Below are 140,430 nucleotides of genomic sequence, written 5' to 3' on the forward strand. Positions count from 1 at the left end.
GGGCAGGACACAAGGCCATGCAGCTCTGGTCTGCTCCAGAGACTAGAGACCCCTTGCAGTGTTTCCTTCCACATCCACAGAACTGAAGTTCCATCACCCTGCCATGAGCAGGAGCTCCTTTACCCAAATCATGTCTGGCCTGACTTTCTGGGGAGGGGGAGGCTGAGAGGAGGAGGATCAAGGGGTCTCTAGAAGGGATCTCCAGGGCCCATCCCCTGCCACCATCAGCAGGGACCGATGGCACCGTGCAGAGCTGCATTGCATGCCAGGGTGGACATGGTGCTGCATCTGCTCTGAGTGCTGAGAAACCAAGGGCTCTCCTGCTCCCAGGCCAGCCCTCTCCCACAGGGAAATTGCCCAGGGTCTTCTACAAATGCTCAGCTTCTGTGAGCCCTGAGGGTGAGGAGCAGGCTGCTGCCTCGAAGCGGAGCTGGTGGGAAGCTCAGGGTGGTCATGAGCGAAGCAGGTTGAGGTGGCTCTGTGCTCTGTCACTGAAGGTTGCACTGTGCCACTGACGAGGGCACAGCTGGGTCCCAGCTCCTCCCAGACTTGGACAGGGTCCATGATGCATCTGCAAGCATCCCCGTCACCATCATTTCAGCTACCCGAGGTGGGTGTTGCTCCAAGGAGCTGCGCCCTGTCCCCATTCCAGAGGGCTGGCACGGATACGGGGGAGCTCTCAGAGACCCCAAACTCTCCTGTTCCGCTGCCTGAGCAGGGGAATCGGCAGCCCTGCATCCATGCAGAGATGCAGATCTCTTTGAGCTACAGCAGGGTGCAGCCCCTCTTCCACTTGCAGCTTCGCGAGGACACTTGGTCTCTGTGAAATCCTGCAGTGCATCCGTGGAATTTGTAATTTTTGGGAGTAACTCAAACTGTAAGAGTTAAAATGAGTCATTATTTAGAAACGCGGTCAAAAGGATTCACCCTTCTTTTGTGGTCAGACATAGGTGACATCCGTGAGCTGAGCGTGGACCCGACCTCGAGTTTGGGAGGGTCTGGTTTCTGCTGAGGTGCTGCTGATGGGGAGCAGGAGTCTCCTCTTCCCTCCTGCCAGCACAGCCCCATCTCGTGCGGTGCTTGCTTACAATCAGGATTCTCCCTCGCTCCAGCACACGCTGCGGTGGGACCGTGCTGGTTTGTTGCACAAACATGGACGAGACGAGGAGGTTCCCCAGTTCTTCACGCACGCAGCTGGTGCAGCACCCATCTAGCACAGCGCATGTCAGATCTCTGGAGGAAGAGACGGGGCACACCAGAAATTCAGGGCAACTACAAACGGCCTCTGACAGATTCTGTATTCTCAGGGTGGAGACTGAACTGGGAATTACGTCTGCTTTAACTGATCCTGTCAGATGTTTGTGTCTGAAGATAACTTTCTCCCATAACTCCTCCTCCTTCCCCTCCATGTAATGTGGGGGATGATCTTTGATAAGCTTCTTGTGAGGACCAGAAGAAACTCCCACACATTAAAGTCCGCAGCTCTGTGCAAGCGCAGGTGAAGCCAAGGAACTTGTTCTGTCTTTGCAGTTGCCCAAGGGTGCTGCACTGGGGGACAAACTGCCCAGGGAGGTTGTGGAGTCTCCTTCTCTGGAGATATTCAAGACCCGCCTGGACAAGGTCCTGTGCAACCTGCTGTAGGTGACCCTGCTTCGGCAGGAGGGTTGGACTAGATGACCCACAGAGGTCCCTGCCAACCCCTACTATTCTGTGATTCTGTGATAGACCTGTGCACTGAGACAGGAACAGGCAGAGAGGTGCTGTGGAATAGAAGCCTTACGGATTTGAGGAAAGAACGGCAATGTTTCTGAAATTTTCTGAACGGATAGACAGATCCAGATATTTTGAAAGATAATAGTTTTACGGTTATTTAGGTTATGTCAAACACTTTTCTAGACTTACAGGTGGATACCCTGTGATAGATGGTCCCTCAAAGACAGACATGAGGACCAAAGTCATCTGTGCAGCGAAGCGTGAGAGTGCCGTGGGGAGAGGAGCCTAGAGATTACAGTCCTTGAGTCCTGTCCCCATCCTTCCTGGCAGCATGAGGCAGCGTGGGTTCACAGAAAGAAAACTTTCTGTAAAAGCAGCTCCATTTCTCCTCCCTCTGTTTCTACTGGATGTCCAGAGACCTCCTGCTCTGACGCAACGTCCCTGTAATTTCCAGCTTGCATTTATCCGTGTACAATTTACACACATTTCTTTGGAAGTGATCACTCTCCTTCAGCTCAAGTAGGTCTTTTTCCCTTCGTGTGTTTGTAGATGGCCTGTGTTTTGTTGGTCTAAAAAGGCCAGGCTCTACTGGTCTCCATTCCCAGGAAAGTCGCTATATTGCCACAGGCAGACCAGTATCTGATCCGTTATCATCTCCTCTTCTTTCACCAGAGATTCCCAGAGAGAGCACAAAATTCAAGACCAGATCTCACCACCGCCCTCTCTAATTGCAATGTCACTTCTCTCTCTCGATTTGCATTTACACAAGCGCTCAGGGACACTTCTTAAAAAAAAATTGTTCCTTCCCCTGCTGTACCAGGCAGCCAGAACCAGGACCTGCCTACGCTGGGCGTGCAGCACGCACCCACGTGCTTTCTGCCTGTTCACAGCTGCTGTGTCAGAGTGGGGATGCAGGGGCAGGTCAGCACGGCCAGGCTGTTGCAGTACAGCTCCTGGTAAGCTTTGCACAGCTTTACCGGTCTCAGCGATGCCTCTGATCCAAAGCTTCAGGCTGAAGGGCTCCCGGACAATCCCTGTCTCTACTGCCTGTGTGTGGTTTGTGACCCTGCTGGCTTTCGTTCCAGGGCAGCTATTCAGTGATGAGATGGAGCATCCTTGTTTTATCCCAGCTGGGACCAACAGCAGCCAGACTAGGGATCCTATCATTCTTTCTGGGCGGCTTTCCAGAATGGGAAACAACCCAGATGTGGTCCACGGTTCCTCTCTGCTCTACGTACCTCCTGGCACTGCTGGGGAACTTGACTGTCATTTCCATCATCAAGGCAGAGCGGAGCCTCCACACACCTATGTATGTACTCCTTGCTATGCTAGCTGTGGCCGACCTCGGCTTGTCCATGTCCACGTTCCCAACCATGCTGAGGATGCTGTGGCTGGAGGCCAGAGGGATCAGCTTTGGCGCCTGCGTTTCCCAAATGTTCTTCATTCACACCTTCACGGATATTGAATCTGCTGTCATTCTGGCCATGGTCTTCGATCGCTATGTGGCCATCTGCCACCCCCTGTGATATTCCTCCATGCTCACCAACTCAGTGACCACCAAGATATGTGTGGCAAATGTCGTGAGGACCACCCTTGCCCAGTTCCAGCTCCCAGTCCTGCTGACCCGGTTGTGTTTCACCTGGGTCAGCAAGTTCTCCCGTCCCTACTGCCTGCATCCAGACATCATCAAGCACACAGGCTCGGACACGAGGGTTAACAGTACCCATGGCCTTTTTGTGGTACTCTCCACACAGGGTTTGGACTTGCTCTTTGTCCTCCTGTCCTATCTTCTCATCCTTAAGACCATCCTGAACATTGCAAGGTCTTAAGGATTTAAGGGAGGGAGCACCTCCAAGCCCTCAACACCTGCATCTCACATATCTGTGCTGTCCTGCTGTTCTTTATCCCCACGATCTGCAGCCGGTAACTCAGCACTAGACAGCCGCTCGCTCACCTTCCAGCCCCCAGCAGGGTAGAGAGGGGAAATGAACAAAAGGGGAAACTCGTGGGTTGAGATAAAAACAGTTTAATAAGGCAACAAAGGAAATATTAATACTAATAGTAATTATAATAACAAAGATAATACTGAATATGCAAAATAAACTATATACAATGCAGTTTTTCTCACCATCTGACAACTGATCCACAGCCAGTCCCCAAGCAGCAATCACAGACCCATCAGATTTTAGCAAATGTCACGAAATTCCCGAAAAAGGCTGAACTCCTGGAAAAGTTCGAACTTCCAGAAAACCGAACCCCCAGCCAGCCCCACTCGTAAACTGAGCATGACGTCTGTGCTATGGAACATTTCCAGAGGCTGGCTTGGCTAACTGTTTGGCTACGCTCCCTCCCAGCTCCCGCACACCTGCTCGTTAGCTGCATAAGAGAAACTGGAAAAAGTCCTTGATTTACAGCAACAACTGAAAACATCAGTGTTACCTTCTCGTACTAAATAATCCAAAGCACAGCAGCTTCTGGGAGGAAAATTAACTCTATCCCCGCCAAAACCAGGACAGATGTTCACTGCCAGCTGTCTTCTGCAAGGTTCATCCCGCAAGAAGACCAGCCAGGAGAGCCGAACGTGCCAAACACTTCTGCTGGTGTAAGGATATGTGGAAAGTATGGGCATAAGGTAAAAGGTATATGGAAGGCAAAGGATACATAGATACCTGCAATGTAAGAACCGTGCTTTGTGAGGACATCGGGCTAAAGCCTCTTCAATGTACAAACAGAGGCCAAAGATGGGAAAAATAACAAATCATACCTAGATACACAAATCCAAGACCCCAGGAGATAACACAGACAGCACCACCAACCGCAGCCTGCAGGTCGGTGACTGAGGGGTGGCTGGGGCAATCATCCCATCTATGCGATGAGTTAAGGGGCTTGTGGGAATGTGCAAAACATATTATGGGAGGTTCAGGGGAAGGACCAAAGGCAGGGCAAAGGAGGAATCCAGGTGGATTGGGAAGGAACAAGTGGAGGAAAATGGAGGGGGGCTGGTAATGGGGCTGATGGAGTATAAGCAAGTCAATGCACTCTGATCACCGCAGTCTGTCCTGTCTACTCATAAACTCACTTCTGGCTCTTTGCTGAGTGACCTTACTGTGTACAGGGGTACATGTGTGGGATTTGGTGACAAACATCAAGCTGGACTACCTGATGAATGGGAGGAGACCAGAACTCAGACCCAAGGCTGGAGCTAGAAAGTGGAAAAATGGAGCTCGAGGTCTGGGCACAGATCTGGACAGGCTTCTGATCTGCTCCAGGGTTCGAAAGATCCACAGACACAACAGCGACTGTGAACCAAGTGGGTGGGGTCATGTCCTGTCCTGAGCAGCCATTGAGGAAGGATGGGGCTGGGTTGTGCCGGTCATGTCTACATGAGCACTGCTGGCATCGGTGTGGGTGGCACGGCAGACACTGCTCTCTGTGGCAGTCCTTTTGGCCACCTGGGACCATATGTGGCCCCAGGAAGACCAGGCTGGTCACTGACCATTTGGACTTTATCCATTAGAGGTGGTGGAGGATGAGGGCGATGAGGAGCAGAGGGGGCTGGGTCTGGCAAGGTTCACCCCACACAGACACGGCTGGACTGGTGTCCCAAACTGGGGGCTGGTATTAGAAGCAGCCCCTCTGGTTTGCAAGGGGAACCCTTTACATAAAGCAATGACTTTCGGACTCTCAGTCATTAACCATAAGTATTCCCTTCTCTTTAAAACACAAGTGCTTTCCTCACAGATCACAGCTCACAGAACGGTAGGGGTTGGAAGGGACGTTTGGAGATCATCTAATCCAAAACCCCTGCTAAAGCCTCCCTAGGTTTTTCTTCGTTTCACCTGGAGCATTTTTCCTGGTTGGGCTACAACACCAGATTTCTTGAAATAACTGTCATTCCTGAATTAGCACGCACTAATTAGTATGCTAGAGTTTCCATAAGGCAGTGCAGCACAACGCCTCCTCAGACTGGCTCACTTCACAGAATCACAGAATAGTAGGGGTTGGAAGGGACCTCTGTGGGTCATCTAGTCCAACCCTCCTGCCAAAGCAGGGTCACCTACAGCAAGCTGCACAGGACCTTGTCCAGGCGGGTCTTGAATATCTGCAGAGAAGGAGACTCCACAGCCTCCCTGGGCAGCCTGTTCCAGTGCTCCGGCACCCTCAGAGGGAAGAAGTTCTTCCTCATGTTCAGACGGAACTTCCTGTGCCTCAGTTTGTGCCCTTTGCCCCTTGTCCTGTCGCTGGGCACCACTGAAAAGAGCTTGGCCCCATCCTCCTGACACCCACCCTGCAGATATTTGTAAGCACTTATAAGGTCCCCTCGCAGCCTTCTCTTCTCCAGGCTGAACAAGCCCAGCTCCCTCAACCTCTCCTCGTAGGGGAGATGTTCCAGTCCCCTCATCATCCTCGTAGCCCTCCGCTGTACTCTCTCCAGTAGCTCTTCATCTTTCTTGAACTGGGGAGCCCAGAACTGGACACAGTACTCCAGATGAGGCCTCACTAGGGCAGTGTAGAGGGGAAGGAGAACCTCCCTCGTCCTGCTGGCCACACTCTTCTTGATGCACCCCAGGATCCCATTGGCTTTCTTGGCAGCCAGGGCACTCCCTCACTTAGGAGACTGATTTCTTCCCGATTTCTTCCCACTTGAGCCGATGGGGTAGAGCTGCTTGAAAAGGAGCTGTTCTGTTCCAGCTGACCCAGAGGTGCAGGCACTGTGTAAACTGACTGCCCTTGGAAGGACGTTTTGAAACAATTTAAACATTTGAGAGCTGTTTTTGTGGTTTCTGCCAGTGTTTGTTAAGAACTGTCCACCCAGCATTGTCACAAGACCAACATGTCCCCGGGAGGCACTGTTACTGGGACCCAGGAATATTTTAAAAAGTGGCCCAGTGGATTCCCCTCGGCCTTTCCAGGCTCAGACTCGTTGGCACGCATCTATATAACCCATGAAGATATATATATCCATCCTCCTATGTATAATGAAATTACAAGCCCCAACTAAAGATCCTAGAGACCAGTAATTCTGCTTCTTCCAGTACTGAAAATGTGGGCTGTTCTGGTGAGACCTTCAGTCAGACAGCCTTCGCCCTAGAGCTGCGTGGCACAGCCTTGCTGAAGGGTGAGACCCACTGCCCTCAACCTCAGAGCTGTCCTTAGACCCCCACCCTTGGGGAAGGGCTCTGCAGCGTGTTGTGGGTGGCAAAGGTTTCCACAAGCTCAAAAAGCAGCGAGATAAATTCACAGGAGAGCAATCCTTTGGCACCAAAATAGCCTCTCTGGCTGAGGAGCCCCTGTGCTCTTCTGCATTGAGGAGCACCACTGCATGTTTGCCTTGTGCTTAGACTCTTCCCCAGGTACCTGGTGGTGGCCAGGCCGTTGGGTTAGACGGTGCTTGGAGTTACCTCCTTGCAGCACTCCCATGTTGGTGCAGGCTGAGCTGAGCTCCCATGCCCCAGAGTCCATGCACCAAGTCCTTCCATCACGACTTGGTGGAACTCAGAAGGTTGTTGTGGTAGAGCTCAGAGGGTTGTCATCAGTGGTGCAGGGGAGGAGGCCTGTAACTAGTGGGGTTCCTCCTTGCTCAACTTATTCATCAGTGACCTGGATGAAGGGACAGAGTGTACTCTCAGCAAGTTTGGTGTTTACACAAAGTTGGGAGGAGTGGTGGACACACCGGCAGGCTGTGCATCCATCCAGTGAGACCTGGACAGGCTGGAGAGCTGGGCAGAGAGGAACCTGATGAGGTTCAACCAGGGCAAGGGCAGGGTCCTGCCCCTGGGGAGGAACAACCCCAGGCACCAGGACAGGCTGGGGTGGACCTGCTGGAGAGCAGCTCTGCGGAGAGGGACTGGGAGTGCTGGGGGACGACAGGGTGACCATGAGCCAGCAGCGTGCCCTGGGTGCCAAGAAGGCCAATGGGATCCTGGGGTGCATGAGGAGGAGTGTGGGCAGCAGGGCGAGGGAGGTTCTCCTCCCCCTCTGCTCTGCCCTGGGGAGGCCCCATCTGCAGTGCTGGGTCCAGTGCTGGGCTCCCCAGTTCAAGAGAGATGAGGAGCTACTGGAGAGAGTCCACCACAGGGCTGCGAGGATGAGGAGGAGACTGGAGCATCTCTGCTACGAGGAGAGGCTGAGGGAGCTGGGCTTGTTCAGCCTGGAGAAGAGAAGGCTGAGAGGGGACCTTCGAAATGCCTCTAAATATCTGCAGGGTGGGGGTCAGGAGGACGGGGCCAGACTCTTTCCAGTGGTGCCCAGCGACAGGACAAGGGGCAACGGGCACAAACTGGAGCAGAGGAAGCTCCAGCTGAACCCGAGGAAGAACTTCTTCCCTCTGAGGGTGCTGGAGCCCTGGCCCAGGCTGCCCAGGGAGGCTGTGGAGTCTCCTTCTCTGGAGATATTCCAGCCGCCCTGGACAAGGTCCTGTGCCCCCTGCTCTGGGTGACCCTGCTTTGGCAGGGGGTTGGGCTGGAGGATCTCCAGATGTCCCTTCCAACCCCTGCCATGCTGGGATTCTGTGACTTGGGAGCCCAGAGGCCTGAGTGCAGCCGGAGCCGGACGCTGTCTCTCCAGCCAGGAGCGTTGGCTGCAGCGCCGGGAGAGGTGCGAAGCCAGGATCCCGCAAACACCCCCCCCCCCCCTTTCCCCGGGACATCTCCCGCAGCTCGGGCCGAGCAGCCCCGGGAGGCTGCGGGCGGGCGGAGAGCGGCTCGATGCTTCCCTCTGCTGGGTGCTGCCCGCGGGACGCGGGGTGCGGGCTGCGGGATGCTCCGGTCCATGCCAGGTCCCGGAGCCCTCAGCCCGTGGCCGTGGAGCTCCTCGTGCGGACAAGGAGGGGGTGAATGTGGTATCTGCGCTTTTGAGACCACAAATGGGAAAGAAATCCATGGGAGACCACAAATGAGAAAGCAAATCCATGGGGGACACACAGGTTGCCCCATACCAGACGCACCCCATAGGTTCTTCGTCCCACATCAGGACCTTCATGGAAAGGTTGTTTCTCCTTTTCTTCTGCCTTTTCTCATTTTCCCCCTGTTTTCTGAAGCGGGGACGCAATCCAGACGTGAAATCTCCATGACAGGTCCTCACCTGAGTGGCTTAAGGCATTTTGCAGAGGGTTTGTTCAGCCTGAAGAAGAGAAGGCTGAGAGGGGACCTAAGAAATGCTTATAAATATCTGCAGGGTGGGTGTCAGCAGGATGGGGCCAAGCTCTTTTCAGTGGTGCCCAGTGACAGGACAAGGGGCAATGGGCACAAACTGAGGCACAGGAAGTTCCATCTGAAGATGAGGAAGAACTTCTTCCCTCTGAAGGTGACGGAGCACTGGAACAGGCTGCCCAGGGAGGCTGTGGAGTCTCCTTCTCTGGAGATATTCAAGACCCGCCTGGACAAGGTGCTGTGCAGCCTGCTGTGGGTGACCCTGCTTGGGCAGGAGGGTTGGACTAGATGACCCACAGAGGTCCCTTCCAACCCCTACTATTCTGTGATTCTGTGATTCTGTGAATCCCAGTTAAGGCTCTGTGAGAGAAAGCACAGAGGCCTGCACACCACGCACACTCCTGAATATGCCTGCAGTGTTCAAAAGGTGGCTGTGCCTTGATTTTTGAGGCTTTTATGTTGAAAACCCAAAAGCCAAAGGACTTAAGCCCTGTGCCTGCTTTTCAGACCTGAGCCATAGCTTGCCACCAGGGTGGGCCAGGAGAGAGGAACCCCTGAAAGCTGCTGGGCAACGCCAAAACCTGATGTCTTTGGGACTGCTCTAGGTCCTGGTCCCTGCGCGCAGGGTGAGATGGAGAAATGAGGTCAGATCAGATCCTCACCCTGAGAAAGTGTGAGATCTATGTGCCACCCACTCACCCACAGGGAAGGATACCCAAATTGGGTGTGAGACATAGATAGTTCCAGCTTTGCCACTATAAAAAAGATTTTCAAGCATTAGAAAGCATTAGTTTGCCGATGCCAGAGATATGTCAAGTGGGTCACCGAGGCTTGAGGACCTCATTCCAGTAAAACCATGAATTCTTACCACAGAGGCAATCTGAGCCAGGGGTTATGTGCTACCATGGGGCTGGAGAGCCACAAGGCATGCACATGCCAACAGTGGGTTACAAGGACTTTTTGCAAATATCCCAGTTTGGGGGCTTGAAAACCTAATCTTGAAATGTTGATTCCCAAGGTCACAGTTTTCCTTAGAAAGAAAAGGAAAAAAAGAAAGAAAGGAAGAGGAAAATATCTGATTGAAAAAGAAAATATCTGGCTAAAGTCAATCTGTCCAGCTTTATTTCAGCAACTAAATCTAGATTTAGTGCTTAATTTCAGGGACCCAAGTTTGACATTCTTTATGCTTTTACTAGTTTCCATTCCCCCACAACCTCTTTCTGCTCACCCACTTGTTGACCGTTCCCTCTCTTTGTTAATATTGGACTTTATGCCCCCAAAGAGAGTCCTCAGAGAGCATGAGCCAATGCTGAGCATTCAGACCGGGCATGGCAATGGAAACCTGCTGCAGAGAGCAGACACATTTACTGTGTTCATCACCCTGCTGCTTGAAGCAGCAGTGCCTGAACACCCACGGAGCAGGCAGAGCAAGGCTGGAGGCAGCGATCGCAGCAGATCTGTGTCATCTCAGTAGGGTTGGCTGGAGGAGGTCAGCATCACTCATCTGCGCGTCCTCAGTGATCGCAGCAGATCTGTGTCATCTTGGTAGGGTTGGCTGGAGGAGGTCAGCATCACCCATCTGCGCGTCCTCAGTGATCGCAGCAGACCTGTGTCATCTTGGTACGGTTGGCTGGAGGAGATCAGCATCACTCATCTGCGTGTCCTCAGTGATCGCAGCAGACCTGTGTCATCTTGGTAGGGTTGGCGGGAGGAGGTCAGCATCACCCATCTGCATGTCCTCAGTGATCGCAGTAGATCTGTGTCATCTCGGTAGGGTTGGCTGGAGGAGGTCAGCATCACTCATCTGCGTGTCCTCAGTGATCGCAGCAGACCTGTGTCATCTCGGTAGGGTTGGCTGGAGGAGGTCAGCATCACTCATCTGCGCGTCCTCAGTGATCGCAGCAGACCTGTGTCATCTCGGTAGGGTTGGCTGGAGGAGGTCAGCATCACCCATCTGCGTGTCCTCAGACATCCCACCTCATCCCAGTCCCGCTGTGAAGGAGATGCTACAGCACTTGGGAGGCTTTGTGCGCTCTGTCCCACGCCATAATCTGCAGAGGCAGTGGGAGGTTGTCTCTCACCAGGCATCTCACCTCAAAGAAGTTCCACTCCAAACCCCGTTAATTTTGTATTCTTCCCATCAAATTCGTTCGAGCAGCACAGACCAGAGCTCTGCCGCTCCCAGATGACTGTGAGCCCCATGGGGACTCGGGGGGGAGCGTACAAATATTACCACCTCCCTGCCCCTCTCTGCAGGTGTCCCCGCAGGTTCAGAGGCAGATATCCTCCTTCCTGGCTGTCACGGAGCTGGTGAGTTATTTCCAGTAGCTGTCATTTGGCAGGTTTCTGTGGCTGACGTGCCTGATTCCAACTAGAAAGTAAAAATCTGCAGCTGGGAGAAACTCACCCCTGACGACTCCAGTCTGCAGCTTTAGGCTCTGAGATAAAAAACACCGTTTTCCAGGCAAGGTTTATTATGTAAATCTGGCTAATTTGGCTCCAGGGTCGTTCTCTGACCTGAAGCCTGTGCTGCCTGCAGCAGCTGCCTGCAGGAGAGTTTCCCACGCTCCACCTGAATCAACATTTCATGCGGGGGGAGATCACAGCCTGGCTCTAAAAAGCTGATAGCCTGCCTGATGACCTCATGCTGCCTTTCATGTATAATTCCCAATAAGGGGACCGGGATGTGCATTCAAAGCAGCAAAGCCTTCTGCTCTCATCATCAGGTTATTGCTGGTCAAAGCAGCTGGACACCTAGCCCTGACCAAGAATTGTCTGTGAAGGGATATGAGGATGAGGAGGGGACTGGAGCATCTCTGCTACGAGGAGAGGCTGAGGGAGCTGGGCTTGTTCAGCCTGGAGAAGAGAAGGCTGCGAGGGGACCTAATATATACTTACAAATATCTGCAGGGTGGGGGTCAGGAGGACGGGGCCAGACTCTTTCCAGTGGTACCTAGCGACAGGACAAGGGGCAACGGGCACAAACTGAAGCAGAGGAAGCTCCAGCTGAACATGAGGAAGAACTTCTTCCCTCTGAGGGTGCCGGAGCCCTGGCCCAGGCTGCCCAGGGAGGCTGTGGAGTCTCCTTCTCTGGAGATATTCCAGCCCTGCCTGGCCGCGGTGCTGTGCCCCCTGCTCTGGGTGACCCTGCTTGGGCAGGGGGCTGGGCTGGGGGATCCCCAGAGGTCCCTTCCACCCCCTCACATTCTGTGATTGTGTGGGTTCGTGGCTCTGCTTCCCATTTCAGCTAGTTAGGCTGATGCTGCCCTCACAGGTGGCTTCGTTATTTTTCTGGAAGCACTGCAAATCACCTTCTAGCTAGGGCAGAGCAACTTGCAGAGGAAGGGGAAGCACAGGCAAAAGTCCCAAGGCAGCACCAAGGAGAAAAGCTGCAGCAGTCCCTGGCAGGCACAGAGAGGATTCTGCAGGCACAAACCCTGTGCATGCTGGGTCACTGGAGGATTTGGACTTGTTCGGCGCACATCTGGTGGCAGATGTGGCCAGCTGAGACCTGAATAGGAAGATGTGACACAGCGTGGGGCGGGTTACACTAGGGCAGCACTGCTGGGTTGTATTTCACCCAGCTGCAGTGCAAATCCCCCCCCCACCCCATGGGGCAACCGTTGGGCTCTACATGAGCAAACGCTGAGGATGCTGAGCTCCTCTGTGCAAACTCTGTGCCAGGATTGCACAGGTTTCCTATCAGCAGCCACGCTCTGCCTTAGACCTTTGCTTCTAAACTTGCTTTAAAATCCAGCGGCTGTTCTGCCTCCCCCACACACAGCAGTGCCCTGAGATCACGTACTCTGTGGGGTGCTGATCTTCTGCTCTGCTTTGTTCTGCACAGGTTCATGGAGCATCCTCTCATATTGATGCGATGCAGCCACCGGTAAACAGCCTTGTCACCCTGGATGCTGGGCAAGCCTTCCCTGCCTTGCAGGGGTGGTAGCCTGCCGCCGTGCAAAATGTGGTGTGAACGAGTGAGGTACTGAAAGAAGCAGCACGTTGTGTAAAATCAGAGTCAGTCAGTCCCAGCTTGTCACCTGCCTCGTCTGTTTTTGGGTGCCACAGAACAAAAGCACAATAAATAACAGCAGTTAGAGCTGAAGGGGCTGGGTTCCCGCATCCTTTGCCAAGATTTTGCACCAGCTTGTGAGCTTTGGTAAATGCCTTTGCTGGATTTCAATATCTGAGTCTACGAAATACACTCTTTAATTTCATTTATTACTTGATTTGGAGTCAGTATCTGTCCTGGTTTTGGTTGAAACAGAACCAATTCTCCTTTAGTGAATCTTCCTTACAGCTAAGTTCTAAGTAACTGCATTTTCCTGGAGTTGGCTGCGTATTTTGCAGGCAGTGTCTGCTCCAAAGCTGATGTGTGGAAAGGTAGGCATTGATGCGGTTCACCCACGAGTAAATTCTGTCTTTGGCAGTGCTGAGGTAATTTCTAAGATTAGTAATATATGCTTCTAGCGTTCAGGACAGAATGGGTTTTAAAACACGTATCTCAAGCACGCTTCCCCGATGTGTGGGGGAGTGATTATTTAAAACACTTTGGGATCCAGAGAAATAAAGTGCTCCAGGGAAAGTCAGGTGGGGTTTTCTGTATAATGAACTGTGCTTCCCACCTCTTCCCCTGTTTTCACTTACAGGGAAAGGAGCCCAAACTAATTCAGATATCATCCCACCATGGCAGCTATCAATCAAACCAGCTCACAGCCTGCCTCCTTCCTTCTGCTGGGCATGGCAGGCCTGGAGGACCTGCACAGCTGGTTCTCCATCCCATTCTGCCTGATGTACGTTGCTGCCCTCCTTGGCAACTTCATCCTCTTGTTCGTCGTCGTGACGGAGCGGAGCCTCCACGAACCAATGTACCTCTTCCTGGCCATGTTAGCGGTGGCAGATCTCGTATTATCCTCCTCCACAGTGCCCAAAACCCTGAGCATATTCTGGTCCCTTTCCAAAGAGATGTCTTTCCACGCTTGCCTTACCCAGATGTTCTTCACACACCTGAGCTTCATTGCAGAGTCAACCATTCTGCTGGCCATGGCGTTTGACCGGTACGTGGCCATCTGCAACCCCCTGCGGTATACCACAGTGTTCACCGACTCGGTGATAGCCAAGATCGGGCTGGGTGGAATAGCCAGGAGCTTTTGTGTGATGTTCCCAACAATATTCCTCCTTCAAAGGCTGCCATACTGCGGACACAGCGTCATGCCGCACACCTACTGCGAGCACATGGGCATCGCCAGGCTGGCCTGTGCCGACATCTCCGTTAACATCTGGTATGGCTTTGCCACCACCCTTCTGTCCCCAGGCCTGGACATTGTGCTCATTGGGGTATCGTATGTCCTCATTCTCCGGGCCGTTTTCAGGATCTCATCCAAGGATGCCCAGCTCAAGGCAGTTGGCACTTGCAGCTCGCATGCCTGCGTTATATTGCTGTTCTACACACCAGCATTTTTCTCATTTTTCACTCATCGGTTTGGCCACAACATCCCCCACCATGTTCACATCCTGTTGGCCAATCTCTATGTGCTCCTGCCACCCATGCTAAACCCCATCGTCTACACTATGAAAAACAAACTAATTCGAGAAAAGGTGTTCCAAGTGCTCTTCAGGACCAGACAAGTGCGGTGACAGGGAAAGGAAGTCACAGAGAAATGGTCTACACCAAAGCAGCAGTGTGCCTGCGTGTGAAATAACCCCGTTTCCTACCTTCTTCAGACTCAGCCCAACATCACTGCTGATCAGATTTCCTGCTAGTTTCCTCAGACTAAATTGCAAGGAGAAATTAGTGGCGAACTGTAGACCAGAATTCGGGCTGATGCAAACTTGTATTTGAGAAGTCTCACGGTCCTAGGACAAGCAAGATTGGTCACATAGGGCAGGGCCATGTGATGAGTGGGGCTAGATCGCAGCAGGGAACTCAAGGTGATAAAACAACTCTCTGAAACTCGTAGATCCATGAGGACTAGCCAGAGACCTCTGTCTTCAGTGTCCAAACTGAAACGAATGAAAGTGCCCCTGAGGAACCAGAGCCCAAGAAATTCCTCTTTCCCTTGAAGGCATGCAATTAGCATACCACTAATGCTATTCAAGGACGGGTCTTGACCATGAATGTCTTGTCCTTACTACTATACCTGTCCTATAAAGCTGTGAATCAGCTCATCCTTTCAGGGTCTTAAGGCAAAAAGCAGAATGAAATATGGTTCAACCTTCCCACAGCACGTGCCAGGAGATGGCAGGCACACAGCGTTTGCTCACAAACGTGTCTGGAGGCAAGCCTTGGTGAGCTCACACCATTAGTGTAATGGATGTAAAATGCTGGTGGAATGGGACATTTGAGCGGCAGGCAGCAAAATTAACTCCTCCCTGCTCCAAACCCTGTTTGTTTGTTTACATGGAAACAGAAATACAAGACAAATTCATGGATTAATCATGCACGCATTATTAAGGAAGGAAGATCCCCAGTTCTCTCTGTTCATGGGCTGACAGCCCATCCTGTGCACAGGCAGCAGGGTTTGGTGTGCCCTGGAAACACCAGGCTCATGGTGCAGATATATTCCTTTACTTTTGTGCACGAAACCCCAGGTAGACCTACGGGACCTAGGCAAACCCATCCACGTGGTGGGTCTCACAGCTGATCAGGTTGGTCTGAGATGATTCATCCAGCAGGAATCCCACCTCGAGGACCTCCCTTGTCTACTCTGCAGACTCACAGACCTGGTTCTTAAAACTGCCTGTCTCGTGATAGCCTGCATTTGCTTTTTCTGGTTAATCTTTAACTCTCCTTTGTACTCTCTGAGAATAACTGTTCTTACTGATAACCCCTTGCCAGTCCTTGTTGTGGCTCTGTTCCCTAGTTAACTGACACAAATCACTGATATTCCAACCATATTATTGGTGGATATATCCAGTATTCTGCTGCAACGTTTTGAACTTGATTGAAGTATGTATTCCTTCCTTCTTTTTTACCAGAGAAAGCAGACAGAACATCATTCTCCATTAGACATTATTGCAAGAGGAAAATCAATAGAGGAAATTGTGTTTTGGTTAAAATATTTATGCAGTTACATCACTAATTTCTTCTAATTAAAAACACCTTATATGTGCAATGCAAACAGCCACATCTAACCACAAAAATGGCACACCTTTCAACTGGAGTTGTATTGACCAAGTCTTCGCAAGTACTCAAGTTGGCACCGGGTGATGAGTTTGCCCTTAAACTTTTAACCTAATTCTGATTGTCCCTCTGAGCTGTGCGACACCACTGCCACCTGCAAGGCTTTACCCACCCACCCGTGCAAGCACAGTCAGACCCCTCAGCTCTGATGCAGCTCACACCATGACCATGGAGTCACCTCTGGCTTCTTGCAGCTTTCTAGTGGTCCAGGTACAGATCTGTTTGTTTTTCTCACTGTACACAATCAGGGTCATCATGGTGGGACCAGCAAGCAGCTGTTGGCTATGAAGATGTGCACAGTGGGAGATGCATTTTTACCCAAACTCGTGAATTATGGGCAGACTGATCACTGTGATGTCGAAGATTAGGACAGCACAGATAAGGGAGGTGCAGGTGTTCAAAGGCCCTGGAGTGCTTCTTCTTGGATGCAACACTCCAGACAGTCTTAAGGATCAGGAACAAGTAGCAGTGAGTCTAAAGCCACTGAGGAAAGAGCCATAAATGCTGCTGTCTCAGAAATGTCACATAAATGTGACTGAGCCACACTGATGGTGTCCTGGTGTAGACGAGAAAGAGTGCAAGAGATCATTTACCCAGTGATATTGCAGCATCTTCAGGAGAAAGGAGGGTGGGAACACCAGAAGTAGTGCCTGGACGGTCAACCCCATGCCAGTCTTGGTGCCACGGAGTTTGTCAGGAGGGATGTATGCCTCAGGGGCTGCAGATCACGACAGACAGGTCAGAAGCCACAGTCACAAGCAGAGCAGATTTGGTGGTGGAGAAGGTGTGGATGAAATACATCTAGTTGGGGTATGCGTCAAAGTGGACAGCTTGGTAATAAAACCCACACAGCCCAGGCTCCAGGATCTCCAGCCTGTCACTGTCTGCTGTACTGGGAGACTCAGACTGAACCCAGTACCCAGACGTGGTCTCACCAGTGCTGAACTGTTGGGGAACCACTGCCCTGCACAGCCTGCGTGCCCCAGCACCTCTGAAGACCCACCACCGGCCACCTTCACTGCAAGGTCTCCTGGTGATGTTGGGGTACACATCAGGACCCCAGGCCCTTTTCCAGAGATCTCCTTTCTGGCCAGAGAGTCCTCATCTAGAATAAAAGCACCAATTAAAATGACATTTAAAACAAAATCTGTGGGACAAATCTGTTCAGACACAAGGCCATCTGTGACAACAGCACACTGTGTCCTCAAGCACTGTTTTAATTTGTGCTAATTATCATTAATAATAACAACTGACTGTTATGACTCAGATGCATATTTGAACTCTGTGGGATTTACACTCTAAGCAACCTCACATTTCATAGTCCTTTGAACCATTCCGATTTCAGTAAGTTTATCAACCCACAACCATTTCTATTTACAATCCTACTATCTCAGTCATCCAAAACAGCTCTGATGTCCACTTACAGCCTCCTCTTCAGGAGCTGTGACCAGCACACGCCACAGCTAGCACCCCTCTTGTGGAAACACCCCCCCTGCTTCAGCTGGAAGTCCTGCTGTTACATATAGTAAAGTGATTTTTTTTTCCTCAGAAATTTCCCAGCTAACAGAAAAAAAAGTCTCCTGACAGGTTTGATTGTCAATCAGTTCTGAAATCATTTTTTTCCAGAACTGTGATATCCATCCTCCCCAGAGAGACAGACACACATGTCATCGTTCATAAAATACCTAGCGTTTCTAGTAGCACTAACAAAATTAATACAGTCAGCTGCTGTGTTTTTCGTCAAATCATAGCGTTTAGACCTGAAGTGGAGCTGAAACCTGATCTGAATACCTAACGTTCAGTTTATCTTACAATCCACGAGAAAGTAAGAACGGAGAAGCTCAGGAAACGAGTTAGTGATCAGACCACATCTCTCGCAGAGCGACCGCACGTGTCTCACAGGCAAAGTTGCTCTGGACACATCCCAGCACGATGTCCCTCCTCTTATGTCACAACACTGGTAGCTGCTGCTGAGTCTGTAAACACCACCATCACCTCTCCAGTCTTCACAGAATCACAGAATCACAGAATGGTACGGGTTGGAAGGGACCTCTGTGGGTCATCTAGTCCAACCGCCCTGCCGAAGCAGGGTCACCTACAGCAGGCTGCACAGGACCTTGTCCAGGCGGGTCTGGAATATCTCCAGAGAAGGAGACTCCACAGCCTCCCTGGGCAGCCTGGGCCAGGGCTCCGTCACCCTCAGAGGGAAGAAGTTCTTCCTCATGTTCAGAAGGAACTTCCTGTGCCTCAGTTTGTGCCCGTTGCCGCTGGTCCTGTCACTGGGCACCACTGAAAAGAGCTTGGCCCCATCCTCCTGACACCCACCCTGCAGATATTTGTAGGCATTTATAAGGTCCCCTCACAGCCTTCTCTTCTTCAGGCTGAACAAGCCCAGTTCCCTCAACCTCTCCTCGTAGGGGAGATGCTCCAGTCCCCTCACCATCCTCATAGCCCTGCGCTGGACTCTCTCCAGTAGCTCTTTATCTTTCTTGAACTGGGGAGCCCAGCACTGGACACAGTACTCCAGATGAGGCCTCACCAGGACAGTGTAGAGGGGAAGGAGAACCTCCCTCGTCCTGCTGGCCACACTCTTCTTGATGCATGGATGCATCCACTTTACAGTAGTCTGTCAGTGGTTCACAAGTACGCTCCAGTTGAAGCAGGGGCTGTGGCAAGGCAAGCCAAGCCAGGCACTGGTCCTTTTTAAACAGAAAAGCAAACATCATTATACACTTCTGCATCTTCCTGACACAAACATCCCATGTTAACAGTGTCAATAATGCTAATAAATCCAAGGAGTGCAGCCTTCGTATCTTCCAAGGCTTTTATAGACATATGTGGAAACACAGTACTCGGATCACCAGCTGCAATTCTGTTCTTTATAGTATTTATAGATACAGCCCTTCTGCTGGACCTCGAATCCCCACCACAGGGGCCAGGTTCCACTTTCAGAGCAGCAGATGTAAACTGTCTAGCTGCTACATCTGCGGCTCACAGCAAGCCAACCGCTCCTGCCTGCACATCAGGAGGTTGCTTTGCTGCGCGGACGAGCTCTCCCCCCCCCCATGCCCCCTCCATCCCCTGGGGTGAGTATCCCCCAGCCTCCCTCCTCCTGGCTTTTGGGGAAACCAGCAGTGTGTGGCGGGTACCTAAATGCTGGGGTCTCTGCACGTTGGCTTCCCAAGTTAAGACCAAAGCAGTCTTTAGGTCTAAATACAGGTTGAGAAGAACGATGCTGAGAGGAGTGGCTGGGTCTGTTGCTCCCATCCTGCACCATGGTGGGCTGTCAGCACCCCGTGGTCTTTACACCTCGCCCCAGAGAGACTCCCAAGCTGGTCCCACAACCTGTCCCACCCTCCCGAGGTGCAGCAGGCAGCTGGACCCCATCACGGCACACAGCTTTAACAGCCATAGTGACCCACAGTGACCAAGATGGAACAGAGCACAGCTTAAAGTGCCTAAATGGGAGGGGGACAGACAGAGGGATGCAGGCCTTGGCTGGGATGCTGGGGTGTGGAGAGAAGATGAAGCAGAACGTGTCCAGGGAAGAACATTTCATAGAATCATAGAACAGTTTGGGCTGGAAGGGACCTTTAGAGGTGGTCTGGTCCATTTCTGCCATTGCATTTCAGCAGGTAATGCCCTTGTGTTCAGAGCAAATGGAAAACCTCCAGCTCCAGTGGTGGAGAGGCAGGGACATCCACTGCCGTGCCAGTGCCTGCAGACCCAGCGCGTTCAGGGTGGAGAAGGAGCCTGATCACAGACACCAAAGGGGCCGCATGGTCACGTCCCACTGCATGCACAGCTCACCAGGACACTGTGCCGAGCCAGGCTCTCAGGAGGGGTTGTTGCTGGTTTAGGGAGCTGCTACACTGAAGATTGCTCCTACAGCTCCTGCCCTGGGGGTGGTTATTAAAGACTCAGTATCCCTCCTGGCAACGCGCTTCTGTCCTCGAGGCTGTGATCCCAGTGCTGGTCTTTGTCAACAGCCCCTCACACCACCAAGGATGAGCAGAAAAAGCTTTACTGGGTTGGAGCTGGGACCACTGGGCAGGACACGGTGTGGCACCCTGGGAGGGATGCTTGGGCAGTTCCTTGGATGTGGCTGGGGACCACCGGGTCCAGCTCCTGCCCAGAGCTCCCTGGGCACAGTGGGGGAGAAGACGTCTGCCCCGTGGCCCCAAACACAGCTGTCCTGAATAAACATGAGAAAACGTGGGAAACCTCACCTTATCTCAGAGCTGGATTTCAAGGCAAGCAGCAAAACACCATAAAAATGCGAACTCCTGATTCCACTGGATGCTAAAAACAGGCTTTAAACAGAAATGTGATATATGTGCCATAAATCTCAGAGCCGTTCTTCTTAAGCTATATTTAGCTGTGAAGATTGCTACCTTTCAGACTGAAGGAACAGCTTGTGAGTTTGAAAGATTTTTATAGTTTTTCTGACTATAAGTTCATCTAATAAAAGACAGCACCTCTCACCACAAACTATATTTGTCTGACGTATTTGTAGCTACATACTCACAGTCGCTACGTGTCTATAATATTTTTATAGCTACAACAAACACCACCTCTGCTAGCTCTACCCTCGGAGTTTCTGCAGTCTGACTGGTACAGCCACCAGCCGTCCTGCCCATCGGTTCCTGAAGGCCCCAGAGTCTTTCTCGGGGTCTTGTGTCCAGCAGTTTGCTCCACTCTTGCTGCGTAGGATGCTTTGGTTGGCACCAAGGACAAAGTGTGCTGACTGATGCTCAGGAAGGAGTCAGATGTGTCTCATATTCATTTCAGCCAAGGACTGTTAGGGAGGGGAGGGGTGTGTGCCTTTTATTTCCCAGATTCCTCCCATTTGGGATGTGTGCTCTTCTCATGAAACAGGATTGGAGACCTTGAGCAGAACTGTAAACAGACCTGGAGGGGATAAAGTTTAAAATCTTGTTTTTAATTCTGCCTTAGGATGCAGGGAGCTCATTTTGATTTAAAATGCTCTGCTGAAGAATACTGTTAATTAGTATACAGGCTTTCTTTGGGGCATGTTTTCTAAAATGGCTAAAAATATCGAACATAAAGAGTTAGAGCTATTCAAAAAAATACATATTGTCAGAAAAAGACAGTATGCATGAAGGATTTAGACGTGGGGATTGCAATCACGGCGCATGTGATTGTGAAAGCATTTCCAGCAGGCAGTGACGCTTTGCCCCTTATGATTTTACCCGAGTGAATAACTTTTCAATAAAGCATAATGAAAAATCCATGTATTATTCAAAATGTTGTACTGCCATTTCAGTGTGGTTTTAATAAGTGAACAAAGCATAGCGATCAGGTATTTCTCCTCGAATGTGAGCTAGGGCGCACAGACCACACAGCAGCCATGCGCTGACCTTCTGCTCCACGTTCTTGGCCCACCCAGGGACGATGTTTTCTGTCTCTGTCTGTGCCAAAAAGAACACAGGCTGGGGAACGGGGACCGCCCGAGTCCCAGCAGGGTGTCAAAGCCAGACAGGAGGTTCCTTGTCCTGCTGGGGTTACAGTTATTTCAAGAGAAGAAATACAAATCTGTGTCTGCCGCCATGAGTGAACTCCCTGCCGAGCTCCCACCAGCTGGGCAAGGGAGAGATGAAGTGTGGTCATCGATTCAGGGATTGCACAAGAAAAACTAAGGCAGCCTTAAATCAGAAATTCTCTCCAGAATGAGCTGCAAGATGCAGGGGTGATACAGAAAGCGCTTTACACAGCGCTGAACCACCATCCCCGTGGGATGGGCAGAACAAAAAATTAGAGCAACCTACGCTCAGGAGCATTGACCAACACGCAGATTTCCCCTGTGCTTCGAGCCTTTCTGCAATAAACTGAGCAGGTCTGCTCGTTTTTCACACCAAAGGGCTGGTGCCCGCTTGCATGTGAGATGGTATTTTTATGTTGTTGGTTGGAAAATCCAAAATAGCTTTAGGATTTATCTTTCAAGGTAAAATCCTAAAGGATTAAAGGATTTATAAAAACAAGGTGTGGTTTTTAACCGTGCCTGAAGCTCACTGCTGGAACAAGTGACCACTGATGGTGGTGAACCCCGTCCCTAAAAGTGTTTCATCCAGAGTCTTCCTAAAAGCTATGTGGAGCACAGAGACTTTGGGGGAAATGTCAGAGTTGAGGTGACAGATGACATCAGACCCATCTCAGCTGTCTTTAAAAGCTGTGTCCCACATGTCAGAAAGAAAAATCATATCTAATATGGAGGAAAATGAACAGAAAGAAGGAAAGGTGCTGAAAAACAGCTGCCCTGGGAACCCACCCAGCCCCTCCGCTCACACAGTTTTTCTGAACATGGAGAAATCACTCTTTTGATGCGTTATTGATAGGAAAAGATTCCTGACTGCACTGGTTGAATTTTCAAGATATTGATAGTGTTTTGCAGCTGGCTGCATGCAAGCTACACAGTGTGTCTGCCGCAGCTATGAAACACATAAGGTGATAAATATAGTTGTCATTTTACTCAGCAATTCAACACTGCTACGAGCCCTTTGTCATGGTTTAACCCCTTCGGGCAGCTCAGCCGCACACGGCCGCTCGCTCACACACACGTCCTCCCTGGTGGGACGGGGGAGAGAATTGGAAGGCTAAAAGTGCAAAAACTCATGGTTTGGTTTAACAGGTAAATTTAACCTAGCCTCCTTCCTTCCCGCATCTTTTATTGCTGAGCATCTCATATGGAGAGGGACCTGGGTGTCCTGGTGGACGACAGATTAACCATGATCCAGCAGTGTGCCCTGGCTGCCAAGAAAGCCAATGGGATCCTGGGGTGCATCAAGAAGAGTGTGGCCAGCAGGACAAGGGAGGTTCTCCTTCCCCTCTACACTGCCCTAGTGAGGCCTCATCTGGAGTACTGTGTCCAGTTCTGGGCTCCCCAGTTCAAGAAGGATGAAGAGCTACTGGAGAGAGTCCAGCGGAGGGCTACAAGGATGGTGAGGGGACTGGAGCATCTCCCCTACGAGGAGAGGTTGAGGGAACTGGGCTTGTTCAGCCTGAAGAAGAGAAGGCTGCGAGGGGACCTTATAAATGCCTACAAATATCTGAAGGGTGGGTGTCAGGAGGATGGGGCCAAGCTCTTTTCAGTGGTGCCCAGTGACAGGACAAGGGGCAATGGGCACAAACTGGAGCAGAGGAAGTTCCGTCTGAACATGAGGAGGAACTTCTTCCCTCTGAGGGTGACGGAGCCCTGGCCCAGGCTGCCCAGGGAGGTTGTGGAGTCTCCTTCTCTGGAGATATTCAAGACCCGCCTGGACAAGGTCCTGTGCAGCCTACTGTAGGTGACCCTGCTTCGGCAGGGGGCGGTTGGACTAGATGACCCACAGAGGTCCCTTCCAACCCCTACTATTCTGTGATTCTGTGATTCTGTGGTACAGAATATCCCTTTGGTCAGCTGGGGTCAGCTGTCCCGGCTGTGTCCCCTCCCAGCTCCTTGAGCACCCCAAGGCTACTTGCTGGCGGGGCAGGGTGAGGAGCAAAAAAGGCCTTGAGGTTGTGAAAGCACTGCTCAGTTATAGCTAAAACATCCCTGGCTTATCAACACTGTTTCCATCACAAATCCAAAACATAGCCCCACATAAGCTACTAGGCAGAAAATTAGTTCTATACCAGCCAAAACCAGTACACCCTTCCTTCTTATTTCTATCTATGTAAACAAAATTCCAGAGGTAAGCATTGCTTTGGCATGCAGTATTTTGCCAGAAATACCATTATCAATGGGCTAAGTGCTTGGGTCCCTGCTGTAGAACAAACAGTAACACAAGATGTCCTATCACCTTGTTCTCCTTTAAGTAACCACCCTTCTCCTGCCCCATTCTTTGTGTGCCTCTCCCTCCTGTACCACCACAGGTTTCCACTGAGATGCCTCAGTGACCATTCTCAATGTTCTCCATGACACTTTGAATGTTGGCTTCGCCCCTTTTCTCAACCACCTCCCCTTTTTGCTCTCTGTTTTCCCTGTCAGTAGCCTCTCCAAAGAGATTCCTGCTTACCAGCCTAAGCCCAAGAAGAGCTCTTTCTTACCCTAAGTATATGCTGTTAATTCAGGACGTCACTTATTATCAACAGAAATGTTCCTTTTGGTGTGTCCAATTCCTTTGCTTGCTTTGCTTCCTCAGGACATTCCAACACTTGTTTCTCTTTCCAGCCCTCTCAGCAGGCTAAAGAATTAAGAATTGTATTTTCCCAAGTGACAGAGCTGTCTTTGAACTGCAGACATTAAATAATTATTTCACTCATTGGATAACACAAGGCTGATCCATACAATTCAAGATAAAGGCATAACATTGAAGTGGCACAGAAATCTAGCACTGATATTTATTTATCTGAAATTTTGCACTTGAAAGGGTGATTTTTTGTTGATGTTCATATTTAGAATTTTTATTGTTATTTAGCATCTCGGTCATGTTGCCAAGGAAGAGAAGCAATTGGTAACAGTAGTATTTAGCATCTGTATCATTGCTACACACTGAAACACAGATCAGATACTCTAATGTAATATTAGAGGGGCAGAATGAAAAGACAATCCCTGCTGCCAAGAGCTTCAAATCTAAGTACAGGAGAGGAGAAAAAAATGAGCAGAGAAAAAGAAAAATAAACAGAGTGGGTGATCAGGAGAGGCTGCAGGAGCTGTATGTATCACTGTACGATACCAGGCAAACAAGAGGATATTTTGCAAATTATGGATTTCATGAACAGAATCAGCTGGAAAACAGAGAGCGTTGAGATTATTTAAATTTCCATTTTCATGTTGCTGCTCTTATCAAAATCATCTGGAACAGATGAAACTTTATCTGCAATAAAACAGCAAGACAAATACCAAATAATCATCCATGACTATTGTACTCTTGCTGAAATTGGCCTGTGACTGATTGTGTGGCCTTTAGATGGAACAGAGCGTTATTCAGGTACTCAGAGAGAAAAAGGAGTCAGAGGACAGGGATAACTACAAGAAACTGTGGGCTATAAAGCGTTCTGATGGTCAGCTAAAATCTGTGGACCTGAGCAGACTCCTGGCTATCCCCCATCAGGGGCAGCGGACAGACCCGAGTAGCAGCTGTGATCCATTCCGCATGCTGCGACTGCTGGTGAGTTGGTTTTAATGTCTGGATATCAGGAAGAACTTGTTGATACCTTCACTGAGTAGATGTCCCACACGACGCAAAGCAAATGCACTTTCCAAATGATGAACTGACATCCAGAACATTATGCTAAGTGAGTGTTTCCCAGAGCAGTGACCTCCTAAGGGCGCATCTCTCAGGTCCCATCGTGTCATGGTGTGGAATTATTAGTAAAATTAAGGTTTTACATCTAAAATTAAAGTTTATATGAAAAAACATAGCATTGTTCACCCATTGAGGAAAAGCATAAAATCAAAAGGAGCTCTGAGGATGGGACCCAGCTGCAGCAGGCATGCGAGGAATCCACTCACACAGCAACTCCCTGCAATGTACCATAGTGGACGGAACGGAGTGGAGACTCCGTGGCCCTGCTCCGTGATGATAAAGCAGGAAGAAATGGTCCTCTAGAACTGATAAGCAGCTCTTTACAGTGGTGCCCAGTGACAGGACAAGGGGCAATGGGCACAAACTGAGGCACAGGAAGTTCCGTCTGAACATGAGGAAGAACTTCTTCCCTCTGAGGGTGATGAAGCACTGGAACAGGCTGCCCAGGGAGGCTGTGGAGTCTCCTTCTCTGGAGATATTCAAGACCCGCCTGGACAAGATCCTGTGCAGCCTACTGTAGGTGACCCTGCTTCGGCAGGGGGGTTGGACTAGATGACCCACAGAGGTCCCTGCCAACCCCTACTATTCTGTGATTCTGTGATTCTGTGATTCTGTGATTCTGTGATTCATCTGGCCCCCTGAGCCAACAGGTTTTCGAAACCTTGCCAAAGTGCTATCCTCTCGTGAACTTTGCTCGTTTTAATAACATTTTAATACCAAAACAAACCTCCATCCCGAAGGCTACCTGCCTCCGAGGTGCGACCACTCCTCTTCGAGTCTGCGCTCTCGATTTTTTGTAAACTCTACCTTTAAACGTGAAGTGAGAGAATTTTACACCAATCATGATAAAAGGTCTGTATCACTACAGTCACTCAAACTCCACCTTAAAGGTAGAAAGGATATAAAAATAGCCAGGGGAACAGGAGATTTTTGGAGAAGAAGATAACAACATGGATTTTCGGAGAAGAAGATAACACCGCGAGCAAGTCAAGGGAAACTCCACCTCAGACTGCCTCCGACAACCGGGATCGGCGGACAGGCTGAGCCTCGCTTCTCCCCACCTTGGGACGCCTTGGGTGAGACTCAAACTGAGCGCTTTTCTCTCGGGAATAGTTACTCCCTAATGTTTATAGCCAGGCTGTATTATTTATAACCTTTTCATGCGTTTTATATTTGCACGTGCTTTCTTGCAGACAGTCACTATCACCGGCAATTCAAAAAACCTCTCTACCTGTTGCACAAATAAAACTGCACTGTTTCAGTAGCCAGTTGTCACAGTTTCTCACTGAACGCGACCAAACGTGGCCGTGCCAGTTCATGAGCACAACTGGACTGAAGGTGCAGACTGCTATTAGTGTATCCAGAATCGTGATAGTTTAATATACATATTAAACGCGACTGGACTGGTAGTGGTAAATTGGACATCACTCAGAATTTAAACCCAGTCCCACCTAGCCTCTCACTCCAGTGAAGAGTTAGAATGCAAGGAGGTTTATTTTCTGCCAAATTAATGCAACACATGGGGAGAAGTTCCTCCTTGGCACAAGGACCCTGATGACACAACCCTGTGGATCTGTTTAGTTTTTACGCTGTAGAGGATGGGATTCATCATGGGGGAGAACCAGCAGTTAGACGTTAGCTGGGACAATATGAACCTGAGGGGAAGCATGCTGGCCATGCCAGTGAACCATGGACAAGCCAACCATGGGGACATACAGGACCAGGACTGCCAGGATATATGAGGCAGGCAGTTGTTCAAAGCCTTGAGATGTTCCCTCTGGGATGCGATGCTCAGAATGGCCCTAGCAATCAGTATGTACGTCACGAAGATGAGGTCAAATGTCAGAAAGAGAATGGCTGCAGCAAATCATACCAGTTATTGAATGCAATGTCTGCACATTGCTTGATCAGACAGCAGGTGATGGCAGTCCTCCACAGAGGTATTTGCTCTGAGCAGCCAGAACAATCCTTCCTATCCTGGCACTGGTGAGAATGGAGGAGTATCTCGACAGGTAGCAGATGGCCACATAACAACTAAAGGTCATGGCCAGAAGCACTGAGGACTTCATGAAGGTGCAGGAACAAACAAAGTAAAGCTGAGCAGAACAGGCATCAAAACTGATTTCCCTGTAGCTGACCCAGAAAACACTCATCACAGTTGGCATTGTAAAGAAAGACAAACCCAGACCGATGGTGGCCAGCATGGAGAGGAAACAGTACATGAGCTCATGGAGGCTCAGGTTGGTCCTGATGACAGAGAGGATCGTGCGGTTCCCCATAAGTAATGCAATGTGAAAGGGATGGAGAGCCAGACATGGGCAACCTCCACCCTCTGGATGCCCGTCGGGCTGAACAGCGTGGGAGGCATGAGAGAAATTGGTTCTGCTGCAATGTGACACGATGAGCTAAAGCACAAAAAAGCAAGGTAATTCTGTAATCAGTGAACCAAAGGAAAAAGCACGAGCTAGAAACGATCCAATATCATAAACCTGCCAAATCTAAGCAAACAGATTTATGTTATGCACTCTGGCTCTCTCAGAGTTCTGCTGTACAAGCTCTTATTGAAATGAGAGTTTGATGGTACAGAAACATACCGTTAAAGATGTAAACACTGCACTTTGCTACGGCAACAATAAGTACCGCATACCTATGAGCCCGGTAGCTTCTTCATTTACCTGTTACTGTGATAAATATCAACATGCAATGTTACTGCTACTATAAACATCATTAATCTAAGGAAAAGGGAGGAAAGTTTGCAGTTGTTCCCCAGATAAATAATGACTCATCAAAAGTACTGGGTGAAGAAAAAGCATTTGTGCCAATTCCACGTGCACTCGTGGCATTTCAGGGCTTCTGCCTTATGGAGTTGAGAGACCTTGCATCACCAACACGTTTTCTTACTCCAGAAATGAGCAGGAGCCTCTCTTTATGTGATTAATTGGGCAGTGCTGCCAAGTTGTCTAGACTCTGCCCTGGCTGTTCGCAGTCCTGCTGCCGGAGGAGACGCAGCTTCACGTCAGCTGTGGCCCCGCTCTCCTCTCCTCCCTCTTCCCACACAACACACCTTCCGATGCGGTGGTTTCAAGGAGCCCAACTCGACTGAGGAGCCACATGTCCCACCATCATCTCAACGTGATCTCCCCAGTCACTTTGCCCAGAGAGGCAGTGGAGGCCCCATCCCTGGAAAAGTTCAAGGTCAAGTTGGATGGAGCTCTGAGCAACATCATCCAGTGAAAGATGTCCCTGCTCACTGCAGAGGGGTTGGGCTAGATGGCCTCTAAAGGTCCCTTCAAACCCAAAGTATTCTATGATTCTGTGATCTCCAGGTGCCACTACATCACACACCCCTCACTTGCCTAAACATAGCCAAGGAGTATCCTCCAAGTATTTATACTAGTTACCCATGATTTACAACAGAATCTTGGAGAAACAGCAGACAGGAGAGATATACTGCTTTTATAAATATACAGTGCATCCACACTGAGACACCACAGAAATGCTGTAGGTTCATTTTATCCATGGAGAATTCCCTAAGTACGTGGCAGGCGCACAGGGCTTCTGATCTGAACATCTTTTAAAGAGCAGTAAATCGTAAGGAGACATAGCAGGATAAAAGTGAATAATTCACACGGGACACCAGGTTCTGATTTTATGACAAGCAGGTAAAACTGACTTAAGAGATGATTTGCCATTGTGGTTAGGTTTCTGAAAACAGAGCGTGCTTTGAGGGAGCAGGGAGATACAAGAAGTTTCAGCTGCTGAAGGCATAAAGGTTTGGTAGCTCGGTTAAAACCCAGAGCACATTTTTAGTTGTGATTTTGCATTACCAGTTGCCCTTTACCAACGTAGTAAGGCTCTAACCCAAGGCTCTAACCCTGGGTCTCTTACCTGAGTCAAGGTCTGAGCTCTGTCTCTCGGTGCCTATGAAAAGCAAGGAAAAAAAAGACCCAAACTGAATGCTCATAGTGGTTAGGGCAGGAATCAACAACAGGGAACGGTCCTTATTCTGCTGCACGAACCTGATGTTGGCTCAGACCTCGTGCGCTTCTGGTTCCTTCATCTCAGAAGGGTCACACATAGCTGGGATGTCCCACGCTCTGGCTCACTCACCGGTGATCCTGGGCACATCGTGTGGCAGGGGCAGGCACTTCTGAATTTAGCTGGTCGTTTTCTTCCCAGTTCCTTCAATTATTTGCTTTCAGACAGAAACAGACCTTCACAGTGGGTGAAAATGGCATGCTAGAGTGGGCACCAGGAGAACCTTTCAGATACTTTGGCCGACTGCAGGTGTATTTCTCCTGTGTTTGGACACTAGCTCCAGCTTCTTTCTGACTTTATGCTTCCCCTTCTTGGCCAAAATCACCCATTCTTTCACTAGCTGTTCAAGGCAACAATGACTCCATCAGCCGAGACCCGAGGGACCATGGGCAGCAAGAATGCCCACCTCACCCTGGATGCTGACCCACGGGGCAGCACTGACGTTGGTGGAGATGCGGTAACCACATGTGGCTGCTCCTGTGGAAGAGTGTCCAGGAAGTGTTCATGTACCCCGATGCTCACATAATCTAATAATTGCAAAACTGTGTCATCATGCATGGAGCAGCTTTGCACTGATATCACCTTAGCGTTTTGTCTGGCAAAAGGTCACTTTTTTCTGCAGACGTAGTGGTGAAAGACTGCTGCCAGTCTGGCCATGGTAGAAGATGTGTGAGATGATGAAATATTGGTCTGGATGCACAGCAGTCGCTCACTAATACTAAAACTACTTCAAAGTAGTAGGAAAAGAGTTTGACACAGAGAAAAATATTTCCTTTACAAAGCAGTTTCTGGAACTTGTTGTCACAATCAGTGATGGAGGAGGACAGCGTCAGGGAGTTTAAGAGGTGATTATACAAATTAACGAGTAGCGGGTCCATGAACGTATTCTAGTGAGCAGCCAGTGTCGTGATTTCTCACGTCACTAATAAAACAGTCATGGAGTTTGGGATGCTATGAGGGGAACGGACTGCAGAAATCGGCCAAAGTCCCGCACCCTCCCTATTCAGATCCCAGCAGACTCCCCTGGGGAGGTTTGCAGTCCGATTGCTGCTCTGCAAGGAAGAAGCAGAACCGCTGGGCTGTCGCAGACAACCCTCTCAGAGAGGACTCCAAGCAAGGAGCGACGGCCTTGGTCTGCCACCCACGCCTGCTCACTGGGGCAGAGCTGACCTGCCCGCGGCTCACATAGCGGAGGTGCGCCAGGCTTTTCCTCTGAGCTGCCTTTCCCCTACATCTCCCCAGCACTCCCGTATGCACGTGGGTTCATTTTCCCAGCCTGTGTGTTCAGAGGCCAATTTCCATCTTGTTTTGTGGCTCCCAAAGAAATTCTGCCCTTCCCATGGTTCTAGGACACTGTGTCTGTAACCTCCGTGGGAAGTCGCTGAGGTCTGTGACATTGCACTGCCAGGTAGGAACTTGAATTTTTAAGAAAGATCACTCTGTGGCTCTGTCTTCATTCACATATCTCTCTGTATAATGTCTCTGTTTGTTTTACCACTTCCTCCTTTCTTTTCTCAGGTTGCTCTTCTTTCTTGGCTCACATGTATCTTACTTCTATATGTATAGCCTCTTCATTCAGGGATATTAAAGTACTTTATCAAAAAGAGGCAATTTCTCTTCCAGCAAGCAGCGCATGCGAGTGTTTTACCCTGTGAAATAAATAATTGGATTTTTGGTTGCAGAGCAGCAGCTGAACAAATTGGCCTTTGCAGTTTCTCTACCTGTACCTGCCGTCTCTCCACCACCACCCCCTCACCCCAAGGTACCAGAGTGCCCAGCATCCCTTTGAACAGCAAAGAGAACTCCTTGTCTCATCTGACCTATCCACCTATATACACCTGTATTGCTTGTCCTCCATGAACACTGCCAGCAACATCCACTGACCTGAACAGTTCACCGAGCTGTCCTGGTATGCAGGGGCCCACAAAACCTCTCATTCCCTGTTAGAAGGTGAGAGTGATCCAAGGGTTGTGTCGTGTAATCTCCAATTTCAGTTTTAACAACCACCTTCATCATCCTAAATTTTTTAGACAAGAAAAATTTTGATGGATGGAACAATCATGTACTTGAAATGAAAAGTCTGAAGCAGCAATATCTGTCCAATATAAAATATATCACCTTTTCTCCCTTTCTTTCTATGTGCGTAAAGAAATCCCCTGCTTACATTCACTTTTAAAGTGCATTTTAACCTATATTTTAGGGAGAGGGAGAAAATTAGATGTTCTCTCAGGAACCCTGGGTTTATCTCTGCTTTTCTGGTAACCAAATGCTGATTCACTCCTGAAGGTCTCCGGGACTGAGATCCAGCTCCAGCATAAGATGGTTAAACATGGGTGCCGCTGTGCAGCCATCTCCTTGTGTGCTGGTACAGGGTTGGACTAGATGACCCACAGAGGTCCCTTGCAACCCCTACCATTCTGTGATTCTGTGATTCTGTCTCTCTGGTGGGTCCCCATCTGCCGAGGCGTCCCAGACCCCAGCAGTCGGCGGTGGGCCAGGGCTCAGAATGGTTGCCCCCACCTGGTGTTGAGTCCCAGTGAAGATGTCCTCAGCATCCAGATCCTGCACACCGACCCCATAGCCCAGCACCACACCATGGCCACCGCCGGCCATGGGCTTTGTACTGAGTTTGCGAGGTCCCAGGACTGAGGACCTGAGTGCCAGATTTGCTCTCTTTGAACTTGTCTTGATTTTCCTGGAGCTGTGTTTTTATCAGATTTAGCAGTAATGGCGATTTTTATCCTGACTGTGGCTATGGCTTTTTTGCTTATCGTTGCATCGTGCAACCATAGTTTCAGTTTTATGCAGGCTGTAGCAAAAAGCAGCTATTCTGTGCTGAATGAGATATTTATGACTTCAACATAACAGCGTAGTGCTGAGGCACGAGGCGATACGAGATGGGGCACAGGCTGGTACTGGAGACCTCATGGCTGTAAACAACTCAGGAATGGTTCGTTAAAGAAATGCAAGCTTGGAGCTGGACAAAAATGGTTTTGGGGTGACAAAGAGAGCAAAGAACCAGTATCTAACATGCATAAAATGCACCATATTTAGGAAATCTGCATATAACATGGATTCGCAGACCAGTGAAGAGAAAGCAAGGTGCAAAAGCATGTTACCAAACATGAAAAAGACAGGAAGGGGACCCTAGACTGAGGAAGAAGAAGCTATGAACATCAATATCATACTCCCTGTGAAGGACTCCAGATTTTGATGACTTGGTGTAACATCCACTACCACCACCAAACCGAAGTCACCAACCTTAGGAGCCAGAGGAGCAGTGGAAGGGTGAGCATGACCCCAGGGAAGAGGCAGAAATTAGGAAGTGTGTGTAGAAGAATCTTAATTTTTATTATTATTGCTAGTACTACTACTACCACCATTACCACTACCATTACTACTACTATGCTACTATGATTATTATTATTATTATTATTACTACTACTACTACTACTAGTTCTACTTGTCCTGGTTTCAGCTGGGATAGAGTTAATTTTCCTCCTGGTAGCTGCTGTGTTTTGGATTTAATACAAGAAGAATGTTGATAACACTATTGTTTTCAGTTGTTGCTATGAAATCAAGGACTTTTTCCAGTTTTTCATATTCAGCTAATGAGCAGGTGTGCAGGAGCTGAGAGGGACAACTACTGCTACTACTACTACTTCTTTTTCTGTAGAGAAATGTTAATTTCTTTTTTTCTGTGAGAACTGGATCTGGACTAACAATGATTCTTGCATTAGCCTGTTTTCAATTACACTAACAATTAATTCTTGGCTTTGTACATAAAGTGCGTTTGCTTTTAGCCCATAAATGAGATACTGATCATAACAGCACATGTGGCCCTTTGTAGCAGTGGCAGTGGGAAGCCACGTGGGACTCCACCAGGCATCTCCACTGAGACCTGTGGTCTCCGCTGGCACTAAGCTACTATGCGTAGGCAAGTGCATTGAGCTCCCAGCTTATGCAGACCCTGGGGTGCCCAGTGACACTCAGCACACCCTAAAGCAGTTACCCAGCAGCTGCTCGCCCAAATCTGACCCCAGGGAAGAAGCATCCAAAGCAACTCAATCCCTGGAGATAGGTTGCACAAGGCAAATCAGCTGGATGGAGCAAATGCAGATGCACCCAGCCACCCACCCATCCCGTTCAGGACAAGGATACAGGCAGGGCTACCGTGAGGGGAGAGAGTTTCCCCACAAGTCTTATGAGGAGCAGCTGAGGGAGCTGGGGCTGTTCAGTGTGGAGAAGAGGAGGCTGAGGGGAGACCTTCTTGCTCTCTACAACTACCTGAAAGGAGGTTGTAGAGAGGCAGGGGTTGGTCTCTTCTCCCAGCTAACTAGCGATAGGATGAGAGGAGATGGCCTCAAGTTGCATCAGAGGAGGTTTAGATTGGATATTAGGAAAAATGTCTCTACTGAAAGAGTGGTCAGACGTTGGAATAGGCTGCCCAGGGCAGTGGTGGAGTCCCCATACCTGGAGGGATTCAAAAAACATGTAGGTATGGCACTTCAGGTCATGGTTTAGCAGGCATGGTGGTGTTGGGTTGACAGTTGAGCCTCATGATCTTAGAGGTCTTTTCCAACCTTAATGATTCTATGATTTTCTGCACTGTCACGTGTACAAGTACCTCCTGCAAGGACAAGGTCTACACGTTTACATGGGACACCTCAAAAGGCTTTCTGGAGAGATCGAGGGATCTGCACAGCCAGGAACATGGTTATTGGTGTAGGAAAAGGTTGCAGAAAATGTACTAAAGGGTTGAATCCCTGGACACATGGTGAAGTACGCCGTAGGGGGGAAGGGTCAGTATGGCTCTTCTAACAAGCAGACAAGACCCCCTAACATATTGCAAGTACTCCAGGGGCTGGAAAGGATTCTGGCTGTGGCAGATCTGGGTGACAGAGTCTACTGGGATTCCCACAGGCTCTGAGCAAAATCCCCGGTGAAGGTCATCAAATAAGCAGCCACAAAATGAGAGTAAACTTCCACACACCACTGAGTAATTGAATCGTAAGGCTGTCCCTTACAGTGAACCCCTACAGGAATCTGTACTGGGATTTCGGCTTTTCAGTGGTTTTTGTCTGCGAAAGAGAGGGGGAAACAACAAGGCAAACAAGTTTCTGACGATGTTAACAAGGAGGACCAGCTGCAAAAACCTGCAGAAGACCCTGCTAAGACTGAGTCACTGAACAATAAAGCGATAGGTAAAAAAAAAAAGCGCAGTTGATATAAACGTACAGTGATGCACTCGGGGAAAAAAATGGAACACTTCAGTTAGAAAATGACAGGCTGGTGGCTAACAATTATCTCTCAGGAACAAGCTGTCACAGTTGTGATAGTGCTACGACAACACAGTTCAGTGATCAGCAGTTCCAAAAACAAGCTAGATATTAGAAATTCCTAGGCAAGGACCAGAAAACAAGGCCAGGACAGCGTTGTGCATCTGAAACACTGCTGCAGTGCTGATGCCTCGGGGAGCAAAACACTTGTCAGGGGAAAGGAGTGAGCAGACTGTGGCTTTGATTGGAAAGAGGCAATGGAGGGGAGATACGACAGAGGTGGCAAAGGCTTGGAGACAGGTGGGGCAAGATCTGCCCGTTGTCACTTCCAATACGAGATCTAGAAGCAGGAGAAACTGAAACAGCACGCTGCTCAGGACGAGCATCCGGAGGTCGTTCTTCACGCAGTGTGTCATTAGGCTGTGGAAATCACGAAAGCAGGGTCTCCTAGAGCCTGAGGTGTTCACCCATGAAGTTCAAGAAGTGTTTTTTTAACTTGCATGAAGCTTGGGCAGCTGGGTCTGCTACTGAAACATCAGTGATGTGATGGAAGAAAAGAGCAAAACAACCCCAAAACTTGTGCTGCCCCAAGAGGAGGACTCTGACCCTCTGCTCAGGGTGAGGGCTTTTCACAGAATCACAGAATCACAGAATAGTAGGGGTTGGAAGGGACCTCTGTGGGTCATCTAGTCCAAACCCCCTGCCGAAGCAGGGTCACCTACAGCAGGCTGCACAGGATCTTGTCCAGGCGGGTCTTGAATATCTGCAGAGAAGGAGACTCCACAGCCTCCCAGGGCAGCCTGGGCCAGGGCTCCGTCACCCTCAGAGGGAAGAAGTTCTTCCTCATGTTCAGACGGAACTTCCTGTGCCTCAGTTTGTGCCCCTTTTCAAGGGGTCTTGTCAGCAAACCCCAGCTTTTAGCTCCAATTATTGTTCTCAGGTTTTTGCAACAAGGTGCACTGTTCCCCCTCATCAGCTAGCTTTTATTTTTTCTCTTGGAAGTTATTATTCTTCCTTCTGAGACAATAGCACTTATTCCCACACATCATTTTCTTGTGTTGAGCGTTATTCGTGTTTATTCTTGGTGCGTGGCAGAACCCTGGATCCGTCCCTCCTTGGCTTTTTTGTCTCATGCGGTGGTGCAAGTCACAACTACCCGGAGCAGAGGAAAAAGGGCTTGTTATGAATGGCCAAGGCTGATAAGAGACAAGCCTGTGGAAAAAAAAGCACTGGACTGTTTCCCAGGCAAGAGGGTGTTGCTGGTGGAAGAGGCTGGACAAGCTGGTTGCCACCCAAACAACTGCTTCTAAGGTAACAAACGCAGAAGTTAAACCTGGTTAAACTTATTAGGAAGGTAATTTCAAGTGGCAGCACCTGTGTTAGAAGGCTTTCCCATCGAAGCTGGCCCCAGGAAGTCGCTGTGCTGACTGTTTTTCAAGTGTTCTAGAGGGTTTAGAGGTTCTCTGGGCTGGTAAGGTTGAGATTTGGTTTTGATTATTTTTAAGGCTTCTTTGTGGTTATGTATATGTAGTTAAGATGCAAGTTAGCTAATTCCTAGTCCTGGGTTTTATGTATCTGCTCCCTTCGTTCTGTAATCGCTGCCTTCTGTGTTGGTTTGTGCTGTTTTAATGCTGTGAATGGTTTGTTTTGTTCCTGCGTTCTGCAAAATGCTTCTTAAAAGGTGATGGTTTTAGATGCTGTCTTGAAAAGGAATGTGAGGGAGTACCATGGTGTGTTTGTTTATTTTGGGATTTTTTTTGTTTTGTTTTGGGTGGGGGTTTTTTTTTGAGTTTTGGGTGGGGGTTTTTTTTTGAGTTTTGGGTGGGTTTTTTTTTTTTTGTTTTGGGTGGGGTGTTTTTTTTTAGTAAATTACTGTAAAAATCCTCTTAGCCTCTGGGTGGGTGGAGGAGGCTAGGGCGTGATTATGTGAAGTGTATTTTATTGTTCAAGTCAGGTCTCCTTTGGAGACCTCAGCTGTGGGTCTCCAAAGGCCCGGATGCACATAAACCAAAGAAAATGCATTTTTCTCCAAACATACACCTGAAAACAAGCTGGGCCTCCTGCAGCTCATGGTCCACACAAGTTGTCTGTGTGCTAGTGCATTTACCTGCGTCCTCTGAACCACTAGCTGAAGAGACCCCCTAATTAGCAACGTCTAGCTGCAGAAGGCTTGGGAGATGAAAGCTTTGCGCTGAAACAGTGGGGTGGCTTAATGCGAAAGGACCCCAGCTTGAAGGGGTCTCACGCAGCAGCCCTTTTCTGCTCAGGGTTGTTTGAGGTTAACTGTTGCACACCCCAAGCTCTAAAAAGTCTGTTTTAATCTGATGCAGCACTGTCCAGAAGACAACACATAGATGACCTTGCAGCCTTGCTTGGAGAAGTTGTGCTTGTGTCCTTGGTGCTGTGAGCTGCTGATGGTCTGCTGGTGGTCTGCTGGTGTGCCCTGGCCAGCACAGCACCTCATTTACTACTGCTCAGAGCCAAACCCCTCCTGTGCTGTCCCCTTTCTCTGCAGCTCTGTCACCTCCTAGCTCCCCCACCTGACTGGGCTGGCTGTGGGGATGGGACTGGGGCAGGCACTGCTCGTGCTGTCTGCTGCCTGTGCGGTGATGCCTGCGAAGGACCCGTTGCTGAACATCTGTATGGATGCCAAGCACCACAAAACCAAGCCTGGCCCAGAGGGGACGCTGCATGGCCAGGTGTGACTCCGCTGATGTGTTGGGTGGGATGGTTGGGGTCTCCTGTACCTGCCTCCACAGACGGTATGGGCTGGTATGTGCTTTGGGCTTAGCAACCATTTTCCAGAGGAAGAAAGCCTGTACTGGTATGGGGCCTGTTTATTTGCTGTTTTCTTCCAGCAAAAGCCTAGGGCAGATGCAGTGGTGTGAGGATTTCTGTCAGCCCAGTGTCACCCCTTTCTAACCAAGATGCCTCCCCTTCCCAAAGCTTCAGTACCCACATCAGAACAAGGTAAAGGATGGCAAGAAAAGACTCTTACCTGTTCCCTCTTTCAGTGTTAGAGACTATTCTTGCTGACTGAAGAGCTCTGCCTCCAGGTCCTTGGTGGAGATGGGGCTAAGAGCGAGAGAAGGGAGCTTGTTTCTGTTCCTCAGGCTGGCACTAATTCCTGGTGAGGATCTGACCTGCTCCTGCTGCTCTTCCAACTCCACCTTGCTGCAGGCCTGAACTCTTCAGTCCAAAGTGCCCAAGAGTTTGCTGGAAGAGAGAAAACCCCCTTGCTGCCGCAGCTTTCTTGCTGTAGGCTATGCAGGGAGCTGGCACCTGCAGCATCCTCTGACTCCCTCAAGCTGCTGCCTGCCCTCCCTGACCAGCCTGTCTCTTGCTCTGTTGTAGTGTGCTCCCTGGAAGGACAATGCCTGCTGCACAGCCAACACCAGCTCAGAAGCCCACAAGGACCAATCCAACCTGTACAACTTCAACTGGAACCATTGTGGGCAGATGCCACCCAAGTGCAAGCGTCACTTCATCCAGGACACGTGCTTGTATGAGTGTTCACCCAACTTGGGGCCCTGGATTGACCAGGTAGGATTAGTTCTGCTGTGATTAGGACAACAGAACTTGTGCTGGCCACAGAATACTTCACGTGCTGGTCCCCCATACACTATACCCCTGGCACGCATGGGAGTGTGCTTTCCAGGGACACTGCAAGCTTTCCTGCTGGGTCCAAAGATTCAAAGGACTTTGCTAGCCTCTGCTTAGGAAGCCAAGCAGGCTGATGGAAGAATTTCTTGTTCATAGGATCAGAGAATGCTTTAGGTTGGAAGGGAGTGCTTTGGATTGGAAGGGATCTTTAGAGGCCATCTAGCCCAAGCCCCCAACAATCTTGCTGTCAAGGCATGTCTCTGTTCTGAGACCAGCTCTGGAGCCCAGTGGAAGAGGATGGGGAGGAACCTGGGATGTGACAGATCCTGCCCCGTAACTTTCAAGCTCTACCACTGTTGTGCATGGTCCTGTTCCCTTGCAGGCTGACAGCAGCTGGCGTCGGGAGAGGATTCTTCACGTGCCGCTCTGCAAAGAGGACTGCGAGGAGTGGTGGGAGGATTGCAAGGACTACGTCACATGCAAAGAGAACTGGCACAAGGGCTGGAACTGGGCAACAGGTTGGTGGGCTGTGTGGAGCAAGCATCTCCTTACCCCTGTGGGAAAGCCCCTGGCAGGGTCACTGCTGCTTGCCCAGTGGCTGGAGCCAAGACCTCCAACTGCTCTCGCCTGTCTGTGGGGTCGCTGACTAGAAGGTGGCCGAGCCACCATCCATCAGCTAAGATGCAGCGATGGGCTGTGGGCAGCTGGGTGGCCTGCTCCTCCCAGGTGAAGGGACATAAGTGAAATGTGCTTTCTCATCTTGTTTTCTGGTACTGTCTGTCTTCAGGAACAAATCGCTGTCCTTGGGGCTCCATGTGCAGACCCTTCAGCCACGTCTTCCCCCGACCGAAAGACCTGTGTGAGAAAATCTGGTCCAACTCCTACAAATACACCACAGAGCCCCGAGGCAGCGGGCGCTGCATCCAGATGTGGTTTGACCCTGCCCAGGGAAACCCCAATGTTGTTGTGGCGAAGTACTATGCTTGGAAGAAAAGATCCTCCCCTGCTGGGATGGAGAACCTGAGTCCTGAGACCGACAAAGCTGTGTATGCTCTGCCATGGCCTGTCCTGGTCCTGCTGCCTCTGGCCCTTGTGATGATCCCAGATGGAGCCAGGGGCCACGGACTCCGTGGATGGGGGTCCCTGTAACTGCTCCCTGAAGGGACCTGGCTTGGACTGCGCCAGCTGCCCCACGAGAGGAGGTGGCATAGGTAACTTAGATCTGTCTCTTCAAACTGGTCACACACACCATAGTAAGTTCTCTGTATGAGTTATGTTGTTGGACCTTGGTACCTGCCTCTACTTTCAGCTGCTGACAAAAGCAGTTATTTCCTTGCCATCCTATGAAGGGCAATACTATCTCTGCTCTGATGTAGGAGCTCCTTCACCTCTGCTCCCACCCTGTGGCTGTGTGCTGGGCTGGCAGTGCTTGCTCAAGGTCCTCGGCTGAGCTCTGGTGTCTGCTCCTTCAGACTGCTCTGTCTGCCTGAAGGGTGGGGATGATAATAAAGAATTCCTCTGAATCAGCCTTGCTGTACTGAAGTCAAATGCTGTTGAGGAGGTAGAAGTGCTCTGGGGTGGAACAAGACTGCTGGCCTGGACTGGGAGGTGGTAGGTGTGGGATCTGTAAATGCAGGAGTCTGCCAGGAAGGACTTATCTTCCCGGGTGGGTGAAGATCTTCTGGGCACTGGCAGCACCTCAGCTGCTGTGCTTTCCTGGAGGAGGTGCAGAGCTGGCTGCATGTCCATGCTGGGACTCCTGCAGCAGGCCACAGCTAGGTATGAGAAGCACCTATAAGGTCTCTCCCTAGTCACAGCCACTCTTTTGCTTCCCCCTGAGCTGGACCTCTCCAAGCTGGATGAGGAGCTCTTTGACCTTCTGTGCATAGATTACTGGAGCTAAATGCAAGTTGCTGCTGCAGCCTGGTGCAAGTGGCTCCTGCTTTCCCAACCCAGCAAATGCCCCTGAGAAGCATCTCAAAGAACTGTCCTTGACTTGAGATTGTACGTGGAGAAGCTCTCTCTCCTTAGCTGCAGCCGTGCAGTTCAGGTTGACTGGTAGAGCTTTCCTCCCCCTGCCTATGACCTGGTTTGGGATGAGTATCTGTGTTGCTTTGAAACATTCTCTTCCCCCAGGAGTCAGGGTTCACAGCCTCCCATGAGACTTGCAGACGTCATCAGTAGCTGTGTAAAGGCTCACTGCTGTGCTTTTGACTTCCTCCAAAGCAGAAACAAGCCTCTAGCAAAACTTCAGCAACTTGTGAAAGGAATAGCGAAGGGGAAAGAGTGACAGGAAAATGCATAGGGCTGCTTAGGTTAGGCAAAGTCCACAGCTGTCCAGTCTGCAGAGCTTTATAGTACTTGAAGTATTTTAAGGAGTCTTTAGATCAAAGCAGCTATTCCCAAAAGTTTTTCTGGTTTATTGTTTTTAAAATGCTCCTAATGATGCAGCCTCTATTGTAGCTGGTTACTCATTGCTTGCTGTTATATAAAACACAGAAGCACTTTCTTACCCTCTCTAACTTCAACATGTTGTCTGCAAAAACTGAAGATCTTCTAGGACTGACCCTGGCTTAAAGTCACAAAGGTCTTCTAGCCCATGTGTGGGGTATGATGTTTGCCCTGTCTGACCCAGGTAGGATCAGGGAAGAGGAAACATCTGGAGCTGATTCCTATGACAGCAATCTCCATATAGGAAAAAAAACAACTCTAAAGGCAAAGCTGCTTGGGTCAAGGGAAATTCTCACCCAGGCAGCTCCCATGGTCCATGCACTTGTTGGCTAGGCAAGTTCTGGTCAGCTCTGCCACTGTGTCTAAATGCTCAGGTACTGGTCTTGGAGGTGTATTGGGATTCTCTTCAGGGCTGGTGTGAAGTCCTCCTGTCCCACATCAATGTGAAAACCCTGTCTGCAGGCCTGTCCCTGGAGGAAGGTCTGACCTCACTGTTTCCAACCATTTATGGTTTTTACCCTTTGAAAGCTCATTTGGGATTAGCTGCAAGTGATACTGCAGCCAGCATCTCTTCTTTATGAGAAGCTTCCAGCTGTAGACACTTGCTCCCCAGACACTTCACCAGTTCTGTTGGTACTGTTCCCATGCTTGGCAAGGGTAAGATAATTTTGCCTACTGGGTGAGATCTGGGCAAACTGACCTGCAGCTACCATCAGTTCCTCTTTCCCTCTTGCTGGAAGAGGAGTTGCTAAGACTGTCAACAGGAGCATAACTGTTCTTGCTGGAAAACGAGGAAAGGAAAGGCTAGGCTACACCCTCAAATTTTTGCTGTGAAGTAGGGAAAGGGGCTCTTCCTTAAAACACGCTGTAGAGATGTACTGCAGAGCACCCACATCGCAGTATGACATTATGAAACAGCAATGGCTTGCAAACCCTGGGTGTTAATCCTGACTGGCATTTCTGGGACGGAAGATGGTTGCAGCTTGCTCTTTATCCCACTTTCTTCTTCTTATCTTCTGTCACTTATGGGGAACAGCACAACCCTGCTTGTCACCAGGACTGGCACAAGCCTCTGAGAGGCCCTGGATCAGTTCCTGTCTAACCAATTCCTGGTGCTGTCATCACCAGTTTGAGTTTGTCTCTAAAATACCAACAATGATGTGTTTTGTGGTTTGATGCCAGGCAGGTTAGTCCTGATGCTTGGCTTGTTCATTCTTCTTTTTAATTCCTTTCTTCTCCTTCGTGGAGTCCTCTGTGCTTCCAGCCACAACCTTTGATCACTATGTAGCCATCTACTACCTGCTGAGGTACTCTTCCATGCTCACCAGTGCCAGGATCAGGCTGGTGTCCTGGGCTGGTCCAGCTGTCTCAACAAGCATTCCTCCAGTTCTGGAATTAAGGTTACCATTACTGTCTGCATCAGGACCTGATCAAGCTGGTGTGTGGTAGAGATCACGTTCAACAACTACTATGGCTTTGCTGTAGTCTTTCTGGCTTTTGACCTCATCCTCATTTTTATGCTACATATTTCTAGGGCCATTCTGAGCATCACATCCCAGAGGGAGCATCTCATGGCTTTGAACAACTGCCTGTCCCGCATCCTATCCTAGTTATCTTGTCTGTGGTTCACTGGTATGGCAAACATGGTTCACATCATAGACAATGTCTACCTGCTGGGGGGTGGGTGTGTGTGTCCATGCTGAACCTCATCATCTACAGCTTAAAACCTAAACCGATTCACAGGATCTGCCTCTCAGAGGCAGCTCTGCCTGAGACAGACAGCAACGTCTGACAGAGGAGTTGAGGGGATGGGATGACTCCAGGCTGGAGGTAGCTGGACTCTGTCATTGCTTTAGCATTTCCTTGCATTGAGGATATTTTGGATGGAGGCTTCTTCAGTTATCATACAGCATCTGCTGGGCTGTAGTGATTTGTTGCGTCTGGTGAGCAGTCAACAGCTCAATGTTACTACTGAGCTGGGGTCATTCACTATGTGCTATAGAAAGGTTTAGTTTTATGAAGCTGTTCTAGAAAAAGGCATCCTTGAAGAGAAGAGGCTGATTAGATCAGCTGTCCATCTCTTAGCACAGTCTAAGCTCATCTGCTCAGCCATGAGTTGAGATAAAAGGTCAAATGTTTCACCTGTGCCATTCTCTGGATTTGACTGCTTCTTGTGATAGCCTTTACGACTCTGCAGTCATTTGTGCTTTAATCCTAGCATGTTAAATAGCACTGTTCACTCATTCTTTGAGAACAGTATAACTGAAATGAAATCTCTTGAAGTCTTTTGAATGGAGAGAACTCAAAAGAGTTTTACAAACAGCAAAAACACCCAGCTTACAAGGGTTTAGCTCCTTAACTATTGCAACAGACACCACCTCCATCTGCTTATGTGCCATGGGCCAAGTCAACACCTTACATGCACACATCTATCCTGTATCAGGAATAGTGCAGCCAGCAGGAGCAGGGAGGTGACCGTGCCCCTGGACTCAGCACTGGTGAGGCCGCACCTCAAATTCTGTGCCCAGCTTTGGGCCCCTCACTCCAAGAAGGACATTGAGGGGCTGGAGTGTATCCAGAGAAGGGCAGCGAGGCTGGTGAAGGGTTTGGAGAACAAGTCTGATGAGGAGCGGCTGAGGGAGCTAGGGCTGCTCAGTCTGGAGAAGAGGAGGCTGAGGGGGGACCTTCTTGCTCTCTACAGCTCCCTGACAGGAGGGTGTAGTGAGGCAGGTGTTGGTCTCTTCTCCCAAGTAACTAGTGATAGGACAAGAGGCAATGGCCTCAAGTTGCATCAGGGGAGTTTGAGATTGGATATTAGGAAAAATGTCTCTACTGAAAGAGTGGTCAGGCATCGGACCAGGCTGCCCAGGGCAGTGGTGGAGTCCCTATCCCTGGAGGGATTCAAAATACTTGTAGATGTGGCACTTGGGGACATGGTTTAGCAGGCATGGTGGTGTTGGGTTGGCAGTTGGATTTGATGATCTTAGAGGTCTTTTCCAAGCTATGCTTCTATGATTCATCTTCTCACTGAACATCCTCTGAGTGAAAATGCTTCCTATGTTAACGATACCCTGTGATTCATTAGGGGCTCTGCTGACTGAGTCCATGTGCAAGGATAGCTGACAGTGTTTGCTCAAATGACCCCAAAGGCCAGACAGAGATCCGTGGAGCAGTGACCAGGTGGGGGAAGCCTGCCAGGCTCATTCCTTTACATCTACTGCTCCTAAGACCATCAGAGATGACTGGTTGAGCCATTGTCCCTATTTGGAAACTAGAGCAATTCATCAGAAGGAACTGTCTCCAGGAGACTATGCAAATTCTGGGATTACTCCCTGAACAGGTATAGGATTTTTGTGAGATGCCTGTGGGAGAAGTTGAGGATTGAACAGGAAAATTATGGAACTGTACAAGATTCATCACAATGTTTACTGGAAGGGCTGACAGCAGAAATTCTTTGGAGTTATTAAGGAATTATTAAAGGAATGTGTGCGTTTGCAGGTGTGTGTAATCCACCAGTGGACTTCTGGCCAGCGCATGGAGAGTGAGGGATTTGGGCTCTGGGGTCTAGATTGGATGGACCAGGGGTCTGGAGACAGGTATAGGAGAGAAAGAGGGTTGGGAGCAGCTTCCAGATTGATCCTCTGCTGTGAGTCCCTGAGCTGCTGTCCATAGAAACAGGTCTGAGCAATTTGTGCTGTCAGAGTGGGTCCACACCGGTCCACCACACTGGGGCACCTTGAACAGAGCCATCAAAGAGGATATGAAAACCCCAGCCTACAAATCCCCTGAGCCAGCAGTCAGGCTCCAGTTGGGCAGTGTTTTGTCAGTGAGCTCACATGAAAAGGGAAAAAAGAAAAGTCCCATTTGAGGTAGTAAGACCACATCTCAGGAGGGCAGCTGGACAGCAAATGGGTCTCAGGATGAGGTGGGGGGGGGGGGGGTTCAGGAAAACAGAGACTGCTTTTGCACACTGATTCCTCTGGAAATGTCAAGATGTTTGGGGAAATGCCAGTGAAGCGGAGATGTCAAAGAAAGGTTTGCTGAGGGCAAGGGGAAGATGAAAGGGCAGCAAGCACGTCTGTAGCAGTCTGAGCAGTGCGTGGGGGTGTCACAGGGATCAGCACTGCCGTGCCCCCCAGGCATCCTCCTCCAGTGATGCCGTGCGCAAGAGCAGAGTGTGGCAGGCGACATCCTTCTCACCTCTGACTGCAGATGAGCCACCTCTTCTCCATCTGCCTGGGAGAGCCAGAATCCCCTGGGCTGGGGCAGATCTGGAGAAACCTGGTTCCACAGGCAATTTTCTGGGGTGCAGAGTCACAGAATAGTAGGGGTTGGAAGGGACCTCTGTGGATCATCCAATCTAATCCCCCTGCCCAAGCAGGGTCACCCAGAGCAGGCTGCACAAGACCTTGTCCAGGTGAGTCTTGAACATTTCCAGAGAAGGAGAATCCACAGCCTCCCTGGGCAGCCTGGGCCAGGGCTCCATCACCCTCAGAGGGAAGAAGTTCTTCCTCGTCTTCAGCTGGAGCTTCCTCTGCTTCAGTTTGTGCCCCTTGCCCTTTGTCCTGTCGCTGGACACCACTGAAAAGAGTCTGGCCCTGTCCTCTTGACCCCCACCCTGCAGATATTTAGAGGCATTTCGAAGGCCCCCTCGCAGCCTTCTCTTCTCCAGGCTGAACAAGCCCAGCTCCCTTAGCCTCTCCTTGCAGTGCCCTCACCATCCTCGTAGCCCTCCACTGGACTCTCTCCAGTAGGTCCTCATCTTTCTTGAACTGGGGAGCCCAGCACTGTGCACAGCTCTGCAGATGGGGCCTCCCCAGGGCAGAGTAGAGGGGAAGGAGAACCTCCCTCGCCCTGCTGCCCACACTCCTCCTCATGCACCCCAGAATCCCATTGGCCTTCTTGGCAACCCGGGACACATTGCTGGCTCCTGGTCACCCTGTCGTCCCCCAGCACTCCCAGTCCCTCTCCACAGAGCTGCTCTCCAGCAGGAGAGGGAAGAAGTCAGTGAATCTGGCTGTGTTGGTGGCTGTGCTTTGGTTTGTGCAGCTTTCTGAAAGGATGGGATGATCACTGGAGACCTTGCAGGACAACAGATTCTAAGGGTTGAGTATTTTCAGCAATTTCTCCCAGATCTGATTGGTTGTCATCCCAGAAATGGTGGGGTTTAGTGCAAGTGGAAGCTGCACGCTTGGGTTGTCCAGGAAAATGTGAACAGGCTGAGGAACATTGCACCCAAACCAATGGACTGAGAAGGAGCAGGCGGCTGGTCTGCTGTGACCAAGGTTGTTGGAGCCAAGGATGAGACCGGCAGCATGGAGAGAATGATGGGCACAGTCTCAGGCAGGCTGTGCCCTGCGAGGGTCACCGGGAGTGGAGCCACGGTGGCAACCAGGACTGTGGCGTGCGGGAGCGGGAGGGGATGGAACGCTGGAGCTGGGCATCTGCAAGCAGAGAGGGAGAATTTGATGTCAAGGTGAAGAGAAACTGTTTGGTCTCAGCCCTGTCCCAAAATACCTTTCACTCCCCTGTGGTGTTTGACTTTTGTCCAGGGCTTATGGCTTTGCCCACACAACAACTCTATAGGCATGTACAGGAACACTAAATTTCCCATGGCGTCCATGGTAATTATTTCAAGGAAAGAAGTAGTGCCACTGAACAGCACTACAACTTTTTAAAGCTCTTTATTCTTGAGGGGCTTTATTTGCTTTGTTTGTTTGCTTGCTTGTTTTTTGTAGTTGAAAGTAGTAGACTTCAGCAAAGTGGACTTGTTAAAATTGAGATAGTGGTATCTCACGAGGAAAATGCCTATGAGAATATTTTTCAGGAAGCTATGCGGTTCATTAAAGATGTGATAAAAGGAGCATTTTTTTTCCCAAAACCCATCAGTAGAGTAAATAAGCAAGAAGGGCACTAAAAATCAGCATGCATAAATCACCATCTTTGCAGTTATCCCTAGCGTAAGAAAAAAACATGAGCTTTTGAGCTTGATCAAACTAGTGATGATTTACAGAAAGAAACAGCAAGAGCATATTAAGCAAAAACAGAAAGGAAGGGGAAGGCAAAAAGCAATTTGCACTTAGACACATAGATTAATGTCAGAATTGCTTTGTTACTCAAATGCTAGGGAAGCACATTGAATGGTGAACGTGCATGACCTGTATTATTTTTCTTAATTACAAATTATTTTTCCCTGAAGCAGTCCAATATCAGCAGCAAAGGAAGAAATCAGGGGAAATGAGGAAAAATATGTTAAAATGTTAAGAAAACAGATGGCTTTAAATGACTGGTGCAGTGTAAGGGCAGGGTGACGTTTGCCTTAGAGTACTCCGAGAGCGGGCAGGAGTCGTCCAAAGGTGGTTGGCAGATATCTTTGAGAATAAACGGAAGATAAAAGAGAAAGAAACCCAGACTGGAAGCAGGTAACCCTAGAGCCTGACTTCAGAAATTTGGAAAAGGGTAAAGCAGCGATGGAGAATTACAATCCAGCTGGATTAACATTTCCTGAAAAATACTGAAACCGATGAACTAAATATTTATGGAGCACTCATGACACATCAAGGAAGTAAGTAGCAATGACCATGAATTTCTTAGGAACAAATTGTGACAAAGCAAGCTAATTTTTCCTTTTGAGGGGGTAAAATGCCTTGCTGACAGGGAAGAAACAGAAAGTTAAATCTGCCTCGACTGTAATTGTGCTTTTGACACGTTTCACATAATGTATTCGGAAACAAGAAAGCAGAGAATGATCTAAATGAAACTACCACAAAGTGAAGGCAAAACTCATCGGAAAAAAAGACTTTTTCAAAGAGAAGTTATCAATTGTTCATTGTCAAGGATGAAGCAAACAGGGTTATGAAGGAAGCTATCTTATTTCTGCAGTTATTCACTTTTTTCATTAAGGAGCTTTTAAGCAAATACAGGTTTCTTTGGGTCTGAATGTAGTAGCTGTCATGTCATGTTGGGTACATAGAGCTGATCTTGCTTAAAAGATCTGGCCTTTAATCAGTGTATTCCATATAAATGTAACAGACTGACATCTTCTTTATTATTCCGCCTGACTATTTAAAAATTTTGGTGTAAATCCAGCATCCTTCTGGAGATTGAATAGGGAGACTGCTTATTAATTCGCCAGTGAGAACAAAGCAGGACTGATGGTACAATGGGGAGAAGGCTGAAATTCAGGACTGTCCTGATACCCTGGATGTGACACTAGAAATGCATTTCACAACATTGGGCTGGTAAGAACAGGAGGATTTATGTCAGTATCAAACTGGTTAGTCTGGCAGTAATATTAATCTATAGATGATGATATTATTATTATTATTATTATTATTATTATTATTATTATTTCAAAGTAGAAATAGAGCAGGCAGCATCTTTACAGCAAAGCTTTGGGAAGTACCGGAGTAGACAAGGCAAACATTAGTCAACAATCTCACGGTTTGCTAAAATAAACAAGAACATAAAACCTGAAGTGAAGACTATGCCAGAACGTATGAGTAGGAGTGCCGTACCCAGGGCACACAGAGTGACCATCCTGTTCTTCTCAGCACCAAAATCACAGTTTGGGGGCATCTTCTGTAAAGAAACACGTTGACTTGCTAGCAAAAGGAGAGCAACAAAATAATTAAAAGTCCACAGAATATGAAGCGTGAGGACTCATTCTAAGCATGAGATTTTTTCGAGAGGTATGGAGATGCCATTCTGAAATGTTAGAACAGATTTAGTAAATACTCTTCTGGGATGGTTCAGATAAACTGCTGTCTTTTAGGGTGGGAGATGGACCACAAGATGTCTTAAGGTTCCTTCTATTCCTGCTTATCATATTTCACAGAATCACAGAATGTTAGGAGTTGGAAGGAACCTCTGTGGGTCACCCAGTCCAACCCTCCTGACAAAGCAGGGTCACCCAGAGCAGGCTGCACAGGACCTTGTCCAGGCGGGGCTGGAATATCTCCAGAGAAGGAGACTCCGCAGCCTCCCTGGGCAGCCTGGGCCAGGGCTCCGGCACCCTCAGAGGGAAGAAGTTCTTCCTCGGGTTCAGCTGGAGCTTCCTCTGCTCCAGTTTGTGCCCGTTGCCCCTTGTCCTGTCGCTAGACACCACTGGAAAGAGCTTGGCCCCATCCTCCTGACACCCACCCTTCAGATATTTGTAAGTATATATTAGGTCCCCTCTCATCCTTCTCTTCTCCAGGCTGAGCAAGCCCAGCTCCCTCAGCGTCTCCTCGTAGGAGAGATGTTCCAGTCCCCTCACCATCCTTGTAGCCCTCGAAAATTTTTTTTCCATTGAAAATTTCACATTAGATATATATTTTCTACCACTATCCTGTGCATCTCATTTGCCATATATGTATTTTAATATTCCTTATCTACATGTTGTCGAGTCTCCTTCTCTGGAGATATTCAAGACCCGCCTGGACAAGGTCCTGTGCCCCCTGCTCTGGGTGACCCTGCTTCAGCAGGGGGGTTGGACTAGATGACCCACAGAGGTCCCTGCCAACCCCGACCGTTCTGTGATTCTGTGAAAGCATCTTCTGCCTAGTGATATGATCTTCACTAAGCAGTGATATGGGGATGTGAACTCCTTGGTATTATTTCAGTAATAATATATACTTGGGTCTTTGTAGACACCCACCATCACTCTTGGCCTTCCTGTATTTTCGTCAGCAAATTGCACAGGCAGATTGGATTTCTCAGATATTAAACAAAAAGATGTATTTTTTTGTTTTTCTTGAAAATCCTGGATTGAAGGCAGAGTTTGCCCCCCATGAGTCTCTCATCCAGGCTCAGCCCGAGGACTTTGAGCAGAATTGTTATTACAGTAATATTGTGTGTTATTACTGGATGCACACAGAGTTTCCCATCAGAAAAACTGCATGCAGGCAAGGTTTCCCCTTCTTATCCTTCTCTGTGTGGAGCCATGAGGACCCCCAAAATCACAAATTATAAAGCAGAGAGGGGTAGTAGCTAAGTGTGATCAGAGACTGTTATTTACATCAGCACATTTTATAGAAAGAAGGCTCTTCTGCAAGCTTCATCTTCCAACTACATCCTTTGGGCTAATAAAAGAAATTATCTCTCTTCTGAAACAAAAGGCAGGGTCAGCCAGCTAACATCTGATAAAACCACATTTTTCAGAAAAATGCGTCATTAATGGTTGTTGTTTGCTGGAGGTAAAAATGGCCCAGCATTAAAGTGATTAGCTTTTAAAAAAAATTCTACATGAGCATTTTCTAATACTGTATCCGTTGCTCCCAATAGCAAAACTGCGTCCTTCTGATGCATGAAGATGAAATAATTACTGATGTGGAAGCTATCCTTTTCTAATGGGTGAGTCACCTTGATCTGATAACTGTCAGTGTCAGGGGCACAGCAGAGGTCAGCAATAAATGTTGTTGGGGCCCCACAAGGGTTTTTTTCCCAGAATTTCAGGTAATTATGAGATAAGTTGGATAATAAAGTCCCACATCACTCTGACCACTTGGATACAGATCATCCTTTAGATATGTCATTGCACCCAGAAGGAGAGGCAAAAATAGCAGCTGAGCATTGAATTTGGACGTGGTCGAAAGCAGGTTTTCTGCACCCAATGAAGTGCTTCAGAAAATGCACCCCAGTATCTTACATGATCTTACTATCCAATATCTCTTCTGTTTTCTCATCAGATCAGTTTGCTTCAGCACTGCTCGTTTCTTGACAGGTATAACACACGCAGGGAAGCTTTTCCCTTGGTTCTGTCAACTAGTGCTAGCAGCCCCCAGTCTGGCTGTCACAGCAAATTACACCGAGCACTGAGGTTATTGAGGATGGCCCATATCTTAGCATCCCATATGCAAAACAACTGGCGTTCATTGCTCCGGGAGGAGCAATATGCTCTGTGACTCCCCAGTTCAGTCTGGGTCACAGAACAACCTTGCAGGGCATGAATTCCAGCCCAGCAAAAGCGACGGTCTCGATTTCCAAAATGGGTATGCAGTTAAAAAGAAAAGCCTGGGAACAAAGTGAATGTGCCCCATTTTTGAGATTATTTTTTTTCTTTCCCCTTGTGCTAGGTGCCATCTGGGATTTTCCTGGAGGTTTTCCTAGTCCTGGACACATTGAGTCCAACTCCGCTGTGCTTCGCTTCCCAGCTTCTGCTGTTTAGAGTGGCTCTTCTCCTGGGTTACACGGGGGACCTGCTTATCCAGTCACAGCTGAATGCACCTTGGGCAGATTGTAAAAGTCGCTGATTTGAACAAACAGACTGAAAACAGGAGTGAAAACAATCACAGTGCACAAATCCACCGAGGTTTATCAGTCAGCTGTGCTTGGGATGAAAGAGCCAGCTTGTGCGGTTTCTGCATTATAGTGTGGCAGGTGTTTTATTCTTATTTTTCAGCCAATAAATTATACTAGAAATAACAATTAGAGAAGGAAATTGAAAAAATGGTTTTGGGAAAAACTCACTTGTTCAGGGCCAAGTGCAATAAGCCTCTAAAAACGTCCATCTAGTCGCATATAGACACCTTCCTTATCCAGAGGAGAGTCAGACACTGCCAGGAGCTTACCTGGTCCATGCTGTGCATCTTAGGATGGGACAAACAATCCCTCACCAATGCTTATTTCTCCCACTTAACTATAAAGGAGGCAGTTAGCCCCATGCCAGAAGCGTGATGGGGTTGATGCTGTGTTTTTCAGAGAGATGTCCTTGATGCTAAGAGTGCATGTACGATTATAGAATCATAGACTAGTTTGGGTTGGAAGGGACCTTTATTAAAGGCCATCTAGTCCACCCCCCTGCCATAAGCAGGGACATCTCCATTTGGACCTGGGTGCTCAGAGCCCCATCCAACCTGACCTTGAATATTTGCAGGAATGAGGCATCTCCCACCTCTCTGGGCAACCTGTGCAAGTGCCTCACCCCCGCATCGTAAAAAAATCTCTTCCTTGTATCTGCTCTGAATCTCCCCTCTTTCGGTTTAAAACCATTACCCCTTGTCCTATAGCAACAGGCCCTGCTGAAAAGCCTGTCTCCATCTTTCCTGTAGACCTCCTTTAAGTACTGACAGGCTGCTCTAAGGTCTCCCTGGAGCCTTCCCTTCTCCACACTGAACAGCCCCAGTTCTCTCAGACCATCCTCATAGGAGAGGTGTTCCAGAACTCGGATCGTTTTTCCTCCTTCAGCTTGTTCTGCCCCTTCAGCCTGAAGATGTGTCTGTGTGTCCCTGCCTGAACATGCACTCAGGTCCACCCGAGGCTGTCCATGCAGCCTGGAAAGCATCTCAGCTCAGCCAAAATCCGCGGTGTCCGGGGCGCTGAGCTGCTGTCCGGGCACTAACGCCTGTGTGGATCTCTGCTAGATCTCCTCCAGCTGAAGGCTAGGCATCCAGGACAATTTTGGGCACCACAGGTGGGTTTCTGTGGTCTGCAGGCATATGTACACCCAGCAACGGGGACCCCGAGGAGCTCAGCACCTCCTCCCGCATCCGGCCAGCCCTCAGCCTCCTGCCGGGTACCCGATGCCCAGGGCAGCCTGGGGAGATGCAGGGCAGGTCTGCACCGCTGCTCGCAGGACGTGGTGGGACCAGACACGAGTTCCCCGCTCCGTGCTCTGCCGCAGATGTCATGCAAGCACATGCACAAGGACATCAGTGACACAGGACACGACGGGGAGGACTGCCTCTACACTGCCCTGGTGAGGCCTCATCTAGAGTACTGTGTCCAGTTCTGGGCTCCCCAGTTCAAGAAAGATGAGGAGCTACGGGAGAGAGTCCAGCGGAGGGCTGCGAGGATGATGAGGGGACTGGAACATCTGCCCTACTAGGAGAGGCTGAGGGAGCTGGGCTTGTTCAGCCTGAAGAAGAGAGGGCTGCGAGGGGACCTAATAAATGCTTATAAATATCTGAAGGGTGGGTGTCAGGAGGATGGGGCCAAGCTCTTTTCAGTGGTGCCCAGCGACAGGACAAGGGGCAATGGGCACAAACTGAGGCACAGGAAGTTCCGTCTGAACCCGAGGAAGAACTTCTTCCCTCTGAGGGTGATGGAGCACTGGAACAGGCTGCCCAGAGGGGCTGTGGAGTCTCCTTCTCTGGAGATATTCAAGACCCACCTGGACGCGGTGCTGTGCAGCCTGCTCTGGATGACCCTGCTTTGGCAGGAGACTTGGACTAGATGACCCCCAGAGGTCCCTTCCAACCCCTACCATTCTGTAATTCTGTGATTCTGTGACTGCAGGTGTGTTTACAGCACCGGTACAGCTGTCGCTGCATCTTAGCACAGGCATGGGTGAACAGCCTTCCAGCTCCCATCTGGCGTTATTTGACAGGACAGAGTTCACTGGAGGCAGAGAGTGTCTCTCCAGAAGCTGGGAGCACTCGGGCGGTCAGCTCTGGTGAGCTAGGTTTTCTCAAGGCTAGACATACCACGGTACCCAAGCTGTCTGGTCTCTTCCGTCTGTGCTGTGCAGAAGTTGCTCTCAGGCAGAAAGACACGAGAACCAAGGATGAGAGGGCTCAGGGGAAGGGGAATCTGATTTTTTCATCTAGTTTCAGTGATAAGGTTCATTCTTTCCTCTGCACAGGGGACAAGATGTTTTTTCACAAAATGGATCACGCTAAACCCAAACGCTTCTGTGGTTCACATCTCTGCAACTCCCAAACCCCAGCAGCCACATTAATTTAACTCTGTGTTTATACCCACGCTGTGGAGGTTGGCGCAACAGCTCGATACCTTCTCTGCAGAGTCCAAAAGCGACCCCACTGGGGAGGGATTTTGCTGGGTAAGTTTGTTTTCCCCCCGTTTCCAGCATAATGAACAAGTCCCAGGGTGAAGGTCAAAAAGCAGTTTTCTTCAGAGTCCACGTAAGCGGGTGCGCATTCTGCAGTGCTGATATTTTACCACTGGAAGAAGTTAGTGGAAGCATTAGGAACATGCTGAACTCTCCAGCTTTTGATTTTTTTAGAATTTGACTGAATAACTTTTTGGAAGATGCTTTGGAGAAAAACAAGCTGCTGGGTTCAATGCAGTGTATGTTAGTGGTCAGAGAGAGCATATGGGGTAATGACCAGTCTAGAAAGGTTTCTGGTATATATCAGATGTAGTTTCTGCCTGTTTTCCTGTCCAACAGTAGGCCAAGGTCCACTGAAAAACAGTATTGAAAGTGTCTTTGGATGGGGGCCCAAGGCTCATGTGTGGCCTTTAACAACGAGGGGAACGGTCAACGAAATATTTCAGGAATAGCATGTTAATGGTATGTTAGCAGTATGTTAAGGAGTAGCATTTTAAGTATCCTCAGTGATTTCTCCCAGAGCTGGTGGGTTTTCATCCCAGTAATGGTGGGGTTTAGTGCAGGTGGAAGCTGCACGCACAGGTTGTCCAGGAAGATGTGAACAGGCTGAGGAACGTTGCGCCCAGACCACGACTGGAGACCAGCAGCACGGAGGGGGTGGTGCACATAAAAAGCAAAATGTCCTCTCACAGTGCTCGGACAGAAAACAGTGAGCTTGTAGGACTCTTGCTCTGACCCATAGCTCACTCCCCATGGTCCTATGTAGCCTTCAGTAGACTTTATTGCCCGCAGCAGGGAGTCACTGATGCCCATGGGTGCCAGTTGCCTCCTGAATGGGTCCCACGTGTCACCAAGCTGCGACCGCTGCCATCGGACTGCTGCTGCACACCCTCTCCAGTCCCCCCTGTCGAAACACGGAGCAGGATGGATCCTGCAGTCTGTGCCAGTGTTTGACCTCTGTATGGCTGCAGCCAGCCCCTTGTGTACCCCATCCCTTTGATCTCCCCCCCATCCCTGTCCTCCCCAGCGTCCCTTTCCCACCTCTGACCCTTCCCCTGAGGGTTCCTTTATCAGCCTTGCACTGTCCCACAGGACCCTCAGATACCCCGACTCCTCTCATCCATCATTTCCCACTTCCTATCAGCTACAAAGACCAGGCTGATCCTCTCCAAAGCTGAGCTTCGGGTTACTTAATGGCCTGTCAAATAGTGGCTGAGGAGTTTTGGTCTTTGCTACTGTCTCCATTATCTGTCAGGTTTGTTTCTCTGTGTGTTTTTGTGCCTTTCCCTGTTACTTACTCTTCCCTTTGAGCTGCAAAGGTCTTGATCTGACAAGCTCAATGAAGCAGATGCTCCCACCTTCCACGTACCTTCACAGGGACTAGAAGGATTTTGGGAAGAGGCAACAAAAACAACCAAAGGCCTAAAATAATTTCCATGCAAGGAAGAGCTGGGTGAACCAGGACTCTCCAGCCTGGCAGATGGGTGACTGAAGGGCTCTGTAAAATCTTGAGTGGCTCGAAGAGGACATTCAGATGTAATTGCTCGTTGTCTCTTTTAATACAAGAACTAAGACACATTAAACAGAATAGCAGGTGGCAAATTTAAAACCAATTTCAGGAGGTGTTTTTCACTCAACAGGATTAAGCTTTGGAACATTTTGTGAGAGTGAACTGTAAACGTCAAAAGTCTGCAGGGGCTGAACTGAGCTGTAAGGCAAATCCACAGGAAAGAAAATCCATAAAGGAATATTCAACACGAAACACTGCTCTTGGTTCAGGAAGTGCCGGAGCTTCAGATCGATAGAGCTTAGCGGAGAAATGATCCCCCTGTGCTTGCCATGCGCTTATTCCTTTCCTGAACACTGCCCAGGTCACAGCATCAGCCAGCCAGTCTTCAAGCTCTCCCCAACAAGCTCAGAGCTTCCTCAGGGGCTGTTCACCTGCCCAAGGAGCAGCAGACCATTCTGCAACCACACCAACTCCCAGGGAGAGCCCATGGAGTTTGAAAGGTGGGAGACCTCTGCTGTCATCTCACCCTGGACAACCATGGTGAAACAGCCTCCTTGCTGCTGCATCCTCTCACCTTACATGGAGGAGATCTGCACCAGCAGCTGCTGGTCTGTGGTGATCCCGGCACCAGAAAGGCACTGAGACCCTGTGAACCATCATTTTAAATGTCATTTGTTAGAGCTAACACTATAAAGAGAGGACAGCGCACATAATCTTACGTCCTTTCTGATGCTGGGAACCCCAAGCTGTGCAGGGTCGAATGGGTCTCCTTTCAACATGCAGACCTCATCCAAGAAAAGGTTACCCCATTTTGGTCCTTTGAGCTATTACAAGAAAATCTGTTCCCATAACCAGAGCTTCAGCAAAGAGACCTCGATGCAGGAGGAAGGGCGGGCAAGCAAGGTGGTGGGGACTGTGGGACCACAGAAGACAACGTTACATTTCCTACCCATCCCATTACAAATCTGACACTTTCTCCCCTGGTGAACGCGTTGGAGGAGCAGCCTTGGTAATAAGAGCCAAAAAAAGCAGGATCTATGTGCGAGCTTGTGACAGCCTGTGAGAGGAGCAGCCAGGATCTGGACGACATCTCACAGTGCATTTTGCAGACACTTTACCCAGCAGAGCTGGGACCAGGTGCTGGGTCACTGCTGTCCTAGGAGAGTCCAACTACCACCACATAAAAGCAGTGTGGGCGTGGGCTTCTTTCAAATGAGCAATGAACAGTTGCTGCAGGGTGGGTAAGACACAAAATGGGTGGAACAGATCAAGGGTTTCCACATTACTACCACCCCCCACCACAGCACATCTCTGCTTGGCAACAAGGAGGAGACACATCACACATCTGTGTGCGACAGCACCACTCGCACAACTGGCATGCAGGTGATCAGGGCAGGTAAATACACCGGTCTCATCTGGCCACAACACACGAATGAACTTGAAATGCCATGCAAATCCAAGAGCAGGTGGGTCCAGTCATAGCTCTGCGCACCCCAGGCTTCAGCTCCTGACCCTCAGCAGGTTGTGAGCCTGCTGCTTGGCATCCAGAAGACTGCAGCAATTCTTCCACGCATGCACTGGCAAAACCAGGGCTCAAGAGACTTCTTTCTTACTTAGACCCAACGCTACCGTGTGTTGCGTGAGTGCAACGCAGAAAAGGAGGTTTCTCTAGCGTGCATCCGTACAGCTCCTTGCACAGGGGGGACTTGGTCCCCCGTGTTGGTGAACTGAAGGCAGATTTGACTCTGATTCCCTGTTGTTTGTCTGTTCCACCAAGTCTCTTTATTCAAGGTCCCTGGGGGGTTTCTGTCCCCAGTTGCCCAGAGAAGCTGTGGCTGCCCCCTCCCTGGCAGGGTTCAAGGCCAGGTTGGATGGAGCTCTGAGCACCCTGGGCTGGTGGAAGGTGTCCTGGCTTATGGCAGGGGAGTTAGAACAAGATGATCTACAAGGTCCCTTCCAACCCAAACCATTCTATGATTCTACAAAACATGTTTCAGAGACCTCATAAGCGGCTGTTCGAGGACTCGGTGAGTCTGACTAGGGCTTTCTCACCACAGACAAAACTGAGCTCCAGCTGCAGCATAATTTGGTACCTTTCCAAAATGCAAAGAGCAGGAACGTTGCCATGAGGTTTCACACCTCAGAGGGCACTTGCAGAGCCTGATCTTGATGCTTAGAAGTTTCGCTGTGTGGTACTCAAGGGCAAAGTATGGAAATAGTATTTAATCCCTTCTTTCTGTTCTAATTAATATGTTGGGGGGGGCAGTCCTAGTTACAGGAAAGTTAGATAATATTAGATCTAGAAAGGATCACTGTGATGATTTTTTCTGACATCATGCATCACACTTCCAGAAGAATTTCATAACCAATGTACTCATCCAGCCCATCGTACGGGCTTCAGGCGAAGCATACACCTCAGAAGAATTTCTGTTCTTAGCTTTAAAGTTCCAAAAGATGAAGAATTTGTCATCTGTCCTTTTTTATTCTCAGGTTTTCAAACTAGCAGTGTCTCATTTCATCCAATTTCTGCATAACTTCAGTTTCCTGTCACTGGGTCACGTTGTGCTTGTGGGTTATATTGAAGAGTCATCACTGTCAACCACGCACCAACTGGCGGACAATTTTTAGATCAATTCAGCTTTTCTTTTGCCAATCTTGTAGTCTAAACTAAAGAAGTCCTTCTGTAAGAGACTTGTTTCCCCAGAGAATAAGAAAAAACTCTCTCTGATACAGACTAGATTATTATTGTAGGCCCCTTCCATTCTATTCTATACAACTCTGCGAGCTCGGATCTCACATCATGTTCACTGTCAGCACTCTTGCTGAAGTTGCTTGACCTCCATTTCCCTGGAAAGACCTCTTGTTTGTAGCAGTGACTCTGTTGTCATGCAGGGATTCAAGGGTTTACATTCGGGAGAAATTAAGCATCAAACATTGTGTCTCTGGTTCCCTGTCCAGGCTATTCCACATGTCACACGTGGGGAACTCTGCATCGCCACAAGATTTTATTCCTGCAGCTCTCTTTCTCTGAAAGAAATTTCTCTCTGCTAATACCTCAGGTGAAATTTGCATTAAATTTATATTTCAATTTTTTTCAGGACATTATTCAGTTATTATCTGTTGGATGAACAATTACAGGGGTTTTGGGGTAACAAGTTATATTTACCATGAAAAAAATTAAAACAGCCTCAGTGTTGTAATCCACCTTCCTAAGACAAAATCTGGATCACAGGGGGTGCAAAAGTCTAACTCACTGCTGGATGGACTTGTGTAACCTAATCACATTTTATGACTTCAAACCAGTAGTATTTAAAATATCGCTGTTGGGAACTTCTAACCTATCGAGGTAGCTGATAAATTTCAAAACTCCCTGATGCTTTTGCCTAGTTTTTTCTCTCATTCATGAATATATTCATAGAATCACAGAATGGTTTGGGTTGGAAGGGACCTTAAATATCATCTGGTTCCAACCCCCCTGACGTGGGCCAGGACACCTTCCACCAGCCCAGGGTACTCAAAGCCCCATCCAACCCTGAGGGTGACGGAGCCCTGGCCCAGGCTGCCCAGGGAGGCTGTGGAGTCTCCTTCTCTGGAGATATTCAAGACACGCCTGGACAAGATCCTGTGCAGCCTACTGTAGGTGACCCTGCTTAGGCAGGGGGGTTGGACTAGATGACCCACAGAGGTCCCTTCCAACCCCTACTATTCTGTGATTCTGTGAACCCTGCCTTGAACCCTGCCAGGGAGGGCGCAGCCACAGCTTCTCTGAGCAACATGTGTCAGGTCCTCACCACCCTCACGGGGAAGAGTTTCTTTGTTTTATATAATCTAAATCTCCCCTCTTTCAGTTTAAAGCCATCACCCCTTGCCCTATCACTACATGCTCTTGTCAAAAGTCCCTCTCCAGCTTTCTTGTAGGATCCTTCAGGTACTGGAAGGCTGCAATAAGGTCTGCTGAGAGCTTTCTATTTTATCACAGTCATCAATGAAATGAATAAAAGATCAGCAGCACATTCACTAACGACTGCTATGAATCTGGGTAGTTTATGAAATTTGTATAATCTGCATATATAAGTATGCATGTGCCTGTTTTCTGGTTTATGAGCAGTACACTTATTTTTTGAGCTTTGTTTTGTTCCAGTGTAGGTGCTCCCCGGTCATCACATCACATCCCAGAGGGAGCGTCTTAAAGCTTTCAACAACTGCCTGTCCCACATCCTGGCAGTCCTGATCCTGTACATCCCCATGACTGGCTTGGCATGGTTCACCATTTCAGCAAGCGTGCTTCCCCTCTCGTTCATGTCCTCCTGGCCAGCATCTACCTGCTGGTTCCCCGTGCCCTGAACCCTGTTATCTACAGCATAAAATCTAAAGAGATCCGCAGGGGTGTACTGAAGGTCATCATGCCCAGGGATAGTTTCTCCCCATGGCACCACAGCACATAAAGTACCTTTGCTAATTGCTCACTATAAACTAGTGGGATGAACTTATTATGCTGCGTACACCATTGTTACTTATTGAATGTATACTTCTGGGTGAAGACAGAAGCAATTAATATTCAAATTAATTTAAATCATTTTCCATGCTCCCTTATTCTGTGATTTATCACAGAATTTTCTCTGCTCTGTGAGGTGTGTTTCCACTACACACTGAAGGAGTTCACACTCCAGAAAAACTTAAATATGTAAGAGTTTTTTTTTTGGCTACCGAGGGTGTAACATATCTTGCTCAAGTATTTCTAATGAGTACTGTAATGAAGAATTAACCCCCAGTCTGGGAAATAATCCAACCTGTGATTAAACCAATTAGTCACATAGTTTGCATTCACTGAGTAAGAAGCCATTCAGTCACCAGTTACGAAGCCATCAGGAACCAAACAAATATCAAATTTTGACAGCGATGCAGCAAAACTGGGGCAAACGAGGAAAAAAGTAACGAGAGGCAACTTGTTTACCTGGGAGAAGGTAGGAGTGGAGAAGGGAAAGGTCAAAGGCAGTGAAAAGGAGGGCGAAGAAATGGTAAAATGATAATAAGGCAGGCAAGTGATGTGTTTGGGGCTGTCCGGGATAACAGCTGCCCACCCTGCACTTGACCCTTGTGTCTGGACCAGAACCAAAAACTAAAATCCATGCCATGAGAGTCAAAGCAGTTCCTGCGCTCAGGAGGACTGGGGGACGCAGTCTGCTTTCCCTGGCCAATGAAGAATACCTGGGTGAACGGATCAGGCATCCTGGTATCACCACATTAGCGTTTACCCAACTCTTTGGAACAGAGTGGTTGCTAAATGGCTTGCTTTGATGGTACACCATAAATACTCTCAAAGCATGAGCTATGGTAGCCATGTTACAAAGCCATGCAGATGTGCACTCACTCCCCCCACGTACGGAGCTCCTGCCTCCACGTGTCTGATACACACTTTAGCAGGAAGAAATATTGGGCAGCAGACTTTGGGTGGCTGATTCTCCAAAGAATGCCCTATCTGGTAAAATCCATAAGGCACGTGTGTTCCTGCTTTTATATTATTTTAATGACATATCTAATATCTTTGTATACTTTAAGCAAGAAAGTCAGTCACTTGAGAGATGAAGTGCCTCTCAGAACTCCCAATAGTGGCAGCTACATGAGAAAGATTGTACTGAAGCAGTTACCAATCTCGACTGTCAAGGACAGAAAGCTAAAATGGAAGACAAGTTTTTATAGTTGAAATCTATAATGCCCTTAAGAGCAAACATGCTTCCAGTCTGAAGAATGAGCACTGGGTGTATTCAGCATCCTGTACCTGAAGTATTTAACAGAACAAATTATCTTAGATGTGTAACCTAATAGAAGAGTTTCTTGTGGAAAGCTGTGCATGCTCATTAATACAGCTGGGAACTGGGATGGTGCTACCATGGGTCCCCTGAAATGGACAGACTCCCTGATGTCTGGAGCTTTATGCAGGGCCACTTCTGCAAGGCTCTGGATGAGGGCTTGACTCCCTACACATTTTGTTGGAGAACTCTCTGCCTTTATTTACTTTTTTCCAACAGGTTAAATGTGCTGGCGTATTTAACAGCAGCCAGTTCAGCTAACTGGCTCAGAGCCTTCATGTCTACTTAGATCAAGTTTCTCCAGCCCTTGTCCCATGAAGTTTTTGAAATTTCCAAGGACTGAAGTCCCACCCGCCATGAGGAAGAATTTTTTCTTTATCGTGCAACTGAATTTCTCCCTATTGCGACTTTTGTACCCATCTTCTTGTCTTTTCATCTCTGATGAGTCTGACTCCATTTTGTCTGTAATCTTTTTCAGGTATTGGAAGACTTTAATTAGAAACTTCTTTTGCCTTCTTCTAGTCACAAACCCCAGTTGCTTTAGCCTCTCCTTGTACGTTGTGAGCTCCAGCCACCTGACCATCTTAGTGGCCTCACCTGGACTTGCTCCAGTGTATCATTACGTTTGCTTTATGGAAGGATCCACAACAGGGCCAAATACTCCAGATGCAGTCACAAACACTTGCTGATTGAATGGAAAAAATCTCTTGCCCTGGCCTGGTGGTTGCACTCTCACAAATGCAGTTCAGTCCACAGTTGGTCTTCATTGCTGCAAGGGCACACCAAGGACTCACGTCCAACCTGCTGCCCACCAGGCCCTTTCTGCAGAGCTGCTCTCCAGCCAGGCAGTCTGAGCCAGTACCAATGCAGGGGCTGTTCTGTCCCAGGTGCAGGGATTTGCATTTTTTTTATGAACCTCATGGGACACAGCTGAGAATTTCCAGGTGCATTTTCTCACTATTCTGACCAGGCTCAACCTTGCAAAGGACTAGGTGCCCAGACCTGACTCAGTGGCTCATCAATGTCCCACCAGAATTAGGTGAGTGCCTAGGTGCTTTAAACAACCCACCTCCCCAGCCCACACCTCTTTCCACATTTCACCTGTCCAGGTAATGAGGTCATGCTGAACTGGAGCAATGCCAAACCCTGTGAGGCTCAGTGTGCCCAGGGATGGGGAGATGCTGAAACTGGCTGTGAATCCAGCAGCTCCTCTGTAATGAGCACATTATTTCATGCTTCTCTTAGGCACACAGACATGCATATACGGCTTAGTCACGATGACTCACACTTGATACAGAACCAAAAAAGAGCAAATCTTAATTCTGGAAGACATGATTCATTAGACCATTATTTATTGCTATCATGAAGTTGCCTAAAAGAAATGCAACAGGCTCTATTTCAATGTATATTTTCTCTCTACTTGCACTTGGACTGAGGAGGTTTAATAAGGTCTATTGCCTAGCAGCCAGTGGAATGAGAGGCTTGGCACCTAAAGTCCATTAAACACCTCCGAAAATCTCTGTCTAAAATGTGAAAGCCACAACATTGTTAATTGGTAAGGTTGAGACACAAAGGGGAAACCTCTCAAAGAACACTGCAAGCCCTTCTCTAGTTCTTGCATCCATTTCAACTAAGCTGGCATCGAAATTAATAGATGACATCTGCCTGCTTCCCTTGTACAGGCAAAGTTCACTCTTGAGTGGTCACAATTTAAGCTTTTTCAGTTAAACTAAGACGTCCTTGAGGTGACAGTGGTAGCTCAAACTTCCAGAAAAAAAAAAAAAAAGCAGTATAGTTAAAGGTTTGTGAGCTGCACCCAGCCTACCCATCCGTTTTCTGGGGACCTCCATTGGGAGCGAGCCCAGAGACCTGAGCTCACAGCCTGAAGAAGTGGCTGGAAGCTGATCGATCCCGTCTGAATTCGTTCCCCAGAAGTACTTGCCCTTTTTGCTCTGTGCTTTTCCAACTGTGATTCTGTGATTTTACATATTTTCCCCCTTTTCTGATGGCAGTCTGACCTGTGTATATGTTTTGTTTTCACAGAGCAGCTCATGCAACCACTGCTTATCGTGACAGCCTGAGGGCATCCCCATCTTCCAGCCTGCCAAGCTGCACCTCTAAGGGATGAAGCAGTGTGTGGGAATAACAGCAGAGACCTGCTTCAACTTGAATAGCATCTTCTTTTATAAGCCCCTAGGCTGAAGAACAGCTGAGCTATATCTTCGAAGTGCAGAAGTTCCTGGTGATTTACGGCAGGTTAATGTCACGGTATTCAAACATAAACATTGCTCTGTGATCCGACATGAAAGACAGACCCAAGAGCTTTTTTGAAAACCAGCATATATGAAGAATTTTCGAACTGAGTACTAAAACAATGAGGTAGCAAACATTTCTAGCCACTTTTGAACATTTAGGCCATTATATGACCACAGAGAACATGAAAACCCAGCAATAATCACAGAATCTGGGGCTTCAAATGGTGAATTTTGTACCTTCACAAAATCCCAGAATCCCAGCATGGCAGGGGTTGGAAGGGACCTCTGGGCATCCCCCCCAGCCCAACCCCCTGCCCAAGCAGGGTCACCCAGAGCAGGCTGCACAGCACCACGTCCAGGCGGGTCTGGAATATCTCCAGAGAAGGAGACTCCACAGCCTCCCTGGGCAGCCTGGGCCAGGGCTCTGTCACCCTCAGAGGGAAGAAGTTCTTTCTCGTCTTCAACTGGAACTTGCTCTGCTTCAGTTTGTGCCCGTTGCCCCTTGTCCTGTCGCTGGGCACCACTGCAAAGAGTCTGGCCCCATCCTCCTGACCCCCACCCTTCAGATATTTATAAGCATTCTGCTTTGACCCAAGAAGTCAGCTTCAGCACCTGTTCAGCCCAGATGTTTTTCATCCACTCCATCTCCTTAACTCAGGCCATGCTGCAGGCCATGTCCTTCCATCGCTTCATTGCCATCTGTAACCCACTGCACTACATGTCCGCCCTTGTTGGCACCAGGATGTTGGATGCAGGGCTGGCTGCCACAGTGGGAGGCTTTGGTGTGCCAAAGACCTTGGCTTTTCTTCTTGAGTGCTTGCCTTTGCTGTGCCAAAGTCCTCTCTCATCTGTTCTGTCTGCACCCAGACATAATGAAGCTGACATCTGCAGACATTTATCTCTGTGTTTTGTTTGGTCTGTGTGCTGTTACCTCTCCCACTTTGGAGTGGACTCATTGCTCATTGTCATCTCCTACGTTATGAGCTGGACAGCCATCATCAGCGCCACGTCTCAAGGGCAGAATCTCAAAGCCCTGAAGACCTGTGTCTCCTGTGTCTCTGCTGTCTCCACCATACACTGGTTTGGGAAGGACCTTCTTCTTCTTCTGACCTCCAGTACTTACCTCTCTGTGCCTCTTGTTCTCGATTCTCTCATTTACAGAGTGAACAACAAAGATATTTGAAAGGGCATCCTCAGAATGATCTCCAGGCAGCAGACCGAAACTGCCTGTGATTTAGGAGTGCGTGGAAGGATTCAGGTAATTCAACCCAGACCCTTTCTGTCACAGGGAACCACAGAGCGTAGTCGTTCTTATAATGAGATTGAATTCCACCTTGAACGCAGGGATTTTTGGCCCTACTACTCCCCTGGAAAGCTGTCTCTAACCGACAGAGGAGAGACAGTTTCTAATTCTCATTTTAAATAGTCTGTTCAGTCAATAGTTTTGTACTGCTCCTGTCCGGGTGCGTAAGCAGCGATCAGATAGGGTCTATGCATCTTCACGCAGAGTTCATCTTACAAGGAAATAAAACGCCTTGTGCTGTCCTGAAATCGGCTGGCTGGCCACGGACAGGGCAGGAGGCACGTGGCCGAGCAATGCAGGTCATCAGCCACAGACCGGTGTCTGCCTGGCCCCGGAGCAGCCACCCAAGATATGGCGTAGTGTTAAGCAGCAGAATCGAGGAGCCGGTCAGATGCCCCTGGGTGTCACCTGCCCTGGAGACACTGACGCATCCTAAAGAGCAGCCATCCATGACACTCGGATGACTTCACTGCATTGCAGTTTGCAATCATCTCTCAAATTGGGCTTTCAGTAAACCCATGTGTCTAACCAGCCCACAGACTTCTCTTGTCTTATGCTCAGCCATTAGACAACAGCATTATCTGTATTTCTTTCTGTATTGCAGAGATCATTTGTTTTTAATGTTTATTTTATCACTGCTTTATAATCTTGAATACTGGGAGATATGAAATAGTACAGCTGCCTTGTCATCAAATCAATGTAAACACAATGAGAATATGACAAGAGAAGATGGATGTGGGTAGTAAGCTATTAAACAACATTTCCTGTCTGATTTCTAGAGCCAGAACCTGTTTGTTTATTTATTTTTATTACATTACCTGAGAGCCTGCATTTAAAAATTCAGAGTGGCATACTATCCAGGAAATTTATACCTGTTGTACAACATTTTCTCCTTCTCAGTGGAGGAAACTTCACATTTTATTGCCCAAGATGTTGACTCTGTGTTGCCAGTTTTTATGATTTTCCTTTACTCAGTTTGTAAAGTGTGTTAAACAGACAACGCATGAAATATGTTAAAAAAGAGAAAAGAAGAAAAAATAAAAAATATCGTTACTTTGCCTGTTAGGTAGTAGATCAGAAAGAAAAAATGTTTTTCACTTCATGGAGCAGAATTTAATAATTTGACAAAATATAATCTAAAATAGAATCATAGATGCTTTGGGTTGGAAGGGACCTTTAGAGGTCATCTAGCCCAACCCCCTTGCAGTGACCAGGGACATCTTTAACTAGACCAGGTTGCTCAGAGCCCTGTCCAACCTGACTTTGAATGGTTCCAGGCATGGGGCATCTACACCTTCTCTGGGCATCCGGGGCCAGGGCCTCACCACCCTCAGCGTAAAGAATTTCTTCTTTATCTCTCATCTAAATCTCCCCTCTTTCAGTCTAAAGCCATCACCCCTTGTCCTGTCACTCCCTGCCCTTGTCACAAAGCCCCTCTCCAGCTCTCTCGCAGCCCCTCCAGGCACTGGCAGCTGCTCTCAGGTCTCCCCGCAGCCTTCTCCTCCCCACGGTGAGCAGCCCCAGCTCTCCCAGCCTTTCCTCCCAGCAGAGGGGTTCCAGCCCTCGCATCATTCTCTGGCTGCGACCATCCAACCAATTCTTTAACCACTGAACAGTCCACCCATCAAATCGACATCTCTCCAATTTTGAAAGAAGGATGTTGTGAGGGACTGTGTCAAAGGCTTTACAGAAGCCCAGATAGACCACATCCACTGCTATTCCCCTTTCCACTGATGTAGTCACTCCATCATAGACAGCCACTAGGTTGGTCAGGCAGGAGCTGCCCTTGGTGAAGCCGTGCTGGCTGTCTCAAATCACCTCCCTGTTCTCCACGTGTCTTAGCAGACCTTCTAGGAGGATCTGTTCCATGACCTTCCCAGGCACAGAGGTGAGGCTGACATGTCGGTGGTTCCCAGGGTCCTCCTTTCTACCTTTTTTAAAAATGGGCCCAGTGTTTCCCTTTTTCCAGGGACTTCACCTGACTGCCGTGACCTTTCAAATATCATGGAGAGTGGCTTGGCAACTGCATCAGCCAATGCCTTCAGGACTCTGGGATGCATCTCATCAGGTCCTAAATAGTTTAACAGAAAGTTTGTTTGGGCTTCTTTTTCTGAAAACAAGAACCCTGGAAACATTTAAACCAGCTTAAAATATTTGTTTTCACTTGCAATGATGAGAAATTGCAGCACCATAAATAATATAAATGGGAGAACTTCTTAAGTCAGTCTGTAGTAGGTGATTTCAGCCTTCTTTCCTTGGCCAGTTAATATGCTTTGAAGGATACTTGGATCAACTTCCTACAATTCCTAGAGACTGCAGATAAGTAAACTGCTGCACAGTGCACACAACCATGCTCGTTATTAGCACCGTTTGTGAATTGTTTGGGTCTTCTGTCCATGATCTATGGTATCTAATCTGGTCCTCACAATGAGCAAGGCAGTTGTTGCTTTTACACTTGGCGTGCACAAAGTCCCACCTTCCTGAAATAGCTGGAAACTCTGCCCCTGCCCACCTCACAGCCATTTGCATCCTGGCATCATCTTATACTAGCATATGGTACATAGAAAGAAAACCAGCCTTTTGCATTTATGAGGAAATATTCAAAAATCTCTCGATGTTTCTTCTTTGTGAGAAGAAAGACGAAACACTAATGCTGCTCAGCCAGACCTGCTGGAGGTCATCTGTCCCTCCAAAAGCCCAGGAGACCAGAGGCAGCTATTATAAATTATAAACGGTCTTTACAAATAAACAGTTTGCTTTACTTCTGCATTAAGACTGCTTCTCTTCCTAGGCATCCAGCATCTGACAGCTCAGGATAGTAATGCCTGAATCACTCAGATGTTCTGCGCAACCAAAGTGCTCCAGGAGCCACACGTATCAAGGAAGGCTGCTCCAAGCAGCAGCCAGCACAGCCTGGACCACTTACCTGCAGTGCCAAGCCCACTGGATAGCATGTGCACCAACAAAAGCATCGTTTCCTTGATGTCTGAGTTCCAAACCTTGCTCCTCATTTGGTTCAACCCAGCTGCAGGCAGCTTTCTGTGCTAATCACAGAATCACAGAATGTTTGGAGTTGGAAGGGACCTCTGTGGGTCACCCAGTCCAACCCTGTTGCCAAAGCAGGGTCACCTAGACCAGGCTGCATAGGACCTTGTCCAGGCAGGTCTTGAATATCTCCAGAGAAGGAGACTCCACAGCCTCCCTGGGCAGCCTGTTCCAGGGCTCCGTCACCCTCAGAGTGAAGAAGTTCTTCCTCATGTTCAGCTGGAGCTTCCTCTGCTTCAGTTTGTGCCTGATAATTATTCATATTTGCAGCAGTGACTGTGTCAGATTTACACAAGAGCGTTGCAGTGATTTTCCAGACCATTGCTTGTGAGAACTGTGCCTCCCCACCACTGCCCCACCAGAGCCTCGTGTCTAAATAACGAGCTGCCAGGCTTTGCAATGCTGTGTGCTGCTGTTCCATCCGCAGTCAAACGCAGATCTCCAAGTACATTACGCTTTCCCTGCCAGTTCCTGGTAATTAAACAATATATGACCGTCTCCTTTGCAATTAATTTCTCCAGCTCTCTTTGTGTCAAGAGCTGTGAAACCTAAGAATTAAATGTTCCTGTGTCTGGCATAAAGTCCTGAAAACCGCAATATTTTGTCCAATATACTGCATGCAGGAAATTCTTCTTCCATACAGCACATCACAAGATAGTCTGACCTCTTCCACGTCCTTTAGCAAACAGCAAACTGGACCACCTCAAGGTTTTGTTATTGTGCAGCTGAGGCTGTGCGCACAGAGGTAAAGATGCAGACCCAGAAGCGTAGATGTGGATCAGATTACTCGCCTGCTTGCATACAAAGCAGCAGGCAACTCATTGAAAAGCAAATATTTCCAACTACGGCAAATTAAGTCCTATTGAGACAGGCTGGGACCGCTGACAGAAATTACACTGTGCATTGAGCCTTTCTAAAATCAGGAAATCTTCTTTTGCAGTGGGTTAATTCATTTGCGTACCAGGCAGCCTCTCCTCTCCGCAGATAGGTCTCTGCACATGGGCCAAAGGGACAGGTTTTCAGGCACACTTTCCTCTCCAGACCTGAACCGAGGCAGTTAAGTCGATATGTCTCTCACAAGCACAGATTTTTTGTTGGTCTTCTAATCATGTTTCAATCTCAGTCTTGCAGCCCCTTGCACAGCACCTGATGTCCTGAACTTTGTGTCTTCAGTTTGCCCTGTGCCCCCTTCATGCCCAACAGTCACTGATAACTCTTCATTCACAGTCAGCTTATCTTTTTGTCCCTCCGTTGCTAAATCCCACCATTTACATCAATGAAACAATGGAAATTCATAAGGAAATTATCAGGATAATATCCCAAAACAAGGTCTGGGCTTTCTTCCTTATATCAAATCTGAATCTACCCTCCTTTAGTTTAAAACCATTCCCCTCTGTCCTGTCAGTACAGGCCCTACTAAAATGTTTGTGCCCAAAATCAGTCTCTGGCAATGAGCCTCTGTGATTGACGCAGCTTGAGTCTTTCAATTCCAAGACAAAACTAATGGAGATAAGAAAACAAAATCATATTCTTCTCCTACAAGTACTTCCATTTGCAGCATCTCTTTCCAAGCAGCATGTTCTGATGACAAGTTGACCATGAGCCAGCAGTGTGCCCTGGTTGCCAAGGCCAATGGGATCCTGGGGTGCATGAGGAGGAGTGTGGCCAGCAGGACGAGGGAGGTTCTCCTCCTCCTCTACTCTGCCCTGGTGAGGCCCCATCTGCAGTGCTGTGTCCAGTGCTGGGCTCCCCAGTTCAAGACAGATGAGGAGCTACTGGAGAGAGTCCAGAGGAGGGCTACGAGAATGAGGAGGGGACTGGAGTATCTCTCCTAGGAGGAGAGGCTGAGGGAGCTGGGCTTGTTCAGCCTGGAGAAGAGAAGGCTGAGAGGGGACCTTAGAAATGTTTGTAAGTATCTGAAGGTTGGGTGTCAGAAGGATGGAGCCAGACTGTTTTCAATGGTGCCCAGCAACAGGACAAGGGGCAATGGGCACAAACTGAAGCAGAGGAAGCTCCAGCTGAACCCGAGGAAGAACTTCTTCCCTCTGAGTGTGACGGAGCCCTGGAACAGGCTGCCCAGGGAGGCTGTGGAGTCTCCTTCTCTGGAGATATTCCAGACCCGCCTGGACAAGGTCCTGTGCAGACTGCTCTGGGTGACCCTGCTTCGGCAGGAGGGTTGGGCTGGGTGACCCACAGAGGTCCCTTCCAACCCCGAACATTCTGTGATTCTATGCGATTCTGTGTGTTCCCTGGCAGAGGAACTGAACCAGAGGCAGGCACTCCCATGGCTCAGCTGTCCAACTCCTACAGCCAAGCCAGGCTGATGCAAACCTGGCTTTGGTTAGGCACAGCCCAGAGCTGTGAGCAGGAGAAGTATGTCGCATGACACGTGTAAGCTGAAATGTCTACTCTTTGGTAACTGGTATAGAAAGTACTTATGGACTAAGTAGAAATATGGCATAATTTATCTTAGCATTGTCTCTGAGGACCTGTTCCAATTTAGCAGGTGTCTCAGTGATCAATTTTGCTTTCCCACACACGCACCTCGCTGAGGGAGCTGGGGCTGGCATTTCTTGAGGTATCACTAGCACTGCAAATTAAGGCCCAGGGTTTGATTTCACCTGAGTTTTGACTTCTATTGATTCAAACCACTACCAGAGTTGAGATGGAAGTGGATTCGCATTAATTTGCTGAAGCAGTGGAGGTGACCCAGGGACCCCAGTGACGCTTCATACAGTTGCATCGTAGGTACCAAATCAATGGGATCCCTCTGGTGAGACCCTGCCAGGCCATCCACATGCTTCACTCACTTGGAAAATGTAGGGAACCATTCCTCCTGAACATTTCTGCAGACGCTCTTTGGTCAGTGCCATGGCTGTGTCTGCCGTCAATTAGACTGCCGCAGGTTCGCCAGCTGAATTGAATGGGTATTATTGATCAGCAAAGTGTTCTTTATTCAGTTCTCCAGCCATCCAGGAAAATGACTTCGTTATTCTTCTCTAAAGGAGCAATGTTCAGGATAGGACACACGTTCTTAAAGTAAACTTATTGAAAAATGTCAGCCCAGATTAGACACATTGATGCCAAGAGATTATTGTGTTTTATATGACGATGGCAGACACGTAGAATTTTCATGACAAATTAAACCAAAATTAGTAGTTTGACCTAATGCAACCCAAATACTGGAAACCAAAGCCAAACTTAGATTTTTTCTTAACCTCATAACTGTATAGAATCAGTTATTCCTAGCAAAAAGAAATGCATCATCTCTGTTTTGCGAGGGAACTGGTGACAAGGCTGTAAATGTGCTGTTTGCTGAGTGTTGTAGCACTAGTTTCATTCTCCCTGGCAGCTTTTGTGACCATGCTGGATCATCTTCACAGCAATTTTTCAAGGTTAGGAGCCAAGTGAGTTTTGGAACTGAGACAGGTTCTTTTTTCATTATTTGTTGAAATGTGTGATATGTAGCAAGATAACGAATCTCAAGATATGCACCAACAGAAAAGAAAGCTATTAAGTGCTAAAACAAGAGTTTGGGGGCAGTTTTCATTATAACAGGTCAGGCTTAAGGCAGAGCAACTGTCGAATTTAGATGGTTTCTCGACCGCTTGTTTAGCATTCACTATCCCTTTTGCTGTAGAAAATTTTCAGAAAAAAACCACAACATTTCTGTGTTTTGAAGCAAGACCTAAGCAGCAAAACAGGTGCAGTTTAAAGGGTTCTTAGAGATCTTTCTTCAACAGCCCAGATCTGAGGCTTTTGAGGATCTACGTCAATCTACATTAGCCGCAGTTTTGGTCTTTTCTGTATTGTGTAAGGCCACTGACTGCCAGTCATCTGATCCACTCTGTGGGCATCAGAGGCAAGCACATCACAGCTTCAGACTGGTCGAGGCTGGCAGGGACCTCTGGAGGTCATCTAGGCCAACCCTCTGCTCAAGCAGGGCCACCCAGAGCAGTTGCCCAGGACCATGTCCGGATGGCTTTTCATTATCTCCAAGGATGGAGACTCCACACCCTCCCTGTGCAACCTTTGCCAGTGCTTGACAACCCTTGCAGTCAAATGGTGCTTACTTGTGTTCAAAAGCAATTTCCTGTGTTTCAGTTTGTGCCCATTGCCTTGTACTGTATCACTGGGCACCACTGGAAAGAGTCTGGTGCCCTCATCTTCATTCTCTCCTGTCAGATATTTATACACATTGATAAGATCCCCCCTGAGCCTTATCATCTCCAGGCTGAACAGTCCCAGCTCTCTCAGACTCTCCTGGTAGGAGAGATGCTCCAGTCCCCTCATTATCCTGGTGGCCTTTTGCTGGAGTCAGTCCATTATGTCCATATCTCTCTTGTACTGGGAGCTCAGAACTAGAAACAGCACTCCAGGTGTAACCTTACCTATGCTGAGCAGAGGGGAAGGATCTGCTCCATCAATGGTCTTCCCGGTCCCAACCCCAGCAACAGGGAAGAGCTGGCTGAAAGTGTTAACTTTACAGCAAACTGCTCGTTGATAATTTTATACAAACAATATATATAGGTAACAATGTGAATAACAGGAGTGAAATTAAGAATTAAAGTGTGCAGTTAGGTCCCATCAAGGTTGAAGTAATATTTGCTTACTCCAAAACTCAAGAAGCAAACACAGAAGGGTCTTTTGGAGAGGTAAATTGTATAGGCAACTTGAGAATAATCAGAGAAATAACCTCCAAGTACCACTGAGAAAGGACAGCCAAGACACAGGTTAAACTGAAGGAGCTGATGGAAGGAAATTCTGGGAGGTACCATAACTGTGAAGAAAAGCTAAATCATGCACAGCTGTCTTTGTACTGCTAAAAATGAAAACAATAGCTTATGCACCACAGGTGCTAGCAAAAAATTAACATCAGTATTCTCAAATAGAGGAGAAAGCTTTGGCTTATTCTGTATGAGCAATAAATGTCATGCCTTTATTGATAGGAAACCAATATTAGCAGAAACTGACCATAAAAAAATCCTTGGCAAAAGCAATGGGAGAAAACACTCCAAGTGTGTGACCTACAAATCAAATAAATATTCAGGATGGAGTCGGTACTTGCCGACACTCTGTCTAGACCTTCTGCAACAAAGCAACGCCTCTAAAGCCGGGGTAAGGTCTGGTACTCGCCAAGCTGCTAATGGCGGGCTCAGTTCAGCTCTGGAGAGAGGTTGCCCAGCGCTTCCTCCCTCCACGACCAGCATTGCCCCTGTGTCATCCGTACTGCTGCTGATGCGGCCCTTCAGGTTGCTCAGGCACCGTTGGCCATGGCTTTCAATCCACCCATGAGCTATGCCCCATCCTGGCCGTGCTGGAGAGAACCAAAATGGGATTGTCCCTCCTCAGGGTTTCTCCTCCTGACCTGAAGCTGGAGTGGGTGTAGTCCTGCAGGTTCCATGTGATCCATCACTTGTAGGACAACCTTGCAGGTATCACCATGCTGGCCTGCACAAAGAGCTTCAGAGGGTCCAAGAACTGTTTCTGAAGACAGGGCTTTCACCACCCCATGTTCCCACCCTCAGCCTCCTGCCCATGCCCATGTACTTCAAGACTATGACTGAATCTTATTGGTATTTCATATTCTGCATTCCTTTCCCCTTCCTGCTCCTAACTGCAGTTCCCTGAGCAACTTCCAGTTCTTTAGGCCAGCCATGGGGGTTGCATTACACCAGGAAACATATCCTAAAGATATCCAGAAGGGTAATGTGGCCTCCTCTGTCAAAACTGAAACCCGACGTGTTGCTAACCAAGCTTTCCCTGAAAGTCTTGCTAGTGGCAGTCACAAACAGCTCTGGGTAGCCTCGCTCCACCCAAACCCCACTGAGGAGACGGGATACTCAGGGAGTCACATATCTTTGTTCTCCTCCCCATTCCAAATGAACCAGCAGCAGTCAGGGCTGAAAGATGGCCTGAAATATTTCTGTGGATCCAAGACAATGGAAGATGCTCAAACAGCAAAACAAAATAGCTCCCTTGCAAGCCACAGGCTGTCAGATTCCCTTCTGAACTAGCCCGACTCTGCCCTTTCGGATTTCTTACTTGCAGCACACTTTGTGCAATCAGCCCTGCGTATTAGTAGAAGACCAGGAACGGCAAAATTATTCTTACTGCATCTTAAGCAATGCTTGAACAAGACTGCTGCTCCAGGCAAACATCTTCTTTACAGGGGTCCTCAGGCGTTGGTATTGGGACCAGCACTGTTTAACATCTTTGTCAGCGATATGGACAGTGGGATCGAGTGCACCTCAGAAAGTTTGTTGATGACGCCAAGGTGAGTGATGCAGTTGACGTGCCACCTTGAGAGGTGGGCCCATGAGAACCCCATGAAGTTCAACAAGGCCAAGTGCAAGGCCCCGCACCTGGGTCGGGGCAACCCCCGCTATCAGTACAGGCTGGGGAATGAAGGGATGGAGAGCAGCCCTGCCGAGAAAGACTTGGGGGTGCTGGGGAATGAAAAGCTGGACATGACCTGGCAATGTGTGCTTGCAGCCTAGAAGGCCACCCGTGCTCTGGGCTGAGGGGATTCTGCCCCTCCACTCTTATGTTCCCAGTCCCGATCCACCTGAGCCACTTCAGTTCTAGCAGGATGGATATTTTAGCCTGTTATAGAAAAAATGAGTCAAAATGGAAGAGTCACTGTTTTGTGTTCTGGTATACTACTCGTGTATATATACATACACCGGCACATATATATATTTATATATGTTTGTATAACTGACTTGCTTGACATTAGTGGCTAACTTCGCTGAAGCCTTAGGCCACACATTGTGAATTTTGCACCTGGATACAGTGAATTTTCATTGTGTTGTCCCAAAAGTGGGGTCGTTTCCCCGGTGTGCAGTACGCCGTACACACAGAGCAGAGGTATTTTGTTGCATATAATTTCAAGCTAAGAGTAGTTAACAGTACACATTTTTGGTATGACTTTCTGCATAAAAAACAGAAAAAAATATATGATGAATGACAAGAAAATGTAAGGTGAGGTCTGGCCCCAAAGAATTTGGTACTCCACCATCAGACACACTGTTTCCTCAGGAAAAGTTTGGTGCTGCTGGGAAGGTCAGTGCTCATGTCTCACTAGAGGATCGGCCCTTGGTTGCGGGAGGCAAAGGTTTTCCAGGACAGTTTTGCACACACACTTCATGTCTTTTTGTGATGAGGTCCAGGTGTAATGCTCCCATTTTAGCACATACACTGTTAAACCTAAAAAGAGGACTTTGGCCTACAGGTTGGAAGGGATTTTAAAGGTCATCTAGTTCCAACCCCCCAGCTGAAAGCTCCCTCTATAGCAAGACAACAGTATCTCTCTTCATTGAAAAGGCTACTCCAACTCACCTGCAGCTACAGAATCTTCTTCCACTTTTATGCAACCCCATGGACTTCTGTGATAAAGGGAATATATTCCCAAGAACACAATTTATTTTAGTTTCTTCAGGATCATATGATAAAACGTTTCAAGTTTGCTTGTAAGATTGTCATATGCAAACTACCTTTAAACAATTACCTTTCTTTAGTTCAGATGCCGGACAGGACTTATTTTGACTGATGAAATTCAACCAAAATGTGGTTTATTCTCTTGCTTGTTATGAGTGCCAGCAGTGATGGCACATGCCACCAAAGGCAGGACACTTTGCTGAGGCACCGAGACTTCCACTGGCTTCCTGCTCTGGCAGCTGCACCCCAAAACCAATGGCCAGCACTGAGCTCCCCGAGGTGCTGTTGGGGTTTGGGCATCAGCAAAAACATCTGGTTAGCAACGAACATCTGCAAAGGACCTTCCACCGGGGTGAAGTTTTCAAGCTGCTCATTTTTAGCCACAGGGAGGGTGTCTGGTACCTCGGTGGCCTCACCAGGCTGTTCACCTCTGACCATGCACACACCTGGAGAGATGGAAAGGAGGAACCATTCCGCTCTGGCATGGCTGCATCTCCTCCTTTGAAACCCCCAGGAGATGCTGCTTCTGTCCCGCAGGTTCAGCCCCAAGGCCAAGGGCAATCACTCTCCTGTGCTTCCTCAGCACAAGAAAGCAGCTTATCTTTCTCTGCAGCTGCAATCCCACCTCATCGCCCCTTTCCATCTCACTCTGATCCATCACTGAGCTCTCAGCTCTTCTTTAAAAAGGGCAGAGGCAGTGGCTTTCTCATAGGGACAGCTTTTTGGGGTCCATGGGGACAGGACACTCCGAGCTCTGGGAGTCTGCCTGAGCAGAGACACTTCTGGAGCCAAAGGTGCTGCTGTGATACCTGATCTGAGGCCTCTGACGCACCCCCCTCTGCTATGATCACCTATCTTATTAAAAAATAGTTTCAGGTGTTCTTCTGGGAACAGTTTTTCACCTACATATTTACTCAAAGTAAGGTCAGATAATACAGTTAAGGAATAAAGGGACCCCACGCATGCTAACGTGCAACACTTGCTTTTATTTCCATGTTATTCCTTTTGGAGACTTTTTCAATACTATGAATTGTAATAAAGAAGCAATTCCTGAAGTGAATTTCGTTACACACCTGTGGTTCAGAAGAACCAGTTCATTACACATCTTTTTGCTCGACTCCAGAGAAAATGTCTGGGACATAAATTTATTGTTACACTACAAAGCCGCCCGCCTACACCTCGTAGGGGATTATGCACAAGTGACATATCTGAGGCAGGTTCTCTTTTCTTTGATCACTCGCCTTGCACAGCCCATTAGAGATCCTGACTTTTGTCTTTTGTCTTGCATTTTCTGCCAGCTGTTGGGGAAAGTGAGGGATGTTGGGTGTTCTGTGTTTGACTGTGAGTGCGGAAGACTTAGGCATGTTCCCTGAAACACCACAAAGAGAGCATTTGGGGTGGGGAGCTTGGAGTCCCACCAAGGTGTTCACCGCTTTCCGATAGTGACAGCTCACTCTTATCCTTCCAGTAAACGACTCTTGGGGCAGATGAACACTTTCACAACCTTCTCTTTTATCTGTTGTGTCCGCACACCATACACGATGGGGTTCAGCAGCGGGGGGAAGAGCACATACAGGTTGGCCAGCAGAATGTGGACGTGGTGGGGGATTTCCCGACCAAAGCGGTGCGTTAAAACGGTGAAAAAAGCAGGAATATAGAAAAGTAATATGACACAGACATGAGAGCCGCAGGTGTTGAAGGCCTTGTGACGGGCAGTCCTAGAAGGGAGTCTGAATAATGCCAGAAGAATTAAGACATAGGAGACAGCAATGAGTACAACATCTACCACTATTGCTGCAAAAGGCACTGCGAGGCCGTACAAGATGTTGACGGAGATGTCGGCACAGGCCAGCCGGGCGATGCCCATGTGCTCGCAGTAGGTGTGTGGGATGACGTTGTGCCCGCAGAACGGCAGCCTTTTCAAAAGAAATATACACGGGAAAATGATGCAGAAACTTCTCAGTAAAGCCACCAGCCCGGTTTTGACAACAGCTGACGGGGTCAGCACCGCCGCGTACCGCAGTGGGTAACAGATGGCAACAAACCGATCGAACGCCATGGCCAGCAGGATCACCGACTCTGCCGAGAAGCTGAAATGCAGGAAGAACATCTGGGTCAGGCAGGCGCCGAAGGAAATCTCCCCGGCGCTGAACCAGAACAGAGCCAGCATCTTGGGCACAGTCGTGGTCGACAGCATCAGGTCAGCAATAGCCAGCATGGACAAGAAGAGGTACATGGGCTGGTGGAGGCTACGCTCTGTCCTTATGACAAACAACATGACACCATTCCCTAGAAGGGCAGCCAGATACATGGAGCAGAATGGGACTGAGATCCAGATGTGTGACTTCTCCATGCCTGGGATACCAGCCAGGATGAATGTGGCTGGCGTCAAGCTGGTAAGGTTGGGTGGTGCCATGTTTCACCTGAAAGCAAAGGCAGAAGACACTGCAGAAGGTTGTTTTAGGTGCTTAAGCTCTTCCATCACTACCATATGCCTTGTATCACCTTCTCTGATCTGCTGATAGCCACAGCCAGAGGTATGAACCCCCGTTATGAAGAACCGTGGTCTGCAATGTATTGCAGCATGTACTTCTACTCCTATTATGTGCAAACGGCGATGTCCCGATTTTCTCCTCACTTGATTTTAACACGATGTAAGTGTATTTTCCTTCCAAGTACTTCCAATTTAGACCAGAGTGAATGGAGATAGAATCAACCCTTATTGCACAAAGACCTTAAACTGATCATCTGTAAATTCAGAGTAGAAGGAAGAAGTCAGGGTCAAGAGAGGAAAGGTCAAGTGTTTGCAGGGATGCACGAGATGTTCTCAAACGTCAGGAACTGCAGAGGGGGTAACTGGGAGTTTTAAGGTACCTGGAGTCACACCAGGTTAGGGAACAAAATTAGCTCTAGGTTTGAAGTTGGCTGCCCATGTTCCTTCCTTATCTCCAAACTTTCCTCTCCCTTTTCTTTTGGTTCTTGGACCCACTTCAGCTTGCTTTGCACCTCCTTGCCAGTGCAAATCTAGCAGAAATAAAATTTAACCAGGCACTTGGACAGACCTTTGGGTCAGGAGAATGCCTGTGTGAGGTGGAGTTCTGCCACCAGCTGAGGAAAGGGATGCACTGCTGCCCTGGACTGGTCTGAAGAGCACTGGAGGCTGGGTCAGACCCAGACTCACACAGGTTAAAATGGGATGCTACTTTTCTTCAGCAGCTTGTGCAGTAACAGTCAGCTCTTAAATATCAAAACTCAAAATATGAATTATCCATAACACAGCCAAGATGAGAAAGTGATGCAAGTACTTAAAAACAAAACTGTGAGGTTGCTGCATACCAAAATATTGACTCCATGCATGAGAAAGCAATTGTATTTTAAACAGCAGAGTTGATTCACTGTTCACACTCAGCGAGAGGCAGAGACATGTCTAAAATATCCTGAACCAAGAAAGCCTAAGGAGCCTGCTCCACAGAAACAAAACAAGACAGTGGATTCTGTAAAAATAAAAATAGTCAAAATAATAACTATCTAATTCTGTAAATGATTTAGAACAATTCAGTGTAAATATTGCATGAAATAAAAATACATATGGTATATTAACCGACAAAATATTATTAATGCTGATAAGCACATATATTCTGTGCTGTCACACCAAAAGCTAGTCATCTCTTGAAAAAGTCAAATGTTAAACTGCAAATAAATGAGGATCCACTGCACCTGCAGGTGGGAATCTCAGCGCAGCCAGGAGCTCTGTGCTAGCAGAGCCTCTCAGCGTTAATCTAATCGCCACGATAAATCTGCACGAGTACAAATACAGCTCTGAGGCTACATCTCTGAGCAGTCCCTTGGATTCTTCTTTCCCAAAATCTTTTAATCCCAATTTCAACTAAATGCTATAACCTAGAAAAAAATCTTATTCCTACAGAGCTACCTAAGGATTACAGAAAGGTCTGCAGAAGTTTGTTGGCATCACCGCAGAAGGCTTTAGCTGCAAGCTCCTCTGGTTTGCCCTGCACATCCCCAGCACAAGGGCTCTGGTCAAGGATGTTTCTTCCCGGTGGGGTGGAGGGAGAGGGGATGGAGCCTCCCCTACAAATAACCAGCTTTCAGGAGAGAGGTTAGGGAAACAAATACGGGGTGGGAGAGAAAGTGATTTCATCGGTGATTCATTCTCTCCTAACAAAAGAATGAAAATAATCAAAGTATTTCTCTCTTGCATGGCCTGAGCACATCGGCAGCTCTCCCGCGGGAGCCAGATGTGGGATGCTGCAGCTGACCCAGCCCAGCTGCGGGCACCGACCGGGGCGATCCGCGCTGGCCTTGCCTCCACGCACATCACCCCGTGCGTGGTTCAATCCTCCCTGCTCACGCTGCCCCGTCCTCTCCCTCAGCAGCCCCAGCTCTCAGAACCACATAATCCCAGTCACAGGGTGGCTGATCTCCAGCTGGCAAGGGAAGGGTCTCCACGTGATCTTTATTAACGGGGAATTTGGCAGCTCTGCGCCAGACTCTCGACATCTTAGAGATCCTTCTGGCCCCAAATCCACAACACAAACGGCTCACCGGCTCCCCAGGCTTCAGAGGAACACAGGTCCCTGGCCGCGCTCGGGGCGGTGGGGACACTTGCCCCTCTCTGCAGGGTCCCAGAGGACGGAGGACGCTCTGTGCCCTGCTCAGCAGCTCGGTGAGTTCCCTCCAGCTGCGGGGACGTGCCCTGGGATGCCGTCCCCCCACTCCTCCAGCCCCACACACGTTACGAGCGCTGGGCTCTCCGCAGACGCACTCGCAGCTCCCTGACGCATGGCTCTGTGTCTGCTCTGCCTCCCCTCCCACCAAGCGCACAGTTATACCCCCGCTGCTTTGCATCTCCTGTCCTCGGGGCCCTGGGTGGGGTGACGTGATGTAGCTGCAGGTTGTGGCAAGACACAGTCAAGCTCTGGAAAAACAGCCGTGACGAGTCCTAAAAAAAGCGGTCTGACTTGTCAAAAGTGCCGAGCATCCAGACGCAGAAACTCAATGAAATTACTTTTGAAAATATCCTAGCACATATGTATAAATAGCAATCCACCTTCTGAATAGATTATTGAGCGTGATACGTAACACTCTTGGTGATTAATGCAATAAAAGGAATTTGTAATTCCTTTTTAATTTTGGGGCCAAGCTCTTTTCAGTGGTGCCCAGCGACAGGACAAGGGGCAACGGGCACAAACTGAAGCACAAGAAGTTCTGTCTGAAGATGAGGAAGAACTTCTTCCCTCTGAGGGTGACGGAGCCCTGGCCCAGGCTGCCCAGGGAGGCTGTGGAGTCTCCTTCTCTGGAGATATTCCGGCCCCACCTGGACGCGGTGCTGTGCCCCCTGCTCTGGGTGACCCTGCTTGGGCAGGGGGCTGGGCTGGGTGACCCACAGAGGTCCCTTCCAACCCCTACCATTCTGTGATTCTGTAAGAGTTTCCCCACAGCCATGAGAGAGGTAATCTGTGGGCTATGCTCCTCCAGGGGATGGGAGGAAGGCTCTGCAGCTTAGCAGCCCTCCTTGGATGGACCCGGGGACACTGTCAGACACCATTCCTCCCTTCAGCCCCTCAGGAATCTCACCATACATAGGGCTAGAAATACATCAGTCTGCAGGAACTATTTTCTGCAGGCTGAATAATTTCAGTACAAATTGGCCTCTGAGCAGAGGCAGCCGTGGATACCACGGGCTCAGCAGCACACCTACACCTGAAGAAACATGGGAAGATTTTGACTGTAAATAAAGAAAAATATTTCCACGAGAGTAATTGTGGAGCACAGCATTCAAAATGCATAAAATCTCCAAGGCAGCAGTCCCACCGCGCTAAGTCTTGTTTGGAATTGCAGGCGTTGCAGGTATTTGGGATTGCCGCGCAGAAGAAGACGTGATGCCCTGCTGTGTCGGACCTCAGGGCCAGCGCAGGTTGCTCAGAGAGCTGCAGGAGCAGCTGGATTGATGCTGCAGTGGCATCGGTGCTCCAGGGACCTAGAAAAGCACGGCTACTGCTCTCGAGGGTGACGCTGGGCAGATGATGCTCGTTGTCCTGGCCAGGCTGGAGATGTGTGCCTGGGACCGTCCCTTGCTGCTGCCCGCGCCAGAGAAGGAGCCAGTGCCAGGGAAGGGTGGGCGCCAAACCTCAGCCATCGGTACGAATAGGTGGTCCAGCTTTTCCCAGGGAGGTTTCAGCCAGCAGTGCCCTGGCCTGGACCAGCCCCCTGATTCGGAGGGTGGTGAGCATCCTGGACACAGGCTGCTCTGAGGCTGCCAGGCTCCCACTGGTGCACCCACTTCTTCAGGTGCCCGGGCACCTTGAAGAAAGCCCAGCTCCTGCGGATGAGGACCAGCTTGGTAATGGGACAGACAGATAAAGTTTATCAGCCCAGCTGCCTCCATGGGCAAGGAGAAGAGAAAACGACGTGAAAGCAGTGGCAAAGCTCATTCTGTCATAGAATGATAGAATCATAGAATCATAGAATCATAGAATCATAGAATCAGAGAATCATAGAATCAGAGAATCATAGAATCATAGAAAGTTTTGGGTCAGAAGGGACCCCTAGAGCTCATCTAGTCCAACCTCCCCGCAGCGAGCAGGGACACCTCTAACGAGATCAGGTTGCTCAGAGCCCTGTCCAACCTGGTCTTGAATGTTTCCAGGGATGGGGCCTCCACTACCTCTCTGGGCCACCCGTTCCAGTGTTTCACAACCCTCATTGTAAAGAATTTCTTCCTTATATCCAGCCTAAACCTACCCTGTTTTAGTTTAAAACTTATCCTGCAAGTACAAATGGTCCTTATGCTCCCCGCTGCACAGACTGCAAGCGACCACAGTTCTCCAGCAACTGCCAAATCACACCAAAAATCCCATGCAGAGGCTGAGCAAAGTCAGGAGGTCATTTTTGTGGGAAAAAATACCTACTTTCGGTGATTTCTTCATGTGTTGCGAGTTCCTCTCAGGTTTACCAAAATATTGATAAGAAAAAAAAAGTAAAATTGTGTTTAAAGTTGCAACTTATTTTAGCACTTTTTTTGTAACTGAAGCCTTAAAGCTGCTTGAATTTGAAACACAGGCATTTTAAAGAAATAATTTGTTCCACCAACCTTTTGTGTGTAAAAGCTCCATCGATTTTTAACACACTTTCTGAGATGTCCTATTCTATTCCTCCTCATCTCCAGCCACTGATCTAGAGGGACACAGGTGTCTTGTAGGTCCTGTGTCACATCTACCAGCCCCATGTGGACGTCTCAGATGCTCAAGGGCATCTCTGGTTGTGCTGGGGTCCTCCACATGAGAACGGAGCCACGCCAAGACCTCCACTGGCTGCAGCAGGAGGCTGGATGCTCAACTCGCATCTAGATCCTTACATTTTGGCGTCCACCACCCACACCTACCTCACTCCAGCATCAGCCTTGGACAAACAGCCCACACAGGTCATGTAAGCTCTGCACACACGTTCAGCCTCTCATGACTTCAGGCGCAGCCGTTGTCATCTGAGCCTTCAAGCACGGCCCCAGGCAGAGGCATTTCACAGCAGCACGATCCTGAAGCATCGGTGGCAGTTTGAAGCACCAGAGATGTTTGCAAAGTCTTGGCTCGGTGCAGCTAACGCAATCCTCAGGCCACGGCTGCTGCGTGGAGACCACAGCGAATCTGTGGTCACCACCCTGAGGATAAGCTACATCCCTGTGGCCAAGGGGAGACGGCAGGGCTGAAGCTTTGCCCCTCAGTAAACTGAGGACATGACCAAGATCAGCTTGTCGCTTGCTGCCAGAGGTTAATGCTGTCACAGGGAATTAGCTTTATCCCAGCACATCAGATGAAGCACAGCTGCTGGCACATGCGTGGTCACACATGGGGTCTGCCATGAGAGAGGGGCACTTCCCAGCCACAGTCTATTGAGCACCAAGCCCATCTCCCCAGAACCAATCCTCCGCTCCCCTCCAGAAAGGTGAGAAAAGAGGGTGTGGGGAGGAAGAAGGAACAAGACACTAAATAGCAAGGAGAGATAGGACACAAAAAGTCTGAATTTGGCACAAGAAGAATGGCTGAAGAACCATAAATGGGACAGGTGGAGGAGGAGGTGAAAGAAACGGGTAGAAAACCTCTCACTGGATATACTGTAAGGGAAAGAGGCTGGGAGAGAAAATGCTTGCAGAAGAAATGAATGGGAAAGCCAGAGCAGGAAGAAGGAGCCTCAGAGCTCGGGTGGCAGGGCTGAGGAGAAGGGAGGGATGAGGTGGGACTGGTGGAAAAGTAGGCAGAGGGGCCAAAGGAAAGGGGTCTGGGCTGATCCTGACCTCGCTCACACCAGGCAGGGTCAGGAGAAGGGAAGAAGGTCCAGAGGAAGACTCAGGGTTGGAGGAAGGGAAGAAGATCTCCCCCGCGGCAGCAGGAGGGCTGGCCAGGACGTGGGCTTGAGACGTGACGGGCAGGTCTGCAGCCTCAAACCTTGAATGCCCAACACTCCCAACCAGCTATCACAGTCTGCGTTACAGAGACAAGGCTTTGTAGAGCGTGACGGCTGCGTATGGCACAACCCCGTTCACAGCCTCAGACACACACACAGCAAAGCAAAGGGGACGAGACTCGCAAAGACACTCAGGTCCGGTCCTGAGGAGGGGTCTGGAGAAGATGCCTTAATCCCTGGTGCCGTGTGTGACACTGAGCAAAGCACAAAGGGTTTCGCATTTGCTAATGGGAGAAGCTCTGAACTGGTGTACGCAACAATAGGTGAGTAAAAACCAATTGTGAACATATTTGGGATGAAAGTCTGACTTACAGACACCACTGGTGGTTCCCATAACCCTCATGGACTTCACTCCCGTAGGAGAAGCAGCAGCAGAAAGGACAGACTGACTTTCAAAACAGTGTTTGCTCGGTTCAGGAAAGTCTGATGGCCGCAGTGACAGGAATTAGATGGCTCGGGTCCTCCCTGTCTCTCTTCTGTAGGGCCAGATTTCAGAAAAAAGCAGCTGTGCCACTGCTTGTTTTGGAGTCTGACAGGGAGCCAAGCTCATTCATCACCGGGTCTTCAGCATCTCATCATCTTCTGGAGATATTCAAGACCCACCTGGACAAGGTCCTCTACAACCTACTGTAGGTGACCCTGCTTCGGCAGGGGGCTGGGCTAGATGACCCACAGAGGTCCCTTCCAACCCCGAACATTCTGGGATTCTGTGATTCTGTGATCTCTGGATCTCAGTTACTAAAAAAAAGCATATTTTCCCTCTCTGGTGTCTTTTCTTGGCACGGTTTCTCCCTGCGTACCCACCTGGATCACAGACTCTATCTGCAAAGGGGTAGCACCACGTTCAGGTGGGGCCTGCCCTCACAGTTTCACAGCATGGAAAGGTCCTTGTGTCTATTGCTTTTGAATGCAAGAAATCCTTGCATTTGAGAGGAAATTAATTCTCGTAGACGGAAGAATGCTACAGCACGCAGCTTCTTAGTATGCACCCGGCTGCTTTTAGTGTGTGATGAGACTGAAATACAGCCACCAACAAGTGAGGTACTATGAGCGGTTCCACCGCACACACCAGTTACGGCATCTTGTCTGATGATGGTGCTTTTGCCAATATCTCCATTGCTGCACTGATGTCTCCTTCTGCATCTATCAGTGCCTGCAAGTTTGCACGTTGGTCCTGGAAGCCCATGGCGCTGAGCTGCTCCATTTGTCTCTTAAATCTTGTCTGTGGTGCCTCCTCGTCCATCTCTCTCTGATCTTCTGCTTCATCCTTGTCTGACACCAAAATTGCATCGTCCTCAGACTCACTGCTTTGTGCCGAGTCGTCCATGCTTTCCACACTCGTCTCCATATATGAGTCCTCCAAACTAAGTAAAAAATCGGATGCTTCTGTTGAGAGAGTCTCTAACGCCAGGTGGATGTGCAGCAGCGCCTGCAGTGCTCTGGGGTTTCTCAGCAAGGACGAAATCTCCGCGTCCTCCATCTCCGGTGGAAGCTGCTGTGCCCATAGATCTTGAGGCAGAGAATTCCCATCACTTGATATATGAACGCTATTCAGCAGCGTTTGTGCTGGGCTGTTGGGGTTTGTTAACGCACTCTCCAGATTGTGCATGAATTCTGGGTTCCCCGTTAGCTGCTGAATCATGCTGTGAACCTCCCCCGAGTTGGGTACCACTGCACCTGCTGCAGGACCCAGATTCGGCGAGGCAAAACTGCTGCCTGCGCTGCTGCTGGCAGGCTGGCCATCGTAGTCATCTGCGTTGTCACTGACTCCGTCGGACCGTGGAGCCCAAGGGTTGGGTAAAGGACTCCGGTTTTCCGTATGGGCTGGTAGCCTGGATCCGCTCAGGGGTGGGTTACTGTCTGAGGAAGCAAATGGGTTGTTGCCCAGCTGTTCCTGCACAGCATCCAAGATGGGCTCCTCAGTTTCCCTGTACAGCTGCTCTGGAGAGCTGTACCCACCAGGGATGCTTTCCAGGTTGTTCATGGCCACGTCGCGGTTCCTTATTATCTCTTGCATTATGGCAGGATTGCTGGAGGCCTCTAATATTTCTCTGATAGTTTGTGAGTTGGCCAGAATCTGAGCCACCTCAGGATTTTCTTCAGCCAGCCGCTGCAGCTGCGGGTTGGACGTGATGAGATGGGCATTGCCAAGGATATGCTGCAGAAAGTTGCTCTGCACCATGTCATTTATCAAGCTGTGCATGGACACGTCTTGTTCTTGAATGCTGCTCAGCAAGTCCAACACATCTGTTGAGTCCAGCCCTAGGAGATGCACACCTGTCACCCCGAGGAGGAACCCTAGCAAAAATGCGTTGTTGTTGATGGTGTTCAGATCCAGGCCTGAACTAAGGATCCTAGACAAGAGGTTCTCCATGGTCCTGGCCACTGTTTCCTGGCTGGAGATCAACAGCTCAGACAAGTTATGATGGATCAAGCATGGGCTTTGCAGATTAGCTCGGCTTCCCAAGAAGAATGTGTTGGAATTACTGTGGCTGGGAGGTGGCATCAGGGTGCTCTCTGTTCCTTGATCTGCTAGGCTGTCCTGCCGTCTTTTTGGGGACCTGATGACCACGTGGATGCTGACCCCACTGTGAACTCCATGCTGGCTCAAAGTGTCTCCATCCTTGAGGACTTTCCCAGCAAATATCAGGAAAAGCATATTGGGGGCTGTTTTGAAACGCTTGGCGACTTCCTCCTTAAACTCCTGGATGGTGCTGCTCTGAGCAACTTCAAACTGCTCCTTCTGCTTGAGGGTCTTCACAGTCACTTTGATGATATTTGAGGACTCCATGGTGACAACAGGTTGACTAGTGTCCCCTGTCCCTTTGCTTTCAGATGTGGTGGCTCTGATCAGGAGTGCGCTTTGGTCTTTTGAAAAGCAGAGGTGCTGGCAGAAGGTGAGAGGCAACAGAGGGCAATGGCTTCCAGGTGAAACAGGAGGGCAGCTGTTGTCCCTGGTGTGGTGGCAGCTGGAAGGAGGGAACAGTGACACGGGGACACGGACCGCCTCTGTCCGCAGTGCACCTACCAGCCAGATGTTGCACAGCTGCTCCACTCCTTCACCACCAGAGCGTCCCCGCCATGGTCCTTGCCCGACTGTGGCCCCCTGCCCACACACAACTGCTGTGCAGCCGTGTCTCTGCTATGACATCACTGCTGATGGCACAGTGAGCAGCAATGGCCTGCAGAGGGGACGTCTCCCCTGGAGCTCAGCTCAGGCTTCCTCACCTCCACGGACCCCACCCAACCCAGTCCCTGGGGCATGGGCAGGACCACGACACGGGAAAATCCAGACTCCGGGGACTCCAGGACGGTTTCTATTGGAGACAACCACCACACCCTGACACTTGCAGCCTGGCATTGCCAACCCCACCGCACAGCTCCCGCACACCCACCCTCTCTGCTCCCAGCCTCGCTCCCCGCTTGCCATCAACATCTCAGAATCACAGAATCACAGAATCACAGAATAGTAGGGGTTGGAAGGGACCTCTGTGGGTCACCCAGTCCAACCCTCCTGCCCAAGCAGGGTCACCTACAGCAGGCTGCACAGGACCCCGTCCAGGCGGGTCTTGAATATCTGCAGAGAAGGAGACTCCACAACCTCCCTGGGCAGCCTGGGCCAGGGCTCCGGCACCCTCAGAGGGAAGAAGTTCTTCCTCGGGTTCAGCTGGAGCTTCCTGTGCCTCAGTTTGTGCCCATTGCCCCTTGTCCTGTCACTGGGCACCACTGAAAAGAGCTTGTCCCCATCCTCCTGACACCCACCCTTCAGATATTTGTAGGCATTTATAAGGTCCCCTCGCAGCCTTCTCTTCTTCAGGCTGAACAAGCCCAGTTCCCTCAACTCTCCCTGCTACCAGGTTTGTGTCAGGGAAGCACAGCACCCTGCACCTTCGCATCCCGTGCCCGCCAGCCTTTGGGCTCCTTCTGTGGTTTTGCTGCCTACGTTGAGCCCTCTCCTCTCGCAGGCTCCTAGCACTGCAGCCTCCGCACCTTCCGCCCTCCCGACACCCCTCATCTCAGCTCTCTGAGGAGGAAGTGTCCCCCTTCTTCAGCCCCAGCCCAGGAGCATCCTCACCTTTTCAGCTGGGAATCACCACCACCACAGAGGGCACTGGGAGCTTCTCTCAGTTTTATCCCCGACATTGCCCAGTGTGGTTGTCCCCAGGTAAGGGTTACGCAGGCTGTGACACACCTTGCACCATCCTGGCTTGTTAAAACACGGCATATCCTTGCTGTTCAAACAGCATCCACATTTAATGAGGAGCCCGTAGGAAAGATGGGGACAATCTTTTTAGTAGAGACAACAGCAGCAGGACGAGGGGTGATGGTTTTAAACTAAAACAGGGTAGGTTTAGGCTGGATATAAGGAAGAAATTCTTTGCAATGAGGGTTGTGAAACACTGGAATGGGTTGCCCAGAGAGGCAGTGGAGGCCCCATCCCTGGAAACATTCAAGACCAGGTTGGACAGGGGTCTGAGCAACCTGACCTGGTTAGCGGTGTCCCTGCTCGCTGCGGGGGGGTTGGACTAGATGAGCTCTAGGGGTCCCTTCCAGCCCACAACTTTCTAAAAACTTTCTAATCCCACCTTTACATAGCAAACTCACTCCAGTGCCATTAGCAGAAGAAACCTCTGCTTCACCCAGCCGAGAAAGCTGACATCTGTTGCAAGACAAAGCCAAAAGAAGGTGAATTTGTCTTAGCGTCTCATGTTTTATTTCTTGTTTGTGCGATGCTTGGAAAAGGCTTTCACAGTCCCCAGGCTGGTGCTCAATTTCTTCATCTGCAGAATTCAAAGGCTGACTTTCACGGAGCCAATATAAAAATCCAGGTACATGCCAGAACAGGAGCTTTATGTGTTCAGCCTTTTTTCACAGCTTGCAGGATATTCGATGCTGATATTAATTTTCTAGATTAAAAAAGTTTTCTTTTAATCAAAAATCTTCTGATCCGTTTGCAGAGTGCTTATTTCATACCGGCTAATCACGTCACAGGGCAGCTCCCTGAAGGACATGGTACAGGTTCTGTTTCCAGACACCATGCCAAGAGAAGGGCTCTTCCACAGCTCCACTGCTCTTGTCTGCAATAACAAAGAGCTCCTCAGCTGTTATTTGTTTGGACACAATACCCTGGCTTTCACACCCAGATTGCTCTCTCCCCTGACATTCGTCCCTCCATCGCTGCCACCAGCAACCCCTCTCCCTGCTGGCTGCAGCAGCGGTAGCACAGGGCACCCATCCCTCTGCGTCGTGACCCCCACAACCCTTTCATCATCACTGGCTGCAGATCTGCCTCCAGCTCATTGAGAAACGATGGAAAAAATAGTGCTAAATATCGCGAAGGTTGGTTTGATCACTATTTTCTCCATTCTTTGAGTGTCAGAGCATGGACACAAGAAACAGGAATGGTTCTCCTGCTCCGTTGTGGACGTCAGTGGGACCTGGTGAAAACGGACACCGTGGTGGCAACACTGCCGTGAGATCTCCCAGGCACACTGCAACAAGAATCATAGAATCATAGCATCATAGAGTCATAGAGTCACAGAATGCTTCGGGTTGGAAAGGACCTTTAGAGGTCATCTAGCCCAACCCCCCTGCAGTCAGCAGGGACACCTTTAACTAGACCAGGTTGCTCAGAGCCCTGTCCAACCTGACTTGGAATGGTTCCAGGCATGGGGCATCTACAGCTTCTCTGTGCAACCTGGGCCAGGGCCTCACCACCCTCAGCGTAAAGAATTTCTTCTTTAGCTCTCATCTAAATCTCCCCTCTTTCAGCCTAAAGCCAGCACCCCTTGTCCCATCACCCCATGCCCTTGGCCCAGACCCTCTCCAGCTCTCTCGCAGCCCCTCCAGGCACTGGCAGCTGCTCTCAGCTCTCCCCGCAGCCTTCTCCTCCCCAGCCTGACCAGCCCCAGCTCTCCCAGCCTTTCCTCTGCAGCAGCAACCACATCCTCTGCTTTGTGGGGATGTGCATGATGTCAGCGTCAGAGGGAGGGATGCAGGGACCTGATGGAGCAGGCTGTGGACACCTCCTCCCTCAGCCATCCAGCTCCCACCCCACAGTCCTGGCTCAGTAACGGGGAGCTCTGTCCCAGCAGGCGAGCAGTGCTGCTGGTAACCCCACGGCCGCTCAGCAGAGCTGCTGTTGGTTCCTACACTGGTGGCACTCAGGGAAGGAGAAGGACACGACTCTCCCTGGTATCCCTACAGGAAAGCTGACATCTCCTGCCCACCTTCTTCAGGGAACAATTTCTCGCTGAAACAACTGAAGCTGTTTCCAGTCAGCTCGTGTGCTGCACTAGGCGATGCCTCCTGGCAACCGGTGCACACACACGTCAACGAATTGTCACCTCTTGAGATATTTTCAGAATCGCTCGCTGCTCAAAGTTGACACTGATATCTGATGGGAGGACAAGACAGCAGGGCTCTAGCAACCTAGGAGATCTGTATACGCGTTGATGACACCTGGCACAGCTGAGGAAGGATCCAACAAGTAAAGGGGCTCTGCTGGACCTGGTACTTGGAAACAAGGATGAACTGGTCAGGGATGTGAATGCTGGAGGCAGCCTTGGCCACAGTGACCATGAGACTGCGTAGGTCTGGCCTGTGGGAGGAGGGAGCGAGGCCTGGTCTCAGCTACACTCCCCCCCCTCCTCCCATGGCATCACCATGAATGATGGGAAGGGGAACACAGATGGGGCAGGATGATAGGGAAAGAGGTAGGACAGGCACTGTGGCTGCCAACTGGTCTCATCACCAAGCACTAGAGAAGATGAGGTATGTGGGCTCAAAGTGCCAGCAGCATCTATTCTTGCTTAAAAGAGCCTTTCCAAAGAGAATGGGCAGGGCCATCTCAGAAATAGCACAAATCATCACATTGCAAGCATGCACATGTGTAGAGCTGGATGCCAAAGCAGGCGTGCAGACTGCTTCTCGGTCCTCCACCACTCTGGAAGCCAAAGATCTCACTGAAAAAACAGCTTTGAACTCAATACCTTCCACTCTCCACATGGGCATGTAGATACGGGTATAGTCACTGTTGGAAAGTCTACTGTTTCTCTCATGAGCTTCTCACAGCAGTTAATTATTCTCATTATTCAAAATAAGGCTTTCATTTCTAATCAGAATATGTCTGGCTTCACTTTCCATTCATTCCAATTCATCCTTCTCAAGGGCATTACAATGATCCTTAGCATCAGTTGCGTTCTCCTGAGACTTCCACCCTGCAACGAAGATGCCTCTACAGCTCTTTAAAAATTCATGTGTTTTGCACCCTTTATAGATCAACTATTTTCTCCAGCACTTGAATAACAAGTCTGTTCTGTCTCCCTCCTCTCCAGACTTTTTTGTTCTCTTCCAAACACTGGCCACAAAACAGAAGGCAGGATTGCAGCACCGCTCTCACCATCAGCAAGCCCATCCCCTTGTCGCGCTGCAGGACTGCCATCAGCCTGCTCCTCACCAGCAGCTCATTTTAAGGCTAACACGGGCTGTGGATCAATACGAGCCCCAGATAGCTCAGCCAGGTCACAAGCCACGGGTTTATCCTCCACGCAGCCCAGCAATGGGTATTTTTCAGAGATCTGGAATGTCTCTGGTCAGAAGTGCTCTATCCCCCAAGCTCGTGTTGCGCAAGGCAGAGCATCCCCCCCGGCTACACCTCAGCCTTCAGGAGGCTGCACCAAAGCACCCCCAACAGCCACCAATCGCCGGAGCAGACCCCTGCATCCAGCCCTCTCTGCACCCACCTGCTGCTCCACAAACCTCTGCTGCTGCCCGTTTCTGCCTTCAGCTGGGACAGCGCAGCATCAACACACTGTGCCACCCATCACCAGCGAGATGGTTTTCCTGTCCTTATTAGCCAGCAGCTTCACTCCCGCAGGTTTGTAGATGAAATGTCTCCTTCCACATTAACCTGCCTTAAGCACAGCACACAGCCATAGCTAGCCTGTGGGCACACACAGAAGAAGCCACCGCAGAAGTGCAAACTTCAAAACTTCTTGTTCACAAACCATCAAAACTCTGATGTTTGTCAGCTACTTCTGCTCGCGGTGCTGTGCCAACACTGCAGCTCTGGAGCAGCCTTGGATTTAGGGCATGGGCAAAAGCTGAAGGCATCTGCCCCTGCCTCTCCCTGCCAGCCCCAAAGCCCACCTGCTCAGAGGGGAAACCTTCGGGAGCGGGACTATTTCCTCCACTCCTGCCCGTGCACTGCGAATAGTGACTGTACCACGCGCACGCGTTTTGTCCCTCTTCTTCCCATCAGCACAGACGTCTGGGCCGGAGGATGCTGTGACAGCCCGCAGAAGGCAGAGTTTTCCTCCTCTGCTTCATACGTCAGGTAAGAAACCTGGAGTACTCTGTTCAGTTTTGGGCCCCTCGCTACAAGAAGGACATTGAGGGGCTGGAGCATGTCCAGAGAAGGGCAGCAAGTCTGGGGAGGGGTCTGGAGAACAAGTCTTACGAGGAGTGGCTGAGGGAACTACTGAGCTACTGGAGAGAGTCCGGCGGAGGGCTACAAGGATGAGGAGGGGACTGGAGCATCTCTGCTACGAGGAGAGGCTGAGGGAGCTAGGCTTGTTCAGCCTGGAGAAGAGAAGGCTGAGAGGGGACCTTCGAAATGCCTCTAAATATCTGCAGGGTCGGGGTCAGGAGGACGGGGACAGACTCTTTCCAGTGGTGCCCAGTGACAGGACAAGGGGCAACGGGCACAAACTGGAGCAGAGGAAGCTCCAGCTGAAGATGAGGAAGAACTTCTTCCCTCTGAGGGTGCCGGAGCCCTGGCCCAGGCTGCCCAGGGAGGCTGTGGAGTCTCCTTCTCTGGAGATATTCAAGACCCGCCTGGACAAGGTCCTCTGTGGCCTCCTGTAGGTGACCCTGCTTCGGCAGAGGTTTGGGCTAGATGACCCACAGAGGTCCCTGGGCTAGATGACCCACAGAGGTCCCTTCCAACCCCTACTGTTCTGTGATTCTGTTGATTCTGTGATTCTGTGATTCTGAACTGGGGCTGTTCAGGCTGGAGAAGAGGAGGCTGAGGGGAGACCTTATGCAATTGCCAGCTGATGTGACAGCCCATTCCTTGCACTTTCCACAAGGCTTCCAATAACTTAAAAGAAAGGACAAAACAAACTTTAATGTTACAGTTCTCGAGCACATGTGCTCACAAGCTCACTGTCACTGCCAGAAGACCTAACCCATAACAACCACTCACGGAGTCGTAGTCATAGAAGTGTGGAGCAATGCAGGCTGGACAGGACCTTGGGAAGTCTCTGGTCCAACCTCTTGTGCAAAGCAGGGCCAGCTAAGGGCTTTATCCACTTGAGTCTCAAAAACCTCCAAGGATGGAGACTGCACAAACTCTCTGGGCAACCTGTTCCAGCTTACGCACGGGGGCTGTGAATCAGTGAGAGAAGACCATAGACCGGCCTTCCTTCAAACGGACGGGAGGTGGACGCGAGTAGGGCAGTACCCAGGCATCCTCCTCTGACCCTGAACAGGGAGAGGCTGTTCCCCCCTTCTCCTCTACCCATCTGATCCTGGCATAGCCCAGCTCCCACCTAACAGGCACCGGGTGAGTGCAAAGGTCTGGCCGAGCGCCGGTGCCTGCATGGAGGAAGGCGAAGACAGCCTCCAACGCTGCTCAACCAGGCAACAACCTTCTGACACCAAGTCAGGCAGCACTTTGCTGAGTTTCTGGCAGTGACACAGGCTTTCTGCTGGCCATAGCAGGCGTAGTTTTTAATTTTAACCCTTCCACAGATATTACACCTTCCTAAAAGCCCAGGAACTTGCTCACAGCACAAGCAACTCACTGGTTTCCTGCCACCGACACCAACGAGGGGTTTCTGCCTGCAGCCCTCGGGCAGGGACGTGCAGGTGCCAGGGAATCTCCTCTCGCCGTGAGCTGTGGGAGCATTTATAGACCCGGTCTGTGCGCCCCAGGGGACACCAGCAGACAGCTCACTCTGCCTCCATTCATCCCCACCCCGTTTCAAAATGTAAGTCTTTTTTGAAGAAACAGAAAATTAGCACTTTCTTCCTATTTAATCTGATAAATTACATTGTTCAGTGAGAGCTGTGATACTAGGCAGATATCTCCTCTATTGCACCTATGTAGAGAAAGCTCTCCAGGTGGTGCTCACGATCCAAAAATGTCCATGACTCGAAACACAGGGTTTTGCTTTTCTTGATTCATCAGACAAGGAGAAGGATATTTTATGACAGAAATGCGAAAACAGGTAAAGGAAATTCACCTCTTCACACCCATCCCAGGGGGAAGACCACGCTTCCTAGTTTCAAGCCAGGACCCCACACATCAGGAGGACATCACATTTAATGAGGAAAGACTGAGGGAGCTGGGCTTGTTCAGCCTGGAGAAGAGAAGGCTGAGAGGGGACCTTCGAAATGCCTCTAAATATCTGCAGGGTCGGGGTCAGGAGGACGGGGCCAGGCTCTTTCCAGTGGTGCCCAGCGACAGGACAAGGGGCAACGGGCACAAACTGGAGCAGAGGAAGCTCCAGCTGAACCCGAGGAAGAACTTCTTCCCTCTGAGGGTGCCGGAGCCCTGGCCCAGGCTGCCCAGGGAGGCTGTGGAGTCTCCTTCTCTGGAGATATTCCAGCCCCGCCTGGCCGCGGTGCTGTGCCCCCTGCTCTGGGTGACCCTGCTTGGGCAGGCGGTTGGGCTGGGTGATCTCCAGAGCTCTCTTCCAACCCCTACCATCCTGTGATTCTGTGATTCTGTGATCACCTTCAGTCACCAGTCAGCCTCCCAGGTGCTCAGCAGACACTCAAAGCAGCTTGCCTTGACCTCCAGCAAAAAACAAAAAAGGACCAAAGCCTTGTTTTTCATGGCATTTAACACCACAAGGGACCGCTGCGATCACCCAGCTTCACCCTCTTCGTAAGACCATTTAACATTCATTGCATTTATTTTCATTAAAAGGGGACTGTGAACCCACTCTCAGCCACTATCATTGCTGAGCAAGATTGGATCCAAGTGCTGGTTTCTCCTGGTTTTCTCCCTCTCATCTTACCCCTGTCATTATTACAACAGTGGGAGAGGTGTTTCACGGGGACTGGGCAGTGCTGGTGTGTACTGGGGGAAGGAGCAGAACCTCTCCTGGAAGCCAGCTCAACTCCAGTCTCCCTGGTTCCTCCCCATCCTTACGAGAGCAGTGCAGCCTGCATCCCAGCTCACTGTAAGTTTTCAAAAATGTGGACCTTGGGACTGGGTGAAGCATTTGAGAAGAAGCCGAGGGGAACACAGACCTGTGTTGCCCACCGTCACCCCTGCACAGCTGTGGGAACACACTGGGACCCTACGCTGGCCCGCTGGCCAAGCATCACCTGAACTGCCCCCACCGAAAGGCTCCTTTCTTTGGATGCCTGAGCTTCTCTGGAGCCACCTCTGCCGGGACTGCAGCCCCCTTCTCTGGTACAGCCTGTACCCCTCCTCCTTAGAAGTATGACTTTGCAGTCACCTCTATTAAATTAGCTGTCTTTGCATCATCTAAAAACCTTATTAGCAATGATTTTATACTCGCTTCTACACAACTGATAACAATCGTATATAGCATCAGACCCAGCATCCAATCAATCCCTGCTGAATGTCCCTAGAAATATTTGGAAAACTAGCTCTCAGCGGGGAGCTACCGCTGAAATAAGACTTTGCAGTTAGCCAAACTCCATTAACATCTGCTTCACTTATTACTTACTTTGTTATAATGAGGTATATATCACAATGTTTTGAAAATTAAAAAATACTCACAGTTGTACTCAGCCTTCAGGTAACTTTATCACCCAGATGTGGAAGTCATCAGAAAATTAAGTGACATGATTCTATGAAAGCTAACACCAAAAATAAGTACTGATCACCATTAATAACATTCTTGCCCTTTTTACACTTTATTGATCAAGTCTCATATTCACTTTCCATTATTTTATTTGGAGCTAATATCAAACTAAGCAGTTTCAAATTTCTCCAACAATCCTATTTCTCCTTTTGAATATTAGCATGTCAAAAAGGGTTTCTTTTTTTCTTTTTTCTTTTTTTTCACTGGTTTTGCTAAGCCTGGGGATACTCGAGGAAGACTTGCAGGCCTGGCGGCTCCTGCACTGGCTCTTCTGGGGAAGACCTGCTGGTTTCCAGTTGCCTGAGTGCAGTTCCCAAAGGTTGTGGATGGGATGAGCCTGCAGCTAAAAATGTGCATGGAAATATTCACAGGCAAAATCTGAATTGGAATGCACACCACATTTTAAAGATATTTGAGGTGTACTGGAGACTTTGTGTTTGCTGCAGGTGTCTGTAAAATCCAGCAATAGTTAGTCATTGGGGATGCACCAGAAATGCTGCCTTGGGTGACTGTGCCAAGGCAGAAGAGCAGTCATGAGGACAGGGACAGTTTCCATCTCTGCCCCACAGGCACAGTCAGGGTCTGGGAGGGCACCTCTGCCCTCCCCTCCATTCACAGACCTAAACCAGGTCGCTTTTCTTTGAAAACAGGGCAGAGAGGAGGCACTTCCTGCTAAAACTGCACATTCATAGGGGTGTGATATTGGGAATGGGGGGACACAGGCCCATGGTCCATCCCCATGGTCCAGCAGCTCGGTCCCAAAGCCTCCAAGACCAGTCCATGCTATGGATCATCCTGGCATTATACCCTTGCTCTGGCCACCAGGTACCACCAGGCTTGCTGGTTGCTTTGTCCACATCCAAGGTCCAAAACCAGCAAGCCAGCAGCAGACACACCCAGGTGGACATACCTCCTAGCTTCCACAAGGCATGTTAGGGACTTTTCTGAGCTAGAGCTATCACCCAAATCTGGAGCTAGCCCATTCTGGCTGCATAAAAGGATGGAGAACTGGCTTAGAAATTCAAACCAAGAGGTAGAGAGAGGAAAACAACAGTTCTTGTATTTGCTAGCATCACTACACAGGCTTCAAAACCATTATCTCAGCCTTCACCAGCATAAATGTTACGTCACTGCTCATGCCTGTGTTTCTCTAGTAACCCATGCCAGCTTCCTCACCCTTCGGCAATGTGCTGGTCACGCCTCCCTTTTTCAGTTAGATGTGGCCCTACTAGAGAAAATACACTAATGACCAGCTTACCGGTGTTACTAGTGGGAATATGAATATTTGCAAATCACTTTGAGATACTTGAAAGAAGAGTACAAACAACAGGAAAAGTCACATTTTTATTACCACAACTGACGTTATACAAAGATTTACTCCCAGTTTTGCTCCCAGTTTCCTTCTTAGCTGGCTGCCCCAGGAAGACCTCTCTGGAAACGGTAGGAGAGGAAGTCTGGGGATTTGGAAAGCCTCATACTGCTGGACTTGGCTCAGCTACACCCAGTGTGGGATCAGGGCCTCTTCGCTGTGAAAATGTGTTTTACATCTGACATTACCTAGCAGGGCTTTTCCTCACGCTTGGAAGCCAGGCTGGCTTTGCACATCCCCTGGGAGCCCAGAGTCAGAGATGCTAAGACAGGACCTGGATGTCTCCTGTTACCACTGACTCCCCCTTCACCCCAAAGTGCCCATCTCAGCTGAAGATATCAGATCTTCCTTGCCCACAGCAGAGCTGAGTGCACGGCTCTGAGCAGCAAGAGCGAAGGGTTCATGCTGTTGGCAGCAGAGCCTGCAGCCTTCCCACAGCTCACAGCCAGGGAGGGACAACGGGACCTGATCGCTGGGGGGCTCGCAGGCCACCTCCCTGCTGTCAGGCTGCCCAGATGACAGCTGGCTCTGGGGCGAACAGCCGAGCAAGGCAGAGGAGCAGTGCTCCCACCATCGCTGTCTTCTTGCAGCCTTCTGAGAGGGCATCAGGAGAGAGGACACCCAACGGGTGCTCCCAGACATGAGTGCCCTTCAGGGAGAATCACTGCCCCAGGCATGTTCCATCCCATGGAGACAATACCCAGCTCAAGCAGGGACATTTTTATATGAAAATAACAGGCACACATATTCTATGCACCACTTTAACATCTTCTGTTTCGTAAGATACTCAATAGAACCTAAAGTGCTCAGAAACTTTATTTTTGCTTGCAAAGGTCTCAGTCGTATAAATACCCAACAGGACAATGCAGGGAATCCCAGGTACTTAAGAAAAGTGGCAGTTCCCCACGTCTGGCTCCTACTGTCCCAGTGAGACGTTTCACAGTACCTCTGGCAACCTGTCCAGCCTCTCTGCGACAGAGCTACAGGTTGGATGTTGATGTCCGCGGAACACACTTGTCTTGAAAATGTTCCCATCTGGTCCATGTTTGCCAGGTCCCCACTGTCTTTCATTCGCTTCCCTCTTTTCAAAGCTTCATTTTCACCCCTCTCACTGGTAGACCAGCCCAGCTATGCCCTGCTGCCCAAGCCGCCTGGCCTGAGCAGGTGAGCCACGTGCTCCCGGATCTGCCTTGTTCTCACCCCGTAGATGATGGGGTTGAGCATGGGTGGCACTACAACGTAGAGGTTGGCCAGGGAGATGAGGACATGCTGAGGAACGTGTTGGCCAAACCGGTGTGCTAGGAAGGAGAAGAAGGCTGGTGTGTAAAACATGGCAATGACGCAGAGGTGGGAGCCGCAGGTGTGCAGAGCCTTGGAGGAGGCAGGTGGGGATGGCAGCCCCCAGAGACACCTGAAGATTAGCGCGTAGGAGATGGCAATGGAGATGACATCCAAACCAGCTGAAAGGAAGCCAGCAGCTACCCCGTACCAGATGTTGACAGAGATGTCGGCGCAGGCCAGGCGGGCTACACCAATGTGCTCGCAGTAGGTGTGGGGCATGATGTTGTGCCCGCAGTAGGGCAGCCGCTTGAGGAGGAAGATGGCGGGGAACATGATGCAGAAACTCCTGATTAAAGCTGCCACACCAACTTTCCCCACAACGGAACACGTCAGGACAGCTGTGTATCTCAGGGGGTCGCAAATGGCGATGTACCGATCGAAGGCCATTGCCAGTAGAACAGCCGACTCTGCCACAAAAATGAAGTAGATGGAGAACATCTGTGCCAGGCAGCCACTGAAAGAGATTTGGGTGGACAGAGACCAGAGGACACTGAGGGTTTTGGGCACGGTGGCAGTGGACAACAGCAGGTCGCACACTGCCAGCATGCACAGGAAGATGTACATGGGCTCATGGAAGCTGCGCTCCTTCATGATGGTGACCAGCAAGACCAAGTTCCCGAAAAGGGCAGCACAGTACATCATGCAGACTGGGATGGAGATCCAGGTGTGAGACTTCTCCATCCCAGGTATCCCCACCAAAATGAAGAATGCTGGGTGGGATCCCGACAGGTTGAGTGCTGACATGATGCAACACTTCCCGTCATTTCTCACTTGCAGGAGCTGTGTAATGGGAGAAAGAAAGGCTCTAAGAGTGGCTGAACCGTACTTAGGATACAAAGGTGAGCTGAACTCATGATTAGCATTGCTCATGGCACAGAGATTTAAACTTCTGAACCACATTTTACCTGGGAGTGTTAAATACTTGCAATCTACTCCTTCAGAGTTCCTCTCCACTACTCAGGTCCCTTCGCCTCAGCTAGGTACTGTCAGCTCTCCTGTTTGAGTTTATGAAATAAGGAGAGTCTTCTGCCTGCAACTGCCTGCAGCTGCTGGGAACTAGAGCAAAGTATACAGGAGATTCACTCTTGAAAGAGTGGTCACATGAATGTTTCTCTGGTTGACATACTTGGATGTGACCACCAATTATGCTGCAACTAGAAATCTCCAGGGTTGGAAACACATTAAGGAAAATTCTCTGCTCTCCCACGACTGCCACAAAGAAGGCATGCACATTGTCCATCCTGCTCTGGGACACCCAGCTTTAGTGACTCAGAGCTGTTTGAAAGCTGCCTACAAAACCAGGACAGAAGGAGCTTGGTTCAGTCCTGTCCTTCTTGGGACTTCGCCTGCCCATATCGATGCCTACAAAAGCTCTGTAAGTGTGTGAGCGCTCTCTCCGCCAAGAGCAAGCCAAGGAAAGGCAGGGTAGAGCCCCTTCCATCCCAAAAGCTCTGCTTCATAAGAGACCCCCAGACAGCAGTGTACCCGATCACATAGGTATCTGGAGAAATTCTCTTGTCAGATATGCAAATTAAAAGCTATGAGCATTAGGACATCATCAAAATGTCTGGGGTCTAAAGGGGCATTTACAGTGCCATGAGGAGTAACCAGATCAGAAGCTGCCACCTTATGCACTATGTCCATGGAGTATGACCCAGGGCTCTGAGCTGCTGCTGGATTGCCAGGCGCTATTGAGCCAGTCAAAACAAAGAACAAAACCCTCCAATCTCCCTGGCACTGGGGACTAACATTTTAGGGAATACTGAAAATTTACAGGCAAACTTCTGTACTAGTTCCCACCCAGTGCACTTCAAGTATTAGACAAACACAAGTCCACTCTTGCTCCAAGTGAAATCCCTTTGCATACACTAGATCTGGAAGAACTGAGCAGGAGGAGCATGCTACCTCCATCCCCTGGAGAAACGTACTGCCCAGTGCCCTCCCTGCCATGCTCATGCAGGGAATTTGGGATAATGCAGCCAGAACCGCTGCCGTGAAACCATAGAATCATAGACTGGTTTGGGTTGGAAAGGACCTTAAAGATCATCTGGTTCCAACCCCCCTGCCATGAGCAGGGACATCTTCCACCAGCCCAGGTTGCTCAGAGCTCCATCCAACCTGGCCTTGAGCACTGCCAGGGAGGGGGCAGCCACAGCTTCTCTGGGAAACCTGTTCCAGTGTTTCACCACCCTCATGATGAAGAATTTCTTCCTAATACCTAATCTAAATCTGCCCTCTATGTACATCTCTGGCAGTGGTACCACGCAACAAATCCTGCACAGACCTCTACCATCTCCCCATCTCTCTAATCCTTCTCTACCTCACAAACCCAGCTGAAACAACGGTGCCATGACCCAGCCAACTCACCTGTGCCAGCAATGGGATCCCACTCAGACGGAGACTGAGCCTGGGTGTTTATACTGGCACTGCAGAGCATGGATCCATACCCCGACGCAGGCAGTGAAGAGCACCAGGGACCTCACCAGTTCATTTTCCCTTCGTTATTTCCTACTACTATGCTAATTGGATGGGGATTGCACAAGCCCTGCAGACCTTCAGGTTGTCACAGAATCACAGAATCAGAGAATCACAGAATGGTAGGGGTTGGAAGGGACCTCTGGGGGTCACCCAGCCCAACCCCCTGCCCAAGCAGGGTCACCCAGAGCAGGCTGCATAGGACCTTGTCCAGGCGAGTCTTGAATATCTCCAGAGAAGGAGACTCCACAGACTCCCTGGGCAGCCTGGGCCAGGGCTCCGTCACCCTCAGAGGGAAGAAGTTCTTCCTCGGGTGCAGCTGGAGCTTCCTCTGCTCCAGTTTGTGCCCATTGCCCCTTGTTCCCAAAGCAACCTGGGTGAATCCTCACCACCCCATCACTCATCGCCACCCCAACCAGAGCAACTTCTGCAAAATTCACTGCCTGGTCCTGGACCTCAAAGGAATTTCCAGGCCTATGCGTGAGCCTGGGGCAAGCAGGAACCTGTCAATCAGGTGTGAGTTTTACCCTCGTCCTTCCCCTAGACTAAAAGTGGTTTGGGACAAGGACCTGTTTTAGCTTTTTCAAGAGGAATTTGGGACCTCCGAGACAGAGATCAGCAGATATTCCTGCCATAAGCCTTTTAGCTGATCTTGTCCTCATTTTTTTAGAAGAGAGCAATAGATTTATTGTACTGCTGCTCCTTCTCCAGAAACCTGCAGAGACTCTGAGCAGACTGCGTAGGGGGGACAGAGGAACGGCAACCAGCAGCTTGTCGACTGCCACGACCCTTCAGGAGAGCTGCCAGGGACCTTTGGGGAACCTCTGGGGACGAGCAGGGACATCTAACACACGAGAGCAAGCCGGTCAACCGTCCTGGCTGCTGAGTTACCATCTCATTTTAGGCAGGACATCTCACAAGGATCTGCTATTTAACATCTGCTTCTCTGCGTAGTGGGGATTTTTATTAATTAACTAACATTTGCCAAGACATTATGATGATGGAGGTGAGTTGAAGTAAAATCATTAAGCTTTTCTACTGCAATTTATTACCCACAGAGCTCTGCAGACAAAGAACAATTAACAAGGCACCGTTGTTTGTAAACAGTAATAAAAATGAATGGAAGTGTGGTACTTTAACTTGGAACACTCCAGGCTTTGCTCACGATGAAACCCGTGTTTGTCTCCATCTATTCAGCAAAGCATTTTCCTTTAAAGCGTATGCTTCGAGCTCGACTCGGCACAGACCCGAAGCACGATCCCCACTTCAGGCACGGGCTTGACTCCTACTATTCAGCGTGACCTGGACAGGCTGGAAAGCTGTGCAGAGAGGAACCTGATGAGGTTCAACAAAGGCAAATGCAGGGTCCTGCACCTGGGGAGGAACAACCTCATGCATCAGGACAGGCTGGGGTGGACCTGCTGGAGAGCAGCTCTGTGGAGAGGGACCTGGGTGTGCTGGGGGACGACAGGGTGACCATGAGCCAGCAGTGTACCCTGGCTGCCAAGAAAGCCAATGGGATCCTGGGGTGCAAGAGGAGGAGTGTGGGCAGCAGGACGAGGGAGGTTCTCCTTCCCCTCTACACTGCCCTGGTGAGGCCTCATCTGGAGTACTGTGTCCAGTTCTGGGCTCCCCAGTTCAAGAAAGATGAGGAGCTACTGGAGAGAGTCCAGCACAGGGCTACGAGGATGGTGAGGGGACTGGAGCATCTCCCCTACGAGGAGAGGTTGAGGGAACCGGGCTTGTTCAGCCTGGAGAAGAGAAGGCTGAGAGGGGACCTTATAAATGCCTACAAATATCTGAAGAGTGGGGGTCAGGAGGATGGGGCCAGACTCTTTCCAGTGGTGCCCAGTGACAGGACAAGGGGCAATGGGCACAAACTGAGGCACAGGAAGTTCCTTCTGAACATGAGGAAGAACTTCTTCCCTCTGAGGGTGACGGAGCCTTGGCCCAGGCTGCCCAGGGAGGCTGTGGAGTCTCCTTCTCTGGAGATATTCAAACCCCGCCTGGACAAGGTCCTGTGCAGCTTGCTGTAGGTGACCCTGCTTGGGCAGGAGGGTTGGACTAGATGACCCCCAGAGGTCCCTTCCAACCCCTACTATTCTGTGATTCTGTGATTCTGTGATTCTGTGATTCCTTCCCAGTGCACATGAACGTGAAAAGCCTGCCCACGCGGTCACTGGGGACACAGGAGTGTTTTTTGCAGTGATGCCACTGACTTCCACTTATCTCCCAAATTCTGTGAGATTTCATTTACTTTTTACGTGCGCTACGCAGATGCTGTGAAAATACTTCAGTCAAAATGCCTTCCTCCTCCCCAGGAAAGGGTCCCCGCAATCCAAACATGCTTACAAAGAGCCAGCCACACCAACTGAGCTGAAAAAAATACAGGTTTTCAAGAAGGAAAAATTAAATACAAAGCGCAGCAGTTCTGGTTTCACATCTTGTGTGAGTTATTTAGCTAATATTTTAACCACATTAGAAACATAAATCTCCCTGACCGGCTGACTAATACCGCCATTATGCATGCCCCTTTGGGTGTTAATTGCTAAGCTGGTGATTCATTGACTCAGGGACATTTGCCTGCGCCGTTTGCTCCCTGAACGGGTCACACAATCACAGAATCACAGAATGTTAGAGGCTGGAAGGGCCCTCTGGGGATCCCCCAGCCCAGCCCCCTGCCCAAGCAGGGTCACCCAGAGCAGGGGGCACAGCACCGCGTCCAGGCGGGTCTGGAATATCTCCAGAGAAGGAGACTCCACAGCCTCCCTGGGCAGCCGGGGCCAGGGCTCCGTCACCCTCAGAGGGAAGAAGTTCTTCCTCATCTTCAGCTGGAGCTTCCTCTGCTTCAGTTTGTGCCCGTTGCCCCTTGTCCTGTCGCTGGGCACCACTGGAAAGAGTCTGGCCCCGTCCTCCTGACCCCCACCCTGCAGATATTTAGAGGCATTTCGAAGGTCCCCTCGCAGCCTTCTCTTCTCCAGGCTGAACAAGCCCAGCTCCCTCAGCCTCTCCTCAGAGGAGAGATGCTCCAGTGCCCTCATCATCCTCACAGCCCTCCGCTGGGCTCTCTCCAGCAGCTCCTCATCTTTCTTGAACTGGGGAGCCCAGCACTGCACACAGCACTGCAGATGGGGCCTCACCAGGGCAGAGCAGAGGGGAAGGAGAACCTCCCTCAACCTGCTGGCCACACTCCTCTTGATGCACCCCAGGATCCCATTGGCCTTCTTGGCCCATCCCAACAAATCCAGATGCTAAATGCAGGTGAAAATGCGGGTGCCTGCAGGAACGCATCACGCCTGAGCGAGGATCCCCTCCGCGCTGAGGACCACTCGCTGGAATAAAACCACCCCGAGCAAAGGGCCGGTGGGTGAGCAGAGTAATGTAGCGTGCAGGCCAGCACTGTCCTGTTATTGCCATTCCCTACCTATTTTCCATTATTTATACCTGGTTTGGAAGCAATTTGGAGGCAGGTCTTCTGTTCTGCATTTGTGCAGCACCTGCCCGGGGAGCTCCTACCTCCCACCAGCTCCAGGATGGAGATGATGATGGCACAAGGCTCCTGGGCACTGGTGAAAGGGTCCCTTCCCAGGGCTGTGCTCAGACTCGTGCCACCTCGGAGCACACACACACTCATTTTAGCTGCACTGCTGTTGTGCTCGGAGTTAAAGACGTGCCTAAGTTCATCGCTGAGGAGAGACCAAAGCAGAGAAGGTGGTAGAAACAACCCTATGTGCTAAAAAGCGTAACAGAGACACCCGTAAGCGATGTTCTTCTTCAATATTGACAAATTCAGACGGCAGCTCGATTGTTATTAGAGCTGGCCAAAAGGCTTTCAGGAGAAAACGTTTCAGCAGAGGGTTGCTTTGCCAACAAGCTCTTGTTCTCGGGTAGGAAGGCAGGGCTGGAGGAGACCTTCTGAATCGGCAGAGAAGTCTCCTGCAGTCACAAGCTGTCTCACATCTCACCCCTACCTCCAAACCTGCTGTGACCCCTCTGACAGCTGCTGTGCAGCTGCTCCAGGTCTGCAGTGCCCCAGAGACCTTCGTGCATCTATTTCAGTCTTAATGGATTCACGCGCTGCCTGTAACGACGTGCTCTCCTGACACGTTTTGTTTCTCACAGCTCCGTCTCCTCTCAGAAATCACGCGGGCTGCTGTGTGTAAACACCCCTTCTTTTGCTAAGAAAGCCAACATAAACACAAATGATTTGAGGACATTAAAAAAATCCAATGATACGAGCAGCTTTTGTAACCGGCTCTGTTATCTTCACCGTTAAGCAAACAGCTTTTGATGAACAGACTTTCATTTCCCCTGTGCCTGTCGCTGGGTTCCCACCTCTGACGAAATCAGAAAAAAAAAACAACCAAAGGAAAACAAGAAATGTGTTGAGAGAGTTAAGAACTTCTCAGGTTTCTTTGATCTGAAATTGCGAATCTCTTTCTTTCCCTTTTCTTTAGAAGTTGCAGCAGTATTACTGGGAGGACTGGAGCAGAGCAGGGTTTTCTCTGGTGCATTGGTGTCATCTCCTGCGTCGTTCAGCTGTGAACAAGCCTGGTCCCAGAGAGCGCACATTGCTCCCACTCTCAGTCATGGACGTGGGGCTTGACCAGCCCCAACCAGAGCCTTCAGTGACCTCCCAGCCCCCAGCCCTGATGCAGGGCACGATGTTTTGTGGAGCCGGGAGCTAGGGCGAGCCGTTCCCTGGCATCCCCGGGGTCCCCGGTCCCTGCAAAGGACGCACCTCCGAGGTCCAGACGCGTGGCAGCAGCTGCCTTCGAGTCATCCTCCCCACCACGGGCAGGTCTGAAACATCTCTGCAGCACAGCCAGGCAGTGAGCTTGGTGAGTGCCCTCTGCCCTCCTGGCCAGGGAACAAAAGGATGTTCTGCAGAAGCAGCTGGATGACCTGCTCTGTCTTGTGACCATCAACAGGAACACGACAGACCTTTCGTCAGGTCTCACCGCTGACACCGGGTCAGAGCAACCCGGCTCCTGACGTTGCTGGCCCTCAGAAAGGGCTCCCAAATCGCTGAAATGAAAAGACTCTGGTTGTTGCCTGGGTGAGGAAGAGTCATAACAGCCAGACCGAGGAAGCCCTTGAGCTCAGGAGGGGACCAAAAAGTGCCCAGACCCCCATGCAACAGGATAAGAGGCAATGGCCTCAAGTTGCGTCAGGGGAGGTTCAGACTGGATATGAGGAAAAATGTCTTTACTGAAAGAGTGGTCAGGCCTTGGACCAGGCTGCCCAGGGCAGTGGTGGAGTCCCCATCCCTAGAGGGATTCAAAAAGGGTGTAGATACGGCACTTCAGGACATGGTTTGGCAGGTGTGGTGGTGTTGGGTGGACAGTTGGACTTGATGATCTTAGAGGTCTTTTCCAACCTTAATGATTCTATGATTCTATGCTGCAGAGTGGTGTGCAAGAGAGAAAAGCATCCAAGAGAGGATGATGCAGGGAGGAGAAGCAAGCATTTATCTCAGCATCTTACCCAGCAGAAGATAAAGGAAAGCATGAAGGGAATGTCTCTGGGCTCCTGTGCATTCCCTCCTCTTCCTCATCCCAGAACCCCTTCCTACAGCAGAAAGGAGACTGCTGCCACAGCTTTGAAGGATGCTAAGGGTTTAGTGCTCAACAGCCCAGGGAGCCAGAGGAGCCAGAGGAGCTCGTGGAGGGGCAGCTGCAGGACCCCCACAGCGACCAAGCCAGGGCTGCTCCACTCCCAGGGCCACGCTGCTCGACCTTCGCAGAGAACATCCCGAGACCTGCTGCAGCCATCTCCACTCCCTGGGGCCCTGAGCAAGCACCAAGGGCTACTCAAAGTCAACAGCAGCTCTCACCGCAGTCATTGCAGTGGGTTACAGAAGCCTCAGCATTTAATGGCTGAGCCAGGATGGCCATCAGGACTCTGCTGCCAAGACAAGAGGACAGACCGGTCCCATCTGAGCGTACGCTGCCCACCAAGCCCGTGCTGTGCAGAGCACTGGACAAAGGACCTCTGTGCTTTGCTGATGAGAGTTGGGCAGATGGAGCATTGCTGTGATTTTTTCCACAAGGCTGAGAAGCTCCAGCCCTGGGGGAACAGCCCGTTCCTGCTGTAGCCCAGGCTGCGTGAACCAGAAGGCTCCTGACCGGACCGTGGCTACTGCTGCTGGTGCCTCCACTGTCCTCCACATTATAACGATGCAACCAAAACCCACCTCGAAAGCAGCGCAAAGCACGCTGACCTTCCAGCAGGAGACCTGAAATTCTGGCAAGCTTCCCCCCGAGGTCTCCAGCATTGCCTCAGCTCCTTCTCCCCACGGGTCCTCATGTTCACCTCCAGCAGTGCTGGTGGTCACTACACTGAGATCCTCCTCTCTTTCTGACCCTGCTGCTCATGAGATTCACTGAAGCGGAGGCAGCAGCTGAGCTTACTCTGACAGCCGGCACTGCTGCCTTTGCTGAGGAAGGGAGAGGTAAGGAACAGGGCTCTCCATGCTGGTCAGATTGATCACAGAATCACAGAATAGTAGGGGTTGGAAGGGACCTCTGTGGGTCATCTAGTCCAACCCTCCTGCCCAAGCAGGGTCACCTACAGCAAGCTGCACAGGACCTTGTCCAGGCGGGTCTTGAATATCTCCAGAGAAGGGGACTCCACAACCTCCCTGGGCAGCCTGGGCCAGGGCTCCGTCACCCTCAGAGGGAAGAAGTTCTTCCTCATGTTCAGACGGAACTTCCTCTTCTTCAGTTTGTGCCCATTGCCCCTTGTCCTGTCACTGGGCACCACTGAAAAGAGCTTGGCCCCATCCTCCTGACCCCCACCCTTCAGATATTTGTAGGCATTTATAAGGTCCCCTCACAGCCTTCTCTTCTTCAGGCTGACGAAGTTAAGCTCAGACCGTAGACACACGCACAGAACTGTCCTTGCTGCTCCTCCAGCAGTATCCAGCGCTCGCTGTTCATGTTTGAGCAGCTTTTCACAGCCGACTGAGGCAGATTGCCCCTGACCAGGTCGAAGAGGGTATTATTGATGCAGCTGGTACATACGCCAACAAGAGGAAGAAGAAAAAGTTCAGCAAGGCTATTTTGATGTTGAAGGATAAATCAAATGTACAGCAACACAGTGGTGAGTAATCAGACAGCTGTATTGGCAGAGAAGGATCTTGAGGTGCAACGTACGTCACGCTGAGCACTGCTCAGCACTGCAGTGTGTTTGCAAAGAGAGAAAATGTCCCCGTGGGATGTGCAGGATGCAGGAGACCATTGTCCCTTTGCACTCCACTCTAGAGGCTTGAGTTCAGTTTTGGACATCGTGGTTTAAGGGACATGTTTCACTTAAACACAGGACAATAAAGCCTGGGTCTCTGCCAGGGCTCTTCAGCATGTAAACACCTTCAGCAGCAAGAGGTCCCAGGGTCCATCAGCAATGCAAGCTACACCCGTGAAGACAGGGGGAGAAACCAGTAGCAACGAAGGGTCTGATGACCCAAGCCCACATTTCCAGAAATCCCACCACCCTCAGCTTCTCTTGAACCTCTTGGGCAAACCTGTTCCTCCGTGGCGAGGAGTGCTGCAGAGCATGGTGCTGCTTTCCAGACCCTGTCCCATGTGCCCCTTCGCTGCTCAGCACCTGCCCCCCGAGCCGGGGCACGGGCACTCCCCCGTGGGGCAGAAGAGGCGGACGACGCGCTCCCGGATCTGCCTCGTCCTCACCCCGTACACGATGGGGTTGAGCATCGGTGGGACCACGACATAGAGGTTGGCCAGGAGGATGTGAATGCGACTTGGGATTTGGTGGCCGAACCGATGTGTGAGAAGGGAGAAAAAGGCGGGCACGTAGAACAAGAGGATCACGCAGAAGTGGGAGCCGCAGGTGCTCAGGGTTTTGAGGCGAGCCTCTGGGGATGGAAGCTGAAAGACCGTCCTGAGGATCAGAGCGTAAGAGACAGCGATGAGCACGACGTCCAGGCCGGAGGAGAGAAGAGCCGTTGTCAGCCCGTACCAGACGTTGGCTTTGATGTCGGCGCAGGCCAGGCGGGCGATGCCCATGTGCTCGCAGTAGGTGTGGGGCATGACGTTGTGCCCGCAGTACGGCAGCCGCTTGAGGAGGAAGATGGTGGGGAACATGATGCAGAACCCCCGGACAATGGCAGCCACGGCTATTTTCCCAATCACCAAGGGGGTTAAGATTGAAGAGTACCGCAGGGGGTCACAGACGGCCACGTACCGGTCAAACGCCATCGCCAGCAGAACGGATGATTCCACGATGAAGATGAAATGGGTGAAGAACATCTGTGTAACGCAGGCATCAAAGGAAATTTCCCTAGCACTGAACCAGAAGATCGCCAGCATTTTGGGCACCGTCGTGGTCGAAAGCATGAGGTCGGAAACAGCCAGCATAGCGAGGAAGAGGTACATGGGCTCATGGAGGCTCCGGTCTGTGATGACGGCAAAGAGAAGGACCGAGTTGCCAAGCACCGCGGTGATGTACATCAGACAGAAGGGGACGGAGATCCAGATGTGAGACTCCTCCATGCCCGGGATGCCCATCAGGACGAAGGTGATAGGATCAAAGCTGCTTTCGTTGAGCTCATACATGGTGCTTCACTGCTCAATGTCAGCCTGACCCGGCTCTGTGCAAGAAAGAGGAGGGATAAATAACGCCCGGTGAGCTTGGTGTTAGCCCATGGCCACCCACAAATGTGTACAAATCGGTGCGTGCGATGTCCTGTCGGTAACCACCTTCCAGCCTGAGCCGTTTATGCAGGCCAAGGGGTTGACTTGCTGTGTTTTACTGTACAAAGGAATCTATTCGTTCTCAGCTATCAACCCTACAAACTGTGTCTGTAAGAAAAACACCTTCTTTGTCCCTCCATTTGCACCGAAAAACAGGTCAGGTCCTTTTCTACCCCCACTTTATCCGCTGTCACAAAAAGGCTTGTAAATGTCCTAATAACTTGTCTTCTCGCTATCAGTGGACTCTATGTCTGTGTGCACATGGAAAGCCATGTGTCTTTGTTAGGACTGTGTGCTTCTTCAAGGAGATGAAGTAATTTGATGTCTCACTCTGTTCAGGTCAGTGACCAGGGCTCCGAAGGCTCCCTGTACAAACTATTAAGATAGGAATAAAAACTGCACCAGTACCAGCACTGGTAAGTGTCTTGGATGTGGCTGATATTCAACTACCACCTCTGAAGGTTGTGACCACCCCTGAAACTTCTGCTGGACACGTTACCACCTGTATTTCCACCTGTATAAACATCTCCACCTGTTTGCAAACACCGCAAAGCGCTTTTTGTGCCTCTTCCCCACCCCGCAGGAATTTCAGAGACCCAAACAGGGGCAAACACCAAGGCGGACAGACACGGTGGGCTACACAGCGTGATCTTCGGGCAAAGAAATGCCAGCCCAAAATGCAAGGCAACAAGTGGCTATGGGGGCAGCCAAGCCATAGCAATACTCTGGAGAGATGCCCCCAGCGCAGACTTCTGCACTGATGCTCAGCCAACACGGGGCCTTGGCAGCCCCCGAGCTCAACCTCCTGCGGTTTTCCCAGTTCCCAAAGCGCCAGGGTAGCCGGAGCTGGAGCACAGTCCCACCAAGGGCTGATCAGCCCAAACCTGTTTTTGCAGATTTGAATAATGCAAACAAGCCAAGCCTGCAGAGTCCTCTCTGGATGTTTCGCCATGAGAAGGGCTTTGAGGAGCAGGAACGCTGCAGGACTGCTGGGTTTGTGTGCTTACCCCATTTTGCCCCTGTTTGTAGCTCCATCCCATCGCCCGTGTATACTTTATCACGCGCTAGAAAAAGCCCAGGCCAGGGCTGGGATGCAGGAAAATTAGTTTGATTTGGACCAAAGCTAAACCTTTGTTCTTCAGACCTGCTAGCAGCCGGTTTTATTTTTATTGCAAAACGCAAGTATCCAAGCGCAAGGCGTGTTTGCATTTCTGAGCATTTCTGCTACGAAGGATTCTTATCCTCTGTGAACCGAAGGTCCACGGAAAACATCAGTCAGTACAGAAAACATCTCCAGCTCATCACAAATATTTACTCAATTGCCTCTTCCACTTTTAAAGCCACATTATTCAAGAGGTGAATAAAGACAGGCTAGGTCTAGAGCTGCAAATCAAACCAGCCTGGGAACACTCCCCGGCAGCAACACGAGCCGACGCCTGACGGCACACGGCTTACAAAGCAGTTCAGCAAGACTTCACACCTCCACTTCTCAGTGATATGGAAATATATTTCTCTCAGATGCTGCCTTACGTCCTTTCTTTCTTTTCAAACGAGGAAGCATCGCCCCAAACACCAGTGTTTAACAGAAAACGACTCACCAAGGGCCAGCCCCAAAGAGGAACGAGGAACCTCAGCCCTGATCAGCGCAGAGCTGCAGGGGAGTGCAAATCCCTGTCTGCGCTGCCGAGGGCTGATGATATTAATCCTTCCCCCTCCTGAATCGGAAAAGAAACCTCCCGTCAGCTTGCAGGGGTTTAAATTGCCAGTGCATTAAAGATTAACAGCAGTTAACGCTCCCAGGTGAGTCAAGATATTTCCTGCTTTCCCATCATTTGCATTGCAAGTGGTTTTGCTCCGTCCCTGCCTGGGCTCCGGCTGAGTCTCCCAACCACGGCGAGGACTCAGAATGGTAGTTAGGGGTTGGCAGGGCCCTCTGGGGGTCACCCAGTCCAACCCCCTGCCCAAGCAGGGTCACCCAGAGCAGGGGGCACAGCACTGCGGCCAGGCGGGACTGGAATATCTCCAGAGAAGGAGACTCCACAGCCTCCCTGGGCAGCCTGGGCCAGGGCTCCGGCACCCTCAGAGGGAAGAAGTTCTTCCTCGGGTTCAGCTGGAGCTTCCTCGGCTTCAGTTTGTGCCCATTGCCCCTTGTCCTGTCGCTGGGCACCACTGAAAAGAGTCTGGCCCCATGTGATGGAGATGGGCAGAGGACACTGCCCAGGCAGCGCTCCTGGGCTCCGGAGGAGCATCCCTCATGTCCACAGGGTGGACATCGCCTTGTTACACCGGTGAAACCTCCCAAAACTGCCTCTGTCTTCTGCTCACGCTGCCATGTGTCTCTGCGGGAGGGGTTCCTACGCCTGCCCAACGCCGTGGTCAATGATCCACCAACAGCAAAGCCGGCGAGTGGCTGCGAGCACGACGTTGCCTTGATGGCGCGGCGAAACAGCGCAGGCTGCAGAGATTTCTGCCCAGGCTGAACTGCTAGGCTGAACTGGCATCAGCTGGAAAAACAGAAACACCACAGTTGCATAATTTATGATATACTGTTATTGCAAAATGATTTTTAAAGTGTATGATGGTGGCAGAAAAAAAAAAAAAGAGCAATAGCTCTGTCTGTCGCGAATGAGTGGTTAGGTCACTTAAAGAATCACCCTCCAAGGTATCTGCAAGAAATGATTTTAATAAGGATTTATAAAGAGGATGCAAAAAATTAAGACTATCTGAAAATATTTTGCCTGCAGCTAATATGCTGAAGATCCATCAACGCAGCAGAAAAAAAAGGATCTGAATATATAGAACTGTATGAATTCATTTTTTTTTTCATATCAGGACCAAATCAAAATGATTGAAAGTAATTGTATTTTTTCAGATGAAACAGAGGGGTATGAATTCTATATAACTTGGCCTGCAATGAAATGTCCATCATTCAGCGATTTCTTGTTTTGCTTCAGCACTGTAGGGCCTCAGGTGCAGAAATATGTAACCAATACAGGCAGACAGAAAAGAGATGTTTTTTAGCAGCGATACATAAATATGGATCGTCTCCCTCCACCAAACCGCCCTGCCCATCGTGTGCCGAGCCGTCCCTGCCAGAGCTCCAGATTTTATCCACCTGGAAAACACCCAGCGAGTTTTTGGATGCCGCTTCCATTAATAACAGCAGTCACGCCCCGTCCTGCCCAGGTCCCTGTAAATATGTTTGCTCCAGAAGGTGGATTTTCTTCTGAAATATTGCGGTAATAGAGGTGAGGGTTTTGAGGGCATCACGAGGAAATGTGGTTTCTGTGGGCATGGTCCAACACTTCCCAATGTCTTGGTGTTTGCAGGATCCAGGACAAATCTCAAGGAGAGCTCGTGAGACAGAAAACCCACCCGTTTTTGGTCAGTCGGTCTGATAGTCCTTCTCCCATCGGACAGCGCCTCATGTCTCGGCACCTGCAGGTGCCTGGGACCTTTCCAAGCCACTTGGAAAGTTCATCTTAGCAGCATATGCATTTTAATTTCCTTTTCATCTCTCTCACTGTGGTTTCTATGGAACAGAGCTGACCTAAAGCCTTTCAGACCAAGGAAGAGCTGTTCCACTTCTCAGCTGTTAGAAACGGGGAGGAACTTGGATTTCATAGATTTTATATCAGAGGGTATTTTTGAGAAAAGGTGGGGTACTCTTTAGCCACACACTAACCAAAGAGCTGAAAATTCAGGTGTCTTCCCAAAAAATGTGTCTGTCCTTAACTGCTAGTGAGGGATAAGTACTGTGTCCAGTTCTGGGCTCCCCAGTTCCAGAAAGATGAAGAGCTACTGGAGAGAGTCCAGCGCAGGGCTACGAGGATGATGAGGGGACTGGAACATCTCCCCTACGAGGAGAGGTTGAGGGAACTGGGCTTGTTCAGCCTGAAGAAGAGAAGGCTGTGAGGGGACCTTATAAATGCTTATAAATATCTGAAGGGTGGGTGTCAGGAGGATGGGGCCAAGCTCTTTCCAGTGGTGCCCAGTGACAGGACAAGGGGTAATGGGCACAAACTGAGGCACAGGAAGTTCCGTCTGAACATGAGGAAGAACTTCTTCCCTCTGAGGGTGACGGAGCACTGGCCCAGGCTGCCCAGGGAGGTTGTGGAGTCTCCTTCTCTGGAGATATTCCAGACCCGCCTGGACAAGGTCCTGTGCAGCCTGCTGTAGGTGACCCTGCTTCGGCAGGAGGGTTGGGCTAGATGACCCACAGAGGTCCCTTCCAACCCCTGCCATTCTGTGATTCTGTGATTCTGTGATAACCCATCTCAGGAGGACACTGCAAAAATATTAAAGCTAGAGGTTAAAATCATAGAATCACAGAATGGTTTGGGGTGGAAGGAACCTTAAAGATCATCTGGTTCCAACCCCCCTGCCATCAGCAGGGACATCTTCCACCAGACCAGGTTGCTCAGAGCTCCATCCAACCTGGCCTTGAACACTGCCAGGGAGGGGGCAGCCACAAAATGTTTCCCCCTTGCCAAAACCCCTACACATACGACACCAGAAAGGAGCAGAGCCTGGCTTGTCCTCTGCATCCCAGTGACCCAGCAAACCGGGGAACCACCGAGGCACCGCTGCTCCTTGCCGGGGGGTCCAGGCTGCCGAGCGCAGTGTCGGTGAGGGGCTTTTCCTGTCTAGAAAGGAGGAGATGTGACAACAGCCTGCGAACGTGTGACAGGTTACTGTGAACAGGCAGGGAGAACCCGGGGGAGGCCAGACACAAAGAACAGTGTCACTGGGATCAGACACTGGGAAAATAATTAGGAAGCTAAATTCATAGAATCATGGAATCATTAAGGTTGGAAAAGACCTCCAAGATCATCGAGTCCAACCATCCAACCAACCCCACCACGCCTGCTAAACCATGTCCCCGAGGGCCACATCTACACAGTTTTTGAACCCCTCCAGGGATGGGGACTCCCCCACTGCCCTGGGCAGCCTGGGCCAACGCCTGACCGCTCTTTCAGGAAAGACATTTTTCCCAATATCCAATCTGAACCTCCCCTGCTGCAACTTGAGGCCATCGCCTCTCATCCTGTCGCTGGTTACTGGGCAGAAGAGACCAACCCCCCTCACTACACCCTCCTGTCAGGGAGCTGTAGAAAGCGAGAAGGTCTCCCCTCAGCCTCCTCTTCTGCAGACTGAACACCTCCAGTTCCCTCAGCTGCTCCTATAAGATTTGTTCTCCAGACCCCTCCCCAGCCTCGCTGCCTTTCTCTGGACACGCTCAGCCCCTCAATGTCCTTCTTGGAGTGAGGTGCCCAAAACTGAACACAGCGCTCCAGGTGCGGCCTCACCAGTGCTGAGTCCAGTGGCACGATCCCCTCCCTGCTCCTGCTGGCCACACCATTCCTGATCCAAGCCAGGATGCTGTTGGCCTTCTTGGCCACCTGGGCACACTGCTGGCTCATGTTCAGCCGGCTGTCGACCAGTACCCCCAGGTTCTTTTCCACCAGACAGCTTTCCGGCCACTCTTCCCCAAGCCTGGAGCGTTGCATGGGGTTGTTGTGACCCAGGTGCAGGACCCGGCACTTGACCTTGTTGAACCTCATACAGTTGACCTTGGCCTATCAATCCAGCCTGTCCAGATCCCTCTGCAGAGCCTTCCTACCCTTGAACAGATCAACACTCCTGCCCAGTTTGGTGTCATCTGCAAACTCACTGAGGAAGCACTCAATCCCCTCATCCAAGTCATTGATAAAGATGTTAAACAAGACTGGTCCCAAAACTGAGCCCTGAGGAACATCACTTGTGACCGGCCGCCAGCTGGATTGAACTCCATTCAGCACAACTCTCTGGGCTCGACCATCCAGCCAGTTTTTTACCCAGAGAAGTGCACAGCCATCCAAACCATGAGCAGATATTTTCTCCACGAGGATGTGGGGATTCAATTCCGAAGTGAACAACTTTCAGAGTCTGCATCTCTAGGGATTTAAAAACCAGGTTAGGTGAACGCTGGTCAGGAATGGCATAAAATCAAAAGCAGAAACAATCACAAGTCAGAGGTTTCCCCCTTGGAAACGTGTATCTTGGCTGCCAAGAAAGCCAGGCACGGGGAAGGCCAGAGAGACCAGGTCCCCTTGCCAGCTCCTCACAGTGTCTCTTCGTCGGTGTTATCTGGTTCTGTGGCAGCTCTTGCAGAATGCTGCCTGATGAACCGACCCACCGAAAGGCGAGTGACCTTCCAGGCAGAGCCCACAACTGGACACAGCCCACTGAGATCCCTAGGAACCAGCTTCTAACAGCGCACTGGGCACTTGCAGAAGAGAGGGCTGATACCCAAAGTGGGGCATCCCAAGCCAGTCCCCCGACAGCCATGGGCCACGGGTGGCCGGGCTCCAGTCTGACACAGCCATTGCCCTACCGACCCCGGCTGGAGGGGCTCGAGCCACGCCAGGGGCTGCAGCAGGGCAGGTCCACCAGCCTCCACACCTTCTGCTGCCTGAGTGATGGAGCAGGGATGCGCATCATGTGTTTTTCCAGTTCTTCCTTCCCCTACATGAGTGATGGAGGAGGGATCCACATCGTGTGTTTCCTGGGTTCTCCTGCTCTGGTGGCAGGACTGCAGACAAGTGAACAGAAATGGTTGAGACTGCCAGCCTGTAAATGCAGTGGATTCACCCACCCGGCCACAGACAGCATCCTCTGAACCTCCGAATCTCCTCCCCCAAAAGCTGGCAGTGAAACAGGGCACAGCCAGGGAAGGAGCTGCTGTCTGAGTAGGAGAAGATGAATAGCTCCTGAAAGTGCTCATTTTCCTCCACTGGTCCATGAAACGACTACCTCAGGAGAAGATATTTTAAGTTAAGTGAGTTTAATCTGTCTCCAACATTCACGTGCATATATGGAAGAAGTTAAGTGAGTTTAATCTGTCTCCAGCTTTCACGTGCATATATGGAAGAAGGTTGTGGTCGCTTTCCAAGTTTCTCCCTAGAAAAATGACACCCCAAGTTACGTCTTCTGTCGCATATTTAAACACATCACAGTTTTAAAGACCAAAGGGTAATCTTGCCAGCAGTAAATGGGAATTGTATTTATTCCAGAAATTATTGGGCAGGCATTTATTTAATCTCTTCAAGACATTTTAGTAGCTAAAGTATTTCTAATCGAGTGCAATGGTGACCTCATTTTACAGGGAAACCTGGACACCTTTTCCCTGCCGTGTAGAATTATAGCATGTGAAACACTGGGGTTTTTAGTGTTCCCATTATTTCTCCGAAATCTGGCATGGCAAATGATGGAGCAAGGGAGTACGCAACCTCTTCTCACTCCCTCACGTTTGATTTTTTTTTTCCTTTTACTCTAACCGTGTGTCAGCAGGACGGCGCAGGGCTGCACTGCGCATCCAGCAGCAGCGAGGTCTCCTCCCAGCCTTAGCTCTGCCAGCTGACCGGCTCCCTCCGCTGCCACGCTCAGCCTCGATAATGCCGAATTAATGGGGTTTTTTCACCCAATTCTTGATAGAATTGTTAACTTTCTTGCCTGGCAGGAACTGCAGAGTCTACAACAGTGGAATTCAAAAAGAAGCTACAAAAAGTAGTTGTCTCCCGTGAGCTGGTTGCTGATCACAGCCCAGTGACCCGGCGGCAGAGACGGACGGGGGCAGCCCGCACAGCAGGCTCTCTGTGGGTGCTGCACCCCAGACCTGACCCCCGGCCTCAGGACGGGTCCTCGGGAGGGCTCCTGGGCCCCAGCCCACTCCAGCAGCACCTACTTTGGAATTTAAGGATATTTCTTCTGAACATGAGGAAGAACTTCTTCCCTCTGAGGGTGACGGAGCCCTGGCCCAGGCTGCCCAGGGAGGCTGTGGAGTCTCCTTCTCTGGAGATATTCCAGCCCCGCCTGGACAAGGTCCTGTGCAGCCTGCTCTGGGTGACCCTGCTTGGGCAGGGGTTGGGCTGGGGGATCCCCAGATGTCTCCTCCAACCACTACCATTCTGTGATTCTGTGATTCTCTGTGTCCCTGGCAAGGCAGTTCTACAGTTTATGCACTTTCCCACGCATCTCTCGCCGGTGAAGGTCTGCAAACAGGAGTAAAAGCAGCTCCTGGCTCCCCATTTTCAAGCATTTCCAGAAACCTGGAGGCAAAACAGCCTCTTCCTTGCTCTGCACCTCCCGCTGTCACCAGACCTGCGCAGGGCTGCGAAGCGCTGCCAAGCCCAGGCTTCGGTCGCTGCGTCGGTCGGCATCTCCAGCGGCTCGGCTGTCGGCACTGAGCAAGCTGTCCTCCTCCAGCATCTGCTGCTGGAGCTTAGGTGGATATGGGGCCCAGAGACACTAAAACACGGTGCCAAGCAGAGCAACATCTCCTCCCGCAAGGCTCTCTGCAAAGGCAGCTCTGGGAAGCACCTGGATAAAACAGATGCAGCCATCAAGGTCCTGTGCAGCTGCTGTGGGTGACCCTGCTTGGGCAGGGGGTTGGGCTGGGTGACCCACAGAGGTCCCTGCCAACCCTGACCATTCTGTGATTCTGTGATCTCCTTCCCTGGAGATCTGCGAGCCCTGGGCGTGCCTGGAGCCCCATTCCGGTTGCAATGCACTGAGTAAAGCTGCGGACGAGCCGTCCTGGGCAGCCACTCCTCGTACAAAGCCTGGCAGGCTCAGCCAGCGTCTGCCGTGCCTGCGCTGGGGCCGTTTGCTGACGGACGCAGCTGCAGCACACAAACAGGCTCTGTTTCTGCCGCACCCGCTGCGGGGAATGTCTTCCACATCAACAGCGTTTTAGTTCACAGCCCTTTCGTTCGGGATGAGCTTTGGCCTCCTCCCTGACGCAGCGCGCTCTGAACACGGTCCCGGCGCGCTGCACTCTCAGCAGCAACGCCCAGGGTTTGTTTTGTGGAGCTGCTGTCCTCTCCTGTCCTCGTAGGTGCCCACTGGATTGGGGCTGAGCTGCTGGAGAGCAGCTCTGCGGAGAGGGACTGGGAGTGCTGGGGGACGACAGGGTGACCATGAGCCAGCAGCGTGCCCTGGGTGCCCAGAAGGGCAGTGGGATCCTGGGGTGCATGAGGAGGAGTGTGGGCAGCAGGGCGAGGGAGGTTCTCCTGCCCCTCTGCTCTGCCCTGGTGAGGCCCCATCTGCAGTGCTGTGTCCAGTGCTGGGCTCCCCAGTTCAAGAAAGATGAGGAGCTGCTGGAGAGAGCCCAGCGCAGGGCTACGAGGATGAGGAGGGGACTGGAGCATCTCTGCTACGAGGAGAGGCTGAGGGAGCTGGGCTTGTTCAGCCTGGAGAAGAGAAGGCTGAGAGGGGACCTTCGAAATGCCTCTAAATATCTGCAGGGTGGGGGTCAGGAGGACGGGGCCAGACTCTTTCCAGTGGTGCCCAGTGACAGGACAAGGGGCACCGGGCACAAACTGAAGCAGAGGAAGCTCCAGCTGAAGATGAGGAAGAACTTCTTCCCTCTGAGGGTGCCGGAGCCCTGGCCCAGGCTGCCCAGGGAGGCTGTGGAGTCTCCTTCTCTGGAGATATTCAAACCCCGCCTGGACAAGGTCCTGTGCAGCCTGCTGTAGGTGACCCTGCTTCGGCGGGAGGGTTGGACTAGATGACCCACAGAGGTCCCTTCCAACCCCTAACATTCTGTGATTCTGTGATTCTGTGGATGGACATGCTCAGCCGCGGGGTCCACCACGCTCCAACGGCCCTGGCGAGGGGGGAGCGGGGACGAGGGGTGGGATGCTCATGAGCCATCAGAGAGCCCAGTCCCACCGCCCCACGGAGCATCCCCCCGCTGCCCCAGCCGATACGGGGGCTCCGAGCTGTGCCCCATCGCTGCACACAGCTGGACCCGCACCAGGCAGCTTTCGGGTGCCTCGGTCCTGCCTCTGTCCCTGCCGGTGTGTCCACCACTCCTCCCAGTTTGGTGTCATCAGCAAACTGGCTGAGGGTACACTCTAACTCTTCATCCAGGTCGTTGATGAAGAAGTTGAACAAGGCTGGGCCCAGTACTGACCCCTGAGGGACACCACCAGTTCCCGGCCTCCAACCAGACTCAGCGCCGCTGATGCCAACCCTCTGAGCTCGGCCATTCAGCCAGTTCTCAATCCACCTCACCGACCACTCATCCAGCCCATAATTCCTGAGCTTCCCCAGGAGGATGTGATAGGAGACCGTGTCGAAAGCCTTGCTGAAGTCTGAGCACATCCCATCTGATTGCTTCCCAGGCTGGCACAGCCAGAGCCAGGCTTCACCATGCAGAGGGAAACTGGAGTGCCTGGGGCTCTGCACCGATTCGTAAAGCGAGGATGTTGTCATCTTCCACCCCTCCTGCAGCTCCCCTGGTACAAACTGCTCTGCACCAGCCAAGCACGGCAAACGGGTCGCCAGCTGCTTTCGGGCTTGGGGTGAGTGGCGACCCATTCAGCCTTGCAAAACACCCGTACGAGAGGGACCTGTCAGAGCTGGCGACCGCCTGCGCTCCAACGTTCTCCATGGCATCGCCACAACACAAAAGTTTCCCCTTTAAAGTCCCCAGATCTTTGGTGGGATCTTCCATGGCAGGAAATTACTGCATCCTGCTTGTCGTCCCTCCAGGGCGCTTTCCCCTGGGCCACGTCCTCCTCCTCCTCCTCCCCCAGAGCCAGGGAATGCATCCCCACGGCTCCCGGGGTGAGAAAGGGGTGGAGGGGGAGAGGCCCTGGGCTTGCAGAAGGATCTGGGAGCCTGGGAGGGCAACAGCTCTTCAACGGGGGATTGTAACACCCGTGGTCGTCATGGAAATTTTCAATGGGAGCCACGCAAAGAATTAGAAACATTTCTTTTGTCTCTCTTCTTCCGCATTGTGCATATCAAAATCCATCATTTAGATTCCACTCGCTTCTCATTTCAGGCAGGAATCTGAATTATGCTGAGCCACCCACGGCAAAAGCTGGGCTTCCTCCAGGGCAGGCAGCTGGTGACGATGTCCCGTTCTCGCTGCCCGCTCTGCAGGACCAAGGCACCGTGTCCAGACAGGGAGCAGGAGCCGCACCACACGTGCGGGGTTGTGCTGCTGCCGCCCTCAAACACGGGCTCTAAGCCAGGAGCTCCGGCTCTCCTCCCCACCCGGGGACACTTCCCCCGCCGTGGCCGCTGCCTCTCTCCATCCAGCGCCGTGGTCACCCCAGAGCGAGCGGCAGGGGGTTCCCAGGAGACACCCCGAGCCAGCGTGGGTACCGGAGGCTTCGGGATGCAGGACCCCTCCTTGAGGGATGCAGGATCCCTTTTGGGGGATGCAGGACCCCCCGCCTTGGGGGAATGCAGGAGCCCCCCTTGGGGTACGCAGGACCCCTCCTTGAGGGATGCAGGATCCCTTCTTGGGGGATGCAGGACCCCTCCTTGAGGGATGCAGGATCCCTTCTTGGGGTATGCAGGACCCCTCCTTGGGGGATGCAGGACCCCTCCTTGGGGGGATGCAGGATCCCTCCTTGGGGGACGCAGGATCCCTCCTTGGGGGATGCAGGAGCCCCCCTTGGGGGGTGCAGGATGCCTCCTTGGGGGATGCAGGACCCCTCCTTGGGGGGATGCAGGACCCCTCCTTGGGGGATGCAGGAGCCCCCCTTGGGGGGTGCAGGATCCCTCCTTGGAGGGATGCAGGATCCCTCCTTGGGGGGACGCAGGACCCCTCCTTGGGGGACGCAGGAGCCCTTCTTGGGGGACACAGGACCCCTCCTTGGGGGACACAGGATGCCTCCTTGGGGGACGCAGGATGTCTCCTTGCGGGATGCAGGATTCTCCCTTGGGGGATGCAGGAGCCCCCCTTGGGGGACGCAGGATGTCTCCTTGGAGGATGCAGGACACCCCTTGGGGGATGCAGGATGTCTGCTTGGTGGGTGCCCCAGCACCCAGCATCACCGGGGCTGCTGGGCTGAACCCAGCAGCGGGGACGGCACCCCAGAAGGAGGATGTCAGCGTGCGGAGCAGGACCCTGCTCTCTCCGGCAGCCGGGTCACACGGAGGGGACCTGTGCGGGGCAGCTTTGGGGTCGGGGATGAGCAACGGGCCTGAAAATCTCGTTTTTGTGGTCCAGGCTGTGCGGAAGAGGCGAGAGGGGGGTTGGCATCGTTCGCATGAGACCAGAGGGACGCCGAGCTCTCAGGAGAGTGAGCTGTAGAGGTCTCTGCGAGGCAAGAAATGGCGCGGTCCTGCAGCCCGGCATGGCGCGGCTTTGGTCCACGCTGCTTTACCAAATTGGGTGGCTCACGCTCACACACGTGTGTGCGCTTTTAATCATAGAATCATTAAGGCTGGGAAAGACCTCTAAGATCATCAAGTCCAACCATCACCCCAACACCACCACGCCTGCCAAACCATAGAATCATTAAGGTTGGGAAAGACCTCTAAGATCATCAAGTCCAACCATCACCCCAACACCACCATGCCCGCTAAACCATAGAATCATTAAGGTTGGGAAAGACCTCTAAGATCATCAAGTCCAACCATCACCCCAACACCACCATGCCCGCTAAACCATAGAATCATTAAGGTTGAAAAAGACCTCTAAGATCATCAAGTCCAACCATCACCCCAACACCACCATGCCTGCCAAACCATGGAATCATTAAGGTTGGGAAAGACCTCTAAGATCATCAAGTCCAACCATCACCCCAACACCACCATGCCCGCTAAACCATAGAATCATTAAGGTTGGGAAAGACCTCTAAGATCAAGTCCAACCATCACCCCAACACCACCATGCCCGCTAAACCATAGAATCATTAAGGTTGGGAAAGACCTCTAAGATCATCAAGTCCAACCACCACCCCAACACCACCATGCCTGCCAAACCACATCCCGAAATGTGGAAGATCTGCTCGCAGTTTCGCTGCAGACGGCTCAGCCCTCCCCTGTGAGCGTGCAGCCGAGCTGCTGCCGCTGAGCTGCTCATCGCCCCGGGGACAGCGGTGACAGGAGCCAGCCCGGCAGTCTGTCGGCGAGCGGGCAAGCGGGACGCGTCGGGCTCGGCACCGTGCACGCTCTCTGCCCCGAGCTGGGCAGCCTCACCTGCTCGTTTTCCCAGGCTGAGCGCAGCACAGCCTGTCACAACGCAGCCCCTGCACCATTGTTTCCAAGGTTTTTTTAATTATTTTTATTTATTGCACAGGCCCTTTTCCTCCCAGCACCTGCAACATGCAAGCAAACGACTTTCCCCCCCCCTTCTCGGCACATCGTGAGTACAGAAAACCTGACGTCTGGCCTGGGTTAGACCTGCCCTGCTCTGCTCCAACTCAGCCCCACCTAAGGAGCTCCTCTGGGCTGATGCTCTTGAAGCTTCCCTTCCCCGTCCACATGGCAAGCCGGCCTCATCCTTAACTCAGGGCTGCACACTTTCACAGAATCACAGAATCATTAAGGTTGGAAAAGACCTCTAAGATCATCAAACCCAACTGCCAAACCAACCCCACCACGCCTGCTCAACCCTGTCCCCAAGGGCCACATCCACACGGTTTGTGAACCCCTCCAGGGATGGGGACTCCACCACTGCCCTGGGCAGCGTGGTCCAAGCCCTGACCACTCTCTCAGGAAAGACATTTTTCCCATTCTCCAACCTGAACCTCCCCTGACGCATCTTGAGGCCATCGCCTCTCGTCCCGTTGATGGTTACTGGGGAGAAGAGACCAAACCCCCCCTCCCTACCCCCTCCTGTCAGGGAGCTGTAGAGAGCGAGAAGGTCTCCCCTCAGCTTCCTCTTCTCCAGACTGAACAGCCCCAGCTCCCTCAGCCGCTCCTCAGCAGACTTGTTCTCCAGACCCTTCACCAGCCATGGGGAGGAGGGTCTGCTCCTCCGCAGCCCCTGACAGTGTCTGGCCCGAGGACCATCAGAGAAGAAAGGGTTGGAGAAGGCAGGGTGGAGGAGCTGCTGCAGGCAGGGATGCCCTGTGCAGAGCCTGGTATGGCCCCGGGTGGGAGCTGCTGGGAGCACCAGGGGAGGGTCAGGGTGCATCCCCCGAGGGTCCTGGCAAGGGCTGTGCTGGGGGTCGGGGTCTGTCTGGGGTTGGGTGGTGGCTTGCACCGAGCGTGGGAGCACAGCATCCCTGCGGGAGGGCTCTGAGCAAGCTGATCCAGTTGAAGATGTCCGTGCTCACTGCAGGGGGGGTGGGCTAGATGGTCTTAAAGGTCCCTTCCCACCCAAAGCATCCTGTGGTTCTATGATTCTACAATTTGTCTGCATGGGCTGCGGGAAGAGCTTCGGGCATCACCGCTGCCAGCACTCCTGGGCTGGGATCGGGGGTCCCCTGGCCCTCCTCTGTGGCCAGTGCACAAGCCCTTCCCCAGCGTGGACTTCAGAGGGGGCTTTTGCTTGCACCCCTCCCTGCAGAGCCACCAGTGCATCCACACCAAGGAGCATCCGTACCAGTGCTCCCAGTGTGGGAGGATCTTCTAAGCTAGGACGAGAGGAAGTGGCCTCAGGTTGTGTCAGGGGAGGTTCACAGAATCATGGAATCACAGAATGCTTTGGGTTGGGAGGGACCTTTAGAGGCCACCTAGCCCAACCCCCCTGCAATGAGCAGGAACATCTTCAACCAGACCAGGCTGCTCAGAGCCCCGTCCAACACGAGCAGTATGAGCCCATCGGCAAAGGGTCCTGCAGACATGTCCTCGGAGGCAGGCAGCTTTGGAGTGACTTGTGTCTGCCTGATCTTAGAGGTCTTCTCCAGCCATGATGATTCTATGATCCTGCTTCCACTGGGAACGGGCCCATCTTCCCCGAACTTCTACACAGCAGCAGCAGCAGATCGTGCCCAGCTCTGACACTGCGTCATGGGTGCGTGGAGCCGGAGGGACAACCGGAGCCGGGCTCCTGCCACCTCGAGAGCAGCACCATCGAAGATGCCCTGGCTGCAGCCAGGCTCAGGTCAGCTTTCCATGGGAACCTGTGTCCTGCTGACACCGTGAATGTGGAGATCTCCCCCAGGCAGCCCTGTGCCCCGCACCCCCTGCCCAGACCCCCGTCTCTAGCAGGGACGCTGAAAGGAGGGACCGCAAGAACCACACAGAGATGGGGTGCCGAGGCCGAGCTGAGCTCAGAAGCGATCAGGGCAGGAGGACTTGTTTGTTTTCCACAGAAAGGGCATCTGAGCAGGCTTCAGCGGAAACCAGCTGCACCACCCCTCCCAAAAATCGCCTTTGCAGATCAGCTCCTCGCTTCAGCGCTGGGCTTTGTTCACAGAATCACAGAATGGTCGGGGTTGGAAGGGACCTCTGTGGGTCATCTAGTCCAACCCTCCTGCCCAAGCAGGGTCACCTACAGCAGGCTGCACAGGACCTTGTCCAGGTGCGTCTGGAATATCTCCAGAGAAGGAGACTCCACAACCTCCCTGGGCAGCCTGGGCCAGGGCTCCGGCACCCTCAGAGGGAAGAAGTTCTTCCTCATGTTCAGACGGAACTTCCTTCTCACTTCCATCTCCAAAACCAGAACACTAAGAAATGCCCACCAAGAGATCCGAGGCAGGCAGAGACGAACTCTGCGTTGATGGAGTTGGGTTTATTTGTTTTTCTTCTCCTTCTCTTTCAGAGCGAGGGGAACCGTTCACACCAGAAACCGGGCTCAGAATCACAGAATCACAGAATCACAGCATGGTAGGGGTTGGAAGGGACCTCTGTGGGTCATCTAGTCCAACCCCCCTGCCGAAGCAGGGTCACCTACAGTAGGCTGCACAGGATCTTGTCCAGGCGGGTCTTGAATATCTCCAGAGAAGGAGACTCCACAGCCTCCCTGGGCAGCCTGGGCCAGGGCTCCGTCACCCTCAGAGGGAAGAAGTTCTTCCTCATGTTCAGACGGAACTTTCTCGGCTTCAGTTTGTGCCCATTGCCCCTTGTCCTGTTGCTGGGCACCACTGAAAAGGGCTTGGCCCCATCCTCCTGACACCCACCCTGCAGATATTTGTAGGCATTTATAAGGTCCCCTCTCAGCCTTCTCTTCTCCAGGCTGAACAAGCCCAGTTCCCTCAACCTCTCCTCATAGGGCAGATGTTCCAGTCCCCTCATCATCCTCGCAGCCCTCCACTGGACTCTCTCCAGTAGCTCCTCATCTTTCTTGAACTGGGGAGCCCAGAACTGGACATCCTTGGGAGGAACCCTCCTGCCTCCCGCTCCAAGGCCAAGGCCGGGCTCTGACGTCCCAGCGGGCAGAGCTGAAATCCTGCCCCGGTCCTTGCCCAAACGCAGAATGTTTGTTTTGTGGCTGTCTCCCCAGCCACGGGAGCTCAGCGAGCCACGGCCAGTACATATTTAACCTTTAAGTGTTTTCTCCCGGGGAGAAGAGCACGGCGAGCGCAGGGAGGCGGAACACGATGCTCACGGCTCAGAATAGCTCAGCGGCAAACCCTGCGCGTCCCCGAGGTCAAGAGAGCCAAGACGCTGGGAAACAGCAGCCCTGACGCTCGAGGGCTGTTGTTTTCTGCTCCCGGATCATCTCCCCTCTGAGAGACGCGCACCCGCACAGGCCAATATCGCACGGCAGAGCCGGGGGACGTCGGGCTCCACGCGGCCAGCAGCCGTGCCGCAGGCTGAGGACAAGCGGGGGGGTCATTCCTGCAGCCCCTCCACAGAATCCCAGCATGGAGGGGTTGGAAGGGACCTCTGTGGGTCACCCAGCCCAACCCCCTGCCCAAGCAGGGTCACCCAGAGCAGGGGGCACAGCACCGCGGCCAGGCGGGGCTGGAATATCTCCAGAGAAGGAGACTCCACAGCCTCCCTGGGCAGCCTGGGCCAGGGCTCCATCACCCTCAGAGGGAAGAAGTTCTTCCTCATCTTCAGCTGGAGCTTCCTCTGCTCCAGTTTGTGCCCGTTGCCTCTTGTCCTGTCGCTGGGCACCACTGGGAAGAGTCTGGCCCCGTTCTCCTGACCCCCACCCTGCAGATATTTAGAGGCATTTCGAAGGTCCCCTCTCAGCCTTCTCTTCTCCAGGCTGAACAAGCCCAGCTCCCTCAGCCTCTCCTCGCAGCAGAGATGCTCCAGTCCCCTCCTCATCCTCGCAGCCCTCCGCTGGACTCTCTCCAGTAGCTCCTCATCTTCCTTGAACTGGGGAGCCCAGCACTGGACCCAGCACTGCAGATGGGGCCTCCCCAGGGCAGAGCAGAGGGGGAGGAGACCCTCCCTCGCCCTGCTGCCCACACTCCTCCTCATGCACCCCAGGATTCCATTGCCCTTCTTGGCACCCAGGGCACACCCTGACCTACCAAGACCCCTTCGGACCTCCGCAGGGCCAGCGCCCAGGGAAGGCACCGCAGAGCACCCCTCAGCCGAGACCCCAGCCCCTGCCCGCGGCTCCGCTGCTGGGCACAGGCCAGGCAACAGCCCCGGGCCCCCCGACACAGGCGAGCGGGGGGCAGCTGAGCTCCGGCAGCCCCCCCGGCCCCGCACAGCATCCGCCCCAGCCTTGCCCTGCATCCCCCCCAGCCCTGCAGAGCATCCCCCCTCCCCTGCCCTGCATCCCCCCCCAGCCCTGCAGAGCATCCCCCTCCAGCCCTGCAGAGCATCCCCCCTCCCTTGCCCTGCATCCCCCCCCAGCCCTGCCCTGCATCCCCCCCAGCCCTGCAGAGCATCCCCCCCAACCCTGCCCTGCAGCCCCCCCAGCCCTGCACTGCATCCCCCCTCCCCTGCCCTGCATCACATCCCCCCCCAGCCCTGCACTGCATCCCCCCCAGCCCTATGTCGCATACCCCCCCCCCCAGCCCTGCACTGCACCCTCGCCAGGCCCTGCAGACCACCCACACCCAGACCACTGCAGACCACTCCCCACCCCGGCACAGCACCCCCCGGGCCTGCTCAGTAACCCCCAGGCCCTCGACCCCACACAGACCCCCCCCTCAGGCAGCCCTGCATGGTCACAGCCCCCTGACCACACACAGCCCCCCCCCCAGTGATGCACAGCCCCCCCTGACCATGCACAGACCCCCAAAGTTATGCACAGCTCCCCCTGACCATGCACAGACCCCCAAAGTTATGCACAGCCCCCCCCCGACCATGCACAGCCCCCCCCCCCAGCGATGCACAGCCCCCCAACCATGTACAGCCCCCCCCAAAGCCATGCACAACCCCCCAAACATGCACAGCCCCCCACCCAGGCCAGGGCTTCGGACACCAGGAATGGACACTGGGAACGGGAACGGGGGGGCTGCCAGCACTGGGAACAGGAACTGGGAAGGGGCACTGGGAATGGGCACCAGGAACTGGGGGGCTACTGGGACCGGGGCGCTGCAGGTCCTGGGAGGGAAACTGGGAATGAAAACTGGGAACCAGCAACGGGAACTGGCACTGGTGGGGGAGCTTGGCTGGTGCTGGGAGCCAGGCACTGGGAACTGGGGGGGTCTCGGCTGGTAACGGCAGCAGGCTTGGGGGGCTGGGAACCAGGCACACGGGGAGGGGGCACGTGGGAGGGGGGTACCTGGGGATGGGTGCCGGGGTGGGTGCCTGAGGTTGGGGGGGTCTCTGGCAAAGGTGCATGGGGAGGGGGCACATGGGAAGGGGGTACCTGGGGATGGGTGCTGGGGTGGGTGCCTGAGGTTGGGGGGCCTCCGGCAAAGGTGCATGGGGAGGGGGCACATGGGAAGGGGGTATCTGGGGATGGGTGCTGGGGTGGGTGCCTGAGGTTGGGGGGTCTCTGCCAAAGGTGCATGGGGAGGGGGCTTGCAGGGACAGGTACCCCGGTCAGTGCGCCCGTGATGGGGGGCTCGGGGATGCAGCGCAGGGGGACGGGGTGCCCAGGGCTGGCCCTGGGAATGGGAGCCCAAGACTGGGGCGGGGGTCGTCCCCCACCAGTGTCTGGGGAGGCGAAGGGCTTGGGGCTGGGGGCGTTCAGGGGCTGGGGGCGTTCAGGGGCTGGGGGGGTTCGGGGGCTGTGGGTCTTTGGGGGTTCAGGGGCTGGGGGGGTTCGGGGGCTGTGGGTCTTTGGGGGTTCAGGGGCTGGGGGGGTTCAGGGGCTGGGGGGGTTCGGGGGCTGTGGGTCTTTGGGGGTTCAGGGGCTGGGGGCGTTCAGGGGCTGGGGGGGTTCGGGGGCTGGGGGGGTTCAGGGGCTGGGGGGGTTCGGGGGCTGTGGGTCTTTGGGGGTTCAGGGGCTGGGGGCGTTCAGGGGCTGGGGGGGCTCGGGGGCTGGGGGGGTTCGGGGGCTGGGGGTCTTTGGGGGTTCAGGGGCTGGGGGCGTTCAGGGGCTGGGGGGTTCGGGGGCTGGGGGTCTTTGGGGGTTCAGGGGCTGGGGGCGTTCAGGGGCTGGGGGGGTTCGGGGGCTGGGGGGGTTCGGGGGCTGGGGGTCTTTGGGGGTTCAGGGGCTGGGGGCGTTCAGGGGCTGCGGGCGTTCAGGGGCTGGGGGGGTTCGGGGGCTGTGGGTCTTTGGGGCTTCAGGGGCTGGGGGTGTTCAGGGGCTGGGGGGGTTCAGGGGCTGGGGGGTTCGGGGGCTGTGGGTCTTTGGGGGTTCAGGGGCTGGGGGCGTTCAGGGGCTGGGGGCGTTCAGGGGCTGGGGGGGTTCGGGGGCTGTGGGTCTTTGGGGGTTCAGGGGCTGGGGGCGTTCAGGGGCTGCGGGCGTTCAGGGGCTGGGGGGGTTCGGGGGCTGTGGGTCTTTGGGGGTTCAGGGGCTGGGGGCGTTCAGGGGCTGGGGGGGTTCGGGGGCTGGGGGGGTTCAGGGGCTGGGGGGGTTCGGGGGCTGTGGGTCTTTGGGGGTTCAGGGGCTGCGGGGGTTCAGGGGTTCAGGGGCTGGGGGGGTTCAGGGGCTGTGGGTCTTTGGGGGTTCAGGGGCTGGGGGGGTTCAGGGGCTGGGGGGGTTCGGGGGCTGGGGGGGTTCAGGGGCTGGGGGGGTTCGGGGGCTGTGGGTCTTTGGGGGTTCAGAGGCTGGGGGGGTTCGGGGGCTGTGGGTCTTTGGGGGTTCAGGGGCTGCGGGGGTTCAGGGGCTGCGGGGGTTCAGGGGTTCGCCCACCAGCCTCCCGCACTGGCTGTCCCAGCAGCATCCCCAGCTCCTGCCACAGCCCCGTGCCTCAGTTTCCCCACCCGCGCGGGGCAGCCTGGCCCCGCAGCGTTGCCCCCTTCTCCTCCCTGCTGGGTGAAGGACACTTGGGAACCACCCAATTTCCAGCTCCCCGCTTTCAGCACCCTCAAACCCCCCCGTCTTCCCCTCGGGCCGGGAGCTGAACTCGACCGCAGCCCCAGAGGGAAGCCCCCGGGCAGAAGGCAGAGGATGCTGGAGCTCTGATGGAGACAAAATCTTGGCTGGGGGCTGAAGCACCCACCACGCCGCAGGGCTTTCCGCGATGCTTCCTCCGAGTCCTCCCTTCCGTGGTGGCAGCGCGGGGACGGGGCCGTTGCCGGACACGGCCGCGCTCCTGGGCTGACCCCGGGCAGTGGCAAGGGACGGCAGCACCCACGCCGGGCTCCGGTGCTTCCGCAGAGCTCCCCTTCCCTGAGAGCACCTTCAGGAAAAACTCAAAACCGGTCTGACAAACCTGAAACCCAGGTGAAAACCGTCCTGGAGCTCGTGCTGGTGTCACTCCAGTGCTCCTGGAAGTTTCCGTGCTGCGGCGCGCAGGCTCCTCGCTACGGCTGAAGCAGCTCGGCCACGCCGCAGAGCAGAGGACGTCACTCCTGAGGAGCACCAAGGACGCGTGCAAGGCACGGAATCACAGGGTCACAGCATGGTTTGGGTTGGGAGGGACCTTTGGAGGTCACCTAGTTCCAACCCCCTGCCATGAGCAGGGACATCTCCAATGGATCAGGGTGCTCAGAGCCTCATCCAACCCAGCCTTGAGTGTTCCCAGGGATGGGGCATCGACCACCTCTCTGGGCAACCTAGGCTGGGGTTTCACCACCCTCACGGTGAAGAATTTCTTTCTTATATTCAGTCTAAGTCTACCCTCCCTAATTTGAAGCCATCACCCCTTGTCCCATCACCCCATGCCCTTGTCCCAGCCCCTCTCCAGCTCTCTCGCAGCCCCTCCAGGCACTGGCAGCTGCTCTAAGGTCTCCCCACAGCCTTCTCCTCCCCAGGCTGAGCAGCCCCAGCTCTCCCAGCCTCTCCTCCCAGCAGAGGGGTTCCAGCCCTCCCATCATTGCTGGGGCCTCCTCCGGCCCCACTCCTGCAGCTCCAGCTCTGTCCTGTGCTGAGGGCTCCAAGCTGGACGCAGGACTCCCGGGGGGTCTCACCCTGAAGTCACGTAACTTCGGAAGACGATTCCTGTCACACCAGTACGGGACAGCACTGGGTACAGTTCTGCGAGCTGCCTTGAAGCCCACCCCGTCCCCTCCGGCGCCTGGATGGTGACAAAAGCCCCGACCAGGACGAGGTGCTCCTCCGGGCTCACCACGCGCTGTGCTCACAGCGAAAATGTTTGCCCAACGCTGCGCTGACCGAGCGGCGTAAACTCAGCCTGGGAATCGTCTCCGGAGAAAGGCTCCGAGCGCGTCGCCCGCCCCGGGGACACAACGTACGCTTTTCTCGGAAGAGAAGCAGCAGCAAAGGGCTCGCGCTGCTCAGGAAACACAGCCCGGGCGGCTGACCGTGTCGGGTACCGGGAAGGGGACGCATCAGAAACAGCCCACGTGGTGTTACCCTGAAGGCCTTCGTACAGCCAGAAGAGCAGGACCACCATGGTCATTTAGGAATGTGTTCGAAGCCTTTGCCTCCAAGCTGCCAAGAAGATGAACGCAAGGGGAAAAAAGAAACTGAGGCACAGGAAGTTCCGTCTGAAGATGAGGAAGAACTTCTTCCCTCTGAGGGTGACGGAGCCCTGGCCCAGGCTGCCCAGGGAGGTTGTGGAGTCTCCTTCTCTGGAGATATTCCAGCCCCGCCTGGACAACGTCCTGTGCCCCCTGCTCTGGGTGACCCTGCTTGGGCAGGGGGCTGGGCTGGGTGACCCACAGAGATCCCTTCCAACCCCCACCATTCTGTGATTCTGTGATTCTGTGAAGGAGCCTTTAAATCAAGGCAGCTGTCCTCGAAGGAGATGAGAAGACTCCAAGAAGCACGCTTGATAACGCCTGGTTGGTTTTAGCTCGTTCTGGCATAAAAGTAGTGTCCGAAAGTAACCTGCCCTTCATTATATATAGATGATGATGATGATGATGATGATTTCCCGCCTGGACAAGGTCCTCTGCGGCCTGCTGTAGGTGACCCTGCTTTGGCAGGGGTTGGACTAGATGACCCACAGAGGTCCCTTCCAAGCCCTACCATGCTGGGATTCTGTGATTCTGTGATTCTGTGATTCTATTATTAGTATTAGTATTAGTATCAGTATCAGTATTATTGTTATTGTTATTGTTATTGTTATTGTTATTATTATTGTATTGCATTATATTATTATATCATTACATTATATTATTACATATTATATAGTCATTCTATTATTGTATATTATATATTATATAATATATATTACATATATTATATATTATATATAATACTAACAACCACACCCCCTGGGGGAAAGACCCCCCGACCCTTCCTCACCGAACCTGCGCAGGGTGGAAACGCTGCCCGAGTGTTACGTGAGTGACGGAACCAAGAAGCAGCCTGGGGCTGCCCCGTGGGCTGAAACTCCTTGACGAGACATCGAATGAAGGAACGGCTGCTACAACACGTGGTGTGCACGTCAGGAGGACCTGTCCCCTGTGAGGAGCCATCCCCCCGTGCACCCGGCGCTGTGATAAAGAGCGCTTGCTTTCCGAATTTCCAAAATGAGTTTTGGAGAGTCTTTGTTTTCATAGAACCATAGAATGGTTTGGGTTGGAAGGGACCTCAAAGATCATCTGGTTCCAACCCCCTGCCATCAGCAGGGGCATCTTCCACCAGCCCAGGGTGCTCAGAGCTCCATCCAACCTGGCCTTGGACATTTCCAGTGATGGGGCAGCCACAGCTTCTCTGGGCAGCCTGGGCCAGGGCCTCACCACCCTCACGGTGAAGAATTTCTTCCTAATCTCTAATCTCAATCTGCCCTCTTGTAGTTTGGAGCTGTTACCCCTTATCCTATCACTGCACCCCCTTGTGCAAAGCCCCTCTCCATCCTTCCTGTCGGCCCCTGCAGGCACTGGCAGCTGCTCTAAGGTCACCCCGGAGCCTTCTCTGCTCCAGGCTGAGCAGCCCCAACCCCTCAGCCTGTCCTCGCAGCAGAGGTGCTCCAGCCCCCTAAGTTTTTCCAATTTATGGCATCACAAGCCCAAAGGCTTGGACCGAGCAGCTCCCCAGCAGCGGCTGAGCCCTGTCCTGCACAGAGCTCAGAACCCGACGCCGACGAAGCTGCTCAGCCCCAGCTCCAGCACCAGAACAGGACATTTATCAGGACATTTGTCCTCCAGAGAGCGTCCAGCACCACGGGCCGTGCTCCCCGCCGTGCCCGGGCAGGTTGGGCGCAGCCTGACGCGACGACTGCTCCGCGTGCTTTGCGTCTGCTTTGCGCGCCGTCGGACGGCGGCTTCTCTGCGGCCAAGGACCCCCCGGGCTGTGCTGGTGCTGTGTCCGGGGCTGGGGGGGGGGGGTCCTGCTGGGAAATTCTCCCCCTAGACCACCAGCACGGCAGCACATCAGACCCCTGGGAACGCGAGGGTTTGGGAGAGGCATGACGGGCTCTTGTCTGGAGTGCGTTCAGTCAAGAGCTGGCTTCACTTCCTTACAATAAGAAGGTCTTTCCTGACCAAAAGATGGAAAATACTCAAGACTTCAAAAGATGGAAAGCACTTCAGAATTAATAGCAACAAGACATGTATCCTGATAGGAAGTAATTACAATTAACAGCATCATCATCACTGCCGAGCTGCCCCTCAGCAAAGCGGGAGCTCAGTACCAGCACGCAGGCACCGACGCCTTCAGCAGCCGCAGGGATTTATCCACTGCTTAGGTGACACCAGCAGCTGAAAACTCACAGAATCCCAGAATGTTCGGGGTTGGCAGGGACCCCTGTGGATCCCCCAGTCCAACCCCTGCCCAAGCAGGGTCACCCAGAGCAGGGGGCACAGGACCGCGGCCAGGGGGGCTGGAATATCTCCAGAGAAGGAGACTCCACAGCCTCCCTGGGCAGCCTGGGCCAGGGCTCCGGCACCCTCAGAGGGAAGAAGTTCTTCCTCGGGTTCAGCTGGAGCTTCCTCTGCTTCAGTTTGTGCCCGTTGCCCCTTGTCCTGTCGCTGGGCACCACTGGAAAGAGTCTGGCCCCGTCCTCCTGACCCCCCCCTGCAGATATTTAGAGGCATTTCGAAGGTCCCCTCTCAGCCTTCTCTTCTCCAGGCTGAACAAGCCCAGCTCCCTCAGCCTCTCCTCGTAGCAGAGATGTTCCAGTCCCCTCCTCATCCTCACAGCCCTCCGCTGGACTCTCTCCAGTAGCTCCTCATCTCTCTTGAACTGGGGAGCCCAGCACTGGACACAGCACTGCAGATGGGGCCTCCCCAGGGCAGAGCAGAGGGGAAGGAGAACCTCCCTCGCCCTGCTGGCCACACTCTTCTTGATGCACCCCAGGATCCCATTGGCTTTCTTGGCAGCCAGGGCACACTGCTGGCTCATGGTCACCCTGTCATCCACCAGGACACCCAGGTCCCTCTCCGCAGAGCTGCTCTCCAGCAGGTCCCCCCCAAGCCTGTACTGGTGCCTGGGGTTGTTCCTCCCCAGGTGCAGGACCCTGCATTTGCCTTTGTTGAACCTCATCAGGTTCCTCTTGTCCCCGTGTCGCTCTCCAGATGAGGCTGCAGGTCCAGGCTGGGCTCCAGGAGCCGCAAGCTGCCCACTCACAGCAACACAGGGGGCTTGTGGACCTTCCTCCCAAGGCTCATTTTTTAAAGCATCCATCCTGAGCAAACCAGAAGCCTCAGCCCGGCGCTGGGCGCGTGCAGAGCCGCCAGCACAGACAAGCCAGCTGCTTTTAGTCCCTGCTCACAAGCGGAACACGCCTGCTGCTCCCCGCTGCGCGACACAGCCCCCCACACAGCGCCCGCCGAGCAGAGGTAATTTTCCGAGCACATCTGCACGTGGAGAAGCTCTTTAAAAAGCCCCATCCACCTCCCCACGAGGTATCGTTCACCGGAACACGTTGGCAATGGGTCCCCAGCTGCCCCCAACAGCCAGCTCAGCTCAGCCCCCTCTGCTGTCCCCGCGCCCGGCTGTGCCCGAGGGTCCCAGGGTCCTCCCTGCCCCGTTCCAGACCAAAATGCTCGTTTCTCTTGCAGGTTGTGCTGTCACATCTCTGTGTATGACCCTGTCAGGACCCTGAGAAAGCATGGGTCCCTGCAGCAGGCAGAAGGTCCTTGCCCAAGGCAGAAGATGAACCATCCACACAAAGCTGGAGATGTGCAGGCCAGATGGTGAGACATAAACAGGCTGGGGAAATTATGGGGAAAAAAGGGAGTGAGGGAGACTTTCACTGACCGGGGGGTGATGCCACGACATGGGACAGGGCTGGAAAGCACCACCCCGGACACAGAATCATAGAATCATAGAACCACAGAATGGTTTGGGTTGGAAGGGACCTCAAAGACCAACTGGTTCCAACCCCCTGCCATGAGCAGGGACATCTTCCACCAGCCCAGGGTGCTCAGAGCTCCATCCAACCTGGCCTTGAACATTTCCAATGATGGGGCAGCCACAGCTTCTCTGGGCAGCCTGGGCCAGGGCCTCACCTCCCTTATGGTGAAGAATTTCTTCCTAATCTCTAATCTAAATCTGCCATCTTTTAGTTTAGAGCCGTTCCCCCTTGTCCTATCCCTACACCCCCTTGTGAAAAGCCCCTCTCCACCCTTCCTGTCGGCCCCTTCAAGCACTGGCAGCTGCTCTAAGGTCACCCCGGAGCCTTCTCCAGGCTGAACAGCCCCAGTCCCTCAGCCTGTCCTCGCAGGAGAGGTGCTCCAGCCCTCGGATCATCTCCGTGGCCTCCTCTGGCCCCGCTCCAACCCATCCATGTCCTTCTGATGTCGGGGGCTCCAGAGCTGGACGCAGGACTCCCGGTGGGGTCTGACGAGAGCGGAGTCAAGGGGCAGAACCCCCTCCCTCGCCCTGCTGGCCACGCTGCTCTGGATGCAGCCCAGGGTACGGGTGGCTTTCTGGGCTGCCAGCGCACGTTGCACATGGCACGTGTTTCTCACGGATACGTCCCGAAGCGAGATTTCTCCCTGTGACATCGCAATTCAAACCTCCCCGCACCCCTGCTCTGCTGCCGGGCTCTGTGCTCCGAAACGCGGCACAAGAAGCAAAGGTCTCCTTCCCAGGCGCTCGCCAAGCCCTCCACAGCTTCTTAACCGCCTTTCATGTCCTATTATTTAATTTAAAACTTAATTCTAACTGCAGGCTGGCTTTTTCTCCTCTTGTCTTTTGCAAATTCTTTGCTAAAACTCTGACTTGGCTGCCAAGAAGGCCAATGGGATCCTGGGGTGCATGAGGAGGAGTGTGGGCAGCAGGGCGAGGGAGGTTCTCCTTCCCCTCTGCTCTGCCCTGGGGAGGCCCCATCTGCAGTGCTGGGTCCAGTGCTGGGCTCCCCAGTTCAAGAAAGATGAGGAGCTACTGGAGAGAGTCCAGCGGAGGGCTACGAGGATGAGGAGGGGACTGGAGCATCTCTCCTGCGAGGAGAGGCTGAGGGAGCTGGGCTTGTTCAGCCTGGAGAAGAGAAGGCTGCGAGGGGACCTTCGAAATGCCTCTAAATATCTGCAGGGTGGGGGTCAGGAGGACGGGGCCAGACTCTTTCCAGTGGTGCCCAGCGACAGGACAAGGGGCAACGGGCACAAACTGGAGCAGAGGAAGCTCCAGCTGAACCCGAGGAAGAACTTCTTCCCTCTGAGGGTGACGGAGCCCTGGCCCAGGCTGCCCAGGGAGGCTGTGGAGTCTCCTTCTCTGGAGATATTCCAGCCCCCTCCTGGACAAGGTCCTGTGCAGCCTGCTCTGGGTGACCCTGCTTGGGCAGGGGGTTGGGCTGGGTGACCCACAGAGGTCCCTGCCAACCCCTACTATTCTGTGATTCTGTGATTCTGTGATTCACTTGTTTTTTGTTTCAAATTGAATTTTTTCAGTTTATTCCAAGAGTTAAAAACGTCACCAATTTTAAGAGCTTTCACTGTAATTATTTCTGGTGCTGGCTGCGAGCACCACTTGTTTTCCTTTTCACTGGAACTGGTTTGCGCTCCTTTAAGCAGCTTAATCACAGCACATTACTGCTCTGGGGTTTGGTTTTGTTTTTTCATCTTGCATTTTCTGCTGCTATCTGATTTCCCCCTCCCAACACTGACTGCTCTTCTCCTACTTCATTATCGGCGCTGATTTACAGCCAGTCTGAGCAGCGGGGGGTGGCGCAGAGGAACAGTCCCGGGGGGCTCAGAGGGATCCCGCAAAGCATCGAGCTCCGAGACCGCGGGCGGGAGCCGAGCCGCATCAACGTGGAGCGACGCACGCGAGGGGAACCAGCCCCGGGTCCCGGTGCGGAGCCCCGCTCCACGCGCCCAGCCCGGGGGGTTGCCCCCACCCGGGGTCTCCGTCCTTTCAGTGGTGCCCAGTGACAGGACAAGGGGCAACGGGCACAAACTGGAGCAGAGGAAGCTCCAGCTGAAGATGAGGAAGAACTTCTTCCCTCTGAGGGTGACGGAGCCCTGGCCCAGGCTGCCCAGGGAGGCTGTGGAGTCTCCTTCTCTGGAGATATTCCAGCCCCGCCTGGCCGCGGTGCTGTGCAGCCTGCTCTGGGTGACCCTGCTTGGGCAGGGGGCTGGGCTGGGGGACCCACAGAGGTCCCTTCCAACCCTGACCATGCTGGGATTCTGTGATTCTGTCCTCACACACGGCTCCACGCCCTCCTCACGTGGGTGTCCCAGGGAGGAACCAGAGGGTGCCCATCCGCCAGGACGTGGGGACAACCCTGCATCCTCAGCGAGGAGGCACCAGCCCCGCACCAGCATCCAGAGCCGTGGCCGCTGGCACCGAGGCGTGGGGCAGGGTCCCACCCAGCCATGGGGGACCAAACCCCTCCTGCCCCGCGCCGGGTACAGGCTCGGTTTCCCAGACATGGGCTCCGACGACGGCTGGATGCGACCAGCGGCATGGGGCTTGCCGGCCCCCAGACTCGGGGACGCTGAGGCTCTCATGGAGGGGCACGGGGACGGGACACGAGGCAGCGAGCGGCAGCAGGATAAATTCCCATGCAATATTTGGGACCACATTTTCATCATGAGGGTGGTCACGCAGCAGCCCCTGCAATTAATGCAATCCCAGACCTGCGCTGGGCCCCGGTGGGAAAGCGGCTCTCCGTGAGCCCAGCACAGCCTGGAGAGCACGCTGGGAACGATGAACCTGGAGCTCAGGGCTGGGACCGCGGTCTCCGCTGGCAGCCCGCACCGTGGTGCAGCGCCCGGAGCTGGGAGCAGCATCACGGGTTTGCCACGTCCACGTTCTTCCCTCGGGGTCCACGTCTGGTGGAGTGCAGGGCTGGAAAGACCCTTGGCCTGAGCCAACGTGCTCCATCTTCTGACCTGATAATGAGAAGTGGAGGAGCTCATAGTTCTGTAAACCTTGTCCCCATGTTCAGGGCTGGAAAGACCCTTGGCCTGAGCCAACGTGCTCCATCTTCTGACCTGATAATGAGAAGGGGAGGAGCTCATAGTTCTGTAAACCTTGTCCCCATCCCGGAGCGCCATGTCAAGTCACTGGTCCCCGGCACGGTGGCAGCTGTGGGGTACAGGCAGGCACCAGCAGCAGCAATGCCTCTCCCACATATACATCATGGTGGCAATGCCTCTCCCACATATCTATCAGGGTGGCAGAACCCATTGGGCTTCTCAGAGCATCACCCTCAAAGGGGCAAGAGCTTCTCCTGCAGCGGCAGATGCCAGAGAGCCTCTGGCACACACACCGACACGGGGGGTCACGCATGTGCCGGTCCCCACAGCAGCTGCGGGATGGAGCTGGATGTTGTGGGCTGATGGAAAAACTCCTCTAGGACCTGACCCTGTGCTGTTTCGAGTGGTCCCCAAGAGATGATGGACATTCTTCCAAGAGGTGATGGATATTGTCCTCAGAAGATGATGGATGTTGTCCCCAGGAGAAGACAGGTATTGTCCCCTGTCTGCCTTCGGAAGCATTTAGCATTTCCCATGATGGGACTCAAGGTGCTCCAGTGCTGCAGGTTCCCAACCCATCTGGCCTCCATCCAAGCTGGCAGTAGCACACCAGCAGAAGGCAGAGCCTCTCCAGGTGTCATTCTCCCTCTAGGTGACCCTGCTTGGGCAGGGGGTTGGACTAGATGACCCACAGAGGTCCCTTCCAACCCCCACCATTCTGTGATTCGGTGTCTCCAGCTCCACACAAAGAACAGGGACGGGGACGGGGACGAGGATGGGGACAGGGAGGGTGTCCTGGCCCAGATGCCCACATGCTCACGCTCGCTCTCCTCGGTGGAGGGGACGCATGGTGGCTCCAGGACTTCTAACAGTTCAGTATTCTGCAAAGCTGAAAGTATCACAATTTACATAATGCTTGAAATTTCTTACAGCCAGCACAGATTTAATCATGCAATAATCAGGCTTTTAAGCCTCATAACCCAGCAAGTGCTGAGCTTGTTATCTCCTAATTACTTCAGCAAATTTTAATTAGCCCAGAAGTATTGCCTCAAACCCCTCCGCAGAGGAAGCTGCGTCTCCGGGGTCAGAGCCGGGAGGATCAGGGCAGAGAGCGGTTGCTCGGTCTTGCAGACCCTCTGCAGCCGAAAGGGACCTTCCCGGAGGAGAGCCCTGCCCGAGCAGCGACCGCCCCGCGGCAGCCCTCTCCGTCCGTCTGTCCGTGCTGCTCTCCCGGGGAAGAGGGAAGGAGCACACAAAACGCAGCTCAAGGCTGTGGACGGAGAGCTCGGCAGCTCACAGCCTCCTTGGTGGCCTTCGCTCCCTGCAGGATCCTCATCAAGAGCGGAGTAATTAACCACAGAGACGGCTTCTTTTGGTCCCATCTTTACGAGGACAGGAACTCCAGGCTGCGGTACGTCTGTCCAGGCTCTGCAAGCGGACAGCAGAAGCCTCGTTAGAAGGTTTCCACGCACAAATGATGGGAGCGGTGACCACGCTCCCACCCACGGCTCGCGCCTGGACCCAGCTCTCACGGCCCCACCGGGCAGGAGGAGGAGGAGGGATCAGCCCAAGCAAGTCTAGAAACTTTCCAGTGCACCCTGAGTCACCAGGAGCCTTGGTGAGGTCAGCAATGAGCTCACCCCGCGTCGGTGCCTCCATACTCATTGGTTGTCTCCTTTTAGGCATCGTGAAAAGAAAACTTTGGGCATATGAAAACATATTTTTGGGGAAAAATCCTGTATGAAAAAGTACACCTACTGATGTTGGTTGGACATTTCCAAAATAGGTATCTGTATTTTACAGAATCACAGAATCCCAGCATGGCAGGGGTTGGCAGGGACCCCTGGGGTCACCCAGCCCAGCCCCCTGCCCAAGCAGGGTCACCCAGAGCAGGGGGCACAGCACCGCGGCCAGGCGGGGCTGGAATATCTCCAGAGAAGGAGACTCCACAGCCTCCCTGGGCAGCCTGGACCAGGGCTCCGGCACCCTCAGAGGGAAGAAGTTCTTCCTCGGGTTCAGCTGGAGCTTCCTCTGCTTCAGTTTGTGCCCGTTGCCCCTTGTCCTGTCGCTGGGCACCACTGGAAAGAGTCTGGCCCCGTCCTCCTGACCCCCACTCTGCAGATATTTAGAGGCATTTCGAAGGTCCCCAGGTCATCCAGCCTTCCCCTTCCCTTCCTGCGACGTCGGGGCCCGAGGGCAGCCAGACCTGCCGACACATCCGACGCCTCCCCGACGCCGCGGCACAGGTCTCTGCACGCCGGGCAGTCGCACGGAGAACCCGGTGCCTTCTCCCCTGTCTCCAGGCAGGGAGGGCGAGGACTTCGGCCAAGCTGCAGAAGTCCAAGAGGGCCACGAGAGGGGAGCTTTACGCTGAAGTGCGGAGCAGCACCGGCACTGGCAGAGGAAATGACCGCGGGTTTAGGAGCAAAAGCGTCGAAGCTGAGTGTGCTCGAGTGAAGGACTGGAAACCATCAAAAATAAAAGAGTGCCGTTCAGAGGTGGAGAGAAGGGACCCAAGCCAGTGCCACGTGGGCGTTGGGAGCGCTGCTGTCAGGCTAAGGAACAAGATGAGAGCTCCAATTTCTGGCCTTTACTGAGGGCACCGGTGTAATAAGTCTCCTGGAAACTCAACAAAAGAAAGACGGTCACAAGGACAGCGATACCAAGAAACCTACAGAGAGAGGAAGGAGCCCATGCTGGCGGCGTAGCGCATGTCCACGTCTAGGAGACCTTCAGATTGAATCGAGCTAGCAAATTAAATTCCTCAACAAATAACGAATTTCGCACAGGCTGATACCCAAGCCTGAAGAGCTTCGTGCTACATCTGCAGCAGCATCTGCCCAGCCTCGGGGGGGTCACCGGCCAGACCTCACGCGGGGACAAGGCTGTAGGCGTGCTCGGTGTCTCACGGAGCAGCTCTTCAG

General features: G+C 51.6%; 7 protein-coding genes and 2 pseudogenes across 7 annotated transcripts; 4 read left to right on the forward strand and 5 right to left on the reverse strand.

Moving 5' to 3' along the window:
* Nucleotides 1-2,918: 2,918 nt before the first annotated feature.
* On the forward strand, nt 2,919-6,870 carry LOC142360552 (olfactory receptor 51L1-like; annotated as a pseudogene).
* Nucleotides 6,871-13,553: 6,683 nt separating this feature from the next.
* Nucleotides 13,554-16,199, forward strand: LOC104339471 (olfactory receptor 52B2). The gene is made up of 4 exons (XM_009945627.2): nt 13,554-14,495; nt 15,045-15,155; nt 15,459-15,515; nt 16,125-16,199. Exons 1-4 carry the CDS (start codon nt 13,554-13,556, stop codon nt 16,197-16,199), a joined length of 1,185 nt encoding a protein of 394 aa, XP_009943929.2.
* Nucleotides 16,200-26,805: 10,606 nt separating this feature from the next.
* LOC142360553 (olfactory receptor 51Q1-like) lies at nt 26,806-29,894 on the reverse strand (annotated as a pseudogene).
* A 6,115-nt stretch (nt 29,895-36,009) lies between these two features.
* LOC104339470 (folate receptor gamma) lies at nt 36,010-39,573 on the forward strand. Its single transcript, XM_009945626.2, has 5 exons — nt 36,010-36,086; nt 37,131-37,314; nt 37,970-38,158; nt 38,601-38,736; nt 39,006-39,573. The coding sequence occupies exons 2-5, from the start codon at nt 37,177-37,179 to the stop codon at nt 39,365-39,367; spliced, it is 825 nt and encodes a 274-aa protein (XP_009943928.2). The 5' UTR covers nt 36,010-36,086; nt 37,131-37,176; the 3' UTR covers nt 39,368-39,573.
* A 1,258-nt stretch (nt 39,574-40,831) lies between these two features.
* On the forward strand, nt 40,832-60,246 carry LOC142360555 (olfactory receptor 51I2-like). The gene is given in 10 exon segments (XM_075413835.1): nt 40,832-40,933; nt 41,213-41,326; nt 41,838-41,882; nt 41,885-42,075; nt 42,077-42,113; nt 42,115-42,233; nt 59,127-59,206; nt 59,209-59,364; nt 59,785-59,966; nt 60,022-60,246. Coding segments are annotated over 10 exon segments (1,251 nt in total).
* Nucleotides 60,247-76,257: 16,011 nt separating this feature from the next.
* On the reverse strand, nt 76,258-77,217 carry LOC104339468 (olfactory receptor 52B2). Its single transcript, XM_009945625.2, has one exon. It carries the CDS (start codon nt 77,215-77,217, stop codon nt 76,258-76,260), a length of 960 nt encoding a protein of 319 aa, XP_009943927.2.
* A 6,084-nt stretch (nt 77,218-83,301) lies between these two features.
* LOC142360557 (ubiquilin-1-like) lies at nt 83,302-87,422 on the reverse strand. Its single transcript, XM_075413861.1, has 5 exons — nt 87,355-87,422; nt 86,308-86,385; nt 84,356-86,248; nt 83,670-83,808; nt 83,302-83,361 (listed from the first exon to the last, which is right to left on the reverse strand). The coding sequence occupies exons 1-5, from the start codon at nt 87,420-87,422 to the stop codon at nt 83,302-83,304; spliced, it is 2,238 nt and encodes a 745-aa protein (XP_075269976.1).
* A 10,203-nt stretch (nt 87,423-97,625) lies between these two features.
* On the reverse strand, nt 97,626-98,582 carry LOC104339466 (olfactory receptor 52B2). The gene has a single exon (XM_075420907.1). It carries the CDS (start codon nt 98,580-98,582, stop codon nt 97,626-97,628), a length of 957 nt encoding a protein of 318 aa, XP_075277022.1.
* A 9,332-nt stretch (nt 98,583-107,914) lies between these two features.
* LOC104339465 (olfactory receptor 52B2) lies at nt 107,915-108,901 on the reverse strand. Its single transcript, XM_009945622.2, has one exon. The coding sequence runs from the start codon at nt 108,887-108,889 to the stop codon at nt 107,915-107,917; it is 975 nt and encodes a 324-aa protein (XP_009943924.2). The 5' UTR covers nt 108,890-108,901.
* Nucleotides 108,902-140,430: the final 31,529 nt, after the last annotated feature.

This window comes from Opisthocomus hoazin, chromosome 1, assembly GCF_030867145.1.
Source record: "Opisthocomus hoazin isolate bOpiHoa1 chromosome 1, bOpiHoa1.hap1, whole genome shotgun sequence".
Lineage (NCBI taxonomy): Eukaryota > Metazoa > Chordata > Aves > Opisthocomiformes > Opisthocomidae > Opisthocomus > Opisthocomus hoazin.

Excerpts from the sequence above, each read along its gene's own strand:
- LOC104339466 (XM_075420907.1), bottom strand. The coding sequence starts at position 98,582 with ATGTCAGCACTCAACCTGTCGGGATCCCACCCAGCATTCTTCATTTTG.
- LOC104339468 (XM_009945625.2), bottom strand. The coding sequence starts at position 77,217 with ATGGCACCACCCAACCTTACCAGCTTGACGCCAGCCACATTCATCCTG.
- LOC104339470 (XM_009945626.2), top strand. The coding sequence starts at position 37,177 with ATGGGACTGGGGCAGGCACTGCTCGTGCTGTCTGCTGCCTGTGCGGTG. Across the intron at positions 37,315-37,969 it reads AGGGGACGCTGCATGGCCAG|TGTGCTCCCTGGAAGGACAA; the intron begins GTGTGACTCCGC and ends GCTCTGTTGTAG. Across the intron at positions 38,737-39,005 it reads GGGCTGGAACTGGGCAACAG|GAACAAATCGCTGTCCTTGG; the intron begins GTTGGTGGGCTG and ends GTCTGTCTTCAG.
- LOC104339471 (XM_009945627.2), top strand. The coding sequence starts at position 13,554 with ATGGCAGCTATCAATCAAACCAGCTCACAGCCTGCCTCCTTCCTTCTG. Across the intron at positions 15,156-15,458 it reads GTGTCTGGAGGCAAGCCTTG|GTAGACCTACGGGACCTAGG; the intron begins GTGAGCTCACAC and ends ACGAAACCCCAG. Across the intron at positions 15,516-16,124 it reads TGGGTCTCACAGCTGATCAG|CTGTGCGACACCACTGCCAC; the intron begins GTTGGTCTGAGA and ends TGTCCCTCTGAG.
- LOC142360557 (XM_075413861.1), bottom strand. The coding sequence starts at position 87,422 with ATGTCGGGGATAAAACTGAGAGAAGCTCCCAGTGCCCTCTGTGGTGGT. Across the intron at positions 86,386-87,354 it reads GGTGATTCCCAGCTGAAAAG|GGGGCCACAGTCGGGCAAGG; the intron begins GTGAGGATGCTC and ends GTGTGTGGGCAG. Across the intron at positions 86,249-86,307 it reads AGCTGTGCAACATCTGGCTG|CTGCCACCACACCAGGGACA; the intron begins GTAGGTGCACTG and ends CCCTCCTTCCAG.
- LOC104339465 (XM_009945622.2), bottom strand. The coding sequence starts at position 108,889 with ATGTATGAGCTCAACGAAAGCAGCTTTGATCCTATCACCTTCGTCCTG.